The sequence below is a fragment of the Hippocampus bargibanti genome, linkage group LG01 (genome assembly GCF_051943395.1).
Source record: "Hippocampus bargibanti isolate YZ-2025 linkage group LG01, ASM5194339v1, whole genome shotgun sequence".
In the NCBI taxonomy this organism is placed as follows: Eukaryota; Metazoa; Chordata; class Actinopteri; order Syngnathiformes; family Syngnathidae; genus Hippocampus; species Hippocampus bargibanti.
In genome coordinates this window covers 13,261,363-13,381,704 of record NC_142734.1, presented here as the reverse complement: position 1 = coordinate 13,381,704, position 120,342 = coordinate 13,261,363, and the positions used below count along the sequence as shown (strand labels likewise).

At 42.0% G+C, this 120,342-nt stretch overlaps 6 protein-coding genes, 1 long non-coding RNA gene and 1 pseudogene across 17 annotated transcripts in view; 3 read left to right on the top strand and 5 right to left on the bottom strand.

The window, feature by feature from the left end:
* Nucleotides 1-9,632: 9,632 nt before the first annotated feature.
* LOC148903176 (galactose-specific lectin nattectin-like) lies at nt 9,633-13,270 on the bottom strand. Its single transcript, XM_088997613.1, has 7 exons — nt 13,131-13,270; nt 12,932-12,994; nt 12,795-12,822; nt 12,588-12,673; nt 12,359-12,496; nt 10,093-10,189; nt 9,633-10,002 (listed from the first exon to the last, which is right to left on the bottom strand). The coding sequence occupies exons 2-7, from the start codon at nt 12,992-12,994 to the stop codon at nt 9,905-9,907; spliced, it is 510 nt and encodes a 169-aa protein (XP_088853739.1). The 5' UTR covers nt 13,131-13,270; the 3' UTR covers nt 9,633-9,904.
* Nucleotides 13,271-15,392: 2,122 nt separating this feature from the next.
* On the top strand, nt 15,393-19,906 carry LOC148903175 (uncharacterized). Its single transcript, XR_016115112.1, has 3 exons — nt 15,393-17,561; nt 17,672-17,692; nt 17,773-19,906. It is a non-coding gene; the product is annotated as an uncharacterized LOC148903175 (long non-coding RNA).
* A 2,272-nt stretch (nt 19,907-22,178) lies between these two features.
* Nucleotides 22,179-36,978, bottom strand: acss2 (acyl-CoA synthetase short chain family member 2). Of its 3 annotated transcripts, none has more exons than XM_088997592.1 (19): nt 36,365-36,978; nt 33,709-33,904; nt 32,686-32,777; nt 32,488-32,591; nt 32,345-32,417; nt 32,022-32,097; nt 31,727-31,832; nt 31,194-31,238; nt 29,446-29,583; nt 27,563-27,733; nt 27,220-27,353; nt 27,001-27,133; nt 26,882-26,938; nt 26,393-26,473; nt 26,207-26,315; nt 26,041-26,109; nt 24,624-24,800; nt 23,209-23,283; nt 22,179-22,591 (listed from the first exon to the last, which is right to left on the bottom strand). In XM_088997592.1, exons 1-19 carry the CDS (start codon nt 36,489-36,491, stop codon nt 22,464-22,466), a joined length of 2,091 nt encoding a protein of 696 aa, XP_088853718.1. In that variant the 5' UTR covers nt 36,492-36,978; the 3' UTR covers nt 22,179-22,463. The 3 variants fall into 3 exon arrangements, with proteins under 3 accessions (XP_088853718.1, XP_088853709.1, XP_088853726.1); XM_088997583.1 differs by having other exon boundaries at nt 31,194-31,241; nt 36,365-36,977; XM_088997600.1 differs by lacking the exon at nt 31,194-31,238 and having other exon boundaries at nt 36,365-36,977.
* Nucleotides 36,979-44,165: 7,187 nt separating this feature from the next.
* Nucleotides 44,166-48,557, bottom strand: LOC148903173 (microtubule-associated protein RP/EB family member 1-like). 2 transcript variants are annotated; one of them, XM_088997512.1, is made up of 7 exons: nt 48,398-48,557; nt 47,384-47,525; nt 46,229-46,374; nt 45,955-46,156; nt 45,761-45,870; nt 45,528-45,680; nt 44,166-45,068 (listed from the first exon to the last, which is right to left on the bottom strand). In XM_088997512.1, exons 2-7 carry the CDS (start codon nt 47,502-47,504, stop codon nt 45,024-45,026), a joined length of 777 nt encoding a protein of 258 aa, XP_088853638.1. In that variant the 5' UTR covers nt 47,505-47,525; nt 48,398-48,557; the 3' UTR covers nt 44,166-45,023. The 2 variants fall into 2 exon arrangements, with proteins under 2 accessions (XP_088853638.1, XP_088853646.1); XM_088997520.1 differs by having other exon boundaries at nt 45,961-46,156.
* Nucleotides 48,558-49,716: 1,159 nt separating this feature from the next.
* Nucleotides 49,717-61,806, bottom strand: LOC148903172 (DNA (cytosine-5)-methyltransferase 3C-like; annotated as a pseudogene). The gene is made up of 18 exons (XR_016115101.1): nt 61,783-61,806; nt 60,666-60,831; nt 59,017-59,079; nt 56,954-57,070; nt 56,561-56,650; nt 56,069-56,431; nt 55,821-55,865; nt 55,639-55,718; nt 53,997-54,109; nt 53,745-53,928; nt 52,910-52,994; nt 52,144-52,289; nt 51,966-52,056; nt 51,725-51,873; nt 51,564-51,649; nt 51,043-51,112; nt 50,531-50,652; nt 49,717-50,400 (listed from the first exon to the last, which is right to left on the bottom strand). The product of XR_016115101.1 is annotated as a DNA (cytosine-5)-methyltransferase 3C-like (transcript).
* Nucleotides 61,807-65,220: 3,414 nt separating this feature from the next.
* Nucleotides 65,221-95,992, bottom strand: dnmt3bb.1 (DNA methyltransferase 3 beta, tandem duplicate b.1). Of its 3 annotated transcripts, none has more exons than XM_088997469.1 (22): nt 95,862-95,992; nt 90,610-90,712; nt 82,981-83,125; nt 82,333-82,415; nt 82,126-82,230; nt 79,070-79,210; nt 78,076-78,234; nt 77,902-78,009; nt 74,823-74,958; nt 74,473-74,595; nt 71,523-71,567; nt 71,373-71,452; nt 71,072-71,184; nt 69,533-69,716; nt 69,197-69,281; nt 68,972-69,117; nt 68,762-68,852; nt 67,448-67,596; nt 66,157-66,242; nt 65,979-66,072; nt 65,780-65,898; nt 65,221-65,655 (listed from the first exon to the last, which is right to left on the bottom strand). In XM_088997469.1, the coding sequence occupies exons 1-22, from the start codon at nt 95,867-95,869 to the stop codon at nt 65,514-65,516; spliced, it is 2,445 nt and encodes an 814-aa protein (XP_088853595.1). In that variant the 5' UTR covers nt 95,870-95,992; the 3' UTR covers nt 65,221-65,513. The 3 variants fall into 3 exon arrangements, with proteins under 3 accessions (XP_088853595.1, XP_088853613.1, XP_088853605.1); XM_088997487.1 differs by having other exon boundaries at nt 65,979-66,048; XM_088997479.1 differs by having other exon boundaries at nt 67,448-67,593.
* An 8,667-nt stretch (nt 95,993-104,659) lies between these two features.
* commd7 (COMM domain containing 7) lies at nt 104,660-111,123 on the top strand. Of its 3 annotated transcripts, none has more exons than XM_088997459.1 (9): nt 104,660-104,794; nt 104,947-105,000; nt 105,734-105,815; nt 107,134-107,190; nt 107,512-107,549; nt 107,669-107,759; nt 109,415-109,464; nt 109,687-109,735; nt 109,896-111,123. In XM_088997459.1, the coding sequence occupies exons 1-9, from the start codon at nt 104,714-104,716 to the stop codon at nt 109,970-109,972; spliced, it is 579 nt and encodes a 192-aa protein (XP_088853585.1). In that variant the 5' UTR covers nt 104,660-104,713; the 3' UTR covers nt 109,973-111,123. The 3 variants fall into 3 exon arrangements, with proteins under 3 accessions (XP_088853585.1, XP_088853578.1, XP_088853570.1); XM_088997452.1 differs by having other exon boundaries at nt 105,632-105,734; XM_088997444.1 differs by having other exon boundaries at nt 105,632-105,815.
* A 6,654-nt stretch (nt 111,124-117,777) lies between these two features.
* LOC148903168 (nucleolar protein 4-like) overlaps nt 117,778-120,342 on the top strand; it is a 46,693-nt gene continuing 44,128 nt past the window's right edge. For 2 of the 3 annotated variants that reach the window (XM_088997541.1, XM_088997549.1), the window contains exon 1: nt 117,778-117,912. Coding sequence is in view for 1 of the 3 variants with exons in the window: in XM_088997534.1 (XP_088853660.1) it covers nt 118,293-118,313 (21 nt within the window). In the remaining 2 variants the exon portion in view is untranslated. Of the gene's footprint in view, nt 117,913-118,225; nt 118,314-120,342 lie in introns of those variants that run through there. The other variant, XM_088997534.1, reaches the window with a different exon arrangement.

Below are 120,342 nucleotides of genomic sequence, written 5' to 3'. Positions count from 1 at the left end.
TCTCTTGAATGTCCTCACGAGTAAATTTAATGTTGAAGTCTACAGAGTTGAGGTGATCTGTGAAGGATTGAATTTCTTGTTTCTTAATTATGACAAAAGTATCGTCCACATATCTAAACCAGTGTCTAGGTTTTGTCCCTGGGAAGGATGTGAGGGCCTGTTTCTCCATCTCTTCCATGTAAAGATTAGCCACTATGGGTGAAACTGGTGAGCCCATAGCACAACCATGAATTTGTTTATAAAATTTTTCCCGAAATTGAAAATACGTAGTATTAAGGCAGATTTCTAATAATTGGCAGATGTGATCCTGTTTAAGTTTGGTTCTTTCATGCAGAGAAACATCCGCCAGCAGCCTCGTCCTCACCACTGAGACTGCTGCTGGGGTTGGGACAGATTTAAAGAGAGAAGTCACATCGTATGATGCCAAAGTTTCCTCAGGTTCCAATATGAGGTCTTTGATCCTCTCTACAAACCCTGTGGTGCTCTCTACGTGATATTCTGTGTTACCAACCAACGGAGCTAAAATAGTTTTTAAATATTTGGCTACATTGTATGTAGAGGAGTCAATGCTACAAACAATGGGTCTGAGGGGGAACCCTTCTTTATGTATTTTTGGCAGGCCATAGATACATGGCGTGGCCTTTCCCGGGTATAATCTAAAATACATCTGTTTGTCTATATGTTTACCTTTCTCTAACTTTTGGAGACAGTCAATCATTTCTTTCTTGTATCTATTGGAAGGGTCCCTTTTTAGTTGCTCATACGTGTTAGAATCCCTTATTATTATTATTATTATTATTATTATTATTATTATTATTATTATTATTAGTAGTAGTAGTAGTAGTAGTAGTAGTAGTAGTAGTAGTAGTAGTAGTAGTAGTTGTATTATATTATTATTATTATTATTATTATTATTATTATTATTATTATTATTATTATTATTATTATCTGAATACTGACTTCAATATCAAAATTATGTCATTAAAGTGTGGATTCTCACTTTAAAGTCTAAATTCTGAGATAAAAGTCAGAATCCTGCCATCTCTATTTTATTTTCTTCGTTGGCCCTAATCATCGTCCATACATTTTGACCAATCTAATCAATTGCAGCATTTTAGTCACTCTCTATGCACAATAGAGTAAATGAGGCTCCATGATGCATTGGCCAAAAAGTGAACCATTTAGGCGGAAAGCCTCATTGCTTCATGATGCCTCATTTCGTTTGATCTGGGCCCCGGTCTTCCTGTGTGGAGTTCAGATGTTCTCCCCAGGCCTGCATGGGTTTTGGAATGGAGTGTATTGGATTAGCCTTTACTAGTCTCGCAGCGGACAAATTTACATTTCACAGCAGCAAAGTGATGAATGTAAGAGGAAAGAACAGAAAATAGAAAAACAAAATACAGGAGCTGCTGGAAAGGCAGCCACTCTCGCGGCGCCATCTAGAAGTCAAAAGAACAAAAAAAAAACTAAATAACAAATAATATGTCTGTGTAGGCTCTCAGTCGTACAGGAGTGGCCCATCGATGAAAAGGTTTCTTCAGCTGTCATCTGTACTTCTTTGAAGGTGGCGCCACCTTCAAAGAAGTACAGATGACAGCTGAAGAAACCTTTTCATCAACAAATATGACAACACAAAGACACAGACAGTCAAGCAATCTTAAGCACTTTCTGCACCCTCTTTGTTACATGAAGCAGTTCCAGATGAAAGAGGAGAGGATCAAAGTGTCCTTTTCACCAGTGGATTAGGCACGTCATGGTGTGCATATCTACTACACGCTAAATGTTTTCTTCAGGTACTTTGGTTTCCTCCCAAATTGCAAAAACATATATGGGAGGCTAATTGAACATTTTCAACTTGTCACTTATTGTGAGTTTGAGCCCAGACGGGTGTTATTTTATGCTTGGCTTGCGATTGGCTGACACCCAGTTGGAAACCCTTACATCCGAACATGGTGTTCGTTATGGATAATCCATGATGTGCACCTAACTCTAATACCAGAACACTGTTCGGGTTCTGATCGGGTCCGTCATTCCTCCGGACCACGCCCATGTCCCAGGAACCAGTTTCTGTAACCTGAAGTCGGACTGCATAGTTCCCCGCCTCCAGCCGCCACCCAGTTATCTCATTATTTGATGAAAAAAAACAACTGTGGTATTGACGGGGTAAAGAGCTCAAGTGCTTCAGTGATTACGCTAATGGAAGAATGGTATGCTACAAGGCCAGTTATTATTTTGTAGCTTTCAATTCCTTTCAAAGTGAAAGGAATTGAAAATTGGTGCCATTGAGTGAAATCTGAGACAAGGTGCTATCAATGTAAACTTTGAATCGACCGAATTTTCCACAATATAAGGCGCACTTCAAAGCATTCAATTTTCTCGAAAAGCTGCTTTGTGTCACTGCTGATTGAACCACATCGTTATTTCCGTTCATCCGCCACCACATTCTCTCATTATTTGGTACACATAAAATCGATGAAAAAGTTTCTCCAGCTGCCATCTGTACTTCTTTGAAGGTGTCGGACGTTTCGCTTCTTATCCAAGAAACGTCCGACACCTTCAGAGAAGTACAGATGACGGCTGAAGAAACCTTTTCCTCGATGGACCACTCCTGTACGACTGAGAGCTTACACAGACGTACATATAAAATAAATACATTAATTAATTAATGAAATTGAAAAGAGACTGCATTAAAGAAAGATGTTTTTAAAATTTTGAATGGCAAAACTTTGGCCAAAAGAAACATGCGGATCAAACCTCTAAAGATGGAGGACACTGATTTGCTGTGGCGACCCCTTGAAGGGAAAAGCCGAAAGGAAAAGAAGAAGAAGAACCTAAATTAATTTCTGTAACATTTGGCCTCAGTGAACTAGTCTATTCCAGTTGACTTTGACGAGGGACCACCCTTGACTACTCAACATGCAGTCAATCGCAGCTGGCAAAGTATATAATTTCTTTCTTTTTTTTCTTCACTCATTTTTAATTTAGCTAACATTTAGGCAAATGGAGTATTTTCAAAGTTTGTATTGATATTGTTTTCAAGCAATGACACATTCACACTAAGAATCAGCAGACTATCAAGTAACTGTTTGATGGAGAATAATAATTTATCATGTTTAAAAGTGCCGTGCTTTGCTGACCAACTAAACAATGGGCCTACAGTCAAAGCGCAGATGGCCACAGTAAATCTGAGTGAAACAGACACGGCAAGGTGAACTGTCGTCTCCATCAAGATTCTAGAAGGTCCGGCCTTGCACAGAATTTAGGGCTTGAGATACTCCTTTTCCACCAAAGTTATTTACGGCTTAAACATCCTGCACAAGCGCCAGATTACAAATTTATCAGTTCTTGGAAAAGACAACCAATTAAAATGTCGTATGTTTTACTGCTTGCAGCTGTTGGTGCTCAGAACGCCCAGAGGCGTGGCATTATAATCAAGAAAACTGTGTTTTACTAATATATCACTGTAATTTGCATATACTCTCAATAAATAGCTTGGCAGAGGGGCGCACAATTCAGACGTATGTCATCTGATGACTGCGTCTCCTGCCGGCAGTGGGGACAATCTTTCTGGTTCTGAGTCTCTGTCCACGGTGTCTGTCTGTCATATCTCTGACACTGTTGGAGCAGTTTTGTGTTGTGTAATGTAATGAGGCAATACCACTACTTGGGCAAATGAATGACACCATGAGTAGGTTCGTTCATATCATCAATGAATCCTACTTAGCTGTGCAAGAACTCTGGTTAAATACCGTTTTCAATTACACCAATGCAAAAGGACAGAGAGGAGATAAAAAGTATTGAATCCAGGAGCTGCGCGTATTCTCCTGATTTTGAAAACACCAAATGTACTATTTTTCTTTTGGACTTTGCGGTATGACATTTGCTCCGAAATGACTATGATTATGAATAATGACAGCTTGACGCTTCAAACTAATTCTCAAAATTGAATTTCATTGGATTCTGTCAAACAACAATTTCAACCCACGGTGAGTGCGTGTTGAAAATTTGCTTCACCAGCATATTGTTGAAACTTGACAAAACTGTAAGAACTAAACTTGTAGCATGACGTTCTTACAATAGCGTCCGAAGCACATGCGCCCTTAGTCCCGTCAGTGCCACAACTTTTGGAATAGTTTCAGCTGACAAACGGCAAGAAAAAAGGCAAATCTTCTACAAAGAAATGTTACTATGACATAACATTTTTGAACACCAGAAACTCAGGGGATCAATTTAGTACTTGCCAACTTGAAGTTTTTTTCAAATCTTGCACTGATTTTTTCCCCTCTAATTTTTAGTCTCCAATATCTCAGTCAATCAAGGTGTTCAGATTTCAGGTGCAGATGATTTTCCATGTTTGTTTGTTTGTTAACTCATTCCTCCCTGCAAACGACTACAGTTGTTGTGTTTTTACTTCCGTGTATCCCGAGTCACGCCTCCAGTCGGGCTGAAGCGATAGCAAATAATGCCGGATGCCGACTACAGGCGGGCCGTGAATAGAGGTTAACCCTTTACGGACGATTGTGCTTTTAGATCGAGAAAATGAAAGGTTGCAGTACAAGTGCCGATTGAAACTGATGCGGCACAAGTTACATGTCCCTTTAAAACAGATTATATGCAGCTTTGCCTTTAAGAGCGTCAGTGACATCATCTCCTTCGTGCGCAACACAATGTGCTCTCCTCCATCTTCAAGGCGCCTTATATTTTTCGTCATGGATGAAATACCACGCAAGTATATGTTGTAACTATTTTATGAGCTATTCAGAAGAGGTTTACCTTGACACTGAAATACATAAACTAACGCTAACTAGTTTATTTACAGAGAAATATTAAAAATAAAGAGTATCCCGAATTCGGAACATTCTAACGCTAACGCTATTTTCATGATGATATTGTTGATCCTGACTTGGTACCCGATGCGAATAATTGTAAGTGAATGGTGCGTTTTCCACTACTAGCTGTACCTCATAGCTTTGCATTCTCAATATAATTATTAAAACGGAGGTCCATATGTTTTTTTAATACCCATGTACTGTATATCTTTCCAGATCCTGATGAGAATGAAATAGATGACCATGTTGATGAAGATATTTTGGCATCTGACACAGTCGTGACTGTTGCATTGATGAACTTCTATCACCATTCAAATACTTTCGGGCTGATCAACTATGTGCTTCAGACGCTATCTCCAGGAAATCACTCAAATGGTGGAAATACCTGTTCTGGTTTCTCGTGGATATTTGTATTTGCAATCGGTTTATACTGATGAAACTCTCTCCAAACTATCCAGTGAAAACCAGAACAGGTCGCCTCCGAAAAAGGACTCAGAATTCAGGACAAACTGAGCTCATCAGTTGTTTGGCAATTACAGAAGGAAAAGAAAAAGAGAATGCATGAAGGAGAATGACACTGTTGCCCTCCTTCATTGGCCAGTAGATTTGGATAAAAAGAGAACATGTAAAGAGTGTGCAAAGAAGAAAATGCGTCGCGAGCCAAGGACAGGTTGTGAGCAATGCAAGGTGAACCGATGCATTCCATGTTTTAAACCAGGGGTCTCAACTGTGGCCCCCGAATGAATATTTTGCGGCCCGCCTTGACATGAAAGGTTAATGTTAGTGCAGCCCGCATGATTGATATGAATGAAACTTTTGTGTGGAGCTGAACAAACCGCTGAACAAACCATGGAACACACCACCATTTTAGGGCTACAGAGGGAATTTTATCACAGATTTGCAGACTTCTAGACGCACAAAGCCACATTTCAAATTTTTGCAGACTCATTCTATTTTGATGTGCAAGATGCCCCTCCTGTGTTCCAAATGGAGCTCTGTGACCTACAGTGCCACTCCGCACTCAAAGCCAAGTTCAGGAATGTGAATGGAGAAGCAGAAAAGCTTGGGCAATGTTTGAGAGAGTTAACTAACCCCCAGCTTCCCTGAACTTTCCCGAATGTTCAAGCGGACCATGTGTCTTTTTGGGAGCACATACTTATGTGAGAAGCACTTCTCCACCTTGAACTTCAATAAATCCAAGTACAGGTCCAGACTTACTGATGAGCATCTTCAAGCCCTACTCAGAGTCTCCACTGCCTCCTCCCTCAAGCCAAATGTGGCTCGGCTTTGTGAAAAGAAGCACTGCCAGGTCTCTAGCAGCAAGAAGTAGGCAAGAGAAGCCATGTTCGGGACAGTTCATGTTCAATGTTTTATTTATGTTCAGAAAGTTAAAGGTGAAAGAACTGTGAATACAGACATTTGAAACTTAATACAGTGAAAAATAGAGTGATACCTCGGTTCTCGAACGCCTCACAGTTCGAACAAATCGGAGGTCGAACAAAATATTCGAGATATTCTTGCCTCGTAGTTCGAACACCAATCGGTGGTCGAACGCCAATACGACGCGTGAGTGCGTACGCGAGGGTGGGGTGCTGAGCGGCGTACGGGTGTATCGCTCTCTCCGTGACCAACTGTTGTCGCTTGCGGACGTGCTGCGTTTTGCTCTAGCGTTTAATATAGGTGTACGAAGAGTTTTAGCCCCTAATCATGCCTCCAAAGAAAGTAAGTGCTGCTAAAAGTGACAAAAAAAAAGTAGCGTGTACAACTATTGCATTTAAGAAAGGAATAATTGCAAAATATGAAGGAGGTGTGCGAGTGTCTGATCTGGCTAGGGAATACAGCATGGCGAAATCTACGATCAGTACGATGTTAAAGAATAAGGAGGCTGTGAAATCTAGTGATGTGGCTGTGGGAGTGAATCCAAGTGTCATTGGATAGATATTTTAAGAAAAAAGAACATCCTGTAGCCGAGTCATCCGTAGCTGTCACGTTCCGAGCGAGAGTGACGGCAGCTGACTCGTCGGAACGTAGTGGAATGTTTGAAATCCCAAAGTAGGCGGCAGAGACGTATACTACCCAAGCAGAATGTTTATTCACAAATAAAAGAAAACACAGCGAGTAAGAAGGCAGGGGGTGATCCGACCCGCTTACTACGCCAAACAGCAAATGGCACACGGGGGTGCAAAATTAAGCAATCCCGGAAGATGACATAAATTTACGGGACGCAGGGAAAATACCTCAGATCGGATACACTCGCGCATCGAAGGAAGAGTCGGTGGTGAGGTACGGTGGCGAGTTGAGTCAATCATCCGACCTTGGCGAGGTGATCGCGAACCGTATAAATGCCCTGTGTCCGTGATTAGAGAATTGACAGCAGGTGGCGAACGGCCGGGAGAGGCAGCCCCCCCTCCCCGCACTGTCAACTCGCAAGTGACAGGAGCAAAGAGATGGTTTCGGTGTTCGAAAAAAACGAACGAAACGGCAACGAATTATGGTTGAGAACCGAGGTATCACTGTAATTAGTTTCCTGTGGGTTTTTTTTCGTCGTCTGGTTAATTTATTTTTTATTCATTTTTCCATTTATTCATTTAATTCATTTTTTGTGTGTTAAAAATAAAGATATTGAGAACATTGGAATGTTTTATCTGTGCTTTTCTTGTGAAAATCCTGATGCGGCCCAGCCTCACCCAGATTCTGCCTCCAGCGGCCCCTAGGTAAATTGAGTTTGAGATCCCTGTTTTAAACCATACCACAAAGAAAAACATCCTGAATTATTTTAAATGCATTCTAGGTTTATTTCATGCATATGTGACTTGTTGTGAATGCATTTTGTTGTAATTTGCAGGTTTTGGAAAAAAAATATTAATAATTTTCTAAAACTTCAATCAATTTCACAAAAAAAAAGTTATGACAGTTTATTTGAACACACATGTTAGTTATGAATTTCCTGCTGAAGCCACTCAGGGAGCACAATACAAAGCTCGGCTGCAGGCTCTGTAGGCTGTGGGGAAAGAAAATGCCTGCTAGGAAGGAAAGAGTTAAGAAAAGTAACAAGCTAATTTATGAAACTAAATAAAGCCCCAGATGTGTTTTTGAACTCGAGAAAAAGGAAAACGGCGAAACAATGAGTTCCCTGTCATTATGGCGTCCTTTAAAAAAACAATGTGGAATTGTCACGCCATCAAAAAAATGACACTCGCCTTGCATGTCAATGAGGGTTGACAAAAATCTTCCATGGCAAGTGTGAAACTAAGGCGTAGCCTTAGTTTCATTAGCATTACTGTAATGACTGAAGTGACTGTAATGACTAAAGTGTTCTGTATAATGACACGATGAGTCATTGACCTAACAGTATGAGTCATTGACCTAACAGTATGATTAAACTTTCATCTTTTGTTATTCATATCTTTTGAAAACAAAGGAAAAATCTGAAACAAATTCAACAAACAAGAGGATCTCTGTTGTCTTGATTGTACACAGGCACAAAAAAAAACAATCTGAGAAATTTCAAACACACACACATTCACACACACACACAGACGCACGCATAAAAAAACACCACAAACTTCTAAAATGTAAATATTTCAAAGGAAAACACATGTACTCCTAATAATTAACTCATTCCAGCCCAGATGTGAAGCATGTGTTGGAATTGGGTAGTTATTGACTTTCTTACACAATAATAATAATCATCATCATTATTACTATTGTTGATATTAATAATATTTATTATTATTGTAATAATAATAATAATAATAATAATAATAATAATTGTTATGCGGCGAGACAGCAAGCAGGTGGAAAGATGATAAAAGTTCACTCAACCAGATCCAGGAAGGATATTTTGAGTTTTTTTTATTTGAAGTCGTGGTGGATGTCGGTTTTCGGCAGACCACAGGTAACACTGCTCTCCAGGCTGTCCTTTCTCCCTCTTCTTCCTCCTCAGTCTGGTTTTGGCCAATCAGGTCCCAACGGTAATTGGCCATTCCCAGGTGGTTGCAATCACCTTCTCAGAGACAATTAGTGGTTGCCCGACTCGACTGTTTTGGATGGGGAGAAATGTGCACCTTTCAATCCAGAAAACAAGACATGATTTAACATTTCTTTTGGCATCATAACAAATAATCTTCTTCTTCTTTTCCTTTCGGCTTCTCCCTTCAAGGGGTCGCCACAGCAAATTAGTCCTCCATTTTTAGTAATAATAATAATAAATTTCATTTCTAAACACGGGCGGCCCGGTAGTCGAGTGGTTAGCACACCGGCTTCACAGTGCAGAGGTCGCCGGTTCCGCGTGGGTTTTCTCCGGGTCCTCCGGTTTCCTCCCACACTCCAAAAACATGCATGGCAGGCAGATTGACCATTCCAAATTGTCCCTAGGTGTGAGTGTGAGAGTGACTGTTGTATGTCTTTGTGTGCCCTGCGATTGGCAGGCAACCAATTCAGGGTGTCCCCCGCCTCGTGCCCGAAAACAGCTGAGATAGGCTCCAGCAACCCCCGCGACCCTAATGAGGAATAAGCGGTACGGAAAATGAGATGAGATTTCTAAACACCTTTCAAAACTCAAGGACACTTTATTGTTATGGGTAAAATGGGTAAAAACCTCTATATGTATAATTTTACATATTGTTTGATAAAAAATATTGGAAGAAATAAAGTATAATGAACAATTAACTAAAATGTGTTGAGTTTGTTTAACCATCGGTTGGGCAGGTGTCATTGTACATTTTTGCCATGGGCATCATTGGTTTAGGGCAAGCCAGGCGGACAGGTTTGAATGTGGCAAACATGAGGGGACGCAGACAATGACATGTGCCAAGTGAATGATTTATTAAAAATAAGCAGTAACTTAAAACAAAAAGAAGCTTTGTGAGCAAACTAATTTTTTTTGCTGGTACCTCTGGACCTATATATATCCCACCGCCACCTTTGGACATTAGGGTCTTGGATCAGAAGAAAAACGTCCGACACCTTCAAAGAAGTACAGATGATGGCTGAAGAAACGTTCTCATTGATGAATCCGAGCCAAGTCGTCATGATGCCAAGGAAGGCTTGATTATACATTAGATGTGAATAGATCAATAATGGTGTTTGTAGGCAGTAGCACACTGTTCAGCTTCTCTGGCACAAACAAATCTGTTGTCTGAGGTGCAGGAGTCTAAGTCCCAGAGAATATCTAAAAAGAAACACAAGATAACAGTGTGACAAGAATGAAAATCATCTCGTCACCAGAAGAAGAGTAAATTGTAAGTGAAATGCAAGCCACCGTCATTTTCTATCGCAACGCAATCTCCAGAATCGTTGTCATTGTTGAAGTTAGTGAAATCAACTGCTGATCCGTCAGTCCAGAAGAAGGTGCCTTCCTACGAAGCAAAGGAACACGTTTCAATGAATCATGCCAAACAAATGCACACGGGTATGTCTGTCAAAGTTCAAAGGTCAAAGTTTGACATCTTGGTTAAGAGGGCATTTCAAATCTCCTGACGCCAGCTACTGCAAAAACTCTTGAAAGACCTGAGGGCCTGTCCACAGGGAAGCTGCTTGAAGCTGACGGATGCTGTAACAATCTACCGGATGGCTGGTTTCCATGGCAACATCCGCTAAATGTCAGCATACTTTTGGGTGCCATAAAATTGTTCTTTTCCCCTTAGAGCAGGGGTGTCCAAAGTCGGTCCTCGAGGGCCGCTGTCCTGCCTGTTTTCCAGCTCTCCCAGGAGCAACACACCTGATTCAAATGATCAGCTTATCAGCCAGCTCTGAAGCAGCAGCAAAATGGTCCTGATGATTTGAATCAGGTGTGTCACTATATATATATATGCCGCCACAAACTCATTCACTGCCATTCGCAAATATATGTATGCAATATATATATATATATATATATATATATATATATATATATATATACAGTGAGACCTCGACTTACGAACTTAATTGGTTCCCAGACAGAGTGTGTAAGGCGAAAAGTGTGTATCTCAAAAAAAAAAATCCCATAGGAAACCATTAAAATGAAAATAATCCGTTCCCGGGTTTCCATAAAATATACTTTTCAACTAAATAAGCCTCAAAACTACACACAACATACCTTATTATATGTATAATAAGTGTGCTATTGTATTGTAATGAATGAAATACACTGCATTGTATCATAAAGTCACTTTATTTACATTTGTGATGGTCATTTATGGCTTGATGGAATGGCGTTGGAGGTCGAAGGTCAAAGGGAATTGCTGTTTGGAAAGAGAGGCGCATTACATGATGACTGTAATTAAGGAAATAAACTGTGCTGTAAAATAAAGTTTTATTTACCTTTTTGATAGTCGTTGATGGCTTATGGAAGGAGAGTCACCTTCCATAAGGACTGTTGGCAACTTAACCTCTGGTGCTGTTCGGTCGTCTGCTTCCGCCGATGATCACTCCGCCAGCCGTGGTGGGTGTGTATTATGAAAATAGTGCTTATTATAAGGTTTAATTTTCATAAATTTGACGTTTGTAAGACAAAAAGTTTGTAAGTTGTGGTGTTTGTAAATTGAGGTGTCACTATATATATATATATATATATATATACATACAGTAAAGTCTCGTTATATCGATATTCTCGGGAGTCCGAAAAAATATCGATATAACCGGGACTATCGATATATCTGATCCTGCGCACATGTAATTTTCTCCTTGCGCACATGTAATTTTCTCCTTGCGTAAAATTGTGCCATTGCGAGAAATAGTATTGTAATAAGCGGTACTGTCGATATAACGTATACAATATAAATTGTTCTGTTGTTTGTTTTTTTTCTTGTTTGAGTGCTGATAAAGTGCTGGCCATGGCCTCTGGCAATGTTTTTTTTTTCCACAAGGCAGCAGCATTTCCCCTTTTCCCATGTTAGCGCTTTGTTCCAGCTTCAGCTGTTGTTAAAGCATTATATAAACAAAGATTTATGCATTGCATTGTATGTTGGACAGCCACCCTCATTTCAAGCTCATATGACTCCAGACCCATATAATTTAGGAATTAACTTTCTTGAGTTGAGTTAAAGTTTCTTGCGGTGCATTGAATGTTTATGTAGTCCTAAAACTCAATGATCTGTGGGTCCTAGAATTCGAGTGACAGTGACAAAAACCCTGTTTATGTAGTCCTAAAACTCAATGATCTGTGGGTCCTAGAATTCGAGTGACAGTGACAAAAACCCTGTTTATGTAGTCCTAAACCTCAATGATCTGTGGGTCCTAGAATTCGAGTGACAGTGACAAAAACCCTGGCACTGGAGTGGACACGTTTTTTGCACATATCTGGCAGTGAATGAGTTAATAACCATAAGTCACACAGAACGGTGCCCTGAATTGTCACTAAATGAGCTTTGATTCAAAGTTCGCAAAATATCGAGCCGAGCGTTTTTACGTGAAATTGAAATACTTATGGCACACGACAGAATAAGGGGCCCCCTTAAAGAGCTTGTCGTGGCCCTGTTCAAAATTTAGACGGCAAAATTTTACGTCTGTTGTCAATTTATCTTCAGAATTGAAAAGGTTTTCACCTCTATTGCCTCATTAAATCCAATCCAAATATCAGAACTGGGGTCAGAAGTGCCTGCCGCATTCAACTGGACAATAACGGCATTTTCTAGAGCGCTGTGGACTGAGGCCAGATTCCCACCCAGAATGTTGCAGATGCTCTACAAAGAAATCAAAAATGGATGGTTGTCAGACAAACAGGCTAACAGCTTTAGTGCCGCAGCACAATTACAGTGTGAAAGGCTTTTATACCTCTGCATCAGCAAATTCCCTTTCCTCATCTTGGAAGATGAAACAGCGACTGTCTACCTGAGTCCAACCTTTAGGACAGCAGATATCTGCAACACAATCGGAGTTGGGATGAAAATGATATCTGTTCATTCAATCTGGTCTTAAATGAAGAAAAAAAGTGAGAAATGTTTTTTGTTTTCTGAGCATAATTGACAAACAGCAACCGACCTCTCTCTTGAATTAAAGGTATAGACCACTGTGAAGAAGAGAATCTTGTTCAAATAAAATGAAAACTGTATTAAAAAAAATACAAAATTTGAGCACAAAAAAAGATGTGTTTGAGTCTGCAGCTCAGGTTGACTTACAGCTCTGATAAAGAGTCCAGCGATCCCACAAAGGAAGAACGGTGAGCAAGTCTTCAGGAACATCTGACAGAATGACAGAAAAGGGCTTCCAATATCAGAGTTAAAAGTGTGCTAAAATATATATATATAAATAAAAACTTGCAAAAGGTATGCGTGGAGTCGCTTTGGAGAAGCAGGGTGTCAAAGTGTGCAATGTTACCTCTGCAGTGGAAACGCTTGAAATAGAGAGTTAGAAAGAAGTTTTGTTTTTAGATCAGATTGGAGTGTCTCTTGAATAGTCAACTGCATACAGAGACGTGCAAGTAGTTTGACAAGTTTCTATACTGAGGCAAAATCTGATTCCAAATGTTTCCACATTGTTGACGTCAATACACACTCAACAATGTCACTTGGTTCATTTTGCAGCAGTGACAGTTGTAAACTATGGCTGAATGATTATTTCCCAAATCTATTTTGGAGACTTCAAAATGATTGGATTTATGATGAATTCTAAAAAATAACCCAATAATCTACCATAAACTAAATGACGCATTTGCACATTCATGTTCCATCCAGTTTATGACAGACTTTTTTTGGTTCACATTTTGAAGGTGTTGTGATTGTGCATGATTATGATCAATGACTGCAGCTGTACATCATATACAAATACAAAAACAGTACAGCTTCATAGGCACGTACAAACAAACACACAGAGACAGAAACAATAACCGCCCGCAGGCTTCGTCTGACTCAATTAGATCAGTTAAGTACACAATGACTTGTTCATTCAATGTATTACTTATTGGCATTCAACCTAAACAGCAGTATTTTCAATCCAGTTCCGTGGTTTGGATGCTGCAGGATTGCCATCGTTTGGCAGATTAAACCTAATATTGATATAATCGAAATATTGAACATGATAAAAGGCACTTAGGTGTCGGTCTGGGTCAAATGTGTTTTAGTTTGATGAAACAAAAAGTAATTGAGTCAAGTAGAGTACAGTCATTGAATGATTTAAACTTTTCTAAAACATGGGGGAAAGTTGTAAAGCAAATCAACATTTTTGTACAGGCAAAAAAATACAATATAAGAACCAAAATTTCAAGTTATTTTAAGAAATTGGATTGGATTGGATTGGATTGGATTGGATATGCCTTTATTAGTCTCACAGTGGAGAAATTTACATTTCACAGCAGTAAAGTGATGAAAGGAATGAAAGTAGAAAAACAAAATACATGAGCTGCTGGAAAGGCAGCCACTCTCGCGGCGCCGTCTTGAAGTCAAAATTGTGCCATTGAGAACAGAAACCTGAGAAATGGGCCCGGGGTGGGGGGGGGGTAGGGTGAACACCCCTTGTAACTGCAGCTGATGCATTTGTTTATGACCGATGTCCCGTAGTTGATCAGCAGATGGCTGTGCTTTATTTTCTTAACATTGCGTTGGGCTATTGTGACTTCCGGTATGGATTTTACTTCCTGCTCTACGGTATTTATTTAGTTTCATTTTACGAAGAAGAAGAAGAAGAAGAAGAAGAAGAAGAAGAAGAAGAAGAAGAAGAAGAAGAAGAAGAAGAAGAAGAAGAAGAAGAAGAAGAAGAAGAAGAAGAAGAAGAAGAAGAAGAAGAAGAAGACGGCGAGGGTCGACAAGCTATATCGCTGCGCTGTGTAGCGAGGTAAAGAATAAAGACCAAATGCTTCTATTTCGGACAGAAAGCGGGCAAAGTGGTTTGTACGATTTTGTTGCATACGTTTTTTTTCATTGATATTTCATTGATATGGGGTCCAAAATGTTTGTGTGTAAATAACAGCAGATGGCTACGTATTTTCAATTTCGGGAAAAATTTTATAAACAAATTCATGGTTGTGCTATGGGCTCACCAGTTTCACCCATAGTGGCTAATCTTTACATGGAAGAGATGGAGAAACAGGCCCTCACATCCTTCCCGGGGACAAAACCTAGACACTGGTTTAGATATGTGGACGATACTTTTGTCATAATTAAGAAACAAGAAATTCAATCCTTCACAGATCACCTCAACTCTGTAGACTTCAACATTAAATTTACTCGTGAGGACATTCAAGAGAACCAACTAGCCTTCTTGGATTGTAAAGTAATTATAAAAGAGGACAGAGCGCTAAAAACAGAAGTCTTTAGGAAGGCTACGCACACTGACCAATACTTACTTTTTGACTCTAATCACCCTTTACAACATAAACTAGGAGTTATCAGAAATTCTCATAGATTCTAAACTAATACCAACTAGCACTGAAGGTAGAGAAAAGGAGTCAAAACATATCAGGAGAGCACTCACTAACTGTGGGTACCCTCAGTGGTCATTCAACAAATGTCAGAAAGAAAGAATAGCGAACGAAACCAATAATTCTCACAAAAAGGAGAGGAGTAGCAGTACCGTACATTGCAGGAGTTTCTGAAAATTACAAAGAGTCCTTTGGCAACATAAAATTCTACTTATTTCAAACCGATAAACACGTTAAGGCAAAAATTAGTGCATCCAAAAGATAGGCTACCAAATGAAAAACAAAGTAATGTAGTTTATTCCATACATTGTAAGAATTAAAATTGTAAAGAGCAGTACATTGGGGAGACTCAACAAATTCTCAAAAAAAGACTTTATCAACATCGCAGGGATAATACTAGTGGGCCTCAATCGGCAGTACATTTGCACCTAAAAGCTAGCAACCACTCATTTGACGACAATGAGGTTAAAATCTTAGCGAAAGAACATAGATGGTTTGAAAGGGGGGTAAAAGAAGCGATTCTTATAAAACAACAAAATCCTTCATTAAACCGGTCTGGTGGGGTGAGGTTCAATTTGGATCGTTCATACAATAGCCTGCTTAGGCAAAACAGGTTAGGCAACTTTCGCAATGCTGATGAGGGTCGTTATGCTGATGAGGTGATACCGGGGGGAGTGGGGGTAATAGGCCAGTCGTTAGTCAGGAATGTAGGAATCAGTGGGGCCACAGGGAGGGGTCCCCTGCCCCCTCCAACCTGAGAGTAGGGACCTATCATAGCCACCATGTCTGGACATTAGGGATATATAAATGGGGCCGATACGACCAGTCAGACCTCTTGGATAGGAGACGAAACGTCCGAAACCTTCACTTTTGTACAGATGACGGCTGAAGAAACCTTCTCATCGATGGACCACTCCTGTACGACTGAGAGCTTACACAGACGTGTGTAAATAACAGCTATATTTTATACTTTGTAGTTCTACGATGGTGATGGTGAAGGTGGTGGTGATGGCGTTGGTGTAAAGTCACATTAAAGAATAACCATCTGTACAAAGAACCGGAGTCCTTTGTTCGAAATGGAGTTACCCTGTTTGTGAGTTTCGAGATTAGATCTTCACTATTTCACCATACAGTGAGACCTCAACTTACGAACACCTTATATTACGAACTTTTCATCTTGCGAACGTCAAATTTATGAAAATTAAAACTTATAATAAGCACTATTTTCATAATACACACCCACCACAGCTGGTCCATCAAGCACACGACCTTCGGATCTGGCGGAGTGATCTTCGGTGGAAGCACACGACCTCCAGCCTGCAATACTTTCCACACCCCCTCTCATTGAATGCACATGTCAATCGCCTACTTGGAGCTTTTTGCTGATAATTTTACTATGATGAAACCGAAAAAAAACCAACACAGGTTCGTGTTCAGCCCAAGAAGACACAAAGTCGCTGAGAAGGAGATAATTGAAAAACACGAACGTGGTGTGCGTTTGTGTGATTTAGGGGCCGAGCAGGGCTATGCTAAGTCAACCATTGCTGCCATTCTCCGTGAAGGAAATAGATACATTTATTTAGATATATTAAACATTGTTCAAGATAAAACCTTAAAATAGTAAGTGTGATCAGTATCAATATTGCGTTGCTTGTAATCGATAGATAACAAAGCCCCCAAAGAGTTGGTGTTTGGTTGAAGACATATGTTTCAGGTGCCAGAAGATCTAAGGGCGACTGACAGACACAAAGGAAGTGTGAAATGACAACATCACCAAATGCTGGACAACGCAGATGAAAGGAACTGACCAAACACGAACTCGGCAGGACGCAACTTTTGGTCTACCTTCCACCAACGCCTGGAAGTCGGAGAACTACCTGGGAGCAGACACGTGAACCAGATCCCAGAAGGACCAAATGGGAACTTGATTTCTTTGTGTGGGCCACATTTGAATATGCATGTGGTACACCTTTAAATCTGGGCTCCTCAGTCTCAGTCTTCGTCTGTAGTTGAAAAACTTCTGTAAATTTGGATTAACGAAAAGCAGCTATCCGGCGACAGCGTGACTAAAGCTATTTTATGCGAGAAAGCACGGCTAATGCACGCCGTAATAAAGGCAATGTTGGCGAAGTGGAATGATGTGCAGGCTTTTACCGAAAAGTTTCATTCAGAAAACACTGGCTATGACAATCATCAACATGATGAACAATAATGTGATGCCTCAGCTTCATAAGACCTTACAAGTCAGAAAGCAACAGGTGTCAATTAAGAGGTTTTTAGTTAGCAAAAATGAGGAGTCTCCAAAGAAGAGAAGCCACACCAGAGGTTAAGTTACCAACAGTCCATATGGAAGGTGACTCTCCTTCCATAAGCCATCAACGACCATCAAAAAGGTAAATAAAACTTTATTTTACAGCACAGTTTATTTCTTTAATTGCCGTCATGTAATGTGCATCTATTTCCAAACGGCAATTCCCTTTGACCTTCAACCTCCAACATCAAGCCATCAATGACCATCATCAAGGTAAATAAAACGACTTTATTTTATAGCACAGTTTATTTATTTAATTACAGTCCTTATGGAATGTGACTCTTTCCAAACAGCAATTCCCTTTGACCTCGGACCTCCAACGCCATTCCATCAAGCCATCAATGATCATAGAGAGAGAGAGAGTGGCTGCCTTTCCAGCAGCTCATGTATTTCTTTTTTCTACTTTCATTCCTTTAATCACTTTGCTGCTGTGAAATATGAATTTCTCCACTGTGAGACTAATAAAGGCAAATCCAATCCAATCCAAATGTAAATAAAGTGACTATGATACAATGCAGTGTATTTCTTTCATTACAATACAATAGCACATTTATTATACATAGAATAAGGTACGTTGTGTGTAGTTGTAAGGATTATTTAGTTGAAAAGTATATTTTATGGAAACCCGGGAACAAATTATTCCCATTTTAATGGTTTCCTATGGGATTTTTTTTTGAGATACACACTTTTCACCTTAACACACTCTGTCTGGGAACCAATTAAGTTCGTAAGTTGAGGTCTGATTTGATTGACAGGAAGAAATAAATAAGTATAGACATTTTAGTAAATCAAAGCGATGCCTGGCTATAGACCAAACGGAGCATGCGCTGCTGCGAGTCAGTCGTATGAGAGTCTGTCAATTGCCTTCTCTCTCCGACCAAGACAGCAGTCCTAATAAAGAACCTCAACTCTATCCAGAAGTTGTATCATTACCGAACCCGCTTGCACAAAGTAACAAAGCCGGAGGACATGAATCGGGTCACAAAAACACAACATTCTGTCACCTGGTCTTCTTTTCCTTTCGGCTTTTCCCTTTAAGGGGTCGCCACAGAGAATCAGTGTCCTCCATCTTCAGAGGTTTGATTGGCATGTTGGTTTTGGCGAAGCTTTTACGTCGGATACCCTTCCTGACACGACCCTCTGTATTTATCCGGGCTTGGGACCGGCACAAGAAGACACTGGCTTATGTCCCCTTGTGGCTGGAGAACAAGCAACTCTATGTACTTAATAGAGATTAAGATGCTCAGTAAAAGGCTCCCAAACACAAAATCGGCACAGCAACACACAAAGCAAAACTATACTCAGCATTTGATGACAATGCTCTGATCTTACCATGAAAAGGGCATCTCTTTCCCTACATTACATCACAAACAGAACTTCAAAGTCCTTTCAGATGCTTTTAGCTTCCAGTCACAGTGTATATATCTTCAGTGAGCTTGTTTTCGTATTTAAGCATTTAATACAATAGAGTTGTCACCCGGTAATGCTGAAAAACTAGGAGGTCATACACCTGCCACATAAAGACCGGAAACAAATTCCTTGTGTGTCCTACATACTTTGCAATAAAGATGATTCTGATTCTGATTCTGATGAAGGCCCCGTGGGGAATTCCCACACCCCAAACCTTGTAATGTTTGAAGCTACAGTGTTTTGATACATTAAACTTGTCTTTCACAGCACATATAGGAAGGCAAAAAAAACTTGTTCTACAAACACAGCGACTATAACTTTCTGATTTTCTGCACCAACTGTACAACTGTTATCATATTTCATTCTACCGCTGATCACTTTAGCTCTGCTTGATACTTTGCACTTTGTCTCAAAGTTGTTACTGAGAGGTAGCACCTTGATTAAGGATTCGATTTGATTAGATTAGCCTTTATTTGTGTCCTCAATACTTATTTGTCATGTCTTTGTTATGATGATACGAGTGCAGTGTGTTCTACCAGAGACAAATTCCTCGTGTGTTCTACATTCTTGGCCGATGAAGGTGATTCTGATTCTGATAGTCTCCGAAGCCAAGACCAGCAGGCTCAAGGACAGTTTCTGCCACCAGTCAGTCCGGAGACTCAACTCCCTCCCAGCCCTGTCCACAATGCCCCTTCCCACTGCCACACTCACTGAACTCTGAGTACACGCTACATACTGTACTATCATCCTGAACTCTATTTTTTTTTTGTTCTTTCTAATTTTTCTGCAAGACCTCACTTCAACCCTTTCTTGTTGTTTGTTTTGCATTACTACATAACGTCACTTTATATACGTCACTACCTCACTTTCCAGACGACACTAGCTCACTTTACATTCAGAAATTACATGTATTATCTGTTGTCAATTGTATGTCTTTTTAGCCACGTTATAAGTGCCTTGCATGCCTTGCACGCTGGGTCCGAGAGGACATTATTTTCTTCTGTGCTGTATGTCATGCATATTAGCATATTTGACAATAAAGCTGACTCTGACTCTCTGAAAAAGCTGACTCTGATGTCATTGCAGAAAATGTTGTGTAAATTTGCAGCAGGTCATTCAGTCGCCCTGGATAGCATTTTGGGGGATTTTAATTTTCTTGTGTGGGTCCGAGGCTGGCCGGATCACTTCGAGAAATACTGCATATTCCAAAGCACTGTGGAAGGAGGCCAAATTCCTACCGAGAATGTTGCAGATTGTCTACATGAGGAAACATCACAAGCCCACCACCCTCCACCCCAATACATTGAGAAAACATTCAACGAAGCGTATGGAAAATTAAAGTTCAAGAGTTTGTAAGAGCTGCTATTTTGTTGAACGTAACATCTCGGCGGTGTCGGACCGTTTGCAATAGCGTATCTCGAGGACCTGCGACACGAGGGCCGTCCTCAACATGGAGTTGAGAATGGCCCGGAAAACGTGGAGGAAAATGAGAGGTGACTACCGAATTCTTGTATTTGTTTCTCATCAACAAACAAACATTCGATTGTTAACAAACAAAAAATGTTGCTTGTTTTCTCATAGCAAACGTGAATCACGTAAACAAGAGGGAATAAATCTGCACTCTGCAACATGCTAGCGATTGGGGTAAAGTAGCTAATATTATTTTTTTTTAATGGAGAAGATGATTTGGAGGATTCATATTATCGTTTTTGAGATAAAACACACTTGTACTCTTTGGCATTTGACTCATCATGATTCCCACTTGATCTTGGTTTCACTCCCCGGTGCTTTCTAATAATACATTTAATAATAATAATAATAACAATAATAATAATAATAATAATAATAATAATAATAATATCTTTATAACTGCTTTATTTCCTGTATATGATAGTTGTCCATGGTAAGCGCTTTGTTACAGCTTCAGCTGTTGTTGAAGCGGTATATCAATCAATATGTATTGTATTGTATTGTATTGTATTGTATTGTATTGTATTGTATTTTACGATTTGTTTAAAGCACTTTGGTATGGGCGTGATTTCTTTCAAAGCGCAAAATAAATTAAGACGAGTTGAACAAAAACTCGAGGCTGCTTATCATCCTGTTCAGATTATGAATGTAGAAAACTTGATTCAGATCTCAAAGTCAAAGTCAGTCTTTATTGTCAAATATGCTAATATGCATGACATACAGCACAGATGAAATTACTGTCCTCTCGGACCCAGCATGCAAGGCACTTATAATTACTTAACAATTATAAACATGAAAACTATCCGTAATATTTCGAGAATCAACAGAGAACCTGTTGGATCACCACCTAAACAAGAAAACTGGTTCAGAAGTGAGAAAAGGCAACGGGTTTGACGGGGAAGTGAGCTTCATTTAAGTTAATCACCACCCAATTAACTTTTTTTGCCTTCTCAAGGAAGTAGTTGCGGAACGTATGGAGGAGGAGCAAGTGAGCAAGACAAAGGAGACTCGTCTACATGCCAAAGGGCCTCTGATGTCAATTAATGTGACTCTATCATCGAGATCTCATTTGTTGTTGCAATGCACCGTGGGATGAAATGCCAGGATGCAAGCCAAGTTGTATTCCTATAACGGCAGGAGGCAAGTTATTCAAATGACTCATTTCAAATGAGTCAGAAATAATGTATTTTGGATTGGATAAGCTTTTATGTTTCGCAGTGGAGAAATGTACATGTTACAGCAGCAAAGTTATGAAAGGAAAGAAAGAAGTATAAAACCAAACTACAGGAGCTGCTGTAAAAGGAGCCACTCTCGCCGCACCATCTTGAAGTCAACAAAACATCATAATGTGACAACACAAAAGACAGTCATTCAATCCTAAGCACTTTCTGCACCCTCTTTGTTGTATGAAACAGTTCTAGATGAAAGAGGAGAGGATCAAAGCATCCTTTTCACCGGTGGATCACAGATGTCATGGTGAAATGTGCAAGTCTGCTACATGCTAAGTTTTGAAAGCAAACAAAGCTGTGGCATCCATTGTCTCACATCTCCTGTCCGACATAAATCCGCTTCATTTCCAAGCCGCGACAATTCCACATACACCGACGTTCCTTTTTTCACATCACGGACTCCTCAAGCCATGCATCCATCCATTCATCGTGGTACTTTTACCGTTAGATAAAATTTGCCTTTTTTTAACAGGTGTTTACTGCTGTTTTATCAATAACAACGCCTTTAGATGAAAATGGCCTAAGCAGGGCCTTCAGCCTTGTGTTCTTGTACCAGTGCACACTTTTCAGACATCACAAGACAAAGTTGATAAGAGCACAAACATCTTTTTTATGTTTTAATCAAAAACATCTTTGTTTAAAAACACAACAGACAAAAAATACAAAGAGCAGACATGCCACAGAGCTAATTAGATTAAAATGTTGACAACATAAAATAAAGTAAGCTTGATTGAGTATTGGATGTGTGTGCAGAGAGTGAAAACAATAGCGATTCAGCCTTGTACAGTCACACCTTATTCTTCAATTATTGTCGTTTGTTAGCAGAAGATCAAGTCATGAGTTAGTCAACGGATCTGGTATATCCTGCCATGTTGTCACACAGGCGTGGAGCATCTGTTCTGGAAAAGCTGCTCGACCACCGAAGAGTCGGCTAGCGTGGAGATGTCGCCCAGGTCCTTCTCGCCGCCGGCTATCTTGCGCAGTACGCGGCGCATGATCTTGCCTGGAAGAGAAAACAGTTCTTGGATAAGGATTACGATATAGAAATCAGGCTTCGATGAAAAGGTTTCTTCAGCCATCATCTGTACTTCTTTGAAGGTGTCGGACGTTTCAGTGGAGGCCCAGAGAGTAGTCCTCTGCTCCCCTCAACCTGAGCGCAGGGACCTATCATAGCAGTGTCCGGCACCGCCATGTCTGGACAGTAGGGATATATATAGGGCCGATACTACCAGTAAGACTTTAGTTTGCTGAAGAAGCATCTTGGATAAGAAGCGAAACGTCCGACACCTTCAGAGAAGTACAGATGACGGCTGAAGAAACCTTTTCATCGATGGACCACTCCTGTACTACTGAGAGCTTACACAGACGTAAATCAGGCTTGGGTCAGTTAACCACTTTCAAAAAAGAGTGCTGTCTCAAAACCGTCTTGACTGAAGAGTAATCATGTCATTTTCAAATCATTTATTTGATCAATAATGGTAAGGGCATACCTGACTGAATTTCACACGAAAAATCAGTGTGTACACCATCTCAATGTCCTTTTTTTGACGTTATGCAACAGGTATCAGATTTTTGGGGTGTAGTGGCATCATGTACGGATTTTTGCACCCCAATTCTTACCTGATCTGGTCTTGGGGAGCGCTGGAGCATCTTGAATGAAGTCAGGTGTGGCAATGGCACCAATCTTTTCACGCACTGTTGACCAACAAGCAATTGGAGGGGAAGGTGACAAAAACAAATTACAATTGACCAAATTTACCAATGAGGATGCACTGTAATCCAAAAATATAACTTATGGTAATATTCCTGACTTGCTTTTTTTGCCTGGAGATTTCGATTTTAATGCATTCAATACAATTAAATATAATAATACATTAACATGTTTGATTAAAAAAACGACATGATTTTTGTCCCGATAAAGAATTAAGTCTACATCAGCCTTTGGTGAACGTTTTTCAACCTTTTTAACAATCAAAATGTTTTTACAGTCAAAAATCTTTCAGCTCAGCAGTATTGTATTTAATATCACGATGTACACCAGGTTTGTCTACTGACCAAATATGTACATATAGAAGAGTAAATATAAAACAGCACTTGTGTTTTTACACCCATCTTTTATGATGTGAACCAGTGTTTGAAATAACATCTGCCCGGTGGCCCGGGGCATACAACTTTTACGTTGGGAGTACAACTTTCAAAACGTCTTGGCCCGGGTGGCCGACAACTTCTTCAAGAAAAAAAAGTGTTGTTTTTCAAATCAAACGTTTGTTTTATTCAATAACGTAAAAGCTACAAGCAAAGCGCTACAAGCCACTGGACTCCTATTTCTAAGCGGCTCTCAAAACTTTCAAGTACACTTTTCAGTCACGGTATAGTCCGAAGCATGGAACAGGCTTCTGATTGGCTGCCGTGTATGCAAATTGCCAACTCAGCACGGCAGCCAGTCAGAAGCCTGTTTCGTTCTTTGGACAATACCGTGACTGTAATGTGTATGTGAGAATTTTGAAAGCCGCTTAGAAAGAGGAGTCCATGTGTCTTTGAGCAGACAACGCAACGCAAACAATGCATTGTGCACAATGACGACAAATGACAACTGGAGCAAAATTGTCACCAAGGGATATTTACCATAAATTAAGCAAGGGAGCAATTGTGGTTGGTACTTCCTTAATTTAAAAAAATCCTTTGTACTTCTCAACAATGTTTTTTTTTTTGCGATTAGTCGTCCTATTGTGTTTTAAGTTGTGAAAAATGGGGCAGGTAACTTTATGGCCGGGCAGGCAACTTTTCAGAGTTGTCTGCCCGGGTGTCCACTAACTTTGTCATGAGTTTCAGACACTGCTTGAACGTAAACAAAATTCTGAAATCAAAGCCCATATTTCACAATAGCCCTTTTTTGGGCAGCCGTTATTGAGTTCAATTCAAGAAAAATGAGAACAATTAGACAAGTGTTGACTGGGGGGGGGGGACAACAACAGTTTGAGCCGAGTCATGAAAACACCAAAGAAAAACAATCTGGAGCCTTTTACTGAAGCTACCTTGATTTCTGAGCTGGACCTCTAACGTGCGATTGAAGACGACACCTTGACGTAACGTCACAAAGCAGTAAAGACTTTCTCCTTTGACGGGGTGATGTCGACCCACCACGGCAGCCTCGGCGACGGCCTCATGCTCCACCAATGCTGATTCCACCTCTGCCGTGCTCAGCAAATGACCTGCAAAGACGTATTAAACTATTGTCAGGCAAGGGATGACTGACGTGGCTTTGAAATTAAAATGCCCCTGAGGAAAAAAAGGTGGTTTGAATTGATTTTTTACCTTGTGCTGATAGAAAATTCAAATGAAAATAGAATTTTGTTCATCTCGTCTCCCACTGATGTATCCTTGAATTTTTCCAATGTTACTCAACCATTGATTCTCTTTGAAAGGCAGACGAAAACAGATTTGGATTTGCGCTGCTGACATCTGGCAGCAATCAGCAAATGTTATGTAACGTTTATATATCATACTGTAAATAAGTGGGCGGCCCGGTAGTCGAGTGGTTAGCACACCGGCTTCACAGTGCAGAGGTCGCCGGTTCGCGTCCCGGTCCGGCCTCCCTGTGTGGAGTTTGCATGTTCTCCCCGGACCCGCGTGGGTTTTCTCCGGGTCCTCCGGTTTCCTCCCACACTCCAAAAACATGCATGGCAGGCAGATTGACCACTCCAAATTGTCCCTAGGTGTGAGTGTGAGAGTGACTGTTGTATGTCATTGTGTGCCCTGCGATTGGCTGGCAACCTATTCAAGGTGTCCCCCGCCTCGTGCCCAAAGACAGCTGAGATAGGCTCCAGCAACCCCCGCGACCCCAATGAGGAATAAGCGGTACGGAAAACAAGATGAGATGAGATACTGTAAATAAGATATAATATTGGATTGGATTTATATGAACACCAATTCTTGAAAATAAAATACACCTATAAGCTTACTATTAAAAAATAAATAAAAATCCAACATTGCTATTGAATAAATACACTTATTCTCTGATCTCGCTGAAGAAAGCTCTTCAACCTTGAAAAATACACTTAAAAAATACATTTGAGAAAAAAAAATCATTACTATATCTTTTCCAATTTGGGTCAAAATATACATTTTTGAACTATAAATACTTACAGTAAAGTCTCGTTATATCGATATTCAAGGGAGTCCGAAAAAATATCGATATAACCGGGACTATCGATATAACCGACCCTGTTTGCATGTAATTTTCTCCGTGCGTGCATAGAAATAGTATCGATATAACCGGGACTATCGATATATCCGATATCGATATAACGAGACTTTACTGTATTTATTTTACTTGTGGGTATCATTTTCCCACTTAAAAATACAAAAACGTTTTCTTTATTCTAAACTTCCGTCTTCTAATATTCCCCCATTTTCAATGTGGCTGAAGAGAGAAAGGAAGCTTTGTCTCACCTGAGACGTTAAGCATGTCGTCTATCCTGCCAGTGATCCAATAGTATCCGTCCTTGTCTCTACGGCAGCCTCCACATGGAAGAAAACAAAACAAAACCAGACAAAACATCCACATCATCAACTGAGTGATGGACAGTAACAACGCCTTACTGTTGCATCACCTCACCATCCCCAGTCACGTAGTATCCCGGGAACTTCTTGAAATAGGTGTTTTCAAACCTGCCATGGTTGCCAAACACCGTCCTCATCACGCCGGGCCATGGCTGCTTGAACACCTGTTTGGATTGTCAAACATGACGTCTTTCCATCTGCTGTCAAGCCAAGCAGAAATGTGAACGGGGGCACTCCCTACCAGGTAACCTTCACTCGGACCCTCCAACTCCTCACCCGACTCGTTCAATATGGCTGGCACGACTCCGAAAAATGGAAATGTCTAAAAGAGACGAGTTTCTTGGTATCCACCACCAGTGAAAAGGTTTCAAGGACCCAAGTCCAACATTGCTCAGGAAGAAAAGTAAGCTATTTTATGTATGCAGCAGCCATTTTAGCCATTTCCAGGGTTGAAACTTTAGTTATTTGTATCGAGGATGAGCCCAAATCAGAAGCAGGTATGATGGCTGCTCAGTTGAGATTTTTTTTCACGACACAATGTGTACAAAGCCAATCAGAAATCAATTCAGAAAGTGACATTTTAAACTTATCTGAGTTGATCCGGTGTTTTAAGAGTTGGAGCAAGAGGAGATTGTTATCAAGATGTACGTATGTCGGACCTTTAAGTGCTAAAGTGCAGCATACTTTTCAATCGTGTGAAAGTGGACTCTTCACTTTATAATTGACTTACAGCAGACCCTGGCTTCATGGGTGTGGCTGCCGGTAGAGGCGTCATCACATGTCCGCCCTGGAAGACACAATGCAGTTATAGAGGTGTGTCTAGCAGAGGACGCAGCCGAGTGAACTCACTGTCTCTGTTTGCCAGAACGTATCAACGATGGGACATCTACTATTTCCGACCACCTTGAAGTACCACTGCCAAGCCTCAGGGTTGATTGGCTCTCCGACCGTGCCCAAAACTTTTAGAGAGTCTCGCTTGTATCTGTGCATACACAAACACACATATGTCAAACTGAAGTGGCGCCAAGATGTTGCGGGGCTTGACCGAAGGGATAGTAAGTCGCTCACTTTCGCACTGGATCGCTTCCATACTTCATCAACAGCCTAATGGCGGTGGGCGCTGTGTAGAACTTGCTCACATGATATTTGTCTACAATTCCCCACATTCGGCTCACATCCGGGTATGTGGGAAGACCCTCAAACTGAAACACACACACACACACACACACACACACACGCGCACACACACACACACACACACACACACACACACACACACACACACACACACACACATATACAATGTAAACAACTCATGTTGAAATCTTATTAAAGCCAGCCCCGGCCATCATTGACCCGCATGCAGCTCCGTCTCTGAGCATGACCTCCCTCCCCTCACACGCCATCTCACCAAGACGCTGGTGGCGCCATTAGCCAGGGGCCCGTAAGTGATGTATGAGTGGCCGGTGATCCAGCCGATGTCAGCCGTGCACCAGTAAACATCGTCAGCCCGGTAGTCAAAGACCAGCTTGAAGGTGGCCGCGGTGTAAAGCATGTAGCCACCGACTGTGTGAAGGACACCCTGGGGAAGTATACATTTCCGTGTTTATTGTTGTTGTTGTTTGTCTTTTTATGACCACGGGTGCAGATGAGCGCCGACTGTGATCATCTATAAATTAGAAATATAAATTATAACTAAACATCAATGTCTATTTCAGTGAAAAACATTAAAGGACAACCGACGTCACTTTTTTGTTTTTTAACTGACATCAGAAAATGTTTTATAGCATCTAAAATACCCAAAACACGCAGTATGATGTTTTTAGTCAAATGCAAAACACCAATAAAAATCACTTAAAGTGTCCAAAATCTGCAAAAAATTGAGCTGCGAATTGGGCATTTTCAGAAAGTCACGCCCCCAGTTTGTGACGTCACACCACTACGTCTTGCATTGCTGCAGAATCAAAACAATGGCTTCAGATTCGGAGAATATGCTTTCTTGTTACACATCCAGTTATGAATATGATTCAAATAGTCCTGAAGAGGAAAGCATACATGTTTGCAATCGATTAAAGAATTTATTTGTGCCATTATGAGGCAACATTGAGGGGAGATGTCTCAATGAAAAAAAGAGGCACAAAATGGCGACCTCCTGTGGCCACCTCCGTTTCCACAGGCTGATAAATTCCTTATATGGCGCTTGGACACCCTCTTCTGGCCTTCTGGCGGCTTTTGGGTGCAACACGAGGTCCCCAGACCAAACAAGCACAGCAAAATACATTGACATGATGGAAGGACCGCTACAATGCGTCTTTTTTACAGGCATGGGGAGGTCCTTTAGTGACGTCACGTAACACTGAAAAGTGTACAGTAAAGTCTCGTTATATCGATATCGGATATATCGATAGTCCCGGTTATATCGATACTATTTCTATGCACGCACGGAGAAAATTACATGCAAACAGGGTCGGATATATCGATAGTCCCGGTTATATCGATATTTTTTCGGACTCCCTTGAATATCGATATAACGAGACTTTACTGTACTTGAAAGTTTTGAAAGCCGCTTAGAAAGAGGAGTCCACGTGGCTTTCAGCAGACAACGCACAACATTGCATTGTGTACCATGACGACAAACGACAACTGGAGCAAAATGTTCAGCAAGGAATATTTGAGAAGGTTTCTTCAGCCGTCATCTGTACAAAAGTGAAGGTTTCGGACGTTTCGCCTCCTATCCAAGAGGCTTCGTCAGCGAACTAAAGTCTGACTGGTCGTATCGGCCACATATATATATCCCTAATGTCCAGACATGGTGGCGCCGGACACAGCTATGATAGGTCCCTACTCTCAGGTTGGGGGGGCAGGGGAACCCCTCCCTGTGGCCCCACTGATTGTTCCTATTTCTCATCGATGGACCACTCCTGTACGACTGAGAGCTTACACAGACGCAAGGAATATTTGCCATAAATTACGCAAGGGAGCATTTGTGGTAGGTACTTCCTTAATTAAAAAAAAATCCTTTATACTTTGCAACAATGGGTTTTTTTTTGCGATTAGTCGTCTTATTGTGTTTCAAGTTGTGAAAAATTGGGCGCGCACGTACGTATGTATGTATTTCACGAGTTATTTAGTTGGTTGGTTAGCTATAGATTTCTTTTGAGACATCATATATCCAAAAAAAAAAATCTTCCAAACAGATTTTTACTTGCTTCGACACAAATTTCGATCCGCAAGTTAGTCCGCCATTCCCACCCTTCGTGTTTCCATGCATGAATTCCATGTGGTTTGCTCTACCTTGGGCTTGCCGGTGGAGCCACTAGTGTAGAGGATAAAGAGAGGATCTTCAGACGCGCACCACTCTGGTTCACACTCGTCCGACGAGTCAGCCATCAAAACGTGCCAACATCTGTCCACTTGCGGATTCCATGGCACCTTGATGATATGAAGATTCCAATGTTACTAACAGTGAACAAGGAAACGCATAAGCTCATGATTCATACCATCCGATTCTCACAAATAAGTGATAAAAGAAAGGTTAGTCAGACAAACGAGTCTCCAAACACACCGCAAACGGCCCACCAGCATGAGCTAAGACAGGGGTCGGCATATCAAAATGTTGAAAGAGACATATTGGAACAAAAAAAAAAAAACAGACTCCTATTCTTTGCCAGGACTCTCTATGAATTGCCCAGTAAACATTATTTTTACTACAGCCACCTGACTGACATCCTACCCTGCCCATAGAAACGTGTGTCGCAGGCTGTGACGCAAATCCGAGATGAGGGAAATGTTTAAATATAATATTTTAAACGTATTAAGAAAACATTATGAATGTTTTTGCCATGTTATTACTACTACAGAAATAATATTAAAACAAAATAATATATTTCCACCACCCATCTTTTCCATTTCTAAACTGTTTTGAAAAAGCTTCACAAAGCCACTGGATGGCTCCGGAGGCGCAAGTTGCAGACCCCGAGCTAAGGAAAAAGAAGTGATGTTTATTAGAGCAAAAAAGGAAATAAAATCAACATCTATGTCGAACATACATGGGATGGTTCTTTGCAGTGACATGTTTACAACAGCAGAATGTGGTGAAACATGCACTGTGATTGTTATCACACTAAGTGCTAGGCAGACAAAAACTAGTTATTAGGTGAAAAAAATGCTCGCTGTTATCCTCATGCTGATAAAAACAAATCTGGATGCGTAAGGAGAGCTAGTGTGTTGAAGGACAGGAAAGAGAAAAATGTCATTCCAAAAGCCAACAAACATCTGAGAACGTGGACAACCGTTTCTTTTAATTCGGGGGGGGGGGGGGGGGGGGGGGGGGGGGGGCTCTAGTTGGTGTCAACCAATGACCAATTTATACATTTTCATATAAATCACAATTTTAGAGTTTGGGGCCCACTTTTTAAGGAAAGTGGTTTGTCAATTAAGGTAAAATGTAAGCAAGTTCTGGTTAAATTAGTGTTATTGGCATAAAAAATGGAAAAATAAGGGTCTGGAATTTCACTAACATGTCAAGACAGTGTCATCTTTTCAGATGTTTGCGCCTGTTGACCACACAAATAGCCTCGTGCTGTGGTGGGGTAAAAACAATATATTTGTTCAAATATTTTTGCCTCCAGTTTTGACAAGGCTGACATTTTTGATGGATTCTATGTTGAGTATACTTTATACTGAGATGTAATTAAAGATGCAAGCTTAATGAAATGATGAAATTTTCCTGTTCATCATCACGAGGAGCGTCACTAAATCACTTACGAAATCATATTGAGGAGCTCTATAATGCAAGATACTTGCAACAACCTGGTGGATTTTCAGGCAGGTTATGGCCTCCAAAAAGCACCATGAAGTCAACTTCGCCATTGTCATTTAATCTCAATGTTAATGCCAAGTGGGACATACAAAAGGTATGTGTAAAAAGCACAAGCTTGATTGGTTTTACCATTCACCATTTCTTTGTGAGTCAACCCTGGTGCAGGAGTAGGAAAAACACAATGTGCGGTAGGGTTTTTGGCTGAAAGGATGATGAGTACCTGTGGAACAGGACGAGTTTTTCTTACTCTGCCTGTTTCTGTTCCCTTCTGGTGGAAGGAGAAACATCAAGCAAGGATGATCATGAAGGGTACATGTTATTTTCAAAAGGAAAGTAAAATCAACAATACCACCAGAAGGAGCCTGTCTAAAAAAGTCCAAAGGCCATCAGTTTTGTTAAAGTCAAAACAATTACTGTAAAATGTCATTGAGAACTTTTCTAAATTACATTGATGTTTAGCAGATAGAACCTCTTGATGCTTGGATGTCATCAATCAATACAAAGCAAACCAATTAAGGTGGCAAAGAGGAGAACATAAAAAGCATAATTAACTTAGCTGGTAAAGCCTTCAAAAACTATAGAAAACTACTCAACTTTGTTTTATTTGTGCAACAGGTGTCCCAGGAGAAACACTTACATTTTAAAATGTGTATCCTTCAATAGAGGCTGGTTTGGGTATTTCATCATTCGATAATGTATCACTTTTGAGATTCTGTAAATTATCAAATGAATGATTGTGTGAAAAAAACTCACCTGGAGGTCAGGACAAGAGCGTTTGGCGGGAGGAGAGTTTGGAGAAGGGTGTTGTTGTTCTTTGGATAAATGTTTCAACACGATGCACCTCTCAAGTGAGAATCCTCTGGACGCATAAGAAAAAAAAGAATACACACTACATCCTCGTCACCCTTTTTCCTATTTAAAAAAGCCATTTTTCCTACGGAATGCATGCACGGGAAAAAAGTCTCTTTGTTATCAGTAACTCAAGTTTTAAGATAAAAAAAAGACAAAGCAAAAACAAATCTTGACAATGTGTGTGAGTGAAGAGTACTTGTCTGTGCATTTCTGGAGAGCTTCGTCTGTTAAAACCTTCAAATTGATCAGCTTGTCCCCTCGGTAGAAGCCATCTGAAGGAGGGTGTCAACCACAGATTTCATTTTTGTACATGACATGATCGTATACTGTATACACATCCTCTGCTACTCTCATTGGCTTATGTTGAAAATATGTGTATAGTTACTGTCCATTTGATTTTCATACTCTAAAGTGCTACCTTTACAGGAAAACAAGCTTCAATCACAGGAGCTTGGTTGCTTGAAAAGTATATTTTCTAGTCCATTTTATGTTGGCACAGACAAAAAGACATGAAGTTACCTGCAGTGATGAGGAGTGAACATTGCGAGTCCACAATCCGGTCACAGAGCGATTCAGCAGAAAATCCTGCAAACTGTCACAGCGCATTTCAGTGTCATTAACCATCCATACGCTCCCAGCCACGATTCTCGCTCCCTACGTACCACGATGGAGTGAACGGCTCCGATGCGAGCGCAGGCCAACATGGCCACCACCAACTCCACCACCATGGGCATGTAAATGGCTATTCGGTCCCCTTTCTTCACCCCTGCCGGGCACAAATATTCACAATGTACAATTAAATGAGCATCACATACAGTTGCTGCTGATGGGCTTGTGAAAAGTGGAAACACTAAAAGTACCCTGTGACTTTAGTACATTAGCAAAGCGACAGACACTGTTCAGTAGCTCTCTGTAGGTCACAGTCAACTCATCACCAGGCTCGTTGCCTTCCCTGCAAAAACAAGCGCAATCAAAATTCATGATTTGCTTCAAGAGAAGGGACAGTGACAATTGAATTACGATTTTTATTCGCAAACAAAACAAATTCAGAGGAATTACTTTCTCATCATGCAAAGTTTACTTATTTTTAATTTTTAAGATTAGAAATTATGTTGCCAGACAGGCTGCCATCTGAACTCATGGGGTGGCTGCTTCCATCCCCGCCACAGCTGAGGTCAGGAGGGGGAAATCAGGTGCAACCTCCGGTGCCTGTATCAAATGCTCATTTCGATTATGTAATACAGGGAAAAGTCAGCATGTCAGACAGCAAAAATATTTTTAGGTTCTTTGAAAAGGAGAACATGGAAAATAATGAAAATGTTGGTGCTCAAACAAAGGGCCCAAAAAAATAAACAATTTCATTCGCTGTTGTTTTTTAAGTGCTCTGGAAATAGAGATTGAGTAAGGTGGTTTTAATGTCATTAAATGTAGAAAGATGTACAAGATGGCTTTATCCCTAACAGCCCACCCCATGACAATTGGATGTACGGGATGACCCAAAAAGATGCGTGGCCATGAAATTATTAATTGTGGCTTTGATTAAAAAGTTATGTATTTCCTACTGAGTCCCTCACTGCAGCAATGTTTTCTCCCGAACAGAGTCAAAGTATCCACTGCATCAATTTAGCTGCATTCGTCATTGTAACAAAAAAACAGTCAGCAATTATACGGGATAAAAAGGCCCTCCTAAATCCAAACAGTGATTTAAATTAGCGTGTGACAACTTATTGTATGTTAAGTGGTCTGTGCTCCTTCATACTTTGTGGACGCGAAAGTGCATAATGTTTCCACTATTACACTTTAACAAACAACTTTTCAATACCTAACGATCAATCTTATGCAGAACAGGTTTCAATTGCTCCCGTTGTCAGGATCATACTGACCAGTAGAAGGCCACCTTGTCGCCCAGCTTCCTCTCGTGTACGTTGCGGTCGAGCACATTGTAGCAGATGTTGGTGGATGCTCCCTCCATGCACTTGATGAAAATCTCACCTTTGGTCACGTCAAAGTTGTAGTCCATGAATTGACCCGTATGTGTGGTCTTCCAGAAGAAGTCCTTGGCCATGTCACCCCAGAACTCTGTGGGCCCATGAGACAATTCTTACAGATGCCAAGGAGCTAGTACAGGGGTGGGCAAACTTTTTGACTCGCGGGCCGCATTGGGTTCTAAAATTTGACAGAGGGGCCGGGCCAGGAGCATTTGGAGGGAGTGTTTGGGCCGGAAATACTCCGAACAAGTTATGTCCATAATTTATAAAATCACTTCAAATGACTTCGACTGAGCGTATTTTACAAAGATTCCACAGCATATAGCTATAGTTTACGTTTTAAGACTTGCGCTGAATATATGAAGTCTTGTTTTCGAGTTGATGACGATCCCCATGTGACGTCACGTTTGGACCGCCCTGACCGAGAAAGCGACATACAATGCATTTTGGGTACTTTGTTTAGTCTGAAAACTTCGTGTTAATCTGTGTTGATGGCGAAATTAGAAGGAAAACACATAAATAACGCCATGGTGAATCGTTGTGTGTTGCACCAAGACAACTATTTGATATTCGCTGACACAAATTCCCAGCTGACAAATCAGCCCATTTCCAACGGAGCTTGGGCGCAATCTTCTGCTTTTTCTGGGTGCTACATTGCTGTCATTGACGGCTCGAATTGATATGGGAGGACTCCTAGAATCAATTGCAAACATTTATGCTTTCCTCTTCAGAAGAACAAGAACAAGAAAACATCTTCTCCGAATCTGAAGCCATTGTTTTGATTCTCGAGCAACCTTCTGAAACTGGCCATTTCCGGATTCATTTTGAAGTCATTTTTATTGGTGTTTTTCATTTAACTAAAAATATCAGCCTGCCTGATTTGGGTATTTTAGATGCTATAAAACGTTTTTTCTGATGTCAGTGGGAAACAAAAACAAAAAATGGTGCCGGTTGTCCTTTAAATGTAGTATGTACAAACCTCATAGCACAGTAAAAACACTACAACCCAATTTATTAACTGTCTTTCAAATGTGAAAAATATCCCTGATCAGTTAATAAATTTGTCTCAAGGAATATGCAAGATATGGCATTTACAAACTATTTCGCAGATACTTGGAGGAGGAAATGGAAATAGATTAAAATAACATATGCACTGTGATTTATCAAGATTGCGTCTGTTTTTAAGTTTCCATCGAAGGGGCAAAGAAATCAACATTTATTGAAAAATGGAATCACTTTCAACATTCAAAACATATTATTACACAACGAAATATTCAAGCTCAATAATACCTACTTGTGTTAAATCATAGATGGTTTGTCCTGACCGCGCGCTCAACAAACTCCTCACTGACGCTCTCGCCTTCACGCGCTAACAAAACACGTGTACCGTCGCCGAGCACACAAACATAGACTACCTGCAGTTGAAATTTGCATACTCGGCTCGGCAGCCAATCAGAAGCCTGCTTCTTTCTTCCGGACTTTCGCAAGCGTTACAAAGTCGTGCAATTGCATGTCATTTTCCAAAATAGATGCACAGAACCTCAAACTAGAAGAAAGATTCAAAAGAAGCTAACGACATATGTGACGCTACAAAACGTAAATTTACATTAAACCGTGACTGTAACGTGTACGTGAGACTTATGAAAGGGGCTTAGTGGCTCGTAGGAATCAATGCAAACGTTGCATTGTGCACAACAATGACAATCGACTACTGTAGCAAAATTTACAGCCATGCGCATTTGCCGTAAAGTAAGCAAGGTAGCATTTGTAGTTGGTGCATTCTTGATTTAAAAAAAAACTTTATACTTTGCGACAATGTTTCTTAATGGGATTGGTCTCATTTTGCTTCAAGTTGGGAAAAATGGGGCAGGCAACTTTTCAGTTATCTGCCCTGTTGTTCGCTAGCTTTTTGTCATGAGTTTTAGACACTGTTTGTACTATAATTTGGGCAAGTTCGGCGGGCCGGATTGAAAAGCCTAACGGGCCGTATGTGGCCCGCGGGCCGTAGTTTGCCCATGCCTGAGCTAGTAGGTAGAGTTAAAGAATGTGGAAGGGATAAGTATCATTGGGCACTACTCAACTGTTTATTTGTAACTTTTTAAGTGAATGAATGCGATGTGCAGTTTTTTAAATGTGGGGATATTATAATAACCACGGAAGCAATGTCAGAACACAAACTCCACAGAGAAAGTCCAGAGCACGGATTTGAATCAGTATCTCTGAGCTGCGAGACAGATGTGCTCATCACTATATTTGCTCTTTCGGATTTTGGATTTTATCTCCTTTTTTTCAGTGTTATCCAATGATTTGGTACATCACAAATCGTGTTACGTGTTTTTCTTGCATAGGCTCTTGCGCAAACTAGTACATTGTTTATGACCCTCGTGAGGATAAAAGCGGATCGGAACATGAATAAATGAACGGATGCATGAATTAATGTTTTACGAATTACCCATTATTGCAGTAGTAGTGCAGAATTATCTTCAACACGTAATCAATTGCACACAATCGTTCACGTTGACCGACTAGTGGGCGAACGCATCACACTTACTGTCGGGGTCCTCGATGGATTGCATGTACATTTCCTTAAACTTCTCAAAGGTGGGGACGTGAGCCCCCTTGCGCATCTCCTCACCCCCGTGAAAGACGTCATCCTCGGGCGCCTTGTCGGGAATCATACTCCAATGAAGCGTTGGATGCTAACAGAAGCGCACAGAATGAATCACTGCGAGCGCGAGGAGGCGCTAGTTTAGCCACACTCAATACGCCACTAGTTTGCTTGTTTTTCCCGGGTGTATGCTAGCAAAAAAGAGCGTCCTTTGATTACTTTCGCGTCGCTTCACTGTGTTGATGCTTGGATTAAAAAAAAAGAGTGAGGGACGAGGGGATCTGCAGATATGTTAAGTGGAGGACGCAGGCGTCGCTAAGCTAACGAGCTAAAATAGCAGAGACGAGTTGTTACAGGCAACGACGAGGGTCAAGGTTCCGTCTTTCTTGTCATTAATTGTTTCACTTTGTTTTTCAAATATACATTTAAATTCCAAATGGGGCTCTGCTTCTTCGCGTGCCAAGTAGAGGAGGAGTGGTGACCGAGTGTTTGAGTGAGCCTTGGTGAGGGTGGCAAAGTCTACTTATTTGACAAGCACGACGAGTGGCACCGACCTCCGTTTACCCCTGCCCAAGTAGCCAATCAGAAGCGTGGTGCGGTCACAAAACCACAGAAATTACAAAATTATCAGTAGTCCAACAAAAGTAACGTTCGACACTCCCGCCCAGCAGCCAATCAACACACGCGGGGCGTTCACTTGATCATCCGTCTCTACACAACCTTGCACATTACATTTTCGTTTTCCTGCAAGAGGCTATCGAGATAGAGTATGTATTTATTATATATGGTGCTCCTACACTCGCATTTCCTGGTAATTTCTTGATCATTACCAGAAGTAAATGCAACTATCCCAGGTCATAAAACCACCCAGTGTTCAAAATGCTAGTCTGTCCAGATATACAGTAAAATATACAATGGAAATGCATCGATGAAAAGCTTTCTTTAGCCGTCATCTGTACTCTTTGACTCTTTATATATATATATGTAACGGAGTTGTGCGCTTAGATTATTAAATTATGAAGGAAGTGACGCAACGGCGCACAGTGTGGCACTATGTCCCGCCCATAGTTTCCAGAACAATCTCGAGGAGATTCAGGGTGAGTCGCAATTTTCTGTTGGTCTTGATTAACGCGCATTTTCATGACAATATCTTATTTTGTTTCCCCTTTTTTACTGTCTAGTGTTATCTAATTAGTTCCCTTATTCATTCGAGTCCAGATTACTTTTTGTGTCATTATTTACTTCACGTTTTGTCGAGTGGAACTTAGCTTCATAGTGCTTTTCTATTGCGCAGTTAATCACAAGACGAAACCCATGCGACTTCACCCATCCCTTCTGCCATACTGTGTTGCAGGTAATAATTGTTTCATTTCGTTTTATTGAACAATATTTAGTTTCTTGTGTCGTGTCTCATTTGCCCGTGAGTGTCCGTGGCTGGTTGAACTGTGCGCCAGCCATTACAAGCGCACCGCGTGTTCTGCCGAGTCTCCGCCCATGATGCGTTCAGGGACATCTTGTAAATAACAGTGAACTTGTGTTGTATTCTCTTTTTCTGTAAATAACCACTATACGATCACACGTTGTTAATTCTGTTTTGTTATCTAGAATGTTTTGCATTTGAGAACAATCTCGAGGAGATTCAGGTTAATCACAAGACGAAACCCATGCGACTTCACCCATCCCTTCTGCCATACTGTGTTGCAGAAATAAAAGAAATAAAAAGACACATCCACGCGTCTCGTCTTCATTAATACGGCAGCATCGTGGAGATGAAGACAGTCACTGTTGTGACACCCGTCACATTGGTGCCGTGACCCGGATCACAAGTGACTCTCCACTTCGGACCGGGACCGCGATGCTGCACAATGAAGACGCTGTGCAGTCCCATCACTCGGTGGACGGTGTGTCGACCCCCGTTTTGGAAATACATGTAGTGTGTTAATTGTCTGACCTGCTGTTTTGCAATTAGTGTGTTTTTTTTCATGTACGTGTTTTCGTGTGTTAAGTCTAAGAATGAGCTCCTTACATTTAACCAGTAGCACACCTTTGAATGAGTGTGTTGCTAGAGGTAGAGGCTTCCCAACTGTGTAACAGTTGTATAGTGCAATCCAGAGTGGTGTAGGTTGTACAGAGGGGAATGGGCAGGTTCAAGCTGAGGCCACTTATGTTAGTGGGGACAGAGTTCCTTCCCAGACCCAGTACAGTGCATCTACGACGAGCGCACAGACAACTGATACACCAGCAACAGATACCTTTCTCCAGTCTGTCACAGTTATGTAGTGCTATGCAGGGTGATGTAGTTTGTACAGAGGGGAATGGGCAGGTGCGAGCTGAGGCCACTTATGTTAGTGGGGACAGAGTTCCTTCCCAGACCCAGTACAGTGCATCTCCGACGAGCACACAGACCCTGACACACCGGCGACAGATCCCTTACTCCAGTCACCTGACGTAGTTGGTCAGATGAGTGACATAATTAGACAGCATTTTTGTACATCCTTGCCCGATAACCTTGTCTATTGTGCCTGTTGGTCTTTCTGTTGTCTTCCGTGTGTATGTTGCCTCACTTCTGCATAATTTAAGGGGGGTGTATGTAACGGAGTTGTGCGCTTAGATTATTAAATTATGAAGGAAGTGACGCAACGGCGCACAGTGTGGCACTATGTCCCGCCCATAGTTTCCAGAACAATCTCGAGGAGATTCAGGGTGAGTCGCAATTTTCTGTTGGTCTTGATTAACGCGCATTTTCATGACAATATCTTATTTTGTTTCCCCTTTTTTACTGTCTAGTGTTATCTAATTAGTTCCCTTATTCATTCGAGTCCAGATTACTTTTTGTGTCATTATTTACTTCACGTTTTGTCGAGTGGAACTTAGCTTCATAGTGCTTTTCTATTGCGCAGTTAATCACAAGACGAAACCCATGCGACTTCATCCATCCCTTCTGCCATACTGTGTTGCAGGTAATAATTGTTTCATTTCGTTTTATTGAACAATATTTAGTTTCTTGTGTCGTGTCTCATTTGCCCGTGAGTGTCCGTGGCTGGTTGAACTGTGCGCCAGCCATTACAAGCGCACCGCGTGTTCTGCCGAGTCTCCGCCCATGATGCGTTCAGGGACATCTTGTAAATAACAGTGAACTTGTGTTGTATTCTCTTTTTCTGTAAATAACCACTATACGATCACACGTTGTTAATTCTGTTTTGTTATCTAGAATGTTTTGCATTTGAGAACAATCTCGAGGAGATTCAGGTTAATCACAAGACGAAACCCATGCGACTTCACCCATCCCTTCTGCCATACTGTGTTGCAGAAATAAAAGAAATAAAAAGACACATCCACGCGTCTCGTCTTCATTAATACGGCAGCATCGTGGAGATGAAGACAGTCACTGTTGTGACACCCGTCACATATATATATATATATATATATATATATATATATATATATGTATGTAACGGAGTTGTACACTTAGGTTATTAAATTATGAAGGAAGTGACGCAACGGCGCACAGTGTGGCACTATGTCCCGCCCATAGTTTCCAGAACAATCTCGAGGAGATTCAGGGTGAGTCGCAATTTTCTGTTGGTCTTGATTAACGCGCATTTTCATGACAATATCTTATTTTGTTTCCCCTTTTTTACTGTCTAGTGTTATCTAATTAGTTCCCTTATTCATTTCGAGTCCAGATTACTTTTTGTGTCATTATTTACTTCACGTTTTGTCGAGTGGAACTTAGGAGCATATGCGCTTTTCTATCGCAGTTAATCACAAGACGAAACCCATGCGACTTCACCCATCCCTTCTGCCATACTGTGTTACAGGTAATAATTATTTCATTTCGTTTTTATTGAACAATATTTAGTTTCTTGTGTCGTGTTTCATTTGCCCGTGAGTGTCCGTGGCTGGTTGAACTGTGCGCCAGCCATTACAAGCGCACCGCGTGTTCTGCCGAGTCTCCGCCCATGATGCGTTCAGGGACAGTGAACTTGTGTTGTATTCTCTTTTTCTGTAAATAACCACTATACGATCACACGTTGTTAATTCTGTTTTGTTATCTACAATGTTTTGCATTTGAGAACAATCTCGAGGAGATTCAGGTTAATCACAAGACGAAACCCATGCGACTTCACCCATCCCTTCTGCCATACTGTGTTACAGAAATAAAAGAAATAAAAAGACACATCCACGCGTCTCGTCTTCATTAATACGGCAGCATCGTGGAGATGAAGACAGTCACTGTTGTGGCGCCCGTCACATATATATATATATATATATATATATATATATATATATATATATATATATATATATGTGTGACGTGCAGTCAGGGGAGGCAGGTGTGAGGCTGTGCCGCACCTGTCATCGTGGAAATATCAAAAGACAAAATAAATGAAACATTTATATTTATTTAGGGAGACAGCAGCCGGCTGAGCCTCACCATGGATTGCGCAATCCCTATGCTAACTGTGCTGGCTTGCTCTGCAGTCAGACTGCATTGCTGTCCCTCTGCATATCGCTATTAAAGTTTTCAAAAGCTTTTCGTATATGAACTAAATTTATACAGTTTAGCTGGTGTATATAATGTACAGTCACTGTACATTATAAACAGTGTACTACAGCGTTTATTTTATTTTATTGTTATCAAAACTGTGTGCATAGATGATGCACGCAGTTCTCCTGCCTCATGACAGGGGGCGCTGGTGATTAGATTCTTCTTGTGACTCTTCGGCTGGAGAATAATAGAATTACTGACAGCGAGCTACAGTAAAAAGTTAGCGAGTTTAGTGCAAACATCCAGTCATTTTTTTCGTGTTGCTTTGCCTTATTTTCAGAATGGCGGATTACATATCTAAATTGAAAGAATTTTCTAAACTGGACTTTCAATCGAAGCAGGAGATAATAATTAAACACCAGACTGTATAGCTCACAAACGGTGAGGGATGAATGTAAATCTCCTGGACAGCTTTTTGGTCAAGAAGGATCTCATTGAAACTATTCCTGAAGCGACAAAGTTGCTCCAGCTCGTGCTCACTGTTCCAGCTACTACAACATCAGTGGAGCGGTCATTCTCAGCACAAAAGACTGAAAACATACAGTCGGAACAGGACTGATCAAGGACGACTTTCTTCACTGGCAGTGATCTCCATTGAGACAGAGAGAGTTGGACTTCATTTATAAGTAAAGGTAACACGAAAATAACGTTTTTTAAATTCTTTTTTCTATGCTACAGTTTGTATACAGTATATAAAGAATGCTGACATGACATTTCAAACAAAACACGTTAACTGTTGCCAATCAAATGGGGAATAAGATACTCTGTTGAGTTCTTATGTTTGTAAATCTGACTGTGATGACGTCAGGGCCTCACCATCCATGAACCTCACCGCACGTCACTGATATATATATATATATATTTATATATATATATATATATATATACAGTAAAGTCTCGTTATATCGATAGTCCCGGTTATATCGATACTATTTCTATGCACGCACGGAGAAAATTACATGCAAACAGGGTCGGATATATCGATAGTCCCGGTTATATCGATATTTTTTCGGACTCCCTTGAATATCGATATAACGAGACTTTACTGTATATACATATATATATATACATATATATATATACACACACATATATATATATATATATATATATATATATATATATATATATATATATATATATATATATATATATATATATATATATATATACACACACATATATATATATATATATAGATGTATACACACACACATATATATATATATATATATATATATATATATATATATATATATATATATATATATATACACACACATATATATATATATATATATGTATATATATGTATACACACATTATATATGTATATATATATATATATATATATATATATATGTATATATATATATATATATATATATATGTGTGTGTGTATACATCTATATATATATATATATATATATATATGTATATATATATATATATATATATATATATATATATATATATATATATATATATATATGTATACACACATATATATATATATATATATACACACATATATATACACATATATATATATATCCCCACTGTCCAGACATGGCGGTGCTGGACATTGCTATATGTCTCTGCTCTCAGGTTGGGAGCAGAGGACTACTCCCTGCGGCTCCACTGATTGTTCCTATTGTCCTAACGACTGGCCTGATTGCCCCACTTGCTCCGGTATCACCTCATCAGCATTACTAATCCTATGTTGCCTAAGCAGGCTTCTGTACGAACGATCCAAATTGAACCTCAGACCACCATATCGTTTAGTGAAGGATTTCGCTGTTTTATGAAAATCGCTTCTTTACTCCCCTTTCAAACATCTGTTCTTTTGCTGAGATTTTAACCTCGTTGTCGTCAAATGAGTGGTTGCTAGCTTTTAGGTGCATATGTACTGCCGATTGAGGCCCACTAGTATTATATATATATATATATATATACAGTAAAGTCTCGTTATATCGATAGTCCCGGTTATATCGATACTATTTCTATGCACGCACGGAGAAAATTACATGCAAACAGGATCGGATATATCGATAGTCCCGGTTATATCGATATTTTTTCGGACTCCCTTGAATATCGATATAACGAGACTTTACTGTATATATATATATATATATATACATATATACACACACACACACACACATATATATATATATATATATATATATATATATATATATATATATATACACACATATTTATATATATATATATATACACACACATATATATATATATATGTATACACACACATATGTATATATATATGTATACACACACATATGTATATATATATGTATACACACACATATATATATATATATATATATATATATATATATATATATATATATATATATATATATATATATATATATATATATAGATGTATACACACACACACATATATATATATATATATATATATATATATATATATCCCCACTGTCCAGACATGGCGGTGCTGGACATTGCTATATGTCTCTGCTCTCAGGTTGGGAGCAGAGGACTACTCCCTGCGGCTCCACTGATTGTTCCTATTGTCCTAACGACTGGCCTGATTGCCCCACTTGCTCCGGTATCACCTCATCAGCATTACTAATCCTATGTTGCCTAAGCAGGCTTCTGTACGAACGATCCAAATTGAACCTCAGACCACCATATCGTTTAGTGAAGGATTTCGCTGTTTTATGAAAATCGCTTCTTTACTCCCCTTTCAAACATCTGTTCTTTTGCTGAGATTTTAACCTCGTTGTCGTCAAATGAGTGGTTGCTAGCTTTTAGGTGCATATGTACTGCCGATTGAGGCCCACTAGTATTATCCCTGCGATGTTGCTAGTCTTTTTTTGAGAAATATAGTCTCCCCAATGTATTGCTCTTTACAATTTTCATTCTTACAATGTATTGAATAAACTACATTACTTTTTTGGCAGCCTATCTGAAATGAAAAACAGTAATGTACAGTATATCTTCGACATAAGTTGCTACTTACTGCATTGGCGCCATCATGTGGAAAATTTGGATAAAGGTATGAAAATGAAGAGCTGGCAAGCACTCGTTATACTTTACTTTGATATCATGGTAGCCATGAAATTATGTAAATCTAATGAGTGCATAAACTTTGCTGGGATGTTCTCTCTCCAAACAACCGCCGACACAGAATGAGGAAACTGTATTTGCAAACTATTTATTAATGAGAAGGCAGAAAAAAAAGCTACACACAGGCACTGTTTGATTGTGCGCAACATTCACTTGTTTCAAGGCCGTCAAAGCATGAGACTGCTGCACGTCTCAAGGATTTGGCAGGACTGTCTTGATCGACGAGCTCAAATTTTTGCACCACTTTGGCACCCAAACCCCAGAGCAAGTTTCCGGCAGGGTGCTCCTAGGATAATGTCAAGATACATATATCTTTACACACATGCACCCGCACACACGTACACACCCACACAGTACAATGACCACACTACATTTAACTTGGTTGGACTCTCAACACAACATATGACACGGCGCTGTTGGTTTGTCTTTTTTGACTATGGATAAAGACAGAATTGATCGTCCCACACCAACAGGGACCAATATCCCCAAGATAATTTGTTAAAAGTAAAAATCCTATCAAATATGGACAGCATAGAACAAAACTGTAAGCTGATTCTTTTGAATAGTTGAACCAGTTGGGAATGTAGAAACAGAAGGCGGATAGAGAGAAACAGAGACAAGGAACCTGGTCGGTAAACTGAAAGTTTGGACTTCAGAAGACATCGTTGAGAGAGGATCATTAAAAAAAACTTACGGTACACATAAGAACACACATACTTAGAATTTTCTTACGTAAATGCACAGAATTTTCTTCCACTCATGTATAAGAAATATCAGGTACTTCCCAGCACGGAGGAAGCTTGTTGAGAGAAGAATTAGGAGTCCGGCAGCAGTCTGTTTGCACAGGACTTGAGCGAGGACGTCGAAGATTGGCCACGCCGTCGATGTTTAGATGTCATAGGGGGAAAAGCAACTGGTGGTCTATTGGTGCTAAAACTCTTCTGGCTCTTCGGCATCTGGAATCTCAAATCCCTCCTGGAGAAAAAGAGAAAGTGCAGAGTGAATTTAAATAAAACATCTGGAGCCAATCTTAAAGGGAACAGGCAAAACTGATAAAAACGTAGGACAACTTGCTGTTTGTTTTGCAACAAAAAAACGAATTGAGACAGATTTACATTCATGTTCTATCACCATTACACAATGGTCGTACCGCTTCCTCACAGAAACAAATGAACGCATATTTTCTTCAAATACATTGTCAACAGATCTACACAAAAAGTGGATATTGGGACAGATCTGCTTGTGAGTGCATGGATGTGAGCTGTGACCGACAGCAGCTCCTGTCCTCACCGGGTGTGTTTTACTCCTCTCATAATTTCAAAAAATTGCATCAGTGATAGTACCTTTTCTTTCTCAGGTTATAATTTCATTGTAGTATCACAGACACACACACACCTTATGTAAATCATTTGTTCAAAACAAAACGAAACTTACATCTACAGCATAGAGAACGTCCACAATCCTCTGCAGTGCGGGATGGCCCTGGCCTTCATTTTCCTGGCAAATAAGCTCGATGTTCCGCAGTTTACCGAAGTAAAAGTCTCTCTCCCTCTCTATGTCCTGAACGGTACACTTCAGTTCCTCCAGCTGTACACCAGCACACAAGCATTATTAGTCACACACTGGTGACACCAAAGATTTAGACTTTTATTTTTATTGTAATTTACTTCTGACAGGTTCCCTGCCCCCTCCTTGTTGACGGTGGCACTTGCAGACTTCCTGCCAGTTATGGGTACCACCTTAGGGGCGACTTTCGCGACTGGAGGTCTCTGAGGAGCTGAAGAGAACAACAAGAAATGAATTGGATGGAGAACGATGAGATAGAGTGGGGACAGCATGTTTGATGAGCGGGGGTGCCTACCCCTACCCATGGCCTTCTTGGGGAGCTTGTTAAGTGCTGATGTGGCGGCATTAGGCGGAGGTGTCACATCTTGGCCCTTCCTGGCCTCCACCGGGTCATACTCGCTTTCACAATAGTTAGCATCAAAGAACTTCTTGAACCATTGCACAAACTCAAAGTTGTCTTGGAACTTGCCTTTCACGAGCTTGTCCACTGGAATGATCTAAAAGAGAAACATGTGTAGTGCACGCTTGGCCTCAAATATTGACTGTACCTGAAGAAAAGAGTCACTCACTTTGTCGATGTTCATCTTTTTGAAGGCAATCTGGAGGAGCTTGAAGTTGTGGATATACTCGTGCTCCAATTTGGCACCAAATTTCACTTTCTTCACAGGAACCGAGCCCGGGAACAACATGTCCATAAACTGACAGTAGGTGGCACCTATGCAAATAAATACAGTGATGCCTTGAAATAAGAGTTGAATTTGACCATGCTCACAACAAAAAAAATGAACTGAAATTCCATTTTGAGTCACATAAAACCCCAAATTATTTATTGGCTTGAGATATTGATTTAGGTCTAGCTGTGAAATTACATCGCTGAGACGGAACACTTCTTGATGTGTGAAAAATGTTGTATTGCCTGGGTTTCTGCCAAAGTCACGTCACTGATTCATGTTTGGCGATTCGCAGACTGACGACGCATCACTTCCTCTTCCTTTGCCGTCTATGCACACTGATTCTCTAAGTGAGGATTTCATCTGTTGTTCTTACTTTTCACACAATCTACAGATGTTTGTTTGTTAACAGGTCCATGTTTGAGGCATTTTAAGGCAACTTTGACCGTAATATCAAGGAGCATATACACTGCCCACACCAAGTGATCATTCTTGTTGACATTTGATATTGTAACTATACTACTTGTATCAGGACACAGCCAGAATCAACATATTCCAAAAAAACTACAACATCTACCATATTAAATTTATCAAATTTCTAAATCTCAAGTAATGTAGGGAAAAAGATGCCCATTTCACGGTCAGATCAGAGCATTGTCATCAAATGGTGAGTATAGTTTTTGTTTTTTTGAATGTTGCTGTGCCGATGAACATTTTGTGTTTGGGAGCCTTTTACTGAGTGAGTTGCTTGTTCTGTAGCCACAAAGGGACATAAGTCTTCTTGTGCCGGTCCCAAGCCCGGATAAATACAGAGGGTTGTGTCAGGAAGGGCATCCGACGTAAAAGCTTGGCCAAAACAAACATGCGGATCAAACCTCTAAAGATGGAGGACACTGATTTGCTGTGGCGACCCCTTGAAGGGAAAAGCCGAAAGGAAAAGAAGAAGAAGCAACATACTTGAGGCTCAATCTAATCCATTCATAAAACATTGGACATGTATAAATGTGATGTGTGGCATGTACTACTATCAGTAATGACGATTATGAGTCTTACCTGAACACAACATCTCGATCTTGGTGAGGTTCATCTGTAGAGAGTCATTGATCCACACGAGCATGTCGTGGCGACTCAAGTTTTCGCTAGTCACCGAGGTGGAGTAGACATTCACAGCCATTGTTTGTCTGTAAGCAGATCACTGGAAGAAAAAAAAAACAAATATTCAATAATTATATATATACCAGAAAACAAAGGGAAATTGTTGACAATTTTTTTATTGAAAAAAGGGCATTTTTTATTTAAGATGTATGGCTACTTTACAAAGGACTGCATAAATGATGAAAGAGGCTAAAACCTGAGGATTTGGACACTTTAAACTAAAAATCATTTTTTCGATTATCAAAATAACTGAATAATGAAATGATGGATTATTCGGCTAATTTTAACACCTCTGAGCACAACTTTTTTTGAGATGATTAAAAAATATGTGGGCCTTGAAGAGTCTGTCAATTACTGCTAGGAAGGACTCTCTCGATACAAAACAAAATAGGGTGGTTGAAAATTATTTTTTTTAAAGAGAACAACACATTGACGTTACATTCCCACATTCGCGTCCACCTTAAAGGGCGGCTTTTCAAAGAATTCCAAGTACAGAAAGATGATGACCTTTATGCAAGTATTATAATTTACAATAAACAAGCGGGTAATTGTATCACAGCTGGTTATTCTTGACTATTTGGCCATGTGACAAACTTGAAAAGGAGTGATTTGAATGTGTGTGACACAAGAGGGCCGCGTTGTTAGCAGTTTAGCTCAAATGTGCTAAAGGCTCTCCAGACAGACGAAACCAGGAGTCCAACAAAACTTTCTGTCATTACGACTTCACACGGTTGGAACTCATCTCCACTAAACCGACGTGTTACTGTTTTAATACGTGTGTGGGTCGAACGTTTTGTTTTGAAGTAACAGGGAAGTGAGACAGGCGAGTTTTTTTCGCTGTCTCAAGCCGGCCACTGTCGCTTCAACGCAGAGGCTCGGTGGAAGGTTAGCGACAGTCGACGAAGAACCCACCTCGATGGCCAGAGCTCTTACTCGTTCCTTTGTGTTATGTTTGGAACTGTTCGGTCCAACTCAAGTCCACCGGCAGCGGAAAAACTAAATAAAGCGTTTGGGTTTTTCCCCCTTCCTCTTTTAGCTCTACTTTCTTCTTCGACTTATTTTAGCCTTAACGTCAACGTGCGAGTACACGCTCGCTACCTAGTGCAGTGGAGAGGCGAAGCACACAAAAATAACGGAATACAGCACTGAACAAAAGTGTACACAAACACACGGATCAATCTAGAAGTGACATCCACACACATAAATGATCCCAAATTAAAAAAAAAAAAAAACACACAATGCCATTTATTTTTCATTTCAATGTTTGATTTGGGCTTTTGTACAATCTTTGGCCGCACAGGATTAAAAATAAAACGGTAATATTAAACATGTTAAAAACAACAAAAGAAAAAAACGACATCCAGGTTTTCAAACGTCAAATACTCTAAATCACAGGTGTCAAAGTCAAGGCCCTCGGGCCAAATCCGGGCCGCCACATCATTTTTTTTCGGCCCACGAAAGCAAATCAAACTTGTTAAATTCCATGATGATTGCTAATATCTGAGCCAAAATTTCATATTTTTGGATATCAACCACAATAAAAGTCATTATTCTCGACTTCAGATTTGAAAACGAGTTATTCATTAATTTGCTGTGTGCTCTATATGTAATATTTGAAGGGATTTAAACATTCTAATGGGTTCCTCAAATTCATAACGGCCCTACAATGTGGCCCGCGGCAAAAAATGACTTTGACACCCCTGCTCTAAATGAAAATCATGGGTTTGGAAAATACAGTGATTTTCACAAAAGTAGGTCATGCAAATACATCAACAATGTCTTAGAAAAGGCAATCCACTTACTGGAGTGGACCACACATTGTCCTGACCTGACACAATTGAGATTCTGTGGCATGATCCAACATTACAAGAAAATTTCATATTTGGAACATTTTTAGAAAATGTCCATTATTCTCGTGACCAATGTGCACGTCTGATCATTTACTCAGTTTTAAAAGTAAACACATCCAAATGTGCCATCGGTTATTGCAGACTGCATCTTCAATATATTACAGAACACAATGAAGAGGATGACTCCAAAAATGTACTCATGCTTTGACTACCCATAAATGCTATACGTCTCACAAATTTGGTGTGAATTGATATAGATAACTCTTCTGAGTTAAATGGAAGCAAATTGCACTGAATTTAAGAAAATATAAAAACATAAATGAAAACACACTTAAGAAAATTTTGATTAATGGGCAATGAAGAGTGGACACATTTTGGGGGATGTATACAGTTGTAAGAAAAAAAATGAACACTTTGGCTTTGGCAGCAGTTATCTCAAATGTTTTTTTTTGTAATCACACATGGAAAAATGAAAAAGAAAAAGTACTGAATCTGTTTTTAAAAGGCCGAACGGCTTTTACCAACACTTCATGAATCTCTTCACATTAAATCGAGTCACGGTTGACTGACTCCTGACTCTATCTGGGTCATCTTTTTTTCCACCCTTCAGTAAAAGTATGGGCACAGTTTGTTTGTGTGTCATTAGTTTAAAAAGGTTTTAATGCAAAGCAGTTTTTATGACCAATTTATGCAGAAATCCAAGCTGTTCGAAAGGGTTCACGTACTTGTTCTAGCTGTTTAAATTTTATGCATATATAAATGTAGTTTTCTGAACCGACACAATTGCAGGGAAGAATACTGAAAAAGGCCAAATATTCCTTTTTTCTTTGTTGTTGTTGTTTTTGTTTGAAAGACACTCTGCGTCACTCGAGGGACATGTGTGGCAGTGGCTGGGCTGGGCTGGGCATGCTGGCGGGGGAGAGCTCCTCGCAGGCAAAGTAGTCCTTGAGTGGGGCAAAAAGGTGCCGGATGACGGGAACACTCCAAGCCTTGCCCAACACCTTCTGCCTCTGCTGCCGGTTCATGTTCCTCACATCCGTGTAATGCTTGGGAAAGCCAAATATCCTAACAATGGGTCACAGGTGAAAACTTTAGTCAGAATTTGGCCCGCATACATTTATTCACCCAATTTTTACAAGCACAAGCGCACACGTGCACACATACGCCTATTCACACAGGCACACAGAGTCTGTACTTTTCCAGTTCGGTTATCCAAAGGTTGTCTTCTTTGCTTTGGTAGAGGACTGGAAGCAACGCTACATTTTTGCCCTGCTTCAGTGAATTTTGGCTGGTGGTGATGGTTCTCACTTTAGTGAACTACAGGGAGACCCAAAAAAAACAACAGCTCTGTTAACTTGGCACTCTAGCTGACCGATAAGTGGTCAAGCATAAACTACGCTTCAAGTTTCCTATGCATTTAATTGAGAAAACAAAGTAGTTGACAATACAAGACTGCTAAGGAACCGTGAGAAAAGGATGTTTATAACATTAGGACAGTTAACTCATGCAAGTGCAAACAATAAGTGCCAAGAGGCTCTTGTGAATAGAGAAATCTGTCACTGTGCAAAGTTGTATGAATTGACTTACTCGCAACTCTGACATGCATCAACAAAATTTTCAACACACTTTTGAGTTACTGTGACTGACAACGGAACAATAAAGATTCCTGTGTTCTTAAAGCAACATGGTGTGTGTAAAGTCACTCACCTTGGCTTCCCTTCCAATCTCCAAACAGTCTTGCAGGCTCAACTTGTCACTCTGAGATGCTGCAATGGGCCTGGGAGACAAAACATCACTCACATGCAATGAAAAAGGTGACATGATACATCTAAGTGTTATGGTGTTCTTTCAGTAGATTGGACACATCCCCAATCCAACGATCCTTTTCAAAAATGTAGTTCAGGGTTCCCCCGGCTACTCCCAAAGGAAGCTGGGATAGGCTGCAGCACCCCCCCCCCCCCCAATCCCGTGACCCTTGTGAGGATCGGCGGATCGGAAAACAGATGGACTACAAGGTGCAAATACACCATTCATTGACTTATTGTCTGAAAAATACGGTATGTTTTGTGAAAGAAAATGACAATAAAGTCATCTTTTTCCCCCAAGAATAAAACTTGAGGTGGAGGGGTGACTGGCTGTAAAGAAACGTGTGAAAGATGAAAGATGAATTCTTTACAATGATGAGATTATCGATACGTCAGCGTGAGTATGTGATTCATGTTAGTGACCTGCTCATCCCTGGAATGTTCCCCCAGAAGTAGCGTGCTCTGTGGGCTGGGCTCACTTTAACCGCATCCACCAGAACCGGGTTGCACTGTCAATCGAGAGTGTCAGTTCGCCATTGTGAGGGGAGGGAGAACAGATGACAGGGTGGGGAGAGGAGAAGAACCTCAAGAAAGCGGCAGATGTTGACTTTGTCTTGTATGTTCATGAAGACGACATTCTCAAAGAGCCAGAAGAATGGCCGTTGGTCGTCTTCTTTGGGCTTAAGCAACTGTAGGATGCGGTAGAAGTCGAAGAAGAGCCTGCCTGAACCCTCTGAGGAAGGAAACACAGACATTTCAGAAGGCAGTGATCTTGTTAATCTCTGAAGGAAATAATCAGTAACTCTGGCCCATTAATCAACAGACCGAAGAGTCCCTTTCTGATGGGGTTCACAATGGAAAGGTCGTTACAAGGGCTTCCACCAATCAGCAAGTCAAAAGGACCCAATTTCTCAACCTATAAGGGAAAAAAGTGGATTTGGATGTAACTGAATTCAACTTGATCGCACTGTTTGTATGTGTGTGCGTGTGTGTGTGCTCGTACAAGTTTTTTGGTGATGCATCGGGTGTCACCAGCATGGACGATCTTCCCGTCGTGGTTAACGAGCCCGACTGCGATTGAATCCTCACAAATCTCTGAGGCGACATACGTGTGGATCTTAAGGCCGAGGTCCTTCAAAACCTGGTATCCTGCGACAGGACGGGCCCATGTTAAAGCTAGTGGGGAACACTCAATACAGCGGTTGTTAACATATTCCCACTTGGTCTGAACACTGCACAATGAGGTGTAAACAGCAAAGGCGAGAGTGCTAATATGGCATCAATGTGTCAATATCAGGTGTGAACCAGTTAGCATGTTCAAACCAACATTACAAAACGTGAGCTTGTTTCCAGGATCTTTACTGTATTATTTAGTACTGTTGTTGCATTGTCATGTTTGCACCCATTAATTACTGTAAGCAACTATCACTTCTCATTCTGAAACATGTTCAGGTCTGATAATGAAACATGCTTGCACCTGATAATAAAGCATGTTTACAATTAATATTGAAAAATAATCAACTCTGATCCTGAAACATGCTCACAACTGATGCTAAAACATGGTCACACCTGATAATTGCCACACTCAAGAAGATGCAATTCTGAAACCTACTAACATTTGAGACGGAAACATAGTCACCTCAGATAGTGACACATGTTCAAGATATAGACTAAAACATATCTTATGGTTACAATAAAAAATAAAATTAAATAAAATGACAATAACAATAAAATTGTCATGGTTTTGGTACATGTGTGGATGTGCTGACCTGTTGCAATGCCGTCGAAAAGTGAGAGAACTCGGATGGGTTTTCGTAGCTTCGTGGGGATGGACGGGTAAACGCGGTGGGGCTCCTATAGTGGGAGCGGACAGACGACAAAATGGAAAAATATTTCAAACATCACGCTTCTTATAATTCCTTAATTCTCAAGCATATCTGATTGTATTAGACCATAATTAATGTATTTCAAATAATAAATATTTGCATCATAATTAATTCCCCCGACACCTAAAATGCCGAATATTTACATCATATTAAATATGCCTCACACTTGGATTGGGGCATTACCACGTCATATCTATCAGATATACCATCGCGCAGCGTTAATTTAGTTTTATAAGAGCCAGAACCGCAGCCCTCGGTGAAGGAAACGGGGAGTCTGGCATCAGCATATCACCTACGTACTAACGGACCAAATCATGAAGATATTTCAAAGCAAACAAAATAATTTTCACATCTATATAAAAGTATGTGCACAGTAGAGGGATCAGAGAGAGGATGGTCAGGTTTATGGGATCCAGTTAGTACCCATGGCATCATCCAATCAAGACTCAGATTCAAGTTTGCACAGTCTGGTTTTTATGGGAGCTACACTATACAGCAGATTTTTGCAGACAGAATTAAGCCATTGCAAAGTTCTTCAATTGATGCAGTAGAACATTGCTTCTCTGGATTAAATGTGTCTGTGGAATGATTAATTATGGGACTCCTATGCACAGGAGCGCACGATTTTGGTACTATGCAAATGAGGGCAATTCAAAACTAAACAGGCAAATGCTGATACTTTGAAATGTGGGACAAAGGATGTCATGACAAGACTCACAAACTCCATGGCGCTGTTGTTAGCAAAGAACTGCTGGACGCGAATGCTCCAGTCCTCTCTGGGAATGAGGGCGCGGTGAGTTTGGTGGTCCTGACACAAATAGCAGATCCACGGGTCCACATGTTTGAGTGTGTCAAAGGTCCCGTGGCCCACCAGGATATTGAGGCAGTCATTGCAGTAGGATCTTGGACAAGAGGCAAAGTGGTTGGTGAGTGGTCTTGAAGGAAGGCAAAAGATGATGGGCAAACAGACCTGCAGCAACCATCATTCCCGCACAGAATGACTTCTAGGCCATAGCAGCAGATGGTGCAGTAGGACTGGTAGCCATCTTCGTCGTAGCGGTAGAAGGTCTCCGTGAAATTATCCTGCAGCAAAGCATTGTGAAATTGTGAAGTGTACAGATTCTTCAGAGTTTAGGAATCAAATCTATGATAAGGCTTTTTGTAGTTTCAGTCGTTGTACTTTCCATCCATCTATCATTCCACTTTGAATCCACTTATCCTCACAAGGGTCGAGGTGTACTGGAGCCTACTGTCATCGGGCAGTGGGGTGGTTAAATCCTGAACTGGTTGCCAGACAATCGCATAGACGAAAAACCATCCGTGCTCACACTCATACCAAGAGACAATGTAGAGTGTTCCGTTTAAATGCCATTGATGTTTTGGAATGTGGGAGGAAACCGGAGTAACAAGAGAAAACCCACACAGGCATGAGGAGAAAATGGAAACTTCACACAGGAAGGCCACTGCCAGAATCGAACCCTGAACTGAACCCCTGCACAGTAAGGCTTGTGTGTTAAACACTCAACACTGCACCGTGGAAAAAAATGTCATGACGTGAAGTAGACAAAAATCTCATGTTCAGCTGAAAGTCACATTTTGGGGGAAAATTAAATTGACAAAAACAGATACCAGGAAGAGTTAAGGTTGGACTGGCATCCAAAATCAGAATCAGAATCATCTTTATTGCCAAGTATGTAGAACACACAAGGAATTTGTTTCCGGTAGAACACGCTGCACTAGTATCGTTGTCAAAAAAACTGCTAAGTGGCACTATACAGTTCCATTTTGGCTACTGTTGAATATAAAATGAAAATCCCATTTACCTGATCGTGATGATGGCAGCAAAGGAGTTCCAGTTGGATTTGAAATGTTTTTCATTTTAGTTTAAAATCGCTGACATTAAGGTGAAGGTAGTGGGACTGGACAAAATGTCTTTGCTGACCAAAACTAAATTTCTTCCCTGATTTTCTTATGGTGGTTGGTGAATACTTTTGGTGCATTATACTCCCATCTTTACGTTAAGGTAAATGGAAATTTCAAAACCAATCAGAATTCCATCACTGATGTCAACTCATTTAAGGAATTGGGTCTTTGTGTGACAGTCTGAGCTCTGATTTAAACTCTTTTATTCAGTGACGTGAGGAGACCGTAGTGGTGTGCAAATCAAAAACAATGGAAAAACATAGAAAAAAAAGGAAAGATGACGGCTGAAGAAACCTTCTCATCAATGGACCACTCCTGTACGACTGAGAGCTTACACAGATGAAAAAACAGGAACGTCTCATCTTTCCTTTGGTAGGCTACATGTTTCGATTGAAATATAACACAGTAATTTGTGGGTCTTGCCAATTGGTCAAAATCCAGTAAAATGTTTGCGATTGAGGGGTTTGCTCCAAAAAAGTGCAACATACAGTGCAGAAAGTATGGTAAGTGCCCTGACAGTGGCTCGTGATCAGTACAGAGTCTGGCCTGCCTCTTGCCCTGAGTCAGCTGGGTCACCCAAGTGTTGATGTCTGACTCAGTTTATGATAGATGGAAGTAATGTACACAACAACTGGCCCCACGGTTTCTTGTCCCATTATTTGGCTACTAGACTAGGTGACCAATCTTACTTTGCACCTCAAGCAGAGACCTCCTTTGAAGAGCGGGTGGAAGATCTTCACATTGTCGCTGCCGCAACACAGACAGTAGCCTGCGGATGGAATGACAAACTTCATTTCAATACAAGGCGCTGAAAAGGATAACAGATTGCCGATGGGATTTGTGGAGGCTTATCTTGATGGAGCACACAAACCTTCAATGTCAAGTTTCATGTCCACAATTCTTGTAATTATCTCCTCTGCACACAGACAAAGATTTTTTTTGCAACATATAAATGAGATGGCAAGAAAGACTAAATCACTCAACTTGAAGTGCATTGGAAGTGGGGGACCCTTAATTTTATAGTCTTATTAGAGTTATTTTACTTAATGATCCAGTAAATATCCTTCCATCCATCCATTGAACATTTGTAATTTGTGCTGAGAATGAAACCAATCTCACCTCGGTGTGCCTGGTTGCGCTGAGTGTAGGTACCGCTGCTGGATGGGGTGATCTTGTTGTACACTCTAGCTAATGACTTCTTCTTGTGTAGATGGTCTGGCGAGTTTTTGACATCCAATGTCATGCCCAGCGGAATGTTAACATCCTTTGACCACCTCTACCTACCTTTGCTTTTCTCACACTCGTCTTTCTCCTCCTTCCCCCAGTCACAATTGGTTGTGGATCTTTTCCTGGAGATGCATTTCTTGCGTTTCCGCTTGGCGGTGCTTTGCGGGCTCTGTGATGGTGTACTGGTGGAGATGCTGGTTTCTTTCTTCAGTTGGTTTGTTATTACTTTTTCTATGATTCCTGATTTGATCAAGCCTTCATGAGAAGCAATGGAAAAGCACTTATTGAAAATAACTTGATCATTGATTGTTTAAGTAAAAACGACTTCTCAATTGCAGAAAGCAAGCACATTGGATGAGAGGCGAACGCATCGATTTGTCTCACATTTTTGAAATTTTGGCTTTGAATCATGCCTCCCGCCGCTTTGTGTGGAGTTTGCATCTTCACCCCACGGTTCCAGGGTAGCAATGGTCCCTGCCACATTCACAACATATGTCAGGTTCACTGAAGATTGAAAGTTGTGGATTTGTAGGTGTGAATCTGATGGACCAACAGTCGAACGGGATCAAGCTCAGCAAAGCTGTGAGCTCAACGAGGAAAAGTGTGAGGGGAAATTCAACAAATGAACATTTTATGGAAAATCACATTTCACTTGCCATGATGTAGCAAACAACATCCAAACTTCTTGTCAAAATAAGTGTTGCCTTCATTAATTTCTCGCGTATTCTGTTTTGATCAAAATATTGGGAAAAATAAGAGACAAAAGTATGCTTGTACCATTGTCACAGGCCGGAAAGTTGGATAAGTTGATGTCATCAAAATCATCATCTTTCTCATCGTCACTGCTCAACACATACATTAATTCTGCTGGAGATTCATTTGAAGCTGGAATAACTGCAAAGACAAGAAAGCTGCAGTACTACTCGTGACATCTGCTGATGTTTCACCATTTCTGTTCAAGAGGATGTAAATGTGACATTCTCATTTTTTGTATTGACCTTTTTAAAACGTTTGGACTGTGATGTTCAGCTATATCTAACATGGATTATCACATGGGTCATGGGTCCCCAACCTTTTTGAGTCACAGACCAGTTAATATCTATATGTAGTCAGACCAGTTAATATCTATCTATCTATCTATCTATCTATCTATCTATCTATCTATCTATCTATCTATCTATCTATCTATCTATCTATCTATCTATCTATCTATCTATCTATCTATCTATCTATCTATCTATCTATCTATCTATCTATCTATCTATCTATCTATCTATCTATCTATCTATCTATCTATCTATGTCTATGTATATATCAGTGACGTGCAGTCAGGGGAGGCAGGTGAGGCACAGCCTCACCGGTCATCATGGAAATATCAAATGAAAAAAATACATAAACAGTTATATTTATTTAGTGATTTCTACTTTAAAGTTCTTTTCCATTTAACTTCACCGTTGAATTGTTTTTTCAAAATCGCAGAATTTTTACATTTACCGTTCAAATACTGAGTAGAGACGAGTGGGGAGGCACCAGCCGGCTGAGCCTCACCGTGGATTGCGCAATCACTATGCTAACTGTGCTGGCTTGCTATGCAGTGAGACCGCATTGCTCTCCCTCTGCATATCGCTATTAAAGTGTTCAAACACTTTTGGTATATGAACTAAATTTCTACAGTTTAGCTGGTGTATATAATGTAGAGTCACTTTACATTGTAAACATTGTACTACAGTGTTTATTTTATTTTAATTTTTAACTTTCAGTTATTGATGCCTTTCTTCAGAAGGAGCGGCACATGGACTTCATTTCTAAGTAAAGCTAACACGATAATCACATTTTTTAAATTCTTTTTTCTATGCTACAGTTTATATAAAGAATGCTGACATGACATTTTAAACAAAACACGTTAACTGTTGCCAATCAAATGGTGAATAAGCTACTCTGTAGAGTTCATATGTTTGTAAATCTGACTGTGATGACGTCAGTGCCTCACCAGCCATGAACCTCACCGCACGTCACTGCTATATATATATATATATATATATATATATATATATATATATATATATATATATATATATATATATATATATATAGAGAGAGAGAGAGAGAGAGAGAGAGAGAGAGAGAGAGAGAGAGAGAGAGAGAGAGAGAGAGAGAGAGAGAGAGAGAGAGAGAGAGAGAGAGAGAGAGAGAGAGAGAGAGAGAGAGAGAGGCACAAGCCGAAACAGGAAATTATCTTTCGTTTTATCTGGTCATTTTGGTCTGAAAAAGTTGGAAATCCGCCGATCTGCGGAAAATTCTCATCCCTGATATTGTGATTTGGAAGCTAATCAATGGGTTGGAAGGTGTTAGTTAGATGGTGGTTTATTTGACTCACACTCAGAAAAAAAGAAAAAATACACATCTTGGTGTGCCCCAGTACCAGTATGTGGAGTGGAGGATGGGGACCTCTAGTTTAGATTATTTTACATATTTAATTTAAAAAAGGGCGGGGAAACAAAATTTCCACAGGGAATGTCAAAAATACCGGAAAAGTAAAAGTACAAAATATTGACAGCAGCATTTCACCTAGTTAAAACCTGATTTAAGTTATCTGAATAATATGCATAACAAAACAATGAAAGTAGCTACTTTCACTGTTTGTTGGCTGTGACCGCTCCTATGCCCACTCAGCACCCCGCTGCCTGTGCTCGTCTATGGAATAAACAACGTAGTAACAAAGGATATGTGCATGTAGCCTGTATGGGTGTGGTGAGGAGTGCTTCATTTGCATGAAAACTCAACTCAATGTGCAAAACAACAATCATGGAATGGATGGAGGTGGAAATACTAGATCTTACTTTTTGACTTGAAACGTTCCCCAATCCGAAATTGTGTGACCATTTCTGTGACGTCAATCACGTCTAACAAACAAATGAAACAAAAATTAACATTGGGCGAGGTTAGCTTGATTATGAACATAGAGCATTTGCGCCACACTGGAAAAAGCAAAAAATGAATACGATGAGAAAAAGACAATACATATATGAAGGTAAAAGCAATTCTAAAAACACATTACTGCATAGATTTCTGTAAATTATCTCAAAAGATTAAAGTTATATTTTGAGGAAAAAAAATATTTATTTTATAAGATTAAAGTCATATTTAAAAAAAAAATATTGCACAATAAAGATGTAGTTTTTTTCAATAGAAACCAGTTTTTTAAAAAATCAGTGCATACTGAATTTTTTATTATTGTGCGAATAAAATGACGTTTAATCCCATAAAAACACTTTGATTTCGAGATTAATCGCAAATTTTAAAAAATATTTAAATTTTTCAAGAGAGTTCATGTTAAACATTCCAAAACGTGCCTCATTTTCCCCAGAAAAAAATATGAATCTTTCAATGTTAAATCATTCGCTGCTGTTCTTTTCATGCCTCTACTTTCTTTCCTTTCCTCTTCCTTTCATAACTCTGCTGCGGTTAAATGTAAATTTCTCCACTGCGAGACACATAAAGGTAAATCCAATCCAATTCCCAAATTTATTCAAGAATTGAAAAGTGTGATGTGGAGCGCCATTGCCGAATTTGTTTGGGTTGTGGTTTTTATTGCGGGGTGCCAATACATCGCTGGTCAGACCTTTGGCAATGTTTTCCCCTTCTATGAGGGGGCAGCATTTGCTTTTTTGTCCATGTTCGTGGTTTGTTACAGCTTCAGCTGTTGATAAAGCGCTATATAAAGCAATATGTATGTATTGTATTGCATTTTGTACAGCTGCCCCCATTTCAAGCTCAGATAACTAAAGACCAGTGGTTCTTAATCTTGTTGGAGGCACCGAACCCCACAAGTTTCATATGCTCATTCACCGAACCTTTCTTTCAATGGCTGTGCCCAATAACTGCAGACGAGACTGAGGGGTGGACCTCTACGGCAGAGGATCCAAGGAACCCCTGAGACCGACTCACTGAACCCCTAGGGTTTGATCAAACCCAGTTTAACAACCACTTCTCTAGACACATTTAACTGAGGAATAAACTTTTTTTCTGATGAAAGAAGAGAGTCTACGATTTCTTACGCTGAATTGAATGTTTATGTAGTCCTAAAACTCAATATACTGTGGGTCCTGCAATTTGAGTGAAAATGACAAAAACCCTGGCACTGGAGTGGACACATTTTTGCACATGGTCTGCAGTGAATGACTTTTTGATTGTTGTTATTTAGGAAGAGTTGATAGACTTAATTGTTGTATTTTTTTATTATTGTGTCCAAAATTCCTTATTGTTTAGGAAATATCTTGAAGCAAATCTATTTTCTGTAATGTTGACAAATACAAGCAGCATTCTGTGCCAAGAGACATGAGGGGTGTAGGATAAGTGGGAGACGTGTTCCATCACTTTTCCCCAAAATATTTGAATTTAGGTCAAAACTATTACCAGTAGTTTTACCAGGTAGCATATTTTTTGTGTCTTCCAGTGTGGCCCCAACACCCCTTGAAGAGTGTCCCACCAGATGAATGGTCTGTGTTGCCTGAGGAATCTGAATCACACAAGTCCCATATAACATCTTTATCCTTTTCTTGCTTGGCCGTGACCAGCAGTTCATGTGCAGGAGGCAACGTTTTGGGTGGCTCTTCTTCTCGATTGTCTGGCAGAGGCCAGTTGCCCGTGAGAACCTTCAAACAGGGAAACGCAATTAAATGCAGCGATAAGAGGGCATTGTTTGTTTTACTTTATTTTTTTTTTTTGGGGGGGGGGGGGGGTGTAATCTCAAGGCATGCGAGAAAAACGGGGAAAAAATTGATAATGTCTTTTTTTCGTGTGGATGTTATCTTGAAAAGGTTAATTCGCACACGAGGATTTTCGTATTTGGCAAGACTGACTACCAAACGTAATGGATCACGGGATAGTGAACAAAGCAGGAATGAATATCGTGGTATTTCAACATTTGTTCGAAAACGGACTTTAAAGTACGTAAAATATACAGTATATCAAACGAATCAGGAAAAATAACATAATTGTACAATTATTATTGTCGTTTCACGCAGGCAGACATACACGATAAATTCTTCGGTGTTGGTGACCGAAAGTGGCGTTTTCTCGACGCGGAGAGCAAAATAACCAATAGCATCAACGACATTGGCGCATTTCCGTAAACTGTTTTGGGGTCAGATTGGATTCGCGTTTTCAAACATTGGTCGTACTCGCACCGAACCCAAATCAGACGACCGCAGATATCAACACCAAATAGCTGCTATTTATTTTGCTATTTAATATCCGCATGGCGAAAACCAATCCAGTGAAAAACTATCGATCAAAACAATACCGCAAAACACGATGGATAACTAGCAGATGAGATGCTTAATAACGAAATTTGGCACCGACGTTTGTGATATCATCCCATTTTCAATTGATTAAGTAAAATTGAATATAATACCACAAGTCACTCAACGAAATGAAGTTACTTCCATTCACGTGAACGTTTATCTTCGCCATAAAGTTATTCAGTTCCCCAACTTAAAACCAATTCGGAGTGTGCAAGTATTGTGGTTAATTTACCCAAACCATTGTTTTGAAGCGAACTGAAGAAAATTTAAAAACTGAAAAATGCCTGTTTGTGGACTCACCATGGCGGACTCCCTCAGCGTGGACTGGGCATTTAAACCAGCTGAAACAGAGGGAGCTTGGGGCCACTTCGCCTCAAACAATGATCCCCACCCTGGCGCCAGCGCCCCCCGCTGAGCTCATGGCCCGTATTGCCGTATTAACCTCTATATCTCAAATGTAATCATTTCCACGAAAAAAAATGAGCCGTAAAATGAAACTAATGAACACACTATTCAGACTTTCAAGGACAACCGACGCCTCTGAACAAGTTGTGTCCACAATTTGTAAAATCACTTCAAATGACTTCTACTGAGTGTATTTTACAAAGATTCCACCGCATATAGCTATATTTTACGTTTTAAGACTCGCGCTGAATATTCAGGAAGTCTTGTTTTCAAGTTGATTACGATGCCTGACCTGACGTCATGTCTGGAACATCAGAAAAACGTTTTATCAGAATCAGAATCAGAATCATCTTTATTGCCAAGTATGTAGAACACACAAGGAATTTGTTTCCGGTAGAACACGCTGCACTAGTATCGTCGTCAAAAAAATTGCTAAGTGGCACTATACAGTTCCATTTTGGCTACTGTTGAAGAGTTCAAAGAGTTAATGGCTTGGGGGAAGAAGCTGTTTAAATGTCTGCTGGATTTGGTGCACATGGATCGGTAGCGCCTGCCTGAGGGGAGTAGCTGGAAAAGGTGGTGGGCAGGGTGCGGAGGGTCCAGTAGGATTTTCCGCGCCCTTGTTTGGATAGCATCTAAAATACCCAAAACACGCAGTATGATATTTTTATTCAAATGCAAAACACCAAGAAAAATGACTTAAAGTGACCAAAATCTGCAAAAAATCGAGCTGCGAATTGGCCATTTTCAGAAAGGCCCGCCCCCAGTTCGTGACGTCACGCCAAGACGTCTTGCATTGCTGGAGAATAAAAACAATGGCTTCAGATTCGGATAATATGCTTTCTTGTTACACATCCAGTTATGAATATGATTCAACTAGTTCTGAAGAGGAAAGCATACATGTTTGCAATCGATTAAAGGATTTATTCCGTGTCATTTTGAGGCAAACGGGCAGGGGGGAATGTCGCACCCAAAAATGGAATCTTTGTAAAATACACTCGGTAGAAGTCATTTGAAGCCATTTTACAAATTATGGACACAACTTGTCCGGAGACGTCGGTTGTCCTTTAAGGTTGGCGATGTGGTAACACCGACGGTACTACTCGAGCAAAAACTTGCATGAAGGCCCACAGCGGCTAGCTACGAACTAATTAACCGTATTTCCACACGCAAGTTGCAATTACAATGTACTTTGGATTTCCTTGTGTCTCTCTGCATATTTGAGTGCAAAATCTGATCTGAGTCGAAGTCACAAGAAAGGATGAACAGTTTTCGATGTCAAATATGAAACAGAAAAGAACCCATGTTGTGACTGTTCATCTCGTAAACATCATGTACCAGATAGGTAAAGTCTGAAGTCACAATATTCAAGTTCCAAATACGTTTCTGGAGCAAAAGTCATGCAAGTCGCGCCAGAACTCAATTCAGTCAATGTAGGATCTGAAGTAAGGACAAATGGAAGTCTGGTTAAATTGATATTTTCACAAACATACCCCCTTTTGATCATGTGGTATTTTTAGATAATCATCCTCTTATCCTTTGTCAAAATTGTTTTCCTCTTTATATTTATTTTCTTCTTTGACTAGTTCATAGAAAAGTGGATCTATTCAATTTTCATGTAATTTTGAAAATTACCGATTTTTGTGTTCAAAATAAAGACAATCGTTTTAATTCAGTTGATTCATGACAATAGGACAAGACTGTTTGAAATCAGCCAAAACCATCTTTTATTGAATACAAACTCAACAGAAGATTAAAAAATATATACAGTACTTTTTTTGCTAACAGTTTAAATGAATGTTTAAAAAAAAAGTATAAAACATAAGCTAACTTGTTTAGTTGTAGCAATGAAATCCTAAAATGCAAAACCCTTCTCAGTTGTAATTTTAGTTAAAAGAAAGGACAAAAAAATGGTAAATCTATGAAATACGATAACTCTATGGGTTAATATGCTCTACAACTAGTGGGAGTATTTAAACAAAACACTCCAAAAGAGCTGGCTTAAACATACAACCGGATTTTTTTTTCGTAGCGAAACATGTAAACAGTTTTTTTGGCCCCTTAAAAAAACTAAACACACAGAGTAAATCCAACTTTTTGTTTGTTTGTTTGTGTGCTTACGTTGTGAAAACAATGTTACAAAGAGATTTCTTTGAGGTAATACGAGTTTAGTTTTGGTGACAGTCAAAACACACCCACAAAACAAACAAAAAAACATGTTCTGTTATGACACTTGGAACAATAACAGTAATCCAAAAAATACAAATGCTTGAGCACCGACAACATTAAAGTTGCCGGTGCTTCTTGGCACAGAATGCTGCTTGTATTTATCAACATTACAGAAAATAGATTTGCTTCAAGATAATTCCCTAAACAATAAGGAATTTTGGACACAATAATAAAAAAATAAAACAATTAAGTCTATCAACTCTTCATTTTGTTTGAAAGAAAACATCGGACCGTCTTCTCGAACAAAGACAACAAAAAGTAGGTCAAGACCAGCTAAAATTTGAATTAAAAAAAACAAACCCTCAATCTCACAATCTTCCTTTATTATCAATTATTATCAATAATAATTATTAAAAAAACCTCCTTCCACAGCCTTGCTATTACTATAAAAAATGAAACAAAGGTATTGTTATCATAGGGGGACCTTTCAGGAAGATTAAGCTAATTTAAACACAATAATCATCCCAAAAAATAAAACACTTTAGTCTGTCAACTTTTCATTTTTTGGAAGAAAACAACGGAGTGTCTTCTCTAACAGAGTCAACAAAAAGCAGGCAAAGACCAGCTAAAATTTGAAGAAAAAAAGAAAACCCTCAATCTCACTATCTTCCTTTCCTATAATTTCTTCCCAAAAACTCCTGCAGCAGCTTTGCTGTTATTAGAAGAAGAAAAAAAATGAAACAAAGGTATACTGACCAAGAAAAAAAAGAATGGTCAATCATCCCCCCAGACTAAAATGACCTTGAAAGACTCTTAAAGTAATGTAATGTGGTTTGGTTTCTATTTACTGGTGATTGTCAGTGTGTATTGGCCTGTACAAAATGCCCACTTGTTGGTTGTGTCCTCAATTTTAGGGTTTGAGACTATTTTTGTTCTTGTTGTATGTTGGTAACAGATTCTCTCTCTCTCTCTCTCTCTCTCTCTCTCTCTCTCTCTCTCTCTCTCTCTCTCTCTCTCTCTCTCTCTCTCTCTCTCTCTCTCTCTCTCTCTCTCTCTCTCTCTCTCTCTCTCTCTCTCTCTCTCTCTCTCTCTCTCTCTCTCTCTCTCTCTCTCTCTCTCTCTCTCTCTCTCTCTCTCTCTCTCTCTCTCTCTCTCTCTCTCTCTCATTATATGTGTGTGTCTGTATCCTGACAATGGGTGTCCTGGTAATGAATATCTTATGTACAGTATTTGTTCAGGACAGGTTGATGCCGGTGAGGGTGGTGTCTATTTCCTGGTAACACATTCTGCCTAAATTATCCCTGGAGATGGGTAATCGATGTTTCTTGGTGGTGTCGCTGCACTGTGATTTGCTGTGGTATTTGTTTTCTGGATCTGGCATCGATTTGGTGATCACAAGGCATGGTGGTGTTAATTGTGTTGTGACGGAGCATCATTGTGGTGGAAATTGGTGGCACCTAATCACAGGCAAAGTAATCTTTGAGGGGTGCGAAAAGATGCCTGATGACAGGGACGCTCCAGGACCGGCCTAAGAGTTTCTGCCGAGCACCTCGTCCCATGTTGGACACATCTGTGTAGTGGACTGGGAAGCCAAAAATCCTGAAAATATTTTTGTCAAAGTTACAACTTAAATCGTGCATCCCTAAATGTGCTAACATTGAAGACGAAGAGGCTAGAATGCAACTGCCAATCAAAGTTACCATCTGATTGACCGTGAGGTTACCTCTCTAACTCAGTGCACCATAAGATGTCCTCCTTTCCGTTCATTAAGACTGGGAAGTGTTGGTCCTTTCCCTGTTTGATGGAGTTGGACCGTGTGGTGATCGTACGAACCTTACCAAACTGAAAAATACAACATTTTCATTTAAAAAAATAATCTAAGTAAATAAAAGAAAAAAGGCCCACATCTGCGATTCACTCACCTTAGCAACACGCCCATGTTCCAAGCAGTCCTGAAGCTCAAGCTTGTCCATTCCAGATGCACACAAAGGTCTGGTATGGAAAACACTCATGTCACTGCAATTATTATAAGGTATATAATTTATTCTTTCAGAATGTGTATTTGTCCCACAGAGGGTTTTCTAGGGTCTTGTTTCGCACCTGTTCATACCCGGCAGGTTTCCCCAAAAGTATCGAGCCCGGTGAGCTGCAGAGACCTCAATGGCATCAATCATCACAGGGTTACACTGGAACAAACACAAAGAATATTTCTCTAATGAAAATCTCCAGATGAGTAAAAAAAACAATGACTACTTTCTTTGAAGAATACAAAACATTTGCAGATCTAACTGTCACGATCTGGTTGGCGACCAACGGGTGGCGCTGTCGGCCCCGCCGGCACCTGCACAGGTGTTGGTCGTTCCAATCCGTGGCAGATTGTCACGTTCTGGTTGGCGACCAACGGATAGCGCTGACGGCCCCGCCCTCAGTTGCATCATCAGTGGCAGTTAAAAGGACTCCCGGCACGACCATTCCGTGTCGTGTCATTGTATGTGTTTGCTTCACCCTGTCAGGTTGGTTTCATCTTGGCAGATTTTTACTCATGGTTTTCTTTGATACTTTGGACTTTTCTGTTCTGTTTTGATGTTTTAGATATTGTTTCTGCTGATTTTATTTTAATACAATTTGTAAATACATCCTGCTGCTCCCTCCTGTCTGCTTTTTTTGGGATCCACAACCACCATCACCACCTTACAAACCGTGACTGTAACAGGTATTGTCTATATGAAGGCGACAGATGGTGAAATCTCAGAGCGATGGATGAGTGCTGTTTATTTTCGAGTGACGGGTGCGGTCTGTTTGCTGGTATAAAACGGTGTCCATGAACTGGTGAGAATCACTATTGATTACTTGGTGATGTTAGGAGTCTGATGTGATGGGTGGTGTATATTAGTTGTGTATGGCCTTAATTGGTAAGTGATGGGTGTAATCAATGTTTGTAATAGTGGTGCCTATTTTCTGGTGCTGGTGGGGAAAGAAACATTTCGCCTTCTAAAATGAGTATTGAACGTTTATGTATTGGGCGTCATGTGTAACTCATGGGACATTCGATTACATGATGAATGGTGTTTAGAAGAAAATTGTTTGATAAGTGGTGTGCTCTTGACAAGTGGTCTCTGTTTGCTGGTAATGGGAATGTATATTTTTGGTGACTGAACTTGTCTATTTCCTGGTGCCAAGGTTGTGCCTATTTGCTGGGTATGGCCTCTATTTGTTGATTGTATTGCAGAGTAGTAGAGAATATGCTCCTCGCGGTGGTGTATTGACAACTGGTGACAATTACTGTTCCTTTTCTGGCACTCAGTTAAAAACCTTTCAATTATGTTGATTTGATGATAAAAAGTCACCAGTAGAAAAATAGTACACGATAGAAGGCCCTCCAGCCTCTCACCTCCAGATATCGAGAGATATCCCGCTTGTCGTTGACACCCATGGCGACCACGTTCTCGAACATCCAGAAGAATGGACGATTCTCTCCTTCTTTGGGCTTGGCCTCGCTTAGCAGGCGGTAAAATTCAAAGAACAACCTCCCTGTGCCTTCTGGAGCGACAAAGTATCATGAGAACAAGGTCACTGTCATATCCCTGCACCATAATGACATTACGTTTTTATCTTTCCACACTAAGAAAACATTTGCACATTTTTGGGGATGAAACTTATTCTCCATGATTATTTGCTGAAAAAAGGCTGTTTGTTGTATTGTGAAACCCAAAGTAAATGAAAGTGAAACCCAAACTATATTTTTGCTTTTCTACCAAGTATTTAATTTTCTATGTAGTGATTAACATTTATTTCAACTCAATTTCATTGAAAAACTACCACTTCTACATTCCAAAAGCTGTACATTGAGAGTCAGACAGATAGAAATAAAAATCGATTTTGGCTGGTGGTATGCTCATTCATACTAGTTGGGCCTCAAGGTGGGTTTTTTTTGTGCTGACAAACACTAGTTTGTCTCATTGGGTTTTGAATCTGTCCATGCTCGATGTATGGTGTTGATGATTTCTTTATTTTTGTGTGGTGATTCATACATATGGTTAATATATGCAAGAATATTACCAATGATATTTAACTCATTCACTGTCATACACAAATTTATTTGGGAATTCAAAATATGCCGTAGAGTGCCATTCCAAAATTAGTTCGGGTTTTGTTTTTTCATGATTGGGTGCTGATAAAGCGCTGATGGCCTCTGGTTATGTTTTTTTTCTTTTCCACAGTGGGGCAGCATTTCCCTTTTTTCCTTGTTAGTGCTTTGTTCCCTCTTTGGGCAGGAAGCCTCCTTGCGCCCATTCGCTTAAGGGCTCATATAACCCCAGACCCATAAAATTTAGGAATTAACTCTTTCTTTTCTGATGAAAGAAGAGAGTTTAAAGTTTTAATGTTTTATTGAATGTTTATGTAGACATAAAACTCAATATTCTGTGGGTCCTGGAATTCATGTGACAATGACAAAAACCTTGGCACTAGAGTGGACACATTTTTGCACAGTGAATGAGTTAATTTCACATCTTGCCACTCTATATCTTTAAAATCCGGGAGGCATAATCCAACCATCTTTTTGAAATCCTCTAGTTTGTCGCCATTTTGTGACATCTATAGGCAATTACAAAGACCTTTGCAATGGAACATCAAATATTCATCAAAGAGCAGGGGTTCACTGTACCTCAAATGTTCTGTAGTCACATCATATTTCTGGACTTACCAAAGAGTCCCTTCCTGGCTGGGTTGACAATAGACAGGTCGTTACAGGGACTTCCTCCGATCACCAAATCAAATGGTCCCCATTCCTGAATCTAGGGAAGAGCAGCAGCACCGTGTCAAAAGAATGGGAAAAACTGTTTTAAAGAAGTCCACCTTGATGGCCCATTGTGGTGTCTTAGAACGACAACACAGTCAACATTTTAGTCCTCACGTTTTTCCTGGTGATATTCCGAACATCGTGTACATATTGGATCTTTCCTTCGTGTCGGACCACTCCGACAGAGATGGAATCCTCACACACCTCAGATGCCACGTATTGGTCCACCTTAAAGCCCAGATCCCTTAGGACGAGGTAGCCTGCGAGCAGTAATATACAATCAATGGGAACAGCTTATTATCTTTTTTTTGTAGCACCCTCCTGTCCCTCCTCACTTACCGGTGGCGATGCCATCAAACAGTGAGAGGACTCGGATTGGTCGTCTCTGTTCTGCTGGGACTGCCGGATAAATCTTTGGGGTCTCCTGGAAGGACAGTCAACAAATTATAAGCAATCCTGCTTCATGTACACTAAGGGTCACAAACGCCACATCACAATGTTGACAACGATGACAGGTAATGCCTGTTTCCTAGTAAATTTGATATCCATTTCATGGTATCAGGGTTTCTATTTGCTACTACCAGATGATGCCTAATTTTGGTGACATTTGTATTTACTTTAGGTACTCATGATGGCAGGTGGCTGTATGCTGGCACAAGCCGAAATTCAACTCACAAACTCCTGTCCGTTGTCATTGCCAAAGAACTCCTGCAGTTTGACGCTCCAGTCGTGGCGGCGTTTGAGGACACCATATGTCAGCATTGGCTGGCACATGTAGCAGCGCCAAGGGTCCAAGAACCGTGCATTGTTCGATGCCCCACGGTGCACAAGAATGTCGAGACAGTCCACACAGAAACACCTGCAGTGGAATTACCGTGGAAGGTTTAACAATTGTCCGCTCATTTACTGTATGTATGTGCTCGTAACATGGCAAATCAGCCAAATTTATGGATTCATGACATCAAATTCTTGCTTTGAATTGCTCTTGTAACCGTGATAAACTTGGAAGGGGCACAAATTGACAAAGGCGTTTGGAATTTAGTAACCCGTAAAAATACTCAACAATGCCATTTTGACGTCCTCGTGAATACAAACCCATGATAATGGATGATAAAAAACACAAATTATGGAATGTAGTATCTGGTTGAATTGTTTTTCAGTCTACCTCGTCATGAGTGATGGTAAAATGAGGCATCATTAAGCAATGAAGCTTTCCATCCATATGGTTTGCTTGCTTTTTGGCCAATGCTTTATGAGGCCTCATTTGTTCCAATGCACCATCATGTGGAAAATAAATGTCATGACAGTGCGAGTGATTAAAATCCTGCCATGGATTTGATGGGGTCAAAATGTATGGAAGATGATTAGGGCTAACAAAGAAAATCAAATAAAGATGACAGAATTCTCATGTTTATCTCAGAATTCAGACTTTAAAGTGATAATCAGAATTTTGCGATTAAAGTCAACATTTGGAGAATAAAGTCAGACATCTGGAATAAGACTGAGAATCGTGCCAATTTCTTTTTTTCCTTGCTAGCTCTAATCCTCTTGGAAAAAAATGGCAGGGAGTTGTGATGTGAATGAATGTGCGTGTGTTACTTGACAGAATAATTGCTTTACTTTATACATTAACCCACAAAGAACAAGACACACCTTTCATTCCTTTTTGTTGAGGGAACGGTGTTCTGTTGGTACCCAAGTTCTTTGGAACAAAGTTTACAATTCAATTTTTAAAATATCAGCAAGTAGAAGACATTAAAACGAGGGATCCATGGTGGTGTCACAGTAACTTATATTATATACTTGCACTTGTTATTGTAATTTCACATTTTTTGGAGAGATCTGCTCAAAATTATCCCAGACAGGGGATGTTCTCTTCTTTTTTGTTGTGACCCATGTGCCACCCATATAAACTTTCAAGCAGCGTATGCCAAGCAAGCCATACAAATGAAGACATGGGTAATGTGCAAGGACAAGTTAGGACTGGAAAAAAATTGCAGGTGGTGCTCCTGAAAAGCGGGTGGCAATGGAGATGTGCGCCACTGATGAAGATAATTGAATACAGCATGAACGGTAATTAATGTTTCAGTTATGGTTAAAAATAAAATGGACATCCAGGGCATTGATCTAATTTGGAAAATGCCATTATGTCGTTACGGTGCCATATTTCGATGTGCTTGTGTGTGTGCGTGTGTGTGTGTGTATGCGTGCAACCTGCAGCAGTTGGCATTGCCGCACAGCAGAACTTCTCGACCGCCGCAGCAGACGGTGCAGTAGGACTGGTAGCCGTCATCGTCATACATGTAAGACGTCTCCAAGTATATGTCCTGCAACGGCATAGAAAGATACATTAGCTTCACTTGACAGCGAGCTAACAATAGCTTTTTGTGGAATTTATCGGAATCTTGTTCAACTGGTGTTTGCCAAGGAGAACTGAATGAGGATGTTAACTACGATATTAGCTTCCTGTTACCGTGAGAGCTTGACTTTATTGTGTTTGCTGTTGCATCGTTACCTTGCATGTTTGGCACAGGCCTCCTTCAAAGAGTGGGTGGAAGGTTGCTGGTCTCATCTTGCCACACGAGAGACAGAACTCTGACGCAAACGCTCAATGAGCACCCTTCTATGCCGTTCAGAAAGTGTGTCAAGTGAAATAATTGTTTACCTTCGATACTTCTTTTATTCTTCAGGACTTCATTGACCATTTGTTCTGGATGAAGGACAAACGTGACGATGAGATGCTGGCAATTGCATGGCTGCACGTGAAAACTTGAGCTGGGTGATACGTCTTTTTTTAAAAAAAGTCCTCATTATATTTGAATAAAAATTGGATTCAGAATTTTAATGTATTGTTTACACTTCTCATAAAAGCAAATTCCATATTTTTTTCTCACTTTGAAAACATGCCTCCAATTTGTCTATTAGGTAGTCCCTCATTTATTATGTTAATTGTGTGTCAATGGACATGTTGGCGCAGGAAACAAAGATGATGAGGAGGTGATGGGCAGGCTTGGACTCCAGATGAGGAACGCTGAAGGACAGAGGGTGGTAGACTTTGCTAAGAGAATGGAAATGGCTAGTGAATACTTTCTTTCAGAAGAGACAGGAACATAGGGTGACCTATAAGAGTGGAGGCAGAAGTACACAGGTAGACTACATTTTGGGTCAACGGCGCCATCTAAAGGAAATCAGTGACTGCAAAGTAGTGGTTGGTCAGAGTGTAACAGCATAGGTTGGTGGTGTGTAGGATGACGCTGGCAGTGAGGAAGATGAAGAAATCAAAGGCTGAATTGAGGACAAAATGGTGTAAGTTGAAAAACGACATGTGTTGCATGACATTTAGGAAGGAGGTAAGACAAGCACTGGGTGGGCAAGAGGTCCTTCCAGATGACTCGCAAACTACAGCGAACATAATCAGAAACACAGGTCGGAAAGTACTTGGTGTATCGAGTGGAAGAAAGGTAGATAAGGAGACTTGGTGGTGGAATGGGAAGGTGCAGGAGTGTATACAGAGAAAGAGGTTAGCAAAGAAGTGGGACACTGAGAGGACGGACGAGAGTAGACAGCAGTACAAGGAGATGCAGCGCACGGTTGAAGTAAATGTGGCAAAGGCCAAACAAGAGGCCTATGATGACTTGTATGCGAGGCTGGACAGCAAGGAAGGCGAGACTGATCTTTACAGGCTGGCGAGACAGAGAGACAAAGACGGTAAGGACTTGTAGCAGGTTAGGGTGATTAAGGATAGAGATGGCAATGTATTAACCGGTGCCAGTTGTGTGATGGCAAGATGGAAAGTGTACTTTGAAGAACCGATTAATGCGGAAAATGAGAAGGAACAAAGAGTAGAAGACGTGACTGTTGTGGACAAAGACGTAGCAAACATTAGCAAGGATGAAGTGAGGAGGGCGCTGAAGAGGATGAATGGGGGAAAGGCACTCGGGCCTGATGATTTATCAATCGAGGTATGGAAGTGTCTTGGAGAGGTGGCGGTGGTGTTCCTGACTGGATTATTCAACAAGATCTTAGATGGTGAACAGATGCCTGAAGAATGGAGACGAAGTGTACTCGTGCCCATTTTGAAGAACAAAGGAGATGTGCAGAGATGCACTAACTACAGAGGAATAAAGTTGATGAGCCACACAACGAAACTCTGGGAAAGAGTAGTTGAAGCGAGACTAAGAGCAGAAGTGAACATTTGTGAGCAGCAGTATGGCTTCATGCCAAAAAAAGAGTACAACAGATGCAGTGTTTGCTTTAAGAATGCTGATAGAGAAGTACAGAGGTCAGAAGGAATTGCATTGTGTCTTTGTAGATCTGGAGAAAGCGTATGACAGGGTGGCCAGAGAAGAGTTGTGGTATTGAATGAGGAAGTCTGGAGTGACGGAAAAGTATGTCAGAGCGGTGAAAGACATGTATCATGACTGTAAGACAGTTGTGAGGTGTGCTGTCGGTGTGACGGAGGAATTTAAGGTGTTGGTAGGACCTACCAACACCTTAAATTCCACCCAGGCTGACAGACGATGTTAGACAAAATCTCCTTGGACCATGATGTTTGCAGATGACATTGTGATCTGTAGTGAGAACGGGGAGCAGGTGGCGGAGAAACTAGAGATGTGGAGATATGCCCTGGAAAGGAGAGGAATGAAGATCAGTCGCAGCAAGACGGAATATATGTGTGTGAATGAGAGGGATCCAAGTGCAAGAGTGATGCTACAGGGAGCAGAGATAAAGAAAGTGGAGGACTTTAGGTACTTGGGGTCAACTGTCCAGAGCAATGGAGAGTGTGGAAAAGAGGTGAAGAAGCGTGTCGAGGCAGGCGGCAGCGGCTGGAGAAAATTGTCAGGTGTGATGTGTGATAGAAGGGTTTCAGCTAGTATGAAAGGAAAATTGTATAAAACAGTGGTGAGACCAGCTATTATGTTTGGACTGGAGACAGTGCCACTGAAGAAAAGACAGGAAGCAGAGCTGGAGGTAGCAGAGCTGAAGATATCAAGGTTTTCTTTGGGAGTGACAGGGTTGGATAGGATCAGGAATGAGTACATTAAAGGGACAACTCATATTCGAGGCTTTGGAGAGAAAGTCAGAGAGGCCAGACTGAGATGGTTTGGACATGTCCAGAGGAGAGAGACCGACTATATCGGGAGAAGGATGCTGAGCCTTGAACTGCCAGGCAGGAGACCGAGAGGAAGACCGAAGAGGAGGTTTATGGATGTGGTCAAAGAGGACATGAAGGTAGCTGGTGTGAGAGAAGAGGATGCACACAACCGGCTTAGATGTAGGACATTGATTCGCTGTGGCGACCCCTGAAGGGAAAAGCCGGAAGGAAAAGAAGAAGAAGAAGAAGTAGCTGTTGGGTTTACGCACTACTTCTTCTACAAGGGGAAATTCAGTTGTGGCTACTGACAGTACTGGCGAGACCTGTTGTGGCTCAATATTACTTCACATATAAGGCACACCTGCATATCAGGCGCAGGGGCATCTTTTGAAGAAAATAAAGGCTTTTGGGTGAACCTTATACATCGGAAAATACGGTATCATAAATTGCTTTACCCAACGACAAAAACACGTGTTTAGTATTGTGTCATGGTGATGAGATTCAATGTCATTGAACTTACCTCTGCTGTATGACTCCTCAGGTCCACCTTTGCTCTTGTACACGCTGAGTCTGGGCTGCATGGCACTGGGGGGATACTCAGGCAGCGACACATCCAGGACCTCCATGTTAAGCGTGATACTGTCTGCGCACGCTCGCACACACACAAACACACACACACGCACACACACACACACACACACACACACACGCACGCACACACACACACACACACACACACACACGCACGCACGCGCGCACACACACACACACACACACACACACACACACACACACACACACACACACACACACACACACAGAGTCAAGCCACCAGCAAATAGTGCATGTAGCTGTTCGGCCTCTGCTTACCAGCGCCACATTTGGGTTTGAGTCCCTCTTGACCTTTGGGCAGGAAGCCTCCTTGTGCCCATTCCATTAAGGGCTTAATTTGTTCATCAGCGTTGTCTGATACACAGGGTGGGAACTCAGCGCGGATGCTGGCCATCTGCACCATCATGAGATGACAGAGCACAAATACAATCACATCAACAATTTGCTGCTACCAACTCTACCAGTGTTACCACAATCACGTATGGTTATTTAGCTAGTTAGCATAAATTAGCAACCATTAGCAACTTATCTAAAATAAAACATACGGAATTGATGCTACCCAAAGCATTGTTTATTTATGGTCTACAAACTACGGCCCACGGGCCACATGCGGCCCATTAGGCTTTTTAATCCGGCCCGCCGAACTTGTCCAAATTATAGTAAAAACAGTGTCTGAAACTCATGAAAAAAAGTTAGCGGACAACAGGGCAGACAACTCTGAAAAGTTGCTTCCCCGGCCATAAAGCTGCCTGCCCCATTTTTCACAACTTGAAACACAATAAGACGATAACAGCAAATAAAAAGCAAAAAAAAAAAAACATTTTTTGATTAAGGATATGGCTACCACAAATGTGACCGTGCTTAATTTACAGTAAACATCCCTTGCTGAAGGTTTTGCTCCAGTGTGGCCGCAATGCAATGTTTGCATTGCGTTGTCTGCTACGAGCGACTAAGCGCCTTAACATAACTCTCAAGTACATTTTACAGTCACGGTATAATGTACGTTTACGTTTTGTAGCGTCATAAATTTTGTTAGCTTCTTTTGAATCTTTCTGCTGGGCTGAGCTTCTGTGCATCTACTTCGATAAATGACAAAATAACAATCTTATAACACTCGGGAAAGTTCGAAGCACGAAGCAGGCTTCTGATTGGCTGCCGTTCCGAGTATGCATATTTCAGCTGCAGGTAGCCTATGTCTGTGTGCTTGGCAACGATACACGTGTACTGTTTGCGCGTGAAGGCGAGGGCGTCCGTGGCGAGTTTGTAGAGCGCACGGTCAGGACAATCCATCCATGATTTTGCGGAGTTTAACACAAGTAGATATGATTGAGCTTCAGCATTTCGTTGTGTAATAATATGTTTTGAATGTTGAAAGTGATTCTTCCATTTTTGAAAAAAAAAAAAAAAAAAAATAAAATAACTTTGCACCTTCGATTGAAACTTATTAAAAACAGACGCAATCTTGATAAATCACAGTGCGTATGTTATTTTAATCTATTTCCATTTCCTCCTCCCAGTATCTGTAGAATACTATGTAAATGCCATATCTTGCATATTCCTTGAGACAAATGTATGAACTGATAAGGGCTGTTTTTCACATTTGAAAGACAGTTAATAAATTGGGTTGTAGTGTTCTTACTGTGCACACACTACATTTAAAGGACAACCGACACCTCCGGACAAGTTGTGTCCATAATTTGTAAAGTCGCTTCAAATGACTTTTACTGAGCGTATTTGACAAAGATTCCACCGCATATAGCTATATTTTACGTTTTAAGACTCGCGCTGAATATTCCGGAAGTCTTGTTTTTGAGTTGGTGACGAGTCCTGACGTCACGGCAAGAACGCCCCTGACCGAGAAAGGACACACTGTAGCAGACCTTTCATCACGTCAATGCATTTTGCGGTACTTTGTTTGGTCTGAAAACTTCATGTTGATCCGTGTTGATGCCGAAATTAGAAGGAAAACACATAAATAACACAATGGTGAATCCTTGTGTGTTGCACCAAGACAACTATTTGATATTTGCTGACACAAATTCCCAGGAGACAAATCAGCCCATTTCCAACGGAGCTTTGGCGCCATCTTCTGCATTTTCTGGGTGCTACATTTCTGTCCAGATGCCTCAAAATGACACAGAAGGAATTCTTTAATCGATTGCAAACATTTATGCTTTCCTATTCAGAACTATTTGAATCATATTCATAACTGGATGAGTAACAAGAAAGCATCCTCTCCGAATCTGAAGCCATTGTTTTGATTCTTGATCATGGCAAGACGTCTTGGCGTGACACCATGAACAAGGGGGCGGGACCTTCTGAAACTGGCCACTTCCGGGTTCAATTTGAAGTAGTTTTTAGACACTTTAAGTGATTTTTATTGGTGTTTTGCATTTGACTAAAAATATCAGCCTGCGTGTTTTGGGTATTTTAGATGCTATAAAACGTTTTTCTGATGTCAATTAGGAAACAAAAAAGTGGTGTCGGTTGTCTTTTAATGCTTTAGGTTTCGTATATCTGTCCCAAACACTCCCTCCAAATTCTCCTGGCCCGGCCCCTCTGTCAAATTTTAGAACCCATTGTGGCCCGCGAGTCAAAAAGTTTGCCCACCCCTGGTCTACATGAATAGTTTGAAGCATATCCTCCAAATTGTGATTTTCGCAATGCGCTGGATTTGCACGACATATTTATATCTATTCATTGAATATCTTTCGACCCATTTAATGTAACGGATGAACTGGAGTCTATTTCAGAAATTCCAACCATCCAGATCACTTAATCTCATTTGGGTTGCGGGTGTTGCTGGAGCCTGTCTTAAGGCACGAGGCGAGGGACACCCTGAACTGGAGGCCAACCAATCACAGGGCACACAGACACAAACAACCAGTCACTCTCACCTAGGGACAATTTAGTGTGTTCAATCACAATGCCATGCATGTTTCGGAATGTGGGAGAAAACTGGAGGACCCGGAGAAAACCGAGCTGGGCCCGAGGAGTACATGCAAACTCCACACAGGGAGGCCGGCGTGGGACTCGAACTTGAGACTTCTGCACTGTGAAGCCTGCGTACTAACCGCTCGACTCCCGGGCCGCCCTATTTTAGAACTTGTAGCGTAAAATGCAGTGTCACTCTGACCATGGCTGGCCTTATCTTTATTTTGGTATTTTTGTGGATGGGTGAGGATAGAAAGGGGTGATGGCAGCATTGTGGGGGTGAACAGATAATTCTTACTTCCTAGCTATTCCCATGAAAGTCAGTGTACTAGAGGCAGACACAGTCTTTGACATTGTACAAGCAAAATTAGATTCCTGTATTGAGGGGTGAGGCCAAATTTACCTCTAGAGCTTGAAAGATGGCCCTGCGGTAGGATACCAGTTTGGTGTAAGACGCCTGATTGAAGAACTTGGAGAAGGCAGTGATGGAATCCAGCTTATCAGCAGAGACCTGTGAGGACACAAAATAGTCATCTTATATCAGGATCAATGTGACCTTTCATCTCCTGCTACTCACCTCGGAGAACTTCCCATCCCCGAACCACTGCAGCCACCTCATGCCATGGTTGGCCTGCCGTTTCCCGGTAGCGCGCCAGGTCACCACCATACCGGGCCACCAGGAGAACCCCTTAATCTTCCCCCATACCAGCTCACCAACATTGAAGCCTTTGTTGTCCTATAGACACCCAAAGGTGGCAAAACGACGCACATGCTGCAATTAAGTGGATCAGGTACTTGTGTTAAAAAAAATAAAAAAGACTAAATGTTAGTTCCTTTAATTCAGGGGCGTCAAATTCATTTTTGTCATGGGCCACATTGTAGTTTCGGTTTCCCTTGGAGGGCCATTTTAAATTTTGGGAACCATTGAATTGTCTCCACATATTACACACACACACACGCACACGCACACGCGCACACACACACACACACACACACACACACACACACACACACACACACACACACACACACACACACACACACACACACACACACACACACACACACACACACACACACACACACACACACACACACACACACACAGAGTCAAGCCACCAACACATTGATAGCTACCCGGTCCAATCAAGAATAATCACTGTTATTGTGGATGACATGGCTATTTGAAATTTTGGTTCAGACTTTCGTAAGCATTATGGAACTTGAGATGCTTGATTTGATTTTGTAGCACATATAAAATGATGTGGCCGGCCAGATCTGACCCCCGGGCCTTGACTTTGACACCTGTGCTTTAATTCCGTAACTCATTCAGTGTCCATATTTGTGAACAGGAACCCTAAAATGTAGTCCACAGACAAACAAATGTCAAATGCTTTTTGAGTGGTGCACGTTTCAGATCGGCAGAGGACAAAAAAAGAAAAGAACAATTTCAATCATGAAGGAGAGAAATGCCTCCACCTGGAAAGTCAGACGGTTGTCGATACTTTACACTCGAACAGACTATGTGTACGTATGGTATTAACAGTGTATGTGTGTCAGTAGGTCCTTACGTTGTATTCAATCTGGGCGTTGCAACTGGACATGGTGGTGACACTGCTTTGAGCTGAATCTTTGGAGTCATGCTCCAGCAATTCCAGGCGTGGGAGCTCTGCGACCCCCTTGGATGAGTCCGCCTGAGAAGATTGGCCACACTGACGGATGAAGCCAAAAGTGAGTGAGATCTCCACAAGGTTCTCGCACCCAAAAACAGCCATCCCACATGGGCAACAATTTGGAGCCACAGTCCAAAATTGACTCCCAAGATCATCAAACTCTATCACCGATATCGGCAAACTACGGCCTGCGGGCCACATACGGCCGGTTAGGCTTTTAATCCGGCCCGCCGAATTTGCCCAAATTATAGTAAAAACTGAAACTCATGACAAAAAGTTAGCGGACAACAGGGCAGATAACTGAAAAGTTGCCTGCCCCATTTTTTCACAACTTGATGCAGAATGAGACAACTAATCACATTAAAAAACATTGTCACAAAGTATATATATATTTTTTAATGAAGAATGTAATTTACGGTAAATGTGCATGGCTGTAGATTTTGCTGCAGTAGTCGATTGTCATTGCGGTGAACAAAGCAACATTTGCATTGCTTCCTACGAGCCACGAAGCCCCTTTCATAAGTCTCTCGTACACTTTACAGTCATGGTTTAATGTAAATTTACGTTTTGTAGCATCACACATGTTGTTAGCTTCTTTTGAATCTTTCTTCTGGGCTGAGGTTCTGTGCATCTATTTTGGAAAATGACACGCAATTGCACGACTTCATAACGCTTGCGAAAGTCCGGAAGAAAGAAGCAGGCTTCTGATTGGCTGCTGTGCCGAGTATGCAAATTTCAACTGCAAGTAGCCTATGTCTGTGTGCTCGGTGACGGTACACGTGTATTGTTTGCGCGTGAAGGTGAGGGCGTCAGTGGAGAGTTTGTTGAGCGCGCGGTCTGGACAACCCACCCATGATTTGGCGGAATTTAACACAAGTAGGTATTATTGAGCTTGAATATTTCGTTGCGTAATAATATGTTTTGAATGTTGAAAGTGATTCCATTTTTCAATAAATGTTGATTTCTTTAACTTTGCCCCTTTAATGAAAACTTATTAAAAACAGACACAATCTTGATAAATCACAGTGCATATGTTATTTTAATCTATTTCCATTTCCTCCTCCAAGTATCTGCGAAATAGTATGTAAACGCCATATTCCTTGAGACAAATTTATTAACTGATCAGGGATATTTTTCACATTTGAAAGACAGTTAATAAATTGGGTTGTAGTGTTCTTACTGTGCTATGAGGTTTGCACACACTACATTTAAAGGACAACCGGCACCATTTTTGTTTGTTTCCCACTGACATCAGAAAAATGTTTTATAGCATCTAAAATACCCAAATAATGTAGGCTGATATTTTTAGTTAAATGAAAAACACCAATAAAAATGACTTCAAAATGAATCCGGAAATGGCCAGTTTCAGAAGGTCCCACCCCCTTGTTCGTGACGTCACGCCAAGATGTCTTGCCTTGCTCGAGAATCAAAACAATGGCTTCAGATTCGGAGAAGATGCTTTCTTGTTACTCATCCAGTTATGAATATGATTCAAATAGTTCTGAAGAGTAAAGCATAAATGTTTGCAATTGATTCAAGGAGTCCTCCCATATTAATTCGAGCCGTCAATGACAGCAATGTAGCACCCAGAAAATGCAGAAGATTGCGCCCAAGCTCCGTTGGAAATGGGCTGATTTGTCAGTTGGGAATTTGTCAGCGAATATCAAATAGTTGTCTTGGTGCAACACGCAACGATTCACCATGGCGTTATTTATGTGTTTTCCTTCTAATTTCTCCATTAACACGAAGTTTTCAGACCAAACAAAGTACCCAAAATGCATTGTGTGTCGCTTTCTTGGTCAGGGGCGGTCCTAACGTGATGTCACATGGGGATCGTCATCAACTCGAAAACAAGACTTCCTGAATATTCAGTCTTAAAACGTAAACTATAGCTATATGCTGTGGAATCTTTGTAAAAGTCAAAGTCATTTGAAGTGATTTTATAAATTATGGACATAACTTGTCCGGTGGCGTCGGTTGTCTTTTAATGCTTTAGGTTTAGTATTTCCGGCCCAAACACTCCCTCCAAATGCTCCTGGCCCGGCCCCTCTGTCAAATTTTAGAACCCAATGCGGCCCACGAGTCAAAAAGTTTGCCCGCCCCTGCTCTATCACCATCAGCAAATTCACATATCAGGGGTTTTCCTGCACTTAAAATTATGTGTTGGGTGGCTCCAGCTAAGTTTGTCCCTCCCCCAGTCAGACCGATCGAACACTGCATAGGGCTCCGATTGTGCTTATTGAGCGATTGATGTCCCCATTTTGGCAGCTATTTATTTTAACTGCAGTTGCAGTATTATGCTCCTACAGGGGTGCTATATCAACAGCAGTGGAGAGTAAAGACCTGAAGCAACAACCGAAAAAGAAATAGATCAAACAAATCATAGTTTCCCCGCTAGTCTGTGCTATGATTTTCAGGATGTGATTTTCTTTCAGGTAAATATGGCCTGTTGTTTTTTTTTATAATAGGTAGTTATAGATGTATTTATTCATTAAACCTTTGAGCCTATCATTCTCCTCTGAGTTTTAATACATGGATGCTTTAACATGATAATAGTCACATTCTTATTCTTAACTTAAAGTATGGTTCGTCGAAAAGAAAATGAGTCTGTTAAATTTACCAAATACATGCACGTCATGGCACATTGTGAGGTTGGTACCACCTCTGCCTCAATTCGAGCCAAGAAAAACAGAAGTCATTTCAATGGATGGACTGGAACGGAGGATGATTATTATAAGAATTAAGACGCAGGGACGATGATGATACATAGGGTGCTGACGAAGGATTAAGGATGGTCTAGGAAAATAGTGTTATGTGCCCTTGTTTGTTAATCCAGTTGTCACACACACCTCTACTCCCATTAGGTTATATTCTAATTATGTGCACAGATATTTTGATTATTTTTATTTGATTTCATTCCCCCATTCAAGAGTAGTAACTACATTAACAATGACCTCATATTTCCGTGTCTGTCTGCGAGGTTTGGCGTGCGGCATCAGACCAGCCTGAAAGATAGTTCGAGTGCGTGGTCTGTCTCTCAAAGCCAGCCGAGTCTTCTTCTAAACACACCAACATACCCCCACACACACACACATACAAACACAGTATTGATTAATGCAGATTCAGAGTTGGTTCATGAGGATTTGTCTTGTCCACCATACTTTACTATACGGGTCCCAGGCACCATCATCGCCCCCGGACCTCTTCCTGATCCGAGCCCGTCTTTCCAGACACATATTATATTCTAACAAGACAAAGAAAGTGAAATTAATGAATACAAAAATGTTAAAAATGTTATATGATATAATTTTCAGACAAGTTTGGTTTCATGAGAAAAAAACATAATAAAAATGAGTCAAAATAAATTACAATTCAAAAATAAAATAATATGCATACATTACTACAAACAATAATATACAGTAAAGTCTCGTTATATCGATATTCAAGGGAGTCCGAAAAAATATCGATATAACCGGGACTATCGATATATCAGACCCTGTTTGCATGTAATTTTCTCCGTGCGTGCATAGAAATAGTATCGATATAACCGGGACTATCGATATATCCGATATCGATATAACGAGACTTTACTGTATAATAATGTAAATTTCTCCACTGTGAGACGAATAAAGGCATATCCAATCCAATCCAATATTTCATGACAAAGTTTGACAAATTTAAAGTTTTATCTATTAAAATAAGCACAATTCAATACAAACTTAATTAAAAGAGAATACAACAAAAATACACGAATAAACACAAAATAAATACTTTTCATTATGATTATAATATAATGTATTTAATTATACCCCGAGGGGATGAGGCACCCCCGCTCTGTTTGGGACTGAAGGGTGATGGTGGCTCGGCCCCGGCCAGGGGGCTGCTCTCATTGGTCAGCTCCACGCCGCTGTCATTCTCCGACATGCCTTCTGGTGGCGGTGGGATCACCTTCGCCTTGGGTGGAGCAAAACAAATCTGCATGTATCTGCACACACACACCCTCTACTCGGACTCCGGCCGATTAAATGTGTTGTTATTATTATCATTATTATTAGTGACAGAATGTAATCTGATGCGCAGACAGAATAGTAAGCAGCATTGTAATAAATGTACTGCACATGAATCAATATCGTATATGCTATCTAATACGATGCATATAATGAGGAGTAACAAATAGATATACAGATATGGTCAATAGAGACGTCAATATGCACAGCAGGAAGAATTGTAAGCAGCATTGTATGTAGTAAACAAGGTGTATCCTCACTGCAATTAGTCTATAAACGAGCAGTACAGGATACTTTGATCGCTTCTGACTATCCTTAGTGTTCCCATTCACAACTACAGTGTAAGAACAGTATAAATGTACTGGTACTCAAATTTGATTTTTTTTCTTTCATTCTATACTTTCAAAATCAAGTTATTCATTATCCTATGAAGGGACAAAACAGAAGAGGTAAAACATGTTTTAGCTTGAAGATAGGCGTGCCAAAGAAGAGCTGCGAGTCAGGAATGCGATCCAGGGAACCCGAGCAGAACTATTTTGTTTGGCTGCATGCGTTATGAGACATTTGACCGTCAGATGGTCGAGTGGAACACTGAATTAGATCAGTCTTTGGTGTGCTTGATGTATGAATAGGTGCAGAGAGAACACCCTTGAGGAAATCACCTCAAGGAATATTTGAGCAGAACCTTCATAATCTGACTGGGACACCTATACAGGGTGCAGTCAGATTTGTCCACAAGCTGATATCTTGCTATGGATAACTTACCAACCGTTAGCATGTTAGCATTGTATCAACTCCCATTATAAATGATTCCTTATTCAGGAACAGTTACCCAAATCGAGAGTATATTGTCTATCGATCTGCCTCGGCACTTTCTTATCTCAGGCGACTATCTTTCTAAATGTTAGCACTTAGCTAGCAATTGTTACCATTTTATCAAACCTCAATCTAAACTCTACTTGACCTCAAAACATAAAATTAAATGAAAACAAAAAGGGGGCATTTGACAGACGCTGCCATCAATGTAGCGTGCTTTCCGTTGTGTGTGAACGGAGTCACGTGACTAAATACTCAAATCTACAGAGCACCTGTCAAGAAATCTCTCAGGGTAGCTGAAAATATTATTATTATACACGGTAAGATGTCTTGTAACTGCGAATGGAGGGATATAGTGTAGAATACTCATTTATTGGCAAGGATTTTCGACAATTTCAAGATGAACTCAAAAGACACAATAACCTTCACGGATGAACTTCATTGACCTTTTTTCAACTTTTATGCATACAATCGCTGAATGCTTCACAATTTGTTATTGTTTCACAAGGGGAAAACATCAAACTTCACAACAGGTTCTTGATGCTTGACTTGACACATTGATATAGTTTTACATTTTGGGGGCTGAAAACAGAAATCAAATAGGAGCAGATGGTGGAAGGATGCAGTCCCCCTCCAAGGCCCCGTCGAGACTGAAGTGATTTATGAGCGTGAAAAAGAGGAACAAGTGCCAACGGTCACTGCCTCATTTCACTGTGATAAGGTTTTGAGTGAAAGGAGCGGAGGTGAACAAAGTCACATTAATTAAGAGCCCAGTTCAGAATACATGACAAGACGGAAAAGCTTTATCAAGTTGCCTCATTTAGCACAGCAACTGTTACCATCGCTTTTCAGTGCTTCTCTTTAGAAACAGAACCTGAAAGTAAAATCCATATCCACTCATTTTATGGCTTTCATGACTTAGATTGTTATTTTGCCATACTGCAGCTCACCACTAATGGGACACTGTGATTTTCGAAAAATAGTATTTTTCAGTTTAAAATGTATACACAATTGGAGATTAATTTCAAGAAATAATGTGTTGCATATTTATATTTATGCGTTTCCAACCTTGATGAATGGTTGCTGGCCTATGTTTATAAAATTATGAAAGGTAATTTTATAAAATGTATTTTAAATGTAAAAGAATCGCAATGCCCAACCCCGATAAATGATTGCTGGTTTGTTAAGAAGCTGACTTTCCTTCTGATAGTTTTGGTGGATTCTGAGCAATTGTGAGAAACGGAAAACCATTCACATTAATGTTATTCTCACAAATTTACTGTACAGTGAGACCTCAACTTACGAACGCCTTATAATACGAACTTTTCATCATACGAACATCAAATTTATGAAAATTAAGCCTTATAATACGTACTATTTTCATAATACACACCCACCACAGCCGGTCCATCAAGCACACGACCTTTGGATCTGGCGAAAGTGATCTTCGGCAGAAGCACGACCGAACAGCGCAGCGCTACTTTCCATACCCCTTCTCATTGAATGCACACGTCGATCGCCTACTTGGAGCTTTTTGCTGATAATTTTACTATTATGGGACCGGAAAATAAACACCACAGGCTTCAGTGTTCAGCCTCAGTTAAAATGTGGTGCGTTACTATGAATAAATTGAAGAAACTACCAGCCGTACACGTCTACTCTGTTCTGTTTATTTGTCATCCAAGACTTGGGGTGCGTTCAGGTTCGAGAATAGCGCACGACTTCTTAAGACTCTAGGCTGTTTGGAAAGCATTGTCTAACTGAATGAGCGGTGACAAACACTTCCCAACGTTTTTGTGTTGCTACACTTGAACGCACCCCTCTGTCAAGTTGCGATAGAAGTGATTGTGATTGGCTAAACGGTAGTCATGTGTTATGGTAAGCCAATCAGAGCTAGTGTTTTCACACACACCGGAACAGCGTGTCAATAGTCACGCTAAATTGTCACGTGCGAGTTGACAGCTCGGGTGTGGCCTACGTTCGCGACACTTCATTTTATTGTCGTTCTGCAATTTCATTTCATTTCAACGAGTCACTGTCACCTCACCAGTGACATGATTACGACGAAAGTGCGTCGCTACGTCTTGTGCTCCAAATGTTTGCTTGTGCTCCAAGAGTTTGCGTTGCACGAGGTGATTGTTAGATGCGAGTGTGCCATTTTATTCGCCCCGCCCGCCTTCTTTTGTCGTGTTTTATTCCGCGTCCGTGGAATCATCGGACTCGGGCCTTTTGTTGTCATGAAATCTCTGCCAGCACCTACGGGACTCGAAGTGAATGCAGATGACATCGAGGAGCTTGTTGCTGACCATAATGAGGTCATCAACACAGAGAATTTGATTTGCCTTCAAGAGGACAAGCATAAGCAGGCCATTAAACAGTTGATGTGCAGGCTTTTATTGAACAGTTGCATTCAGAAAAGGCTATAAGAATCATCAACATGATGAATGATAATGTGATGCCTCAGTTTCGTAAGACCTTACAAGTCAGAAAGCAACAGGTGTCAATTAAGAGCCATCAATGACCATCACAAATGTAAATAAAGTGACTTTATGATACAATGCAGTGTATTTCTTTCATTACAATACGATAGCACATTTATTTTACATAGAATAAGGTTGGTTGTGTGTAGTTTTAAGGCTTATTTAGTTGAAAAGTATATTATATGGAAACCCGGGAACGGATTATTCCCATTTTAATGGTTTCGTATGGGATTTTTTTTTTGAGATACACACTTTTCGCCTTACACACTCTGTCTGGGAACCAATTAAGTTCGTAAGTTGAGGTCTCACTGTTTTTGGAAGAATGCATGCATTTTCTATTCATCCATCCATCCATCCATCTTCTTCCGCTTATCTGGGGTCGGGTCACGGGGGCAGTAGCTTCAGTAGGGAAGCCCAGACTTCCCTCTCCCCAGCCACTTCTTCTAGCTCGTCCTGGCGAGGCGTTCCCAGGCCAGCTGGGAGACATAGTCTCTCCAGCGTGTCTTGGGTCATCCCCGGGGTCTCCTGCCAGTGGCGCATGCTCGGAACACCTCACCAGGGAGGCGTCCTGGAGGCTTCCTAATCAGATGCCTGAGCCACCTCATCTGGCTCCTCTCTATGTGGAGGAGAAGCGGCTCGACTTTGAGCTCCTCCCGGATGACCGAGCTTCTCACCTTATCTCTAAGGGAGAGCCCGGACACCCTACGGAGAAAGCTCATTTTGGCCGCTTGCACCCGGGATCTCGTTCTTTCGGACACGACCCATAGCTCGTGACCATAGATGAGGGTTGGGATGTAGATCGACCGGTAGATTGAGAGCTTTACTTTTTGGCTCAGCTCCTTCTTCACCACGACAGATCGGTACAAAGTCCGCATCACAGCAGACGCCGCACCGATCCGCCTGATGACCTCTCGCTCCCTAACAGCCTCATTCGTGAACAAGACTCCCAGATACTTAAACTCCTCCACTTGAGGCAAGATCTCCTTCCCGATCTGGAGAGGGCATTCCACCCTTTTCCGACTGAGAACCATTGTCTCAGATTTGGAAGTGCTGATTCTCATCCCAGCCGCTTCACATTCGGCTGCGAAACGCTTGAGAGAGAGTTGGAGAGCTCCACTTGAAGGCCCCAACAGTACCACATAATCTGAGATGTTGCAGAGATGCTATACTGAGGCCACCAAAACAGAAACCTTCAACACTTCGGCTGCGCCTAGAAATTCTGTCCATAAACAGTTATGAACAGAATCGGTGACAAAGGGCAGCCTTGGCGGAGCCCAACCCTCACTGGAAACGATTCCGACTTATTGCCGGTAATGCGAACCAGACTCTGATATCGGTCGTATAGGGACCGAACGGCCCATATCAGGCGCTCCTGTACCCCATACTCCCGAAGCACCTTCCACAGAACTCCACGAGGGACCCGGTCAAACGCTTTCTCCAAGTCCACAAAGCACATGTAGACTGGTTGGGCGTATTCCCATGCACCCTCGAGGACCCTGCTAAGGGTGTAGAGCTGGTCCACTATTCCGCGGCAGAGACGAAAACCACACTGTTCCTCCTCAATCTGAGGCTCGACTTTCCGACGGACCCGCCCCTCTAAAACCCCTGAATAGACATTTCCATGGAGGCTGAGGAGTGTGATCCCTCTGTAGTTGGAACACACCCTCCGGTCCCCCTTTTTAAAAAGGGGGACCACAACCCCGGTCTGCCAATCCAGAGGTACTCTGCTCGATGACCACGCAATGTTGCAGAGGCGTGTCAGCCAAGACAGCCCCACAACATCCAGAGCCGTTAGGAACTTCGGTTGGATCTCATCCACCCCCGAGGCCTTGCCACCGAGGAGCTTTTTAACCACCTCGGTGACTTCAGCTACAGGGATCGGAGAGCCCACCTCGGAGTCCCCAGACACTGCTTCCTCCAAGGAAGGCGTGTTGGTGGAGTTGAGGAGGTCTTCAAAATACTCTGCCGACCGATTCACGACGTCGGGCCCACGCGCCACCGGCTCTTTGAGACTTTTTTACTTCGGCGTCCACCTAAGTACAAGCGTGTGTGTTGGGCGACCTCTTCTGGCTTCTCCGTTAGCAGGGAGAGCCATTTTCAGCAGTGCGTAATACAGTGAGACCTCAACTTACGAACACCTTATATTACGAACTTTTCATCTTACGAACGTCAAATTTATGAAAATTAAACCTTATAATAAGCACTACTTTTATAATACACACCCACCACGGCTGGTCCATAAAGCACACGACCTTCGGATCTGGCGAAGTGATCTTCGGCGGAAGCACACGACCGAACAGCGATCCAGCCGGCGCTACTTTCCACACCCCCTCTCATTGAATGCACACGTCGATCGCCTACTTGAAGCTTTTTGCTGATAATTTTACTATGATGGAACGAAAAAAAACACAGGCTCGTGTTCGGCCCAAGAAGACACAAAATAAAATCATTGTCGCTGAGAAGAAGGAGATTATTGAAAAACACGAACGAGGTGTGCATTTGTGTTATTTAGTGGCCGAGCACGGCTATGCTAAGTCAACCATTGCTTCCATTCTCCGGAACAGAACAGCCATCAAAGGTGCGTCTCTCGCAAAAGGTGTTACCGTGCTCTCAAAGCGACGGTCTCGGGCAATCGAAGAAGTTGAAAAACTGTTAATTTGGATTAACGAAAAGCAGCTATCCGGCAACAGCGTGAGTAAAGCTATTTTATGCGAGAAAGCACGGCTAATTCACACCGATATCGCCATGCGCCAACCTGGAAGTGCGGCGCTTATTGAGGATTTCAAAGCCAGTAACGGATGGTTCGAGAAAATCATGACAATCATCAACATGATGAACAATAATGTGATGCCTCAGCTTCGTAAGACCTTACAAGTCAGAAAGCAACAGGTGTCAATTAAGAGGTTTTTAATCAACAAAAATGATGAGGAGTCTCCAAAGAAAAAAGAAGAGAAGCCACACCAGAGGTTAAGTTACCAACAGTCCTTATGGAAGGTGACTCTCCTTCCATAAGCCATCAACGACCATCAAAAAGGTAAATAAAACTTTATTTTACAGCAGTTTATTTCTTTAATTACAGTCCTCATGTAATGTGCCTCTTTCCAAACAGCAATTCCCTTTGACCTTCAACCTCCAACGCCATTACATCAAGCCATCAATGACCATCACAAATGTAAATAAAGTGACTTTATGATACAATGCAGTGTATTTCTTTCATTACAATACAATAGCACAGTTATTATACATAGAATAAGGTATGTTGTGTGTAGTTTTAAGGCTTATTTAGTTGAAAAGTATATTTTATGGAAACCCGGGAACGGATTATTCCCATTTTAATGGTTTCTTGTGGGAAAATGTTTTTGAGATACACACTTTTCGCCGTACACACTCTGTCTGGGAACCAATTAAGTTCGTAGGTTGAGGTCTCACTGTATGTGGGAAGCCGTGCGTATTTGGGTCAGCAGAATGACACCGTAATAAAAATCGATAATACAAAATATAAAATGATAAGAATGACACTAAAAGTTATAAGATTCATAATTGAACGTTAAGCAGTTTGGTATATAATAGTATTCAATAGAAAACGTTCTTTAAAAACAACAGATTGACATCATATACTATTCTGTCGTATAAACCTCGCCTCGGCCATATTTAATGCATTTCGCCTTACGACCGTTTTGTCGGGGAGAGGGCAACCGGTAGAACTTTTTTGCTTCGGCGTCCGCCTGAGTCCGAGCGTGTGTGTTGGGTGGCTTCTCCGTTAGCCGGGAGAGTGATTTTTCAACAGCTCACATGCGTGGGAAGCCATGCGGATTTGGGTCAGCAGAAAGTGTGTGCGCCAACACAGTAATAAAGATCGATAATACGAAATATAAAATGATTAAAATGACACTAAAAGTTATAAGATTTATAAATGAACTGTCAACATGTTGGTATATAATAGTATTCAATCGAAAACGTTGCTTAAAAACAACAGATTGACACTGAATACTATCGTCGTATACACCTCGCGTCAGCCGTCAGCCGACCGTTTCATTTACGACCGACCGTTTTGTTGGAACGGAACCCAGTCGTAACTCGGATGTTACCTGTATATATACACACGCACCACGGCATGGCCAGGTGCAAGACTTACCATGGTGGCCATGTTGTTGTTGGTCTCCATGGCGACAGCAGAGTATTGATCAGAGGGCATTGCTGTTGCGGTGACTGATGGTAGTGATGAACCTTTTTCCAACCTAACAATCAAGAAATCAAACCAGTGATCTTTTAATACAGTATTTCAATATGATTGTATGTCGAAATAAACATTCAAAATTGTGACTGAATTATTTATTTATTATTTATTGTCACTTCTTTTTTTCTCGCACAGCAACACATTAAACCACCAAGAACTTGTTGCTGCTTATCCTATTTAACAAAATTAAGTGTTGTAACTGACACGAAGTAAATACATAATTGGTAAAATCAATATTTAAATGAATATTGCAATGTGTCATAATCTTTGGGCTTTCAATGAATTCAGTGGAATTTTAAGAATATTTATTGATTTCCCATTTAGCTGTGAATGGCTATGGTAATTTCCTTGTCATGGTTTGTCCTTTTAACATGGCTTCAGGTGACCCGTCGACTTGAAGAAACACAAAAAACAAGCACTGACATGCCGAAATGAACCTCCGACAAAGCCAAAAAACACGCCGCCGTGTGTTTGAGCCACATTCTTTTTTGCATTGTGTGAGGATTAATTATGTTCGGCCTGCATGCACATGAGCAGCATAAGTCAACACTTGACTGTGTATTTGTGTGTGTTTGTGTGTGTGTGTGTGTGTGTGTGTGTGTGTGTGTGTGTGTGTGTGTGTGTGTGTGTGTGTGTGTGTGTGTGTGTGTGTGTGTGTGTGCATACCAGCAGGAAGCCCTCAGCTTTTTTTGAAAATATCCATTACAAACATACACATTATAAGAGGGGGAAATTACGCAAGAGATGAACCTGTAGGAAATTTTACATCCCGATCGTGTTGAACCGATTCATCACTTTTATTGAATCCTGGCATATCTGTGGTTGACGATTCGTTTTTGGTATCTCAACCTATCCTCTTGTTATGAAAAGCTGACATAATCTTCAGACCAGAGGAATAAAATTATTACTTTGGAGCCATCTTGTGGAATCAGTGTTGTTGTTTGTTTGTTTATTTATATCTTGATTTATTTCTTGATTTCTTTCTTTGTGTATGTATGTATGTATGTATGTATGTATGTATTGTGATGTGACGAGAGGCTGTGTCCTGGAGGGCAAATACATCCCCCTAAGATGGCTCCACCCAGAGAGAGTCTTGGCCCCACCTGGTGGAAGGCAGCAATTAAACCCACACACCTGCAGCTGATCAGGGCTTGATTGGAAAGCAGGGCTCTTGAGGCAGAGAGCCTCTGAGTGTGGAGTTTGGGGAAAGACAAGCTCGATTGCTGTGCTCTGTGGAGAAGTTGATTGCTGCGTGGAACTCATTGCCAGTTGGGACCACACGACTGGACACTGGATTTGAACCTAGCTAAGGTGGCAAGGCTACATGACGAGGACGTCAAGAGGGGTGAGGCCTAGAGACTCTTGTAAAGAACTCCGTCTTCAGTTTTACCTCAGAAGAGACTTTATTTGGATTTAAGTAGCAGAAGAGACTTTATTTGGATTTAAGTATCAGAAGAGACTTTATTTTGATAAGTATTGGAAGAGACACTATTCAAACCTTTGTTGCTTGTGAATTCCCCCTGGAACCCTTGATTAAAACCTTTTGTTTGTATCCAAACCTGTCGTCCATTGCACTTCTTGTCCCGTCCCGCTGAGAGCTAGCCTCAGCTAGCCTCTCATGATATCACTGTATGTATGTATGTATGTATGTATGTATGTATGTATGTATGTGTGTGTGTGTGTGTGTGTGTGTGTGTGTGTGTGTGTGTGTGTGTGTGTGTGTGTGTGTGTGTGTGTGTGTGTGTGTGTGTGTGTGTGTGTGTGTGTGTGTGTGTGTGTGTGTGTGTGTGTGTGTGTGTGTGTGTGTGTGTGTGTGTGTGTGTGTGTGTGTGTGTGTGTGTGTGTGTGTGTGTGTGTGTGTGTGTGTGTGTGTGTGTGTGTGTGTGTGTGTGTGTGTGTGTGTGTGTGTGTGTGTGTGTATGTATGTGTGTATGTATGTGTGTATGTATGTATGTATGTATGTATGTATGTATGTATGTATGTATGTATGTATGTATGTATGTATCGTCTTTAGTGCTGCTCTATAGTCAAAAGAAAAACATGAAAGTATGGACCTCTAAGAATTCTCACTTTTGCGAGTGAGATGAACAGGGAGTACTTAAAGGATAGGATCATTTGAATTCTACAAATGCTTAGGAAACGTGTCCAGATGCTACTCTGAACCCCCCTGAGGCATTGACCACCCCTGGCATTGACCACCCCTGAACAACCTTTACAAAAGCGACAAAATGTTTAAAGCGACAGGATAATGATGGTGGAAGACACTCAGATGCAATTATATATTTTTAAATCAAATCAGATTTTCTTATTAAAATCTGGTTTGTTACACTCCTAAGAGCAATTTTTAAATCTGGTTTGTTACACTCCTAGTCGCAATTTGTTACTGCGGAAAACAACGACAAATTTCACATCAACGAAGATTATTATCTATATTGTAGAGCATAATTTGCAATCAGCTGGCAAAATGTTGTCATCTGTGTTTGCGTTAATATCGGTGTCGTAGTAGTAGAACTTTTTTTTCAACAAATGTACAGAATTGCCATTTTTTAACTTGAACTTTTTACTAAAGCATTGGACACAACAACAGAGGTAGCAGAGGGGCCCTTCAAGAGGTGGGTGGAATATAGGGAAGGGGGTCCACAAAGAGTGGGGGCTGGAGATTATGGAAAGGGTTTTTTCACTTCCTAAATGCATGTGCAAGTGTGTAGAGTTCAATTTGTATGTATGTGTGTGGGGGGGCGTGGGTTCGCACTGGGGGCCAAATTCCTTGTCAGTCATGTACTTTGGGATCACTTTATGCTCGGTCAAGTCCACAAAATGGCAGACCTCTTCGATGCAGGCACCTCAAGTGGCTGCCGAGCAAAAACATACTTCCTGGATAGGCTTCACATAGGTGTTGAGCCCCGCTCCCCTTTGCACAGTCACAAATCTCAGTTTGGTGAAGTTGACAAAAAAGTGTGAATGAGTTTATATCAGAATCGGAACGCCTTTAATAATAATAATTATAATAATACATTTCATTTATTTATAAGCGCCTTTCAAAACTCTCAAGGACACTTTACAGTCACAGGATATTTAGTCCCACAATGGGGAAATTTGCAATTGATATTTTTATTGGATTTATGTTGAATTTGGCCGTCGAAAAGGAGGGACAGGCAGCTTCTAAGTCATGTTCAAACAGGCTTTATTTCCGTGTGCGCTCTTTCTAGGTTCAGAAAGGGCAAAACAAAAACTATGGACCCTTTCCTTGGTGATGGGGGGAAGACAGGTTGGAATGTCTCTTCTCCAAAGTGAAGTTTAGGTAATAAATGAACTTGAAGTCAAAATTGGTGTTTATTGCAATGTGTTTGCTAATTAGTTATGAGCTCTGCAGTTAGAAAACTTGGCATGAGTTGAAAAGCTATGTATACAGTACTATGTAATATTTCCCATTTTATTCAGGTCACTTTTTGTTTTTTAAATACTGTAAACCACATTCTGATTGTGTGCCTCGTCTGGTCTCTCGTCACCAGTAGGAGGCAATTGTCTTCCTATTGGTCAATGCCGAAAAACCAATCAAAGGACAATGTATGATATGTCACACTATGCAGCAAGACGAACAAAAGTTCTGACAAGCTAGACTTTCGGTGTCGACTTCATGTCACAACTAATTGTTGAGTATTGTCACACGATGTCGGGAGTGCTGTTATTTTGCCTACTATGGTCCTGAAAAATGTGGATAAAATCTATTTCTTCAAGGGTTATAGCCCTGTAACAGTGATGCTATTTAAAACTGGAATTAATGTTTCTGTCTGAAATACTAAGCTATGTTGTTAAATCAAGGTCATGAAGTGTTATTGTCTTTGTTTTATGTTTAGTTTGACTATAAACGTCAACTATAAACGTCACAATAACTAATTTGAAACATCTTGATATTTGTTGTTGCTTTTTTTGTTCTTTGTAATTTGCCCAAGTGTGATTTAGAGTGAAGGGACTAGATTCAAGTGGCAACATACAGCGCTTGTGTCTGAAATCTTTTCCTCTGTAGTCCTGATATTTGGGTCAAATGTTTCCAATTTATGCTAAATCCCTACTTTTTGTGTTCATGACAACAACGTTAAAATTGTCTCATCTCATCTCATTTTCCGTACCGCTTATTCCTCATTAGGGTCGCGGGGGTTGCTGGAGCCTAGCTCAGCTGTCTTCGGGCACGAGGCGGGGGACACCCTGAATTGTTTGCCAGCCAATCGAAGGGCACACAAAGACATACAACAGTCACTCTCACACTCACACCTAGGGACAATTTGGAGTGGTCAATCTGCCTGCCATGCATGTTTTTGGAGTGTGGGAGGAAACCGGAGGACCCGGAGAAAACCCACACGGGTCCGGGGAGAACATGCAAACTCCACACAGGGAGGCCGGACCGGGACGCGAACCGGCGACCTCTGCACTGTGAAGCCGGTGTGCTAACCACTCGACTACCGGGCCGCCCCGTTAAAATTGTTAACAAAATTAAAGAAATTGTATGATGGTCAAAACATCCAGTCCTTATAGTTAATAAATTAAAATGACAGTGTAAAGTACACCAAATAGACTAGCCCTATGATATTGGGTTAAAGGTTTTAAACGTATGCTAAATCACTGCTTTTGTAACAGATTAATGGGCACCATGTCTTGACATCTGTCGTTGCCTTCCACTGTCCTCCTTTCTTGTGATAACTATGTGAAAATTATTAACAAAATCTGACAGTTTATGTGAAGCTCATATCATAAAGCCCGAGTAAGTATAAAATTAAAACTATTACTATCAAGTACACCAAATGTACTTGGGACCGTTCATTTTTATCTGTTTCAAAATGAGTATAAAAGTTGTCCAACTCGTGTTCTCCTGTGGACAATTCAGTCAAAGACAGCGTGCACTTGAGTTTCTTCAAATCTCACCGCCATTTCAACTCTAGGTTATCTGCTAAATACTCACACAATTCATTTGCTTTCCAAAAACAAGAACGTGTCGTAAAAACAGAAAAAGTTTCGACCCATACACGTGCGCGCGTCCTGTGCTGTAAGGCATGCAGGCCTGGAAAACGCGCGTCACATCGTCGTAACGCGTCAATTGCAGTAATAGAGTCAGGTGAACATTGTTATATGTATGTGGAAAGGAAAATACTTACATAAGCATGCAGGATTCAAATAATTGCTCTTTCTCGCTGTGCAATCTTCCAGAAGTGGACCTTGTCGTGTACGAGTTGATCACGCACAGGGAACGTGCTGCTGCAGATCCCCTGAGTCTCACTGCCGCGCATTTAATCACCCCCCCCCTCTTTCCCAACCGCACCCAGCAGCACCCCCCACTTCCCCGCCACCTCCTCAGTGGCGGGCGGGGCATTTTTTTCTGCCATTGCTCAGGAAGCCAACCCGCAGGTGAACTTCTGGCTGTCACGTCACTTGAGGCTCGAGGGCTGGGCTCGAGTGACGAAAGGAAAGCGGGGGGGTGTGGATCCGAAATACACGGCGAGACAGATACTCGTATACAAAAGTCTTTACTGAGGCACGCATAAAAAAGGACAGCAGGATGAGGTGAGTGAGGGAGATCGGTGACAGCTGATCTGACGGCACGGAAGTCCAGGATGGCTTTCAGAATACTCCGACGGCGCCAGAATGGCGCGATCGGTAGATATAGTCAGAAGGCACAATCAAGGGAATGACAGTCAGCTGTGGGGACCCAGGTGCGTGATGATGGGAGGGGCCGTCTCCCGGGAGCAGCGGAGGAGGTGACAGGAGGGGCGGGGCGCGCCCAGGACGGCGACGAGATGTGACAGTGCCCCCCCCTCAACGGACGCCTCTTGGCGGCCCACCAGGTTTGGAGGGGTGAGCCGCATGGAACGCCCGGATGAGAGATGGGTCGAGGATCCAGGCACGTGGGACCCACTGTCGTTCCTCCGGTCCATAGCCCTCCCAGTCGACCAGGTACTGCACTCCTCTGCCCATGCGCCTGGAGTCCATTATCTCCCGCACGGTGTAGACCGGTCCGTCGGCCAACATCCGGGGGGGAGGTGGGGGGGTGGGCGTGGGGGCTAAGGAGCAAGTTTCCACTGGCTTGAGGAGGGAAACATGGAAAACGGGGTGGATCCTCATGGTGGGTGGCAGCCGGAGCCTCACCGAGACCGGGCTGAGGATGGCCTCGATGGGGAAGGGACCCGTGAAGCGTGGGCCCAGCTTGGCTGAAGACCCTGCCAGCCGAAGGTCCCTCGTCGACAGCCACACCTCCTGCCCGACCTGGTAGTTGGGTGCCTGTCTCCGGTGACGGTCCGCCACCCGCTGGTTCCGGGATGCGGTGCGTGTCAGGGCGTCCCTGGTTTCCTTCCAGACTCGGTGGGCCCGTCTGAGGTGATGTTCAATAGACGGGACCTCCACCTGGCCCTCCTGAGTGGGAAACAAGGGCGGCTGATAGCCACAGGCGGACATAAATGGGGACCGACCTGTGGCTGCGGAGACCAGGGAGTTGTGGGCGTACTCCACCCAGGGTAGGTGCAGGGCCCACGACGCCGGGTTGTGGAGGCACACGCACCGGAGGGCCGCCTCCAGGTCCTGGTTCTTCCTCTCCGTCTGTCCGTTGGTCTGGGGATGGTATCCAGACGACAGGCTCGCCGACGCCCCTAGGGACCGACAGAAACGTTTCCATACCTTGGACACGAACTGCGGTCCCCGGTCCGACACGATGTCCGTCGGAATCCCGTGGAGACGGACGACGTGGTTAACCAGGAGTTGAGCCGTCTCGATGGCGGACGGCAACCTGGTTAACGGGACGAAGTGGGCCGACTTGGAGAATCGGTCCACAACGGTAAGGACGACCGTCTTGCCACGGGAGGGGGGGAGGCCTGTCACGAAGTCAACGGAGATGTGGGACCAGGGTCTGGACGGTACCGGTAGCGGCCGGAGGAGTCCTGCCGGGGGCTGATGGGAGGCTTTCCCACAGGCACAGGTCGGGCAGGCCTTCACGAAGAGGGTGATGTCCCTCCGGAACCCCGGCCACCAGAACCGTTGGGCGATGAGTTGGATCGTCCTGTTGACCCCCGGGTGACAAGCTATCTTGGAGGTGTGCCCCCAGACGAGCACCTCCGTGCGAAGAGGGGGGGGGACGAACAGGCGATCCTTAGGACAGCCCCTGGGGATGGGGGTCGTCCCCTGGGCTTGCTGTACTTTTCTCTCAACCTCCCACCTCAGGGCACCCAGGATGCGTTGGGCCGGCAGGATGTTGGTGGTGGTCTCCTCCCTTTCTGCCGGCTCATGGATGCGGGATAGGGCATCGGGCTTGGTGTTCTGTGACCCTGGGCAGTAGGTGAGAGAAAAGTTAAACCGGGTGAGGAAGAGTGACCATCGGGCCTGTCTTGAGTTTAGTCTCTTGGCCGACCGGATGGCCGCCAGGTTTTTATGGTCCGTGAAGACGGTGAAGGGGTGTTTCGCTCCCTCAAGCCAGTGTCTCCATTCCTGAAGGGCCAGGACGACCGCCAGCAGTTCCCGGTTGCCGACGTCATAGTTGGCCTCGGCGGGGCTGAGCCGGCGGGAGAAGAAGGCGCATGGGCGTAGCTTCTGGTCCATGGGAGAGCGCTGGGATAGGACGGCCCCTACTCCGGATTCGGATGCGTCAACCTCGACCGTGAACGGGAGATCCGGGTCGGGATGACGCAGAACTGGGGGGTTAGTGAAGGCAAGACGGAGGCGGTTGAATGCCCCCTCTGCGTCGGGCGTCCACCTGAAGGGGATCTTAGAGGACGTGAGGTTAGTGAGGGGGAGTGCCTTCTGACTATACCCGCGGATGAAGCGGCGGTAGAAGTTGGCAAACCCCAAAAACCGCTGAAGCTGTTTGCGCGTCTTCGGGATCGGCCATTCCACCACCGCTTTAGTCTTAGTAGGGTCGGCCCTGAGCTGCCCCCGCTCCACGACAAACCCTAGGAAGGACAGAGAGCGGACATGGAACTCGCACTTCTCTGCCTTCACGTAGAGCCGGTTTTGCAGGAGCCGCGCCAGGACCCGTCGGACGTGTTGCCGGTGCTCCTCTGCAGAACGAGAGAAAATAAGAATGTCATCCAGATAAACGAAAACAAAAACATTGAGGAAGTCCCTGAGCACATCGTTGATCAGATTTTGGAATACGGCGGGAGCGTTCGTGAGTCCGAACGGCATCACCAGATATTCAAAATGTCCTAATGGTGTTTTAAATGCAGTTTTCCATTCGTCCCCCTCCCGGATGCGGACCAAGTGGTACGCACTGCGGAGGTCTAATTTAGAAAAAATGGTTGCGGACTGAAGGGGCGTGAAGGCTGAGTCCATGAGGGGGAGGGGGTATTTGTTACGGATGGTGATGTCGTTCAGACTCCGATAATCGACACATGGACGCAGGGTTCCGTCCTTCTTGTCAATAAAGAAGAACCTTGCGCCCAGCGGAGACCGAGACGGCCTAATGAGTCCCGCCGCGAGGGAGGAGTCTATGTAAGTGCTCAGGGCTTCCCGTTCCGGTTGTGAGATGTGGAAAAGTCTGGAGTCCGGTAATGGAGCCCCTGGCTGCAAGTCAATAGCACAGTCATACGGTCGGTGGGGTGGCAGGGATTGGGCGTTGTCCTTGCTGAACACCTCCCGCAGGTCGTGGTAGCAGTGTGGCACGCCCTTGAGGCAGATGGCCTCCGGCGGTCCACCGCGGGAGGCGTCTCGCCCTGCCGTAGCCGACCGTAGGCAGTTGGCGTAGCAGTAGGGGCTCCAGCCCTGAATGGTGGGGCCCTCCCAGGAGATTGACGGGTCGTGGGTATTGAGCCAGGGGAGACCCAATACCAACGGCGCATTCCGGGAGGGCATAACTAAAAATTGGCGGTGCTCGACGTGGTTCCCCGCCACCCGGAGTTTGAGCGGGGCCGTGAGGTGGGTGACTCGGGCCAACAGTCTGCCGTCCAGGTCGACCATCTCCTTAGGGGGGTGGAGATTGATCAGCTGGCAGCCCAACGAGTCCGCCAGCTGGGGGTCAATGATGCACCCGTCGGCCCCAGAGTCCACTAGGGCCCGCACGGTTTGGGAGCTGGACGGGCCGATTAATTCGCTGTCCAGCTCCAACCGCGTAACGGGGGTAGTGGATTTGACCTCCAGAGGTCGCTGTGGTCGCCGTCTTGCCGGGGACTTGCGTGGACCTGAGGTCTTCGCCTGGGGGCCTTGGGTGCGACGAGCCCCGGGGGTGGTGTGGTCGTTCCCCCCCCTACGATCATGGGTTCGGGGGATTCCTCCAGGCGCCGCACACGCTCGCTGCCGGGTGTGGGAGATCTGGACCGGCTGCGTGGCTGTCTGGGCCGTCGGCCGCGCTGCTCCCTCTGTCGCTCCCGAAGGCGGTGATCCAGGCCGATGACGATGGCGACCAGGTCGTCGAAGGTGGTGCCCGCGTCGCGGGTAGCCAACTCGTCCTTGAGGTCGGTGTTCAATCCGCGACGAAACACCCCCCTCAACGCTCGGTCGCCGTAGCCGCTGCCAGCGGCCCGGATGCGGAAGTCGACGGAGTATTCCGCGGCTGAACGGGCCCCTTGGACGCAGTCCAGTAATCTCCCCTCCGCTTCGGACTCCGTCACCGGGTGATGGAAAACCCGGCGTAACTCGGCGACGAAGTCCGGATACGAGGTGCGCAACTCCGGTCGGGATTCTCGGATGGCCAGCACCCACGTCTCGGCTTCTCCCGTGAGCAGGCTGGTGATGAAGGCTACCTTCGCCTCATCGCTAACGCAGGCGTATGGATGTTGCTCAAACACGAGCGTGCACTGCATTAAAAACTGAGCGCAACGCCCGGTCTCGCCTGCGTAGCGGGAGGGAAGGGGAAATTGAGGAGCGTGCCTACTCACGGGCGGGGAAGACTTGATCGTGAGAGCGGAAATGCGTGCCTCAGCCGCCTCGAAGCGTTGAGCCAGCCTGGTGGTAATTTGGCTGATTTCCGCGATGGCTCGGGCCAGCTGGCTTGAACGCTCCGCTTGCTCGGTGAGGGCGGCGAGATATCTGTCTTCGCCGGCGGGATCCATGGTTGGTCGGAGTATTATGTCACGTCACTTGAGGCTCGAGGGCTGGGCTCGAGTGACGAAAGGAAAGCGGGGGGTGTGGATCCGAAATACACGGCGAGACAGATACTCGTATACAAAAGTCTTTACTGAGGCACGCATAAAAAAGGACAGCAGGATGAGGTGAGTGAGGGAGATCGGTGACAGCTGATCTGACGGCACGGAAGTCCAGGATGGCTTTCAGAATACTCCGACGGCGCCAGAATGGCGCGATCGGTAGATATAGTCAGAAGGCACAATCAAGGGAATGACAGTCAGCTGTGGGGACCCAGGTGCGTGATGATGGGAGGGGCCGTCTCCCGGGAGCAGCGGAGGAGGTGACAGGAGGGGCGGGGCGCGCCCAGGACGGCGACGAGATGTGACACTGGCCTCAGGTTTCACCAGGTGTGCCACAACTTTTGTGCTCAAACGGACAGTTGGGCCATGAAGTTGATGCGGTTAAACATAATAATGGTGACATACAACACGTATAAAATATTTTTCAATTAATTAATGAGTTAATTCATGATGCGATTGGCTGGCAACCAATTCAGGGTGTCCCCCGCCTCGTGCCCGAAGACAGCTGAGATAGGCTCCAGCAACCCCCGCGACCCTAATGAGGAAGAAGCGGTACGGAAAATGAGATGAGATTAATTCATTATACTCAAAGTCAGCTTTATTGTCAAATATGCTAATATGCATGACATACAGCAGATGAAATTACTGTCCTCTCGGCGTGCAAGGCACTTATAATGTGACTAAAAAAGACAGACAATTGACAAAACACAATACATGTAAATTGTGAATGTAAAGTGAGGTAGTGTCGTATGTAAAGTGACATCATCATCATGACATCATGTCATCGAATCCATCCTGTGTTCTTCCATCACCGTTTGGTTCGGGGCCGCCACAAAAATGGACAAAATCCGACTTCAACGGACAGTTAGGACGGCGGAAAAAATCATTGGCACCGCCCTACCCACTCTCGAGGACTTGCACACTGCAAGAATCCAAACTAGGGTGCGGAAAATCCTACTGGACCCTCCGCACCCTGCCCACCACCTTTTCCAGCTACTCCCCTCAGGCAGGCGCTACCGATCCATGCGCACCAAATCCAGCAGACATTTAAACAGTTTCCTCCCCCAAGCCATTAACTCTTTGAACTCTTTCAACAGTAGCCAAAATGGAACTGTATAGTGCCACTTAGCAGTTTTTTTTTTTTGACAACGATACTAGTGCAGCGTGTTCTACCGGAAACAAATTCCTTGTGTGTTCTACATACGTGGCAATAAAGATGATTCTGATTCTGATTCTGATAATGTAGTAATGCAAAAACAGAAGAAGGTTGAAGTGAGGTTGCAGAAAAAAGTGAGGTTGCAGGATGCAGAAAAAAAGTAAAAATTGAGTTCAGGATGATAGTACAGCATGTACCGTGTAGTCAGAGTTCAGTGAGTGTGGCAGTGGGAAGGGGCAGGGGGGATAGGGCCGGGAGGGAGTTGAGTCTCCTGACTGCCCGGTGGCAGAAACTGTCCTTGAGTCTGCTGGTCTTGGCTCGGAGACTCTACAGTCTCCTACCCGATGGCAGCAGGCTGAAGAGGCTGTGGGAGGGCTGGGATCGCCAGCGATCCTAAGGGCTCTGCGGGTGAGGCGGGTGTTGTAAATATCCTAAAGGAGGGCGGGAGACACCGATGATCTTCTCAGCTGTCCTCACAATGCGCTGCAGAGTCTTACGGCAGGACATGGTGCAGGCGCCGTACCACACGGTGATACAGCTGGTCAGAATGCTCTCGATGGTATCGCGGTACAAGGAGGTCGTGATGGGGGTCGGAGATCCAGCTCTTCTGATCTTGCGGAGGAAGTACAGGCGCTGGTGGGATCTCTTGGCCAGTGATGCCGTGTTCTGCCTCCAGAACAGGTCTTCGGAGATGTGAACTCCCAGGAACTTGGTGCTGCTCACCCTCTCCACTGCAGCACCGTCGACTGTTAGTGGAGCATGCTGGGGTGCACTGCCCTGAATAATAATAATAATAATAATAATAATAATAATAATAATAATAATAATAATAATAATAATAATAATAATAATAATAATACATTACAATTTAAGCGCCTTTCAAACTCTCAAGGACACTTTACAGCAGGGGTGTCAAAGTAATTTTTTGCCGTGGGCCATATTGTAGTTATGGATTCCTCTCGAGGGCCGTTATGAATTTGGGGAAGCCATTAGAATGTTTAATCCCCTCCACATATTACATATAGAGCACACACAAAATTAATGAATAACTGGTTTTCAAATCTGAAGTCAAGAATAATGACTGTTATTGTGGTTTACATCCAAAAATATGACATTTTGGTTGGTATTTTAGCAAGCATCATGGAATTTCACAAGTTTGATTTGCTTTCGTGGGCCGAAAAAAATGAGGTGGCGGGCTGGATTTGGCCCGCGGGCCTTGATTTTGACACCTGTGCTTTACAGTCACAGACAAGCATAGGTTCTATTATAAATAAAATACAATCACAAATAGAATGCAATAAATAAAATACAAATATAAATGGAAACAAGAGAGAGAGCTACACAGAAAATGCAATTTTAAATAGGTAGGTTTTGAGATGGGACTTGAAGGTGGGAAGAGAATTGATTTTACGAATGTTGGAAAGTCCACAACAATCTGCGTCATCTTCTCCACATTCACTTGAACCACGTGGCCAGGCGGCTCACCTCGTCCCTGCAGGTTGTCTCCTCATCGTTGTTGTTGAGGCCCACCACAGTTGTGTCATCCGCAAACTTTATGAAGAGGGTGGAGCTGGATGATGATGATGAGCAGTCATGTGTGAGCGGAGTGAAGACGAGGGGGCTCAGCACACACCCGTGGGGGGGCCCTGTGTTCAGCGTGATGGTGCCGAAGGTGTTGTTTCCAACTTTAACTGCATGTGGCAGAGGCAGCCACACGCACCAGCGTTTTTGCTCATGCCTAATGCAGCTAGCTGCCAATACAGTGGTTTCGCTTTGGCCCGTATGCTCTTGCCATTAGCGGCGAGTGATAAGGGCAGTTTTCGCAAACTATGATTGGCTAGTGATCATAAAACTCTGATGTATCCCGACACCTGCAAGAAGGCGCTGGTAACCCTGAATTGGTTGCCAGCCAATCGCAGGGCACACAAAGATGTAAAACAGTCACTCTCACACTCACACCCAGGGACAATTTGGACAGGGCAATCTGCCAGCCATACATGTTTTTGGAGTGTGGGAGGAAACCAGAGGACCCGGAGAAAACCCACGCGGGTCCGGGGAGAGCATGCAAACTCCACACAGGGAGGCCGGACCGGGACACGAACCGGCGACCTCTGCACTGTGAAGCCGGTGTGCTAACCACTCGACTACCGGGCCGCCCGGCACAAATATAATGTTGTTAATATGGGAGAATCACCGATCCATGCGCACCAAATCCAGCAGACATTTAAACAGCTTCTTCCCCCAAGCCATTAACTCTTTGAACTCTTTCAACAGTAGCCAAAATGGAACTGTATAGTGCCACTTAGCAGTTTTTTTTGACAACGATACTAGTGCAGCGTGTTCTACCGGAAACAAATTCCTTGTGTGTTCTACATACTTGGCAATAAAGATGATTCTGATTCTGATTCTGATTTATATGATTTTGCTGTTTATGTTTTGGGGCTAAAATAAAAGTGTTTTTTTCTATAAACTTTTGACAAGCTTACTCCCAAAATCGAAATCTAACAATGTCATTTGTTCTGATCTTTCCCCCTCCAAAGCTTTAAAATATAACGCTTTCAGAGAATTTTGACACATCGAATATGGCAACGGTAATGACGCACAATATAAGCACACGGATATAGTTCCTGTCTCGGTTCGACAAGCCAACCCGGAAGTGGATTTGAACAACTTCCCGAGTGTGTTCCGGGGTTGCGGCGAAGGTAAAAAAAAAAACATTGTTTTAAAAATGCAGCTTCATTGTACGAACGATGCTTTACCACATTCTGTCAGCGGCGACTTCCACAACCTCAACAAATTCAACGAGCAGGTAAACGCGAGCGAAATTTTTGTGGGCATCAGAATAATTTTGCCAAATATTTAATCGATGACATAAAAATCACAAGCTATTCTTTCAATGCTTGGTGAGCATTTGTCATGCTTAACAAGCATTGAAAGTCACAAACTTCTATTAATCTACAGCAATTCATTCGTCTGGTCGAAATCGTCTTCCAGTTTTTGTTGCAGCCTAAAGAGGTAAAAACACTCACAAACAAATGACTACACACTTTCCAGTGTTTGATTATAGAAATATAGTCGAAGGATCCCGAGGGAAATGTAGTTATAGTACTTTGGTTACTGATAATCACCAAATGTAGGTCATTCTTGTCTATCTTTCGAAATGCACATGGATACAACGGTACAGTGGTTCTCGAACATTTTAGTCTCTTTCTCAATGTACGTCATGCAGATTTAAGATCGACGTCCAATTTTTGGTATCCTGAAAACAAAATAAAGGAACGTTTTGTGCTAACAAAAACCACCGTCCTTAAGTGCCGTATTTGAGGTTATCAGAAACAATTTTGAGAAGCAATCGTTAACACGCGTTCAATGCAAACTTTCATCAGTACCACGCACACCTAGTGCCGCTAGAGGGAGCCACCATCGGAACCTGAATTGTTAAAGTACAGTACAACTAAAGAGACGGGTATAATACACGTCATCATCGTGAACGGAGGAATAGAAGCTCGAAGATAAGCATGTTACTCCAACGAGCAGATAGCTTTGCTTAACAACATCCGACCCGTGTATAATTGAGAATATTGTGACACATTGTAAGGGAACAAGTTAATTATAGTTGTGCACTTGTACACGTGTTTGTGTAAAGACAGAGAAGTTCATGCAGCAGCTGAGTGACTTTGCAAGTGAACATGGGATGAGCACAGGACCACTGAAGAACCTCATGAAGAGTCTCATTCTTGTGCCACAGGGTGATGTTGACACATACACATACACACTGTCGACCTTGGAGCCGAATAAGATCTGTAAAGTGTCCGTGAGAGCTTTGAAAGGTGCTTAAAATGTATTATTATTATTATTATTATTATTATTATTATTATTATTATTATTATTATTATTATCATCAGTTTATTTATTTTAGAGACATATAAATTAGTCTCTGTGTGACCAAATAATACATAGGCCTCATTTTGTCGTAATGTTAGAAACGTTAAATCATACTACCTCTCTCCTGAAAATACACAACTATCGTCATATTATTACAAAGGGTAAGTGTAAGATGCATGCACAAGATTTTAATTGCAAAAATACACGACTTTTTATCTTTAAAAATATACTACAGTGAGACCTCAACTTACGAACTTAATTGGTTCCCGGACAGAGTGTGTAAGGCGAAAAGTGTGTATCTAAAAAAAAAAATCCCATAGGAAACCATTAAAATGGGAATAATCCGTTCCCGGGTTTCCATAAAATATACTTTTCAACTAAATAAACCTTAAAACTACACACAACATACCTTATTCTATGTATAATAAATGTGCTATCGTATTGTAATGAAAGAAATACACTGCATTGTATCATAAAGTCACTTTATTTACATTTGTGATGGTCATTTATGGCTTGATGGAATGGCGTTGGAGGTCAAAGGGAATTGCTGTTTGGAAAGAGAGGTGCATTACATGAGGACTGTAATTAAAGAAATAAACGGTGCTGTAAAATAAAGTTTTATTTACCTTTTTGTTGGTCGTTGATGGCTTATGGAAGGAGAGTCACCTTCCATAAGGACTGTTGGTAACTTAACCTCTGGTACTGTTCGGTCGTGTACTTCCGCCGGAGATCACTCCGCCAGCCGTGGTGGGTGTGTATTATGAAAATAGTGCTTATTATAAGGTTTAATTTTCATAAATTTGACGTTTGTAAGACGAAAAGTTTGTAAGATAAGGTGTTTGTAAGTTGAGGTCTCACTGTATCGATGAGAAGGTTTCTTCAGCCGTCATCTGTACAAAAGTGAAGGTTTCGGACGTTTCGCCTCCGAAAGGCGAAACGTCCGAAACCTTCACTTTTGTACAGATGACGGCTGAAGAAACCTTCTCATCGATGGACCACTCCTGTACGACTGAGAGCTTACACAGACGAGGTCTCACTGTACTTTGTTTTCATATGTTTATGACTTGGGTGATGTTGAAAATTGACCATGGTATTATGTGTTTAATCTTGAAAATTTACTACTTTCTTCACAGAAGGTAACACTTATATTCCCTTTTAATTTTGGCCTGAAAATTATTTCAATAGCGTGTTAACTTAAAAGTCACACCAGCATAAAATGATTTTATGGACTAAAAATAAAAAGCGGCTTTGTTTCCTATTCAGGTGCAATGAAGAGAAACTTGACGGCTGAGCAGCTGAAAGCAGATCTGCAGACTTTAGGTGTCTATCATTTAATGTTGTAATCCATATCATGCTGCTGCTCCCTCTGGTGTGACCCACTCAGTCACCGGGTGGCGGTTTAATAGTTATGCAGACAAAAACAAAGATTAGTATTTCAACTGGAAATAACTCAATAATATTGTGTAATGTTCATCAGTTTGACAGATACACCAAAACGAAGAAATATTTAGTTTGTCTGTAAACTTTAATGAGAACGGGCAACAAACTGCTTGCACCTCGTAAGTGGGTTCATGTGTATCTCAACTGTATCAACACCACTGTATACTGAAATTTTTGTTTGTTTGTTTTTCGTTGCTGCAGGACTTCAGGAGGACAAGGCTGCTCACTTTTTACAACAGGTCTCTCTGTTTTCCTCCTTGTCATCAATATAAAGCAATATTACATATTTTTATATTGTTGAATGCAGTCCTCTCCTGGGGTTTTCTCCAGTTGCACAAAACTTTGTCCTACCTTGCAGTGGGGAGAACATTGTGCGACGCTGTGCCGACTGGCCACGCGGCAGACGCTGCCTGTCAACCGGCTGGTGGATATGGAATGGAAGTTTGGCGGTGCGATGAATTATGATAAGACTAATGTTATCTATAGTAATATAAATTAGGATTGGGGGTATTTTCTACCCACTTTCATCCTGACTTTTTTGGTGGAAAATGCACCCTTAATGTCTATCGGTAGTTTTTGAATAATTATTTAGTATATATATATATATATATATATATGAAATATATTTTTCCTCATTCAATGGCCATCACTGAAAGGACAACCAACACCATTTTTTGTTTCCTAACTGACATCAGAAAAACATTTTATAGCATCTAAAATACCCAAAACACGCAGGCTGATATTTTTAGTCAAATGAAAAACACCAATAAAAATGAGTTAAAGTCTCCCAAAACTACTTCAAAATGATCTGAGACAGTTTCAGTTTCCTAAGGTCCCGCCCCCTTGTTCGTGACGTCACGCCAAGATGTCTTGCCTTGCTCGAGAATCAAAATAATGGCCAGATTCGGAGAAGATGCTTTCTTGTTACTCATCCAGTTATGAATATGATTCAAATAGTTCTGAAGAGGAAAGCATAAATGTTTGCAACCGATTAAAGAAGTAATTCTGTGTCATTGTCTGTAGCATCCCAGAAAATGCACAAGATGGCGCCAAAGCTACGTTGGAAATGGGCTGATTTGTCTGCTGGGAATTTGTCAACTAGAATCAAATCGTAGTCTTGGTGCAACACACAACAATTCACCATTGTGTTATTTATGTGTTTTCCTTCTAATTTTGCCATCAACACGGATAAACATGAAGTTTTCAGACCAAACAAAGTACCCAAAATGCATTGTGTGTCGCTTTCTCGGTCAGGGGCGTTCCCTCCGTGACGTGACGTCAGGAATTGTCACCAACTAAAAAATAAAACTTCCTGAATATTCAGCGTGAGTCTTAAAATGTAAAATATAGCTATATGCGGTGGAATCTTTGTAAAATATGCTCAGTAGAAGTCATTTGAAGTGATTTTATAAATTATGGACACAACTTGTCCGGTGGCGTTGGTTGCCCTCTAAATGTGGCTTTTTGCTATTCGTAGGCTAGACTAGTTCTTACTCGCCATGATCTGATCTGGTGTTTACAGTTTGTATTATGTAAAAAACAACAACTAAGAAATGGTCCAATGGCTTTTCTGTCATTGTGAACACTGGATTAAAAATGCAAAAAAAATACAACACAAGAAAGCAAAAAAATAAATAAAAATACACCAAATTACACCATACTTGTATTTTTTCAGACTGCACTTTTTGAATGCCCATTACTGTTGCTTATTAAGCCATTAGACACAAGGCAATTGCTACAAATCATTCTTCATAGCCATTTAATAAGGCCATGGATGCAGAAAAGACATCATTTTTGGAGAGTTGTTGGGAGTAAAAGTAACAAGTTGACAAAAAAATTGGTACACATGCCTGAAAAGTATTCAGTACAGAAACAAAGATTTTGTCTTTGTCTTGTCTCATCACAGCCATGCCGTCTCAGTGACAAAATCTGAGACACCCCGTGTGCTGAATGAGAAAGACTTGTGTGACATAGAATATTTAACTATTTAAACATATGTACATATACTGTATATAGTTTTCATTTGAAAGCTTGAAGTTCTGATCAATAGCGTTTCTGTTAAAAATGGTTTGTGTTTTGATGTACAACATTTGTGACTCCACAGTGACTGTCGGTTCTAGCGAGATTCACAAAATGAGCAACATCTTTCTGCAGGTATGACACACACGCACACACTTAAACGCACCAACACACACTGTCAACCTTGGAGTCGAATAAGATCTGCTTTTTTATTTTAGACACATATAAATTAATCTCTGTGTGACCAAATAGCACCAAGGCCTAATTTTATCGTAACATTAGCATTAGCAAAAGAAAAAAATAGCATCGTAGGACACTGTGCGTTTGTGCCAAATGATTTTTTTGTCTTGTTTGCAGCTCAAACTGGTTGTCCAGAAGGGGAATTTGACAGAAAATCTCTACATGGGTAAGGAATTGTTCCTCGGGAGAAAACTGAGAAAATGTGGCCATATTGGGGGAGTGGATTAAGTTACGGGGATTGTGGGGTTTCATTGGATAACAAGAAAGTGTCCTGGAGGTCGTTCAAATGGCACTGACTATTGTTTAAAGGTCTTTGTTTATTTCAGAATTGACGTTGCCCCAGTTTTACCACTTCCTGCATGAAATGGAGAGAGCCAAAACCACCATGGACTCGTTTAGCTGAGTGGGTGTGTTTGCTTGGATAGCTTTTTGTCTTTTTGTTTGTATGTATGTCTTGTGTGGTTGGCACAATTTCCACTGTGCACAAGCCATGACAAATTTTAGTCCTACAAAAAGAATGAACATCCATCATTCCATCATCGGGATTATCATGGGTGTGCTGGTGCCTACCCTCAACTGGTTGCCAGCCATTGACAGGGCATAAATCGTCAAATGAATGCTCACGCTCATATTCACAGCTAGGGAAAAATTAATGGACCAACTATTTTTTTTGGGAATGTGTCAGGAATGAATAACCAACAATTTACATTAAAAATGTTTGTAATAATTAAATTGCAATTGAATTTTTTGGGGTTACGTTGTCAAGTCATTTTGGAATTGAACCCTCTGCACTGTGAAGTTGATCTGTTAACACTTGACAACCGGGCTGCCACAATGGAGATTGCATTTTTGATGAATTGTTCACTTCACGTCATTCAAGAAAAAAAAGAGATCCACAAGTGTTGTGTCATCTACAAACTTCAAGAAGTAATTGGGATGACAGGCAAGAGTGATCAGTATGAACAGCAGGGGGTTAATAACAAAGCCGAGCGGAGCACCAGTGTTCAGGGAGATGTCGCTAGAATTGTATTTCAAACAGACAGATTGGTTTCTGTTGATTAAGAAATTCTCATGACCATTTGCAGTGTTTGAAATAACGTCTGCCCGGGGCGTACAACGTTTACGTCGGACGTACAACTTTCGAAACGTCTCGGGCCGGGTGGCCGACAACTTCTTCAATAATTTTTTTTTTTTCAAATCAAACGTTCGTTTTATTCAATAAAGCAAAAGCTACAAGCAAATTGCTACAAGCCACGTGGTCTCTTTTTAAGCACCTTTCAAAACTAAAGTACAGTGGGACCTTGGCTTACGAACTTAATTGGTCCCCAGAGTGTGTAAAGTGAAAAGTGTGTATCCCAAAAAATAATTTCCCATTGGAAACCATTAAAACGAGAATAATGCGTTTTTAGGTCCACATAAAACATAATTTTCAACTTTATAATTTTCTAAGCCTTAAGACTACACAAAATATACCTTATTTAATGTGTAATAAATGTGCTATAGTATTATGATTAAAAAAATAAACTGTACTGTACAATAAAGTCATTTTATTTACCTTTGTGATGGTCGTTAATGGCTTGATGGAATGAAGTGCCCGGTTTCCTCAGCATTAAACACTTGATGAGGAACATAACCTTATTCTTTCACCGTCTTGAGGAATGATCCATAGGTGCTTTCTCTGTGATAATTGTATCTAGTTCTTCATCAGTTGTGATCTGTTTAGCTGGGTTGATAGCTTTTTGCATCAAGTGTACAGATGACTTGTGCGGGTTATTTGTGGAGCCTGATTGATGGGATATTTTAACCTTCCAGTCTACACTCTGCTGTTGAATTTTCAAAGTTGAAACGAGTCTAAATTTCACTGTTTTCTAACCTTTTTATGTTTTTTCTTTTATTTTTCACTTTTGTTTTTTGTTTTAAAACTCTGTCATCTCCCTTCCGTGTGTGTGTGTTTTCTCTCACTCTCTCTCTGTCTGCTTGTCTCTTTAATGTTTAACCCCCCTCCACTGCTGGGTTCTTGACCAATTACGTGGCTTTAACCGAAGACGGCATTTTGTTTTTTGGAGAACGGCCTCACTCTCTCTGTTGTAACCCCATCCCCCACTGCTGCGTTCTTGACCAATCACGTGGCTTTAACCGAAGACTGGGGGCGGGGAATAGAGAAATAAAAGCAGTCGGCTGCCGTTTATTTAGAAGAACGGGCTCTTTCGCGAACAACACATCACTCCGTGTGTATCCCGAAAAATAGTTTGTATGCCAAGGTAGAATTTTCATAAATGTAACGTTTGTAAACCGAAAAGTTCGTAAACCAAAGGGTTCGTAAACCGAGGTCTCACTGTACACTTTGCAGTCACGGCATAATGGCACGAAACAGGCTTCTGATTGGCTGCCGTGCCGAGTATGCAAATTGCCAAACGAACGTGCTTCGGACTATACCGTGACTGTAAACTGTACTTGAGAGTTTTGAAAGGCCCTTAGAAAGAGGAGCCGCGTGGCATTTAGCAGACAACACAATGCAAACATTGCATTGTGCACCATGACGACAAATTACTCCTCCTCTTCTTCTTTTCCTTTCGGCTTTTCCCTTCAGGGGTCGCCACAGCGAATCAATGTCCTCCATCTATCCTGGTTTTGTGCATCCTCTTCTCTCACACCAGCTACCTTCATGTCCTCTTTGACCACATCCATAAACCTCCTCTTCGGTCTTCCTCTCGGTATGACGACAAATGACTACTGGAGCAAAATCTTCAGCAAGGGATATTTACCATAAATTCAGCAAGGGAGCATTTGTGTTTGGTACTTCCTTAATTAAAAATCTTTTATACTTTGCAACAATGTTGTTGTTTTTTGCGATTAGTCGTCTTATTGTGTTTGAAGTTGTGAAAAATGGGGCAGGCGACTTTATAGCCGCGCAGGCAACTTTTCAGAGTTGTCTGCCCTGGTATCCGCTAACTTTTTGTCATGAGTTTCAGACACTGCCATTTGCATTGGCCCAGTTTGCATGTTCGATGCTGGGGGGTGGTTTGTTCATTGAGGGATCCAAAATTGTCTACAGACGCGAATGTGAATGATTGTTTGTTGATACACACAAATGGATGGTCATGTATCAGTGTTCTGATTCGGTAAACTGGTGAAGGGTGGCATGTAAATTGCAAATATGTAGAAGAAGAAGATTGAAAAGAAAGACATTTAATTTCATTTTAATTGTGATTAAATTTGATCATAGCTGGGCAAAAGAAGACATGCATTTTACAGGGTATTCCAGATTTACTTGGTGTTTTAAGAAATATTCTTGTGCATTTTTCCCTATATTTTATTGGCTATTTATCTTTTTTTTCATGCTTTTAGTGATTTTATTGTCCTCTCTGCTTCCAATGCAATTTGCCCTCCCATCCTCCACAGCCTCCCCTGAATGGTGCACAGCCAGCCCCTCGTTAAGATAGCCACCTCATTAACAGCTTCACACAAAGAACACTGGCCAGGAAGCATGCCTGGATTGAGAAGGGGGGCGGGGGGGTTGGGTTTAGTCACACCGACAGGACCACCGCATGATTTCACTAATCATACATACATGACACAACTCTGCTTGTGCGTGTGTTTGTGTGTGTGCGTGCATGCGCCTATGTATCTGTGTGTGAGTGTGTGTGGAGGGGGAGCAGGGCAATTAACAAAATCACACATACACACACTCTCTTGACAGTGATGATGACTTCTGTTAAAGTTCAGTGGTGAATTATTAAATGCAATTAATCAGCATGGAATAGAACCAATTTAATAACTGTGTGTCTGTGTATATGGTGAAGAAGCACATTGAAAAAAAGATTGAAATTTCATTTTAATCGTGATTCAATTTGATCATAGCTGGGCAAAAGAAGAAATGCATTATATATATATATATATATATATATATATATATATATATATATATATATATATATATATATATATATATATATATATATATATATATTGAAGGCCCCAACAGTACCACATCATCTGCAAAAAGCAGAGATTCTATACTGAGGCCACCAAGTATAGGGACTGAACGGCCAGTATAAGGCGCTCCTGTACCCCTTACTCACGAAACACCCTCCACAGAACTCCACGAGGGACACGGTCAAACGCGTCCACAAAGCACATGGAGACTGGTTGGGCAAATTCCCATGCACCCTCGAGGACCCTGCTAAGGGTGTAGAGCTGGTCCACTGTTCCGCGGCCGGGACGAAAACCACACTGCTCCTCCTCAATCTGAGGCTCGACTTCCCGATGGACCCGCCACTCTAGAACCCCTGAATAGACCTTTCCAGGGAGGCTGAGGAGTGTGATCCCTCTGTAGTTGGAACACACCCTCCGGTCCCCCTTTTTAAAACGGGAGACCACCACCCCGGTCTGCCAATCCAGAGGCACTCTCCCCGATGACCACGCAATGTTGCAGAGGCGTGTCAGGCAAGACAGCCCCACAACATCCAGATTCTTTAGGAACTCCGGGCCGATCTCACCCACTCCGGGGCCTTGCCACCGAGGAGCTTTTTAACCACCTCAATGAATTCAACCACAGAGATCGGAGAGCCCACCTCAGAGTCCCCAGACACTGCTTCCTCCAAGGAAGGCGTGTTGGTGGAGTTGAAGAGGTCTTCGAAGTACTCTGCCCACCGGTTCACGACGGCTCGAGTCGAGGTCAGCAGCGCCCCATCATCCCATCATCCCATCATCACATCATCACTGTACACAGTGTTATTGGTGCACTGCTTTCCCCTCCTGAGACGCCGGATGGTGGACCAGAATTTCCTCGAAGCGGTCCGGAAGTCGGCTTCCATGGCCTCACCGAACTCTTCCCATGCCTGTGTTTTTGCCTCGGCGACCACCGAGGCTGCATTCCGCTTGGCTAATCCATACCTGTCAGCTGTCTCAGGGGTCACACAGGCCATATGGGCCCGATAGGACTCCTTCTTCAGCTTTACGGCATCCCTGACTACTGGTGTCCACCAGCGAGTACGGGGGTTGCCGCCACGACAGGCACCAACCACCTTACGGCCACAACTCCGATTTGCCGCCTCAGCAAGGGAGGTACGGTACATGGTCTATTCAATGTAACCCGCCTGCCCCGGTACATGTGTAAAGTTCTGCCGGAGGTGGGAGTTGAAACTACTTCTGACAGGGTATTCCGCCAGACGTTCCCAACAAACCCTCACAACACGTTTTGGTCTTCCAGGTCGGACTGGCATCTTCCCCCACCAACGGAACCTACTCACCACCAGGTGGTGATCAGTTGACAGCTCCGCCCCTGTCTTCACTCGAGTGTCCAAAACATGAGGCCGCAAATCCGATGATACAACTACAAAGTCAATCATCGAGCTGCGACCAAGGGTGTCCTGGTGCCACGTGCACATATGGACACCCTTATGTTTGAACAAAGATTTTGCTATAGACAATCCGTGTCGAGCACAGAAGTCCAATAACAAAACAGCACTCGGGTTCTGATCGGGAGGGCCGTTCCTCCCAATCACGCCCCTCCAGGTTTCACTGTCATTGCCCACATGGACATTGAAATCACCCAGCAGAACAAGGGAGTCCCCAGGGGGAGTGCTCTCCAGCACACCCTCTAAGGTCTCCAAAAAGGATGGGTACACTAAACTGCTGTTTGGTGCATATGCACAAACAACAGTCAGAACCCGTCCCCCCACCCGAAGGCGGAGGGAAGCAACCCTTTCGTCTACCGGGGTGAATCCCAACGTACAGGCAGCGAGCCGGGGGGGCAATAAGTATGCCGACACCTGCTCTACGCCTCTCACCGTGGGCAACTCCAGAGTGGAAGAGAGTCCAACCCCTCTCGAGAGGGCTGGTACCAGAACCCAGGCTGTGTGTGGAGGCAAGCCCAACTATGTCTAGTCGGAACTTTTCGACCTCGTGCACCAGCTCGGGCTCCTTCCTTGGAAGAGAGGTGACGTTCATGTCCCAAGAGCTAGCTTCTGCAGTCGAGGATCGGACCGCCAGGGTCCCCGCCTTTGGCTGCCGCCCAGCTCACAATGCACCCGACCCCTCTGGCCCCTCCCATGGGGTGAGGCCTTGAGAAGGGGGACCCATGTTTCCTCTTCGGGCTGAGCCCGACCGGGCCCCATGGGTGTAGGCCCGGCCACCAGGTGCTCGCCAACTAGCCCCATCTCCAGGCCTGGCTCCAGAGAGGGGCCCCGGTGACCCGTGTCTGGGCAAGGGAAAACCAAGTCCATTTATGTTTCTCTTCAGATGTGGTCTTATGTGTGTGTGTGCTTCATACTTCTGCATTTTAGGCACTGAGTCTGAGTCAATATTTCACACAAATGTAAGCCTACATATGTGATTATTTCATTGAATATTGTTTAAAATGGCAATATCCTTACACTGGGGAATGGCTAGTGCGTATATCATAGCTTGTGCATATATTTATTATAAGGAGCTGCGTCAATTGGTCATTGACTCAAGCCTTTTGTAAGGCAAAATACAAAATTAATAATTGTATTAAATATTGTTTTAAATCAGAGCTAGTGCCATTTCTGGCAGGTTCACCACCCAAAGAGGCTTAATATCAGACTTTACTGTGCGTGTAGATCGGCTACGTCACTTGAGCTGGTCAATAGTTCGACTGAAAATGTGATTGTCTTTCTTTTGTTTTATTACCGTTTGTTCAATAAACCCTTTTCAAGTGCACTAACATCTGTGTGACTGAGAGTAGATGTGAAGGTTACTTGTTTGTATATGTATGACTATTGAAATTCAGCATTTATTCATGGTGTGAAAACTGTTGTATTATTCAACTTTGAGCTCTGTCTAATTAAACATATGCACACACATTTAATATCAATATGTATATTGAGGGATGCACTTCTTGAATACATTAGTCCAGTAGAAACATGAGACATTTCTAACAATGTACTACCAGACAAAATGTTTCAAATAGATAGATTGTGTCTTGAAAAGATGACTTGTGCGGCTACTAAGGCAGTATTTGTGACCAAATGTCGCTGGCCTTATTCATAGTCAATTTATCATAAATTCTGGATCCTTTGAGACAAATTGGATGTTTGTTCGAAATTCATAGATGTACTTAATGTCCATCGAGTCTGGACAACGTTCGCAAAATGGACTTGTCAAGTCTGCATCAAAGCATTTGAAGCCAATCGGACACACGGGAGGAGACCTGAACTTCTCTACGTGACCGTTACTCTAACCAATCAGACTTCGAGTTGGCAACCCAAACGGGGTAGCAATGCCTTCTTGAAGGTGCTGGTCAACGTCAGAATCTGGCTAGTGACAAGCCAATCACAGTTTGCGAAAACTGCTCTGATCACCGGCCGCTAGTGACAAGAGCATACTGGCCCGAGCTAGCAAAAGGTATTGGTAGCGAGCTGCATAAGCAATTTTGATTTAAAAGCAGTTTTGTCAACCCACAATGGATGAAGGAGGAGAAGAAATGGATTTGGTTGGAGATTTACCGTTAAAGCCATTTTCAAGGCAGACTATTCAAGAAAAAAACATCATTAAGAAAGGTCAGTCAGTTATTTGCTCGCTAATGGTACCCTCTAGTGGACTCGTAGTAAATGACACCACACTTTTTCAGTCTGCATTGATTCAGATTTAGCACTGCTGAAGACCTGGCAATGAAACCCACGGACCGCCACTGTGTTTTTGTATCATCACGGGTGTTCTAATGTCTAATTAAACACGTATTACTTCAGGAGCATCTCCCCTACAGGAAGCTGCCATTTTCCACTAACATTTTTCTGCTACGGGGACTCATACCCGAAGGAAGACAATCTAGTTTCTCAATACAACATGTGTAACAGGTGAAATGCATGCACCTATTCCTCAGGTAATACTGCAAGTCGTTTGTGATGACAGTTTGCTTGCACCTCTGCTGAAGAAATCTGTGTATGTGATGTATGTTATCTGTGGCACCATAGTGCACGTACATGCATGAAAATACACATGCTTCCAGCTTAGGTCGTTGCATTCTGTTAGTGTACCTTTAAATGGCACGAAATTTGACATTCCAACCCCAATACAAATACAGTAGCGCTCTCTTTCTCCCTTTCGCTCGATCGTCGTGACGTCACCCCGTGACCACGCCCCCAACCGCGAAAGCCCAGCAGTGTCTTGGGGGTCGTGCGCGCCGCTGCCTCCTCCGTCCTGGCGCAGGCAGCACATTCAGGCGTAGATCAGGGCCGTAAAAAAAAAAAAAAAACATTAATGCATCATCGCAATTATTGTTATTAATATTAATAATACTGGAAGTTTTGAAAAGGACACGTGAGGCGCAATAAAACAAACATCCGCTTTCTCTCCTTTCTTCGTTGCAAGGGAGTGAAGGTAAGCAATGCGCTTGCTCTTCCTCGACCTCGTCATTGTTAGCTGTCATGTTGCGTTCACTTGTTCTGTTCTGTAACGGGTGGCGTTTTTATATTGTGTGCGCGCGTCACGCACATCCTGGGTGATGGTCACTGCGGCTCCTGTGCGCAATCACTGCTGCACGCCGTTTGTATGTGTGCGCGCACGCGTGTGTGTGCGCACGCGTGCGTCTGTGTGTGTGTGCGTTTGTGTGTGTATGCGTAGGTGGGTGCCTAGTACGCGCTGCCCGCAGTCCACGTGCACATGGCGCGGAACAATTGCCAATTGACTCAACCTGTACATTTCTTTTCGACTTGGCTTGCTCGCCAGCTGTGTTCGAGCTCCTTTGAGTTTGTCTGTGGATGCGTGGATCAATAATTAGCGTGAGTATGTGTCTATCTATCCATCTATCTGAAAAAACATGCAATATGCGATGTAGGTGTCAACGTGCAATGTCTATTTTTGTGATATCGAATAAATAAATGTGAAAATAAAATTCATGCATTAAAATAAGAAGTCTTAAAACATTTTGAGTTCATTGTAAGAACTAAAATACATTCGTGTCCTTGAGAGTTTTGAAAGGCGCTTAGAAATTAAATGTATTATTATTATTAGCAAATTAATTACAATACTTACAATTCATCTTTACATCTAGCTAACCTGTCAGTTCGCTATCTGTATCACAACTCCCCCAAATTTCACTCACTGGCATCCCCTGGAAGGTTTGGTAAATCAAGCCCTTGACAGCAGTTTGACAAATCATCTTTAATTTCAGCACACTTGTCTACCATGACTCAATGCACAACAATGAATCCCAAAACTGAAAAGAAAGTTATCCATTTTGGTCCAACCTACCTATTTTGAATTGTTCTATGACGAGTATACATTTTCTGTCGTCACCTTGGAAATTTACCCAAATCAGCTGCAGAGTAAAGCAGGAATCCGTTACAGATGAATGAATGACGGTTGTTATAGCCTGCCTTGCTTTACTTTGTTCTCTAATGTGGCATTTGGTCAGAGTTTTGATTATTGTTTTTCAAGGATTGGCCTTGAAAAGTGAGACCGAGGGCCCGTTTGTCGCTCCATGGAGCTTCCATTATTTTTGTTGTGTATTCACTCAAGTCAGAATCAGTGAGAAGTTGTAAAAGGTGGCTTCATTTTTGTGTTGGGAGTGAGCTGGTGGGTGGGCCTCGAGATAAGGGGCATAAATGTTCAGGGTTCAAGGCTTGAATGGGCCCTTCAGCAATATTTCACCAGATCATTGAAAATGGACTCCCCTGTTTGTGTTCCCATTGGCTACTTGTGGTGTTTGTGGGCTACCTGGTGTCCGGCGGCACTACTTTGCAACAGCAGTATCTGGGCTCCCAGTGAATTCACTCTTTTATTATCATTATTATTATTATTGTTATTGTAATTGTTATTATTGTAATTATTATTATTATTATTTTAAATTACTCAGTTACTGAGGCTCAAATTTGTTTCACAACAGTACAGTTATGTTTAGCTTTTTGCATACGTTGGTTTGCAGTCAACAGTTTGAGAACTTGGAACCTTGTTTTTGATGAACATGTATTTTAATGGTGGTCATGATGGCGGTACCTACAATGGTAAAATGTTTTCGGAGGGTACTTGGTACTAAATATTTGAGAACCATGCAGAGTAGCAACTGTTAGCCTGTTAGCATGCGCGTGTTCCTCTTTCAGGTTTTTACCCCATTTGCTATCTTGACGTATATAGAGTATGTTAGGATAACAAAAGTTAGCATTTCAGCATCATATCAATTCTCATTGGCAATACAGTAGTATGCGAAGCATGTAGAGAAATAGTCGCAATGCTTTCCCTCATTTTACTCCAGTGTATGTTATCATTTGAGGACCTGACCACAGGGCAAAAAGTTCATCCTTATCCATCTGTCTTATTGTATTTTTTTTATTTTTTTTTTGCATTCAAGATGTAATCTGGCTCAACATTAGATGAAACTGTTTGGCGGAATTTTTCTGCCTAACAATACTGTTTTTGTTTACGGTGCCGTAAACCTGACATTAACTTGTCTTGAAGCCTGATTACAAAATGGAATGTTTGTCTCCACTGTTTCTCTGCCTTTTTTTGTTACAAGCAGTGCTTAGCTTGTTTCTCCAGTTTAACATTGAACTCAACCTAATGGAAATTCTTCCTGTACAATATCATTCTCGAATCTCTGTTCTGTAGTGAACTCGCAGCTCTCAGGAGTGAGTCAAACTATGACGGACCTGTGTCGGGTCACACCCTCTGAGGCCCTCTCATGTCTTTTCTCCTCCTTCGTTCAACATCAAAACCCTTAAAAATAAAACATTAACTCTTTTGCTAGCAGCAAAGTCAATCAATTCCTGTATATCAATACTTGAAGTCAGGATTTTTGTGGGGGAATATGTC

Bases quoted from the DNA above. Each gene is read 5' to 3' on its own strand.
- LOC148903176 (XM_088997613.1), bottom strand. From the start codon at position 12,994: ATGTTCCTGAAGACTTGCTCACCGTTCTTCCTTTGTGGGATCGCTGGA. The intron at 12,497-12,587 runs GTATAAAAGCCT...ATTTCTTTGTAG, and splicing joins GGGAATTTGCTGATGCAGAG to AGCATCTGCAACATTCTGGG. The intron at 10,190-12,358 runs GTGAAAACCTTT...TTTGCTTCGTAG, and splicing joins GATTTAATGAGGCAATAGAG to GAAGGCACCTTCTTCTGGAC.
- acss2 (XM_088997583.1), bottom strand. From the start codon at position 36,491: ATGATTCCCGACAAGGCGCCCGAGGATGACGTCTTTCACGGGGGTGAG. The intron at 33,905-36,364 runs GTAAGTGTGATG...ATGGGCCCACAG, and splicing joins ATCCATCGAGGACCCCGACA to AGTTCTGGGGTGACATGGCC. The intron at 32,098-32,344 runs GTAACTTCATGT...ACCCTCCTTCAG, and splicing joins TTCACTCCTCATCACTGCAG to ATGGCTTCTACCGAGGGGAC.
- LOC148903173 (XM_088997512.1), bottom strand. From the start codon at position 47,504: ATGGCTGTGAATGTCTACTCCACCTCGGTGACTAGCGAAAACTTGAGT. The intron at 46,157-46,228 runs GTGAGTGACTCT...TTTCTCTTTTAG, and splicing joins AAAAGATGAACATCGACAAA to ATCATTCCAGTGGACAAGCT. The intron at 45,069-45,527 runs GTAAGTTTCGTT...CTTTTTCTCCAG, and splicing joins ACGTTCTCTATGCTGTAGAT to GAGGGATTTGAGATTCCAGA.
- dnmt3bb.1 (XM_088997469.1), bottom strand. The intron at 79,211-82,125 runs GTCATTGTTAAT...TTCATCCGTCAG, and splicing joins GACAGACACGGAAATATGAG to TGTGGCCAATCTTCTCAGGC. The intron at 65,899-65,978 runs GTGAGTGAATCG...TGTATTTTTCAG, and splicing joins AACATGGGCGTGTTGCTAAG to TTTGGTAAGGTTCGTACGAT.
- commd7 (XM_088997444.1), top strand. From the start codon at position 104,714: ATGCAGCTTCATTGTACGAACGATGCTTTACCACATTCTGTCAGCGGC. The intron at 105,001-105,631 runs GTAAAAACACTC...GTTTGTGTAAAG, and splicing joins TTTTGTTGCAGCCTAAAGAG to ACAGAGAAGTTCATGCAGCA. The intron at 105,816-107,133 runs GTGCTTAAAATG...TTTCCTATTCAG, and splicing joins GTCCGTGAGAGCTTTGAAAG to GTGCAATGAAGAGAAACTTG.